The following is a 143,237-nucleotide window of genomic DNA, read 5'->3' as shown; positions in this document are numbered from 1 at the left end:
TTGGTGCCACCGGCCGCCTCCTGAACTTCGTCAGTGCGTTCCTCAGCGAGCGAACACTCTCCGTGAAGGTGGGCAGCACCTGTAGTGCCCCCCGTCCAGTGCCATGCGGTGTCCCTCAGGGAAGTGTGCTGAGCCCTTTCCTATTCAACATCGTGCTGGCCCAACTACCCTTGTGTCTCCCCCGTGCTGTGCGCGAGTTTGTGCGTGTGTGTGTATATGCGGACGATGTTGCCCTGTTCGCCTCATCAACAACCCGCAGCAACGCCTCATCGCTTCGCGACCTTCAGCGTGCGCTCGATGCTGTCACCGCGTTTATTCGCAGTGTCGGCCTCGCAGTGTCGGCCGAAAAAACTGAAGCCCTGCTCTACCATCCCCGTGGTGCTGCAGCCCGCAACAAAACACGCCCTCTTCGCCTGGACGGAACCCCCCTGCCTTGGCGCACAACGGTTGTTTACCTCGGCCTCAAAATTGATGCCCGCATCACCTGGCGCCCTGCGGTGGATAAAGTGTGCGCAGACACCAAGCGCATAGGTAAACTAGCGCTTCGTCTCCTTGCCAAAGGTGAAGGAGCCTCTCCCCCGCTCTGTGCAAGAATCCATGAAGCGATCGCCTCAGCCAGAGCATTGTATGCCCTTCCCCTGCTCAGCCTCAGCCTACTCCAATGGAAAAGGCTGGACACATGCCATAGGAACGCCATACGACACATATATGGTCTCCCCAACGGATCTCAGGTGGCAGCGACCTATGCAGAAACCCGCACCATCCCCCTCTCACTAAGAGCACTCAAAACTGCCCTCAACCACATCGAGCGGCTTCACCGAGCACAAGATGGCTCTGAACTTCTTCGCAGAATTTCAGCCAAACCTAACACACGCATCGGTCGTGTCATGTGCCTCTTCCGTGAGATACTGGGCCCCCCTCCACCGCCCCTTGCTGCTTCACAACCCCCACATGAAATCTGCCCGCCCCGCATCTATCAGGGTCTCCCAGGGGTGAAGAGCAAACGAAACACGCCCGTATGCGAACTTCAGCAAGAGGCCGAATCCAAAATTCACACGGATTTTCGTCACCGAACCCTCATCTTTACTGATGGGTCAGTCCGTCAGCAAGAAAAATCCGCAGCTGCTGCATGTGTGATTCCCGACTTGGACACCTCTAAATTATGCAGGCTACACTTCCCTTCCTCGTCACAAACAGCTGAGATAGCTGCACTCAATCTGGCAGCCACCCTGCTCCTGGAAAGCCCTGAAATTAAAAATGCTGCCATTCTCACCGATTCGAGGGCAGCGCTTCAGGCCCTTGCGCAGCCTAGCAAAGGACCTCGCCTACTGCAAGTATGCGCACGCAACTTCCAACGCCTCGCCGAATCCGGCTGCGATACAGTCCTACAATGGATCCCATCGCACTGTGGGATAGGGGGCAACGAACTTGCTGATGAGCTCGCTCGATCAGCCCACCACCCGTCCGTTCCCATGTGCGCGGACAACACTACATATGACTGTGCTCGTCTTGCAATCGCGCGACACACCATTTCCCACCACCCTGACCCTCGCATCGCCAGCGGCCACCCCTTCCGTGCAGTTAATACTCGCCTCTTCGCCCGGAGAGACTATGTTCTGCTGTTGCGCCTCCGCATCGGATGTGTTTGGACCGGTGTGCGCGCTAGCCGACTACGAGGAATGTCTCCCCTGTGTGCGTCGTGCGGTGACGCAGAAACACTCGAACACGTTCTGTGTATGTGCCCTGTGTACTCGCAACCGCGACACCTCCTTCGGGAAGGTTACCGAAATCTTGGACTTCCCTGTGCTAACACATGTGAGATCCTTCACCCGTCTGGCCCTCCCCACAAAGTGCAAAGTGCCCTAAAAGTGCTCCTGTTATTCCTACGGGACAGTGGACTAAGTGCAAAACTGTGAACACTTTCCATCTTCCCCTAGTGCGCAAATTATTGCCAGCAACTCTCACCAATTCAGTGTGCCACTCCCGCGCTATTCCCCGCATAGCACCAGTTCCATTTTTTTCTTTTATTATCATTACTCTGTTTGTGTTTTTTTTTTCTTGTCCCATAAGGCCCTTTTGCACAAGGACCTTCTCTCACTCCTGCGCGCAACCAACTGCCCGCAAATCGTCTAACTTTTATCTGTACCAATTTATGTAATGCCCACAGAATCTTTTTTTTTTCTGTGTGTGTGTTTATCATAATCAATTCCTCCGTTACATATTCCATAAGGTCCCATGCACCTTCTGCAAAGGCCCTATCTCCTCCATCTCAAATAATCCCCTCAGACTACTTTTTTTTTTTTTTTCCTCCCTCCACTTATTATTTTTTTTTTTTTGTGGTGTTTATTATCATCAATTCTTCCTTTATATATCCCATAAGGTCCCATGCAACCTCTGCAAAGGCCCTTCCTTCCCAGCCTATCTGTTGCATTTCAACTAATGCCCTCAGACTACTTTTTTTTTTCCTCTCTTCTTTTTTTTTTTCTTTTGTCTGTTTAGTATCATCAATTCCTCCGTTACATATTCCATAAGGTCCCATCCACCTTCTGCAAAGGCCCTATCTCCTGCATTTCAAATAATCCCCTCAGACTTTTTTTTTTTTTTTTGGTGGTGTTTATTATCATCAATTCTTCCTTTATATATCCCATAAGGTCCCGTGCAACCTCTGCAAAGGCCCTTCCTTCCCAGCCTATCTGTCGCATTTCAAATATGCCCTCAGACTACTTTTTTTTATTATTATTATTATTATTATTATTATTATTATTATTATTATTATTATTATTATTTTTTATTATTATTATTATCTTATCTCCTCCTATATTATCCCACAAGGCTCTTTGCCCCTTCTGCAAGGCCCCACTCCTCCCACCGCGCGCATCCAACTGCTCGCATAAGCATCCATGACATTCCAAATCTCCCTATCAGATTTTCTTTTTTTTTTCCCTTTCTTTAAACCTCATAATTATCTCTACATATGTCATGAAGGCTTTCTCCTTTGCGCGGCACGTCCCCGCTTCAAAATCCACCAATCCTTGTTGTACGAGTGTTTGCCCTTCCATGTTTGGCATTTTTCTCCAGGGGTCCTCGACATTGACTACTAACGACAACGCTTTCGCTCCCCCTTCCCCTCTACTCGGCCCCGTTGCGGTGTATCCCTGCAAGTACAGGAGACAGTTATAGGGCCGTGTAATCCCCCCCTTCTCTTCCCCCCTCAACAAGAATCTCATTATTATTATCTGTCATACAGAGCAAGTGTGACAGATACTGCGCCTTTTTCTTCCAGCGACAGTAGCGATGGTGTACCTACAAACTTGCTCTAGGCGGATAAAGTGCGACTAATTAACGCCGATAAGAGGCAAATGATAGAGGAGAGGAGGGATTCCCCTGATACTTAATATCCGAAATAGACTGCTGAAGGTCATTTCTTACTAAGCAAACCTGTGCATCCCACGAGGTTTATCTATTTATGATCTGAATTATTACGTAACTAAACTCCCCTTAAGCGAACGACCTCGCATTACCGAAGTGCCTGCAACGGAGCAGCACCAAAACAGCCGCCGATGAGTTATATAATCTGACTTTTGATGGTATAGCGAGGGGGAAAGCGCGAACGCAGTCCCCCACTACCAAAAATTGCATGCCCCATCTGCCCCAGTTTGGGGTAGTGGCAGGGGTCAGCACGAGCGTAGTGCAATGCCCGCACCTCTCCCTGGAGGCACCGCCTTGCTGATCACGGTAGCCTCGGCACCAGGTAAGTATGCTTGGACGACGTCTCTGCCGCGGAGGCAACCTACAGAGACGCCGCCTTCTGCTCAAGTTACGACCGTTGGGAAATAAAAGAACGTGCCTCTCCCTGCTCCGTGTTTCTTGTCTACCCGGAGAATAACAAATGTTTTCTTGCGAACTCTCAAGCTGTTAATTCAAAACTATTTTGTAGAAGCCTACTGACCATTATATGTGCACAAAATAGGCTACAAACTCGCACAACACGCTGGCGTATGTCTCAGTGTTGCTAATAGACATGTTTAACGGGTGGTGGCGCCACCTCACACGCCTTCCAACTTCTCGCATTCCTCTACTGCGGCAATGCACTGCAGCGTATTGAGCGATTGAGCGTGCAGAGTTCGTGCCCCCAAGCAGTTCGTACCGGAGAAAGTCCCAGCGATTCGCGCGTTTCCGGCAAGAAACCATCCCCGTGAGTCTCGCAAGTGGCGTCACGGACTCCGATCGCATTGTAGTAGCGACCGTAGCAGAGTGTGCCACGGGACTCGGGTATTGCACAACAGGGGAAGATCACTTGACAAGGGTAACGTAGAACCTGCGTCACGGCTACAATCCGCGCCCTCTCAGCAGTTTTTTTTTTTTTTTTTTTTTTTTACTCTTTTCCGGGCTTTTTCTTTCGAACTTTTTTCCTTGTCTTTTTTTGCGCACGTTCTTTGTAGAGGTCCCGTATTCCTTCCCGATATTCCGCTAACCACGCCCTACCTCCATTTCCCTCTTCGTGCTAACATACATTAAGTGTCCTAGGATTTAACGTGCTTTCTCTACCTGCCGTGTTTTTTTTTTTTTTTTTCAATTCATTTCACCACCTTTCTACCTGTTTCTTTTCCTCGCCTTGCTTTACATAGCGCAAATATGAAAAAGTTAACCCTCACGGTCTGCGTAGGGTTGTTCAATATGAAAAGGAGCAAAGTTATGCCATTCATTAAGTTACCCGTTCCTCTGTCGTTTATGTGTCAAGTATACTTTTTTGTGTGTTTTATTGATTATAAATGTAACGTCCAAAAGTAATTTTCGCCTTTACTTGAGAAAATAAAACGAACCGTCTTTTTGAGCAAACTGATAGTTCCCTTTCATACTCGGAGACAGTGTACAAAGACTACGTGGGGAAAGCAGCGTCAGAAATCGAGCAGGCAACGCAGCTTGTGGAGGTGGCACGCATACATGCTTACTTGTTTTTTGTTTTTCCTTATAAACCACTTGGCTTAGACGACAATTACTATTTCGAATGAAATTAGAGCATTCTGCGTCTCTCGTACTATACTAAACAGTACCCTAATTTCGGCAATTTAACAAAAAGCACATGCAAATCTGCGTGTATTTCGCCGCTTCGCTCCGAATATAATCTCAAAGCAATTCCTATCAGTTTAAACAAATCTAATAAACCACGTGGCGTAGACGGCCCCCGCCGTGAGTGAGTGATGCAGTGGTAAGACGCGCCCGACTACTGTGCCGGAGTTCCCGGGTCCGACCACGGCGGCTGCGTTTTTCGATGGAGGCGAAACGAAGTGGCGTCCGTGTGCTGTGCGATGTCAGCGCACGTTAAAGATCCTCAGGTGGTCGAAATTACTCCGTAGCCCTCCACAACGGCTCCCCTTTCTCTCATTCCACTTTCAACTCCCACCTTCCTCCCTTCCCTTACGGCGCGGTTCAGAGTATTCGCGAGAGTTCAGAGAGTTCGCAGACTGGAGTGGCTTGCTACGGAAAGCGGGTGCTTGGCGCCTCAGCAGAGTGGTTTTCGCCCCTTACGAGACTGCATTGCGGATGTTGTCAGCACCATTGAAAACGCCCGCAACACCAGCCAAGTGGGATACCTCATCCTGCTCGACATCAGAAGCGCCTTGGATTGTCTTCCTCACTGGGCAGTGATCGACGCGCTAAAAAACATTGGTGCCACCGGCCGCCTCCTGAACTTCGTCAGTGCGTTCCTCAGCGAGCGAACACTCTCCGTGAAGGTGGGCAGCACCTGTAGTGCCCCCCGTCCAGTGCCATGCGGTGTCCCTCAGGGAAGTGTGCTGAGCCCTTTCCTATTCAACATCGTGCTGGCCCAACTACCCTTGTGTCTCCCCCGTGCTGTGCGCGAGTTTGTGCGTGTGTGTGTATATGCGGACGATGTTGCCCTGTTCGCCTCATCAACAACCCGCAGCAACGCCTCATCGCTTCGCGACCTTCAGCGTGCGCTCGATGCTGTCACCGCGTTTATTCGCAGTGTCGGCCTCGCAGTGTCGGCCGAAAAAACTGAAGCCCTGCTCTACCATCCCCGTGGTGCTGCAGCCCGCAACAAAACACGCCCTCTTCGCCTGGACGGAACCCCCCTGCCTTGGCGCACAACGGTTGTTTACCTCGGCCTCAAAATTGATGCCCGCATCACCTGGCGCCCTGCGGTGGATAAAGTGTGCGCAGACACCAAGCGCATAGGTAAACTAGCGCTTCGTCTCCTTGCCAAAGGTGAAGGAGCCTCTCCCCCGCTCTGTGCAAGAATCCATGAAGCGATCGCCTCAGCCAGAGCATTGTATGCCCTTCCCCTGCTCAGCCTCAGCCTACTCCAATGGAAAAGGCTGGACACATGCCATAGGAACGCCATACGACACATATATGGTCTCCCCAACGGATCTCAGGTGGCAGCGACCTATGCAGAAACCCGCACCATCCCCCTCTCACTAAGAGCACTCAAAACTGCCCTCAACCACATCGAGCGGCTTCACCGAGCACAAGATGGCTCTGAACTTCTTCGCAGAATTTCAGCCAAACCTAACACACGCATCGGTCGTGTCATGTGCCTCTTCCGTGAGATACTGGGCCCCCCTCCACCGCCCCTTGCTGCTTCACAACCCCCACATGAAATCTGCCCGCCCCGCATCTATCAGGGTCTCCCAGGGGTGAAGAGCAAACGAAACACGCCCGTATGCGAACTTCAGCAAGAGGCCGAATCCAAAATTCACACGGATTTTCGTCACCGAACCCTCATCTTTACTGATGGGTCAGTCCGTCAGCAAGAAAAATCCGCAGCTGCTGCATGTGTGATTCCCGACTTGGACACCTCTAAATTATGCAGGCTACACTTCCCTTCCTCGTCACAAACAGCTGAGATAGCTGCACTCAATCTGGCAGCCACCCTGCTCCTGGAAAGCCCTGAAATTAAAAATGCTGCCATTCTCACCGATTCGAGGGCAGCGCTTCAGGCCCTTGCGCAGCCTAGCAAAGGACCTCGCCTACTGCAAGTATGCGCACGCAACTTCCAACGCCTCGCCGAATCCGGCTGCGATACAGTCCTACAATGGATCCCATCGCACTGTGGGATAGGGGGCAACGAACTTGCTGATGAGCTCGCTCGATCAGCCCACCACCCGTCCGTTCCCATGTGCGCGGACAACACTACATATGACTGTGCTCGTCTTGCAATCGCGCGACACACCATTTCCCACCACCCTGACCCTCGCATCGCCAGCGGCCACCCCTTCCGTGCAGTTAATACTCGCCTCTTCGCCCGGAGAGACTATGTTCTGCTGTTGCGCCTCCGCATCGGATGTGTTTGGACCGGTGTGCGCGCTAGCCGACTACGAGGAATGTCTCCCCTGTGTGCGTCGTGCGGTGACGCAGAAACACTCGAACACGTTCTGTGTATGTGCCCTGTGTACTCGCAACCGCGACACCTCCTTCGGGAAGGTTACCGAAATCTTGGACTTCCCTGTGCTAACACATGTGAGATCCTTCACCCGTCTGGCCCTCCCCACAAAGTGCAAAGTGCCCTAAAAGTGCTCCTGTTATTCCTACGGGACAGTGGACTAAGTGCAAAACTGTGAACACTTTCCATCTTCCCCTAGTGCGCAAATTATTGCCAGCAACTCTCACCAATTCAGTGTGCCACTCCCGCGCTATTCCCCGCATAGCACCAGTTCCATTTTTTTCTTTTATTATCATTACTCTGTTTGTGTTTTTTTTTTCTTGTCCCATAAGGCCCTTTTGCACAAGGACCTTCTCTCACTCCTGCGCGCAACCAACTGCCCGCAAATCGTCTAACTTTTATCTGTACCAATTTATGTAATGCCCACAGAATCTTTTTTTTTTTCTGTGTGTGTGTTTATCATAATCAATTCCTCCGTTACATATTCCATAAGGTCCCATGCACCTTCTGCAAAGGCCCTATCTCCTCCATCTCAAATAATCCCCTCAGACTACTTTTTTTTTTTTTTCCTCCCTCCACTTATTATTTTTTTTTTTTGTGGTGTTTATTATCATCAATTCTTCCTTTATATATCCCATAAGGTCCCATGCAACCTCTGCAAAGGCCCTTCCTTCCCAGCCTATCTGTTGCATTTCAACTAATGCCCTCAGACTACTTTTTTTTTCCTCTCTTCTTTTTTTTTTCTTTTGTCTGTTTAGTATCATCAATTCCTCCGTTACATATTCCATAAGGTCCCATCCACCTTCTGCAAAGGCCCTATCTCCTGCATTTCAAATAATCCCCTCAGACTTTTTTTTTTTTTTTTTTTGTGGTGTTTATTATCATCAATTCTTCCTTTATATATCCCATAAGGTCCCGTGCAACCTCTGCAAAGGCCCTTCCTTCCCAGCCTATCTGTCGCATTTCAAATATGCCCTCAGACTACTTTTTTATTATTATTATTATTATTATTATTATTATTATTATTATTATTATTATTATTATTATTATTATTATTATTATTATTATTATTATTATTATTATTATTATTTTTTATTATTATTATCTTATCTCCTCCTATATTATCCCACAAGGCTCTTTGCCCCTTCTGCAAGGCCCCACTCCTCCCACCGCGCGCATCCAACTGCTCGCATAAGCATCCATGACATTCCAAATCTCCCTATCAGATTTTCTTTTTTTTTTCCCTTTCTTTAAACCTCATAATTATCTCTACATATGTCATGAAGGCTTTCTCCTTTGCGCGGCACGTCCCCGCTTCAAAATCCACCAATCCTTGTTGTACGAGTGTTTGCCCTTCCATGTTTGGCATTTTTCTCCAGGGGTCCTCGACATTGACTACTAACGACAACGCTTTCGCTCCCCCTTCCCCTCTACTCGGCCCCGTTGCGGTGTATCCCTGCAAGTACAGGAGACAGTTATAGGGCCGTGTAATCCCCCCCTTCTCTTCCCCCCTCAACAAGAATCTCATTATTATTATCTGTCATACAGAGCAAGTGTGACAGATACTGCGCCTTTTTCTTCCAGCGACAGTAGCGATGGTGTACCTACAAACTTGCTCTAGGCGGATAAAGTGCGACTAATTAACGCCGATAAGAGGCAAATGATAGAGGAGAGGAGGGATTCCCCTGATACTTAATATCCGAAATAGACTGCTGAAGGTCATTTCTTACTAAGCAAACCTGTGCATCCCACGAGGTTTATCTATTTATGATCTGAATTATTACGTAACTAAACTCCCCTTAAGCGAACGACCTCGCATTACCGAAGTGCCTGCAACGGAGCAGCACCAAAACAGCCGCCGATGAGTTATATAATCTGACTTTTGATGGTATAGCGAGGGGGAAAGCGCGAACGCAGTCCCCCACTACCAAAAATTGCATGCCCCATCTGCCCCAGTTTGGGGTAGTGGCAGGGGTCAGCACGAGCGTAGTGCAATGCCCGCACCTCTCCCTGGAGGCACCGCCTTGCTGATCACGGTAGCCTCGGCACCAGGTAAGTATGCTTGGACGACGTCTCTGCCGCGGAGGCAACCTACAGAGACGCCGCCTTCTGCTCAAGTTACGACCGTTGGGAAATAAAAGAACGTGCCTCTCCCTGCTCCGTGTTTCTTGTCTACCCGGAGAATAACAAATGTTTTCTTGCGAACTCTCAAGCTGTTAATTCAAAACTATTTTGTAGAAGCCTACTGACCATTATATGTGCACAAAATAGGCTACAAACTCGCACAACACGCTGGCGTATGTCTCAGTGTTGCTAATAGACATGTTTAACGGGTGGTGGCGCCACCTCACACGCCTTCCAACTTCTCGCATTCCTCTACTGCGGCAATGCACTGCAGCGTATTGAGCGATTGAGCGTGCAGAGTTCGTGCCCCCAAGCAGTTCGTACCGGAGAAAGTCCCAGCGATTCGCGCGTTTCCGGCAAGAAACCATCCCCGTGAGTCTCGCAAGTGGCGTCACGGACTCCGATCGCATTGTAGTAGCGACCGTAGCAGAGTGTGCCACGGGACTCGGGTATTGCACAACAGGGGAAGATCACTTGACAAGGGTAACGTAGAACCTGCGTCACGGCTACAATCCTCGCCCTCTCAGCAGTTTTTTTTTTTTTTTTTTTTTTACTCTTTTCCGGGCTTTTTCTTTCGAACTTTTTTCCTTGTCTTTTTTTGCGCACGTTCTTTGTAGAGGTCCCGTATTCCTTCCCGATATTCCGCTAACCACGCCCTACCTCCATTTCCCTCTTCGTGCTAACATACATTAAGTGTCCTAGGATTTAACGTGCTTTCTCTACCTGCCGTGTTTTTTTTTTTTTTTTTTCAATTCATTTCACCACCTTTCTACCTGTTTCTTTTCCTCGCCTTGCTTTACATAGCGCAAATATGAAAAAGTTAACCCTCACGGTCTGCGTAGGGTTGTTCAATATGAAAAGGAGCAAAGTTATGCCATTCATTAAGTTACCCGTTCCTCTGTCGTTTATGTGTCAAGTATACTTTTTTGTGTGTTTTATTGATTATAAATGTAACGTCCAAAAGTAATTTTCGCCTTTACTTGAGAAAATAAAACGAACCGTCTTTTTGAGCAAACTGATAGTTCCCTTTCATACTCGGAGACAGTGTACAAAGACTACGTGGGGAAAGCAGCGTCAGAAATCGAGCAGGCAACGCAGCTTGTGGAGGTGGCACGCATACATGCTTACTTGTTTTTTGTTTTTCCTTATAAACCACTTGGCTTAGACGACAATTACTATTTCGAATGAAATTAGAGCATTCTGCGTCTCTCGTACTATACTAAACAGTACCCTAATTTCGGCAATTTAACAAAAAGCACATGCAAATCTGCGTGTATTTCGCCGCTTCGCTCCGAATATAATCTCAAAGCAATTCCTATCAGTTTAAACAAATCTAATAAACCACGTGGCGTAGACGGCCCCCGCCGTGAGTGAGTGATGCAGTGGTAAGACGCGCCCGACTACTGTGCCGGAGTTCCCGGGTCCGACCACGGCGGCTGCGTTTTTCGATGGAGGCGAAACGAAGTGGCGTCCGTGTGCTGTGCGATGTCAGCGCACGTTAAAGATCCTCAGGTGGTCGAAATTACTCCGTAGCCCTCCACAACGGCTCCCCTTTCTCTCATTCCACTTTCACTCCCACCTTCCTCCCTTCCCTTACGGCGCGGTTCAGAGTATTCGCGAGAGTTCAGAGAGTTCGCAGACTGGAGTGGCTTGCTACGGAAAGCGGGTGCTTGGCGCCTCAGCAGAGTGGTTTTCGCCCCTTACGAGACTGCATTGCGGATGTTGTCAGCACCATTGAAAACGCCCGCAACACCAGCCAAGTGGGATACCTCATCCTGCTCGACATCAGAAGCGCCTTGGATTGTCTTCCTCACTGGGCAGTGATCGACGCGCTAAAAAACATTGGTGCCACCGGCCGCCTCCTGAACTTCGTCAGTGCGTTCCTCAGCGAGCGAACACTCTCCGTGAAGGTGGGCAACACCTGTAGTGCCCCCCGTCCAGTGCCATGCGGTGTCCCTCAGGGAAGTGTGCTGAGCCCTTTCCTATTCAACATCGTGCTGGCCCAACTACCCTTGTGTCTCCCCCGTGCTGTGCGCGAGTTTGTGCGTGTGTGTGTATATGCGGACGATGTTGCCCTGTTCGCCTCATCAACAACCCGCAGCAACGCCTCATCGCTTCGCGACCTTCAGCGTGCGCTCGATGCTGTCACCGCGTTTATTCGCAGTGTCGGCCTCGCAGTGTCGGCCGAAAAAACTGAAGCCCTGCTCTACCATCCCCGTGGTGCTGCAGCCCGCAACAAAACACGCCCTCTTCGCCTGGACGGAACCCCCCTGCCTTGGCGCACAACGGTTGTTTACCTCGGCCTCAAAATTGATGCCCGCATCACCTGGCGCCCTGCGGTGGATAAAGTGTGCGCAGACACCAAGCGCATAGATAAACTAGCGCTTCGTCTCCTTGCCAAAGGTGAAGGAGCCTCTCCCCCGCTCTGTGCAAGAATCCATGAAGCGATCGCCTCAGCCAGAGCATTGTATGCCCTTCCCCTGCTCAGCCTCAGCCTACTCCAATGGAAAAGGCTGGACACATGCCATAGGAACGCCATACGACACATATATGGTCTCCCCAACGGATCTCAGGTGGCAGCGACCTATGCAGAAACCCGCACCATCCCCCTCTCACTAAGAGCACTCAAAACTGCCCTCAACCACATCGAGCGGCTTCACCGAGCACAAGATGGCTCTGAACTTCTTCGCAGAATTTCAGCCAAACCTAACACACGCATCGGTCGTGTCATGTGCCTCTTCCGTGAGATACTGGGCCCCCCTCCACCGCCCCTTGCTGCTTCACAACCCCCACATGAAATCTGCCCGCCCCGCATCTATCAGGGTCTCCCAGGGGTGAAGAGCAAACGAAACACGCCCGTATGCGAACTTCAGCAAGAGGCCGAATCCAAAATTCACACGGATTTTCGTCACCGAACCCTCATCTTTACTGATGGGTCAGTCCGTCAGCAAGAAAAATCCGCAGCTGCTGCATGTGTGATTCCCGACTTGGACACCTCTAAATTATGCAGGCTACACTTCCCTTCCTCGTCACAAACAGCTGAGATAGCTGCACTCAATCTGGCAGCCACCCTGCTCCTGGAAAGCCCTGAAATTAAAAATGCTGCCATTCTCACCGATTCGAGGGCAGCGCTTCAGGCCCTTGCGCAGCCTAGCAAAGGACCTCGCCTACTGCAAGTATGCGCACGCAACTTCCAACGCCTCGCCGAATCCGGCTGCGATACAGTCCTACAATGGATCCCATCGCACTGTGGGATAGGGGGCAACGAACTTGCTGATGAGCTCGCTCGATCAGCCCACCACCCGTCCGTTCCCATGTGCGCGGACAACACTACATATGACTGTGCTCGTCTTGCAATCGCGCGACACACCATTTCCCACCACCCTGACCCTCGCATCGCCAGCGGCCACCCCTTCCGTGCAGTTAATACTCGCCTCTTCGCCCGGAGAGACTATGTTCTGCTGTTGCGCCTCCGCATCGGATGTGTTTGGAGCGGTGTGCGCGCTAGCCGACTACGAGGAATGTCTCCCCTGTGTGCGTCGTGCGGTGACGCAGAAACACTCGAACACGTTCTGTGTATGTGCCCTGCGTACTCGCAACCGCGACACCTCCTTCGGGAAGGTTACCGAAATCTTGGACTTCCCTGTGCTAACACATGTGAGATCCTTCACCCGTCTGGCCCTCCCCACAAAGTGCAAAGTGCCCTAAAAGTGCTCCTGTTATTCCTACGGGACAGTGGACTAAGTGCAAAACTGTGAACACTTTCCATCTTCCCCTAGTGCGCAAATTATTGCCAGCAACTCTCACCAATTCAGTGTGCCACTCCCGCGCTATTCCCCGCATAGCACCAGTTCCATTTTTTTCTTTTATTATCATTACTCTGTTTGTGTTTTTTTTTTCTTGTCCCATAAGGCCCTTTTGCACAAGGACCTTCTCTCACTCCTGCGCGCAACCAACTGCCCGCAAATCGTCTAACTTTTATCTGTACCAATTTATGTAATGCCCACAGAATCTTTTTTTTTTCTGTGTGTGTGTTTATCATAATCAATTCCTCCGTTACATATTCCATAAGGTCCCATGCACCTTCTGCAAAGGCCCTATCTCCTCCATCTCAAATAATCCCCTCAGACTACTTTTTTTTTTTTTTCCTCCCTCCACTTATTATTTTTTTTTTTGTGGTGTTTATTATCATCAATTCTTCCTTTATATATCCCATAAGGTCCCATGCAACCTCTGCAAAGGCCCTTCCTTCCCAGCCTATCTGTTGCATTTCAACTAATGCCCTCAGACTACTTTTTTTTTCCTCTCTTCTTTTTTTTTTCTTTTGTCTGTTTAGTATCATCAATTCCTCCGTTACATATTCCATAAGGTCCCATCCACCTTCTGCAAAGGCCCTATCTCCTGCATTTCAAATAATCCCCTCAGACTTTTTTTTTTTTTTTGTGGTGTTTATTATCATCAATTCTTCCTTTATATATCCCATAAGGTCCCGTGCAACCTCTGCAAAGGCCCTTCCTTCCCAGCCTATCTGTCGCATTTCAAATATGCCCTCAGACTACTTTTTTTTTTTATTATTATTATTATTATTATTATTATTATTATTATTATTATTATTATTATTATTATTATTATTATTATTATTATTATTATTATTATTATTATTATTATTATTTTTTATTATTATTATCTTATCTCCTCCTATATTATCCCACAAGGCTCTTTGCCCCTTCTGCAAGGCCCCACTCCTCCCACCGCGCGCATCCAACTGCTCGCATAAGCATCCATGACATTCCAAATCTCCCTATCAGATTTTCTTTTTTTTTTTCCCTTTCTTTAAACCTCATAATTATCTCTACATATGTCATGAAGGCTTTCTCCTTTGCGCGGCACGTCCCCGCTTCAAAATCCACCAATCCTTGTTGTACGAGTGTTTGCCCTTCCATGTTTGGCATTTTTCTCCAGGGGTCCTCGACATTGACTACTAACGACAACGCTTTCGCTCCCCCTTCCCCTCTACTCGGCCCCGTTGCGGTGTATCCCTGCAAGTACAGGAGACAGTTATAGGGCCGTGTAATCCCCCCCTTCTCTTCCCCCCTCAACAAGAATCTCATTATTATTATCTGTCATACAGAGCAAGTGTGACAGATACTGCGCCTTTTTCTTCCAGCGACAGTAGCGATGGTGTACCTACAAACTTGCTCTAGGCGGATAAAGTGCGACTAATTAACGCCGATAAGAGGCAAATGATAGAGGAGAGGAGGGATTCCCCTGATACTTAATATCCGAAATAGACTGCTGAAGGTCATTTCTTACTAAGCAAACCTGTGCATCCCACGAGGTTTATCTATTTATGATCTGAATTATTACGTAACTAAACTCCCCTTAAGCGAACGACCTCGCATTACCGAAGTGCCTGCAACGGAGCAGCACCAAAACAGCCGCCGATGAGTTATATAATCTGACTTTTGATGGTATAGCGAGGGGGAAAGCGCGAACGCTGTCCCCCACTACCAAAAATTGCATGCCCCATCTGCCCCAGTTTGGGGTAGTGGCAGGGGTCAGCACGAGCGTCTCTCCCTGGAGGCACCGCCTTTTTTTTTTTTTTTTGAAGAGAATTTTATTTTTCATAAACATCTACAGAACACAAGTGTATCCGTCTGGGGCCTTAGCGGACAAAAATTGCAATAATTCTAGAGGTGTTCAATGACGTACATATACACAAATATACATACAAATATACATGCTGTTTCGCTGATAACATTTCTGCACAGCTTTTTTGCTTTGTGGAGCTATTTCATCATAACATCATCGAAACGTTTCTCTCACTTGCCTATCTTCCTAGTATGGAAGGATAGGCGCGGTCACTTTACCATTTGCAACAACAATGAATCTCGTTGACCAATGTCGGAGGAATTCTTCCTCCCCCAGCATGACAAGTTCCTCATTCAGGTGAGTGTATAGTAATGTTCTTAATCTATGCAGCATCGGAAACATGGCTTTTTGCGGTCGCCCCCGCAAAACAGCCAGGCCTCTCCGCTTCCACAGTACATACATGCCTATACACATGACAAGCTCTATGAAAATGTCTCTGTGGCGACTCTGCCACTGCATTCTGGCATGAAACATGCGCGTCACTAGGCGCCAGAATGTGCGCGCCACACAACACGCATGCAAAACATGATCTAAGGTTTCAGTGCGACCGCATTGCGGGCATAACGCGGAGCGCGCCACGCCCCACGCTGCAAGGCGGTCGGCTGTTGGTAGTGCCTGCCATTCTCGTAACCAAATGAAATCGCGGACATCCGCTGGAAGGGAGGCTGTGATCAACGGCCTCCGCTTTCTTTTGCTAACCTTCCTGCGCTGGTCATCATCCAGGCGCTGAATAGCTATGTTTTCACATATGTCTGTGGGGGACATTTCCTTGGGGTCACAATTGGGTAATGCGTTCTGAACCATGCGTAGTGATTGTACAATATATGTGTAAAACACTGGTGGTCTCTCGGCTGCCGGACCTGTGCATGAGTCCATTCCAAACAGACGGCGAGAGGTGCCCATAAAATACACAGTAAGTTGTTTGCCACAGTATACTACATCCGCGATGATATCCCAAGTGGCTCTCAGGGCCAGCACGCGGCACATTATTTCAAAGTCCGGGATGCTGAAGCCTCCCATTTTAGTCGGTAAGCGGACCAGAGCCCTTGAAACACTCTCGTTCTTCTCATTCCAAAGGAACGAACCACAAGCAGTAGCTAACCGCTGTAGGACTCTGCGAGGAGGACGGGCCACTTTAGCTACGTAAAAAAGGGACGCCACCACACTGCTTTTGATGAGGTATGCTCGCTCAGAGAAGGGTAAGTGAAACGTTCGAGCTACGTCGATCCGTTTCTCAGCTTTTTGTCTTATTTCTTTCCAGGTGCTACGAGCTACCTCACCGGACGCTAGGAATGTAACGCCCAGGACTTTCACACCATCTACCCAGGCAACACCATCAGGAAAGTCTTCGTTAAAAGCTCCGAAACGCAGTGCTTGGCTTTTTGCCGGATTGAGGCGTGCACCTGATAGGCAGCTATATATGTGAAAAAGACGCAGAAATGCGCTGTAACTATCAATATTCCTTATGAAAAGAGAAACATCATCAGCGTATGCTGCTACTTTCACCTCACCCTGGCCTGGGAGAGGGAACCCGCGTATTGACTTGCAGTTTTGAACCTGCTGCAACAAAGGCTCTATGCACAGCACGAAAAGGAGAGATGAGAGAGGACAACCTTGCCGTATTCCCCTGCTCACAGCAATTGGATCACTGGGCTGGCCGTTGATTACCAGGTAAGCTTCTAAATCTGTGTACAGCAACCGAAGGGTTCCTATTAAGCGCTCCGGAAAGCCAAAACATTCTAGAACAGCAAAAAGATACTCTCGTTCTACACGATCAAATGCCTTTTCTTGGTCAAGGGATACAAAAGCGCCTGAAACCTGAGTATGTGTGGCAAAGGTAAAAAGATCGCGGGTTAGAGCTAGCGAAGAATAGATTGTGCGGCCTGGTACACAGCATGTTTGGGCATTGCTAATTAGTTCAGGTAAGACAGCTGTTATACGATGTGCTAGTATTGCAGCAAATATTTTATAATCCGAGTTGAGTAAGGAGATGGGCCTCCATGCCTTGGGTTCAGATGGTTCACCGCCACTTTTTAGAATGAGTACGACTCTACTCTCGCGGAATGTTTCCGGTCTAATCCCTTCCGTAAGGAGCCCGTTGAGCATTGACAGTAGGTGTACTTGTATTACTTCGAAAAACGTCTTATAAAATATGATTGGAAGCCCGTCCGGGCCTGCGGCTGCAGAGGCATTCATTCCCTGCACCGCTATCCGAAGCTCATCCGAGGTTATTGGACAGCAAAGATCTTCCCGGAGTTCTTCAGGAATGCGCGCTATACCTGAACAAAATTCTCGAACATCACAGTTCAGACCTTCACTGTCTCTACCTTCAGTCGTGAACAAGTGCGTAAAATGTGCGGTGAATACTTCCCTTATGTCTTCGGCGTTGTCAGACTGTGTCCCGTTCGGCAGTACAACAAAGGGAATCGATGTAACTCTTTCTAAAGAGCCGCTGCGAACACTGCGAAGGACCGCGGGGTCAGCAACAGGCCTCCCCTTCACAAACAATTCTGCGGCTGTGCGCGAGCTAAGGCGAAGCAGGAGTTCGTAACGAGCTTTTAACTGATTTAAATAGTCCTGCATGGTGAACGTGAGAGGCTGACCACGCCGCACTATGCGTGCTTTCCGAAGGGTGTCGTTTATTTCAGCTGTCAGCCTCAACTTTCTTTCCCGACCTCCTTTCATTAGCTCTGCACGCCAGCTGGCCTTCAAGGAATCCCAACATCGCGGCTCCACTGGGCGGCTGCACGTGCACTCGAGTGCCACACGCAGGGTGGCAACGCTCACCGGATCATATACGAGTGTTGTGTCCATTTTCCAGTGATTCTGAAATGGAGCTGACTGGTGGAATGATAACTTTACTGATACGGGGAAATGATCAGAGATGCGTGGGACATCAGGCGGGAATCTGAGGACGTCACAGCTGGTAACATGAGTGGCTAGATTTTCAGGGAAGTAAAAGCGGTCTAATCGACTCATGTTAGAGCCGCGTTGCCACGTTGCTTTAAATTGGTTACCATGCAGATCTATCCACGCATCTCTAAGCCTGAAGCTACGTATGAGCCGTTTTAGTGCTCGTACGCCTGTGTAAGGCCTGCCCTGTCTGCGACCACTGACATCTCTGTGAGGGTCCTCAACACAGTTGAAATCCCCAACCAGGAAAGTGGGATAGCTATCAAGCATGTAGGCATCGAGTGAATCAAAAAATTCAGAGGTGCAGGAGCGCTGCGCTGGAGCGTAGATAACAAGTGCTCTCACACGACGACCATGCAGGTTAAAGTCAACTGCCAACGTGCGTCCATCAAACCCGAAATGACAATGGGCACCGCGTCGATAAGCAGGCGTAAGAAATACAACCCCGACGCCACTCATAAATGCATCAGTTAACGTAAAAAATGCTTCAACACAAAACCGAGAACAAAAAGACTGAACATCATACGGGGAACTAAAGTTGCATTCTTGTAAAAAGAGAATATCTACGTTACGTGCTCGTGCGAAGTTCACGATCTCCCTCTGTTTGTCTAGGCTGCGCAAGCCCTGAGCATTCAGAGATAGAAGGTGTACAATCGCCATTATTAAAAGAGCGCACGCAGATATTCTGAAACTAAAAAGAGGAAAACACTGAAATGAGGCCATTATTCTAGGGAGAAGTGTGCCCTGACTGCGCCGGGGCACTTGCAATCTTGTGGGGCTTACTGGTTTCAGAGGAGCTGTCGCTTTCCGCTGAGGCAGGGTGTCCCCGTTTCATGCCGTGGCGATCTTCTTCCATGGCGGTGTCCAAGGGGGGTGAACTGATGCGGTGGCTGGGTGGGTGGTCCAAGTCCATTTTTCTGCTTTCGACGAGTAGCTTGCCGACACGAGGAGGCTGAGGCACACACGCAGGCATGCTGTGGCGGGATGTTTGGCCCTCTCGTTCAGCTGCACGGGAGCCGCGTTCGTCAGGGTTGTGCGGTGGCTCGCTAGTACTTGAAGCACTGCTGTCGTTGGGGTTTGCAGCACTATGTGACGCTGGTACGGTCGCTGACTTGGGCGAGCTTTGGTGAGTGGCCTCGTCGCTTGTGGTTTCTTCAGAGGTCGTTGGCAGTGCTGGGAAGTATGTGTCAACTGATTCTGTACCGCTCTCGCTCGGGCATTCGTTGTCTTCCGATTTTTCATCAATTGTGAAGGTGCCAGCGTCCAATTCATCTTCTGTGTTGCCATCCGAGGTGATAGCTGGCACTTCAGGCGTTTCTTGAGTTTCCGTTGCCGCTGCCGCAGCAAAAGATCTTGGTTTGATGCAGTCAACCGTGGCGTGACTGCCAGCACACTTACGGCACGGTTCTTCGCAGCCCTCCGTTTCGTGTCCGAAAATGCCACACCTACTACAGCGGGGGGTGCGGCAGTCCTTTCCGATGTGGCCTGCCAGGCGGCAACGTGAGCACAGCTTCTCTACACCGCGGTAGTCGCACATTACAGTGTAGCCCTGGACTTTTAGAAAATTCGGGATGGGCTTTTTCATCTCTATCCGAGCGACCCGGATGCCTGTACCAACACCTGGCCGACCTTTGAAAGCCGGCTCATGGACATTTTGGACATTGCCGTAAGCTGATAACGCTGCGGCGAGCGACGCATCGGCCACCCACAGCGGCACTCGAAAGACTGATACGTGAACAATTTCTGGACCAACGCTGACTAGCGGTACTGAAACGCCATTAAGCAAAATAGCGCCTCGGGTCTTGAGCTTCATGGCAGCGCTGTTGGAGGCAGCAGCGACACCAAACTTTACACCTCCCATATGTTGGAGGGACTTAATTCCGGCTGGGCCGGTAACTATTTCAAGTGCATCGATGACATCATCTACGGTGCTGCCATCTGGTGCATTGATAATGAAGCAATGAGCTTTGGGCGGGGGGGCCGAGTAGACCATCTTACGGCACGGCGGAGCCCTGGCTCCCACGGCGAACTGCTGTGGTGCCCGGGCGGTCGACTCGGCGAAAGGACTCCTGGCCTGAACCGTTGGGCAGAATCCAGGGGCTGCCTTGAAGATCTGGACGCAATCCGGCAGAGTAACACCTCACACGGTAACCTCGGCACCAGGTAAGTATGCTTGGACGACGTCTCTGCCGCGGAGGCAACCTACAGAGACGCCGCCTTCTGCTCAAGTTACGACCGTTGGGAAATAAAAGAACGTGCCTCTCCCTGCTCCGTGTTTCTTGTCTACCCGGAGAATAACAAACGTTTTCTTGCGAACTCTCAAGCTGTTAATTCAAAACTATTTTGTAGAAGCCTACTGACCATTATATGTGCACAAAATAGGCTACAAACTCGCACAACACGCTGGCGTATGTCTCAGTGTTGCTAATAGACATGTTTAACGGGTGGTGGCGCCACCTCACACGCCTTCCAACTTCTCGCATTCCTCTACTGCGGCAATGCACTGCAGCGTATTGAGCGATTGAGCGTGCAGAGTTCGTGCCCCCAAGCAGTTCGTACCGGAGAAAGTCCCAGCGATTCGCGCGTTTCCGGCAAGAAACCATCCCCGTGAGTCTCGCAAGTGGCGTCACGGACTCCGATCGCATTGTAGTAGCGACCGTAGCAGAGTGTGCCACGGGACTCGGGTATTGCACAACAGGGGAAGATCACTTGACAAGGGTAACGTAGAACCTGCGTCACGGCTACAATCCTCGCCCTCTCATCAGTTTTTTTTTTTTTTTTTTTTTACTCTTTTCCGGGCTTTTTCTTTCGAACTTTTTTCCTTGTCTTTTTTTGCGCACGTTCTTTGTAGAGGTCCCGTATTCCTTCCCGATATTCCGCTAACCACGCCCTACCTCCATTTCCCTCTTCGTGCTAACATACATTAAGTGTCCTAGGATTTAACGTGCTTTCTCTACCTGCCGTGTTTTTTTTTTTTTTTTTTTTTCAATTCATTTCACCACCTTTCTACCTGTTTCTTTTCCTCGCCTTGCTTTACATAGCGCAAATATGAAAAAGTTAACCCTCACGGTCTGCGTAGGGTTGTTCAATATGAAAAGGAGCAAAGTTATGCCATTCATTAAGTTACCCGTTCCTCTGTCGTTTATGTGTCAAGTATACTTTTTTGTGTGTTTTATTGATTATAAATGTAACGTCCAAAAGTAATTTTCGCCTTTACTTGAGAAAATAAAACGAACCGTCTTTTTGAGCAAACTGATAGTTCCCTTTCATACTCGGAGACAGTGTACAAAGACTACGTGGGGAAAGCAGCGTCAGAAATCGAGCAGGCAACGCAGCTTGTGGAGGTGGCACGCATACATGCTTACTTGTTTTTTGTTTTTCCTTATAAACCACTTGGCTTAGACGACAATTACTATTTCGAATGAAATTAGAGCATTCTGCGTCTCTCGTACTATACTAAACAGTACCCTAATTTCGGCAATTTAACAAAAAGCACATGCAAATCTGCGTGTATTTCGCCGCTTCGCTCCGAATATAATCTCGAAGCAATTCCTATCAGTTTAAACAAATCTAATAAACCACGTGGCGTAGACGGCCCCCGCCGTGAGTGAGTGATGCAGTGGTAAGACGCGCCCGACTACTGTGCCGGAGTTCCCGGGTCCGACCACGGCGGCTGCGTTTTTCGATGGAGGCGAAACGAAGTGGCGTCCGTGTGCTGTGCGATGTCAGCGCACGTTAAAGATCCTCAGGTGGTCGAAATTACTCCGTAGCCCTCCACAACGGCTCCCCTTTCTCTCATTCCACTTTCACTCCCACCTTCCTCCCTTGGTTCAGAGTATTCGCGAGAGTTCAGAGAGTTCGCAGACTGGAGTGGCTTGCTACGGAAAGCGGGTGCTTGGCGCCTCAGCAGAGTGGTTTTCGCCCCTTACGAGACTGCATTGCGGATGTTGTCAGCACCATTGAAAACGCCCGCAACACCAGCCAAGTGGGATACCTCATCCTGCTCGACATCAGAAGCGCCTTGGATTGTCTTCCTCACTGGGCAGTGATCGACGCGCTAAAAAACATTGGTGCCACCGGCCGCCTCCTGAACTTCGTCAGTGCGTTCCTCAGCGAGCGAACACTCTCCGTGAAGGTGGGCAGCACCTGTAGTGCCCCCCGTCCAGTGCCATGCGGTGTCCCTCAGGGAAGTGTGCTGAGCCCTTTCCTATTCAACATCGTGCTGGCCCAACTACCCTTGTGTCTCCCCCGTGCTGTGCGCGAGTTTGTGCGTGTGTGTGTATATGCGGACGATGTTGCCCTGTTCGCCTCATCAACAACCCGCAGCAACGCCTCATCGCTTCGCGACCTTCAGCGTGCGCTCGATGCTGTCACCGCGTTTATTCGCAGTGTCGGCCTCGCAGTGTCGGCCGAAAAAACTGAAGCCCTGCTCTACCATCCCCGTGGTGCTGCAGCCCGCAACAAAACACGCCCTCTTCGCCTGGACGGAACCCCCCTGCCTTGGCGCACAACGGTTGTTTACCTCGGCCTCAAAATTGATGCCCGCATCACCTGGCGCCCTGCGGTGGATAAAGTGTGCGCAGACACCAAGCGCATAGGTAAACTAGCGCTTCGTCTCCTTGCCAAAGGTGAAGGAGCCTCTCCCCCGCTCTGTGCAAGAATCCATGAAGCGATCGCCTCAGCCAGAGCATTGTATGCCCTTCCCCTGCTCAGCCTCAGCCTACTCCAATGGAAAAGGCTGGACACATGCCATAGGAACGCCATACGACACATATATGGTCTCCCCAACGGATCTCAGGTGGCAGCGACCTATGCAGAAACCCGCACCATCCCCCTCTCACTAAGAGCACTCAAAACTGCCCTCAACCACATCGAGCGGCTTCACCGAGCACAAGATGGCTCTGAACTTCTTCGCAGAATTTCAGCCAAACCTAACACACGCATCGGTCGTGTCATGTGCCTCTTCCGTGAGATACTGGGCCCCCCTCCACCGCCCCTTGCTGCTTCACAACCCCCACATGAAATCTGCCCGCCCCGCATCTATCAGGGTCTCCCAGGGGTGAAGAGCAAACGAAACACGCCCGTATGCGAACTTCAGCAAGAGGCCGAATCCAAAATTCACACGGATTTTCGTCACCGAACCCTCATCTTTACTGATGGGTCAGTCCGTCAGCAAGAAAAATCCGCAGCTGCTGCATGTGTGATTCCCGACTTGGACACCTCTAAATTATGCAGGCTACACTTCCCTTCCTCGTCACAAACAGCTGAGATAGCTGCACTCAATCTGGCAGCCACCCTGCTCCTGGAAAGCCCTGAAATTAAAAATGCTGCCATTCTCACCGATTCGAGGGCAGCGCTTCAGGCCCTTGCGCAGCCTAGCAAAGGACCTCGCCTACTGCAAGTATGCGCACGCAACTTCCAACGCCTCGCCGAATCCGGCTGCGATACAGTCCTACAATGGATCCCATCGCACTGTGGGATAGGGGGCAACGAACTTGCTGATGAGCTCGCTCGATCAGCCCACCACCCGTCCGTTCCCATGTGCGCGGACAACACTACATATGACTGTGCTCGTCTTGCAATCGCGCGACACACCATTTCCCACCACCCTGACCCTCGCATCGCCAGCGGCCACCCCTTCCGTGCAGTTAATACTCGCCTCTTCGCCCGGAGAGACTATGTTCTGCTGTTGCGCCTCCGCATCGGATGTGTTTGGACCGGTGTGCGCGCTAGCCGACTACGAGGAATGTCTCCCCTGTGTGCGTCGTGCGGTGACGCAGAAACACTCGAACACGTTCTGTGTATGTGCCCTGCGTACTCGCAACCGCGACACCTCCTTCGGGAAGGTTACCGAAATCTTGGACTTCCCTGTGCTAACACATGTGAGATCCTTCACCCGTCTGGCCCTCCCCACAAAGTGCAAAGTGCCCTAAAAGTGCTCCTGTTATTCCTACGGGACAGTGGACTAAGTGCAAAACTGTGAACACTTTCCATCTTCCCCTAGTGCGCAAATTATTGCCAGCAACTCTCACCAATTCAGTGTGCCACTCCCGCGCTATTCCCCGCATAGCACCAGTTCCATTTTTTTCTTTTATTATCATTACTCTGTTTGTGTTTTTTTTTTCTTGTCCCATAAGGCCCTTTTGCACAAGGACCTTCTCTCACTCCTGCGCGCAACCAACTGCCCGCAAATCGTCTAACTTTTATCTGTACCAATTTATGTAATGCCCACAGAATCTTTTTTTTTTTCTGTGTGTGTGTTTATCATAATCAATTCCTCCGTTACATATTCCATAAGGTCCCATGCACCTTCTGCAAAGGCCCTATCTCCTCCATCTCAAATAATCCCCTCAGACTACTTTTTTTTTTTTTCCTCCCTCCACTTATTATTTTTTTTTTTGTGGTGTTTATTATCATCAATTCTTCCTTTATATATCCCATAAGGTCCCATGCAACCTCTGCAAAGGCCCTTCCTTCCCAGCCTATCTGTTGCATTTCAACTAATGCCCTCAGACTACTTTTTTTTTCCTCTCTTCTTTTTTTTTTTCTTTTGTCTGTTTAGTATCATCAATTCCTCCGTTACATATTCCATAAGGTCCCATCCACCTTCTGCAAAGGCCCTATCTCCTGCATTTCAAATAATCCCCTCAGACATTTTTTTTTTTTTTTGTGGTGTTTATTATCATCAATTCTTCCTTTATATATCCCATAAGGTCCCGTGCAACCTCTGCAAAGGCCCTTCCTTCCCAGCCTATCTGTCGCATTTCAAATATGCCCTCAGACTACTTTTTATTATTATTATTATTATTATTATTATTATTATTATTATTATTATTATTATTATTATTATTATTATTATTATTATTATTATTATTATTATCTTATCTCCTCCTATATTATCCCACAAGGCTCTTTGCCCCTTCTGCAAGGCCCCACTCCTCCCACCGCGCGCATCCAACTGCTCGCATAAGCATCCATGACATTCCAAATCTCCCTATCAGATTTTCTTTTTTTTTTCCCTTTCTTTAAACCTCATAATTATCTCTACATATGTCATGAAGGCTTTCTCCTTTGCGCGGCACGTCCCCGCTTCAAAATCCACCAATCCTTATTGTACGAGTGTTTGCCCTTCCATGTTTGGCATTTTTCTCCAGGGGTCCTCGACATTGACTACTAACGACAACGCTTTCGCTCCCCCTTCCCCTCTACTCGGCCCCGTTGCGGTGTATCCCTGCAAGTACAGGAGACAGTTATAGGGCCGTGTAATCCCCCCCTTCTCTTCCCCCCTCAACAAGAATCTCATTATTATTATCTGTCATACAGAGCAAGTGTGACAGATACTGCGCCTTTTTCTTCCAGCGACAGTAGCGATGGTGTACCTACAAACTTGCTCTAGGCGGATAAAGTGCGACTAATTAACGCCGATAAGAGGCAAATGATAGAGGAGAGGAGGGATTCCCCTGATACTTAATATCCGAAATAGACTGCTGAAGGTCATTTCTTACTAAGCAAACCTGTGCATCCCACGAGGTTTATCTATTTATGATCTGAATTATTACGTAACTAAACTCCCCTTAAGCGAACGACCTCGCATTACCGAAGTGCCTGCAACGGAGCAGCACCAAAACAGCCGCCGATGAGTTATATAATCTGACTTTTGATGGTATAGCGAGGGGGAAAGCGCGAACGCAGTCCCCCACTACCAAAAATTGCATGCCCCATCTGCCCCAGTTTGGGGTAGTGGCAGGGGTCAGCACGAGCGTAGTGCAATGCCCGCACCTCTCCCTGGAGGCACCGCCTTGCTGATCACGGTAGCCTCGGCACCAGGTAAGTATGCTTGGACGACGTCTCTGCCGCGGAGGCAACCTACAGAGACGCCGCCTTCTGCTCAAGTTACGACCGTTGGGAAATAAAAGAACGTGCCTCTCCCTGCTCCGTGTTTCTTGTCTACCCGGAGAATAACAAATGTTTTCTTGCGAACTCTCAAGCTGTTAATTCAAAACTATTTTGTAGAAGCCTACTGACCATTATATGTGCACAAAATAGGCTACAAACTCGCACAACACGCTGGCGTATGTCTCAGTGTTGCTAATAGACATGTTTAACGGGTGGTGGCGCCACCTCACACGCCTTCCAACTTCTCGCATTCCTCTACTGCGGCAATGCACTGCAGCGTATTGAGCGATTGAGCGTGCAGAGTTCGTGCCCCCAAGCAGTTCGTACCGGAGAAAGTCCCAGCGATTCGCGCGTTTCCGGCAAGAAACCATCCCCGTGAGTCTCGCAAGTGGCGTCACGGACTCCGATCGCATTGTAGTAGCGACCGTAGCAGAGTGTGCCACGGGACTCGGGTATTGCACAACAGGGGAAGATCACTTGACAAGGGTAACGTAGAACCTGCGTCACGGCTACAATCCTCGCCCTCTCAGCAGTTTTTTTTTTTTTTTTTTTTTACTCTTTTCCGGGCTTTTTCTTTCGAACTTTTTTCCTTGTCTTTTTTTGCGCACGTTCTTTGTAGAGGTCCCGTATTCCTTCCCGATATTCCGCTAACCACGCCCTACCTCCATTTCCCTCTTCGTGCTAACATACATTAAGTGTCCTAGGATTTAACGTGCTTTCTCTACCTGCCGTGTTTTTTTTTTTTTTTTTTTTTTCAATTCATTTCACCACCTTTCTACCTGTTTCTTTTCCTCGCCTTGCTTTACATAGCGCAAATATGAAAAAGTTAACCCTCACGGTCTGCGTAGGGTTGTTCAATATGAAAAGGAGCAAAGTTATGCCATTCATTAAGTTACCCGTTCCTCTGTCGTTTATGTGTCAAGTATACTTTTTTGTGTGTTTTATTGATTATAAATGTAACGTCCAAAAGTAATTTTCGCCTTTACTTGAGAAAATAAAACCAACCGTCTTTTTGAGCAAACTGATAGTTCCCTTTCATACTCGGAGACAGTGTACAAAGACTACGTGGGGAAAGCAGCGTCAGAAATCGAGCAGGCAACGCAGCTTGTGGAGGTGGCACGCATACATGCTTACTTGTTTTTTGTTTTTCCTTATAAACCACTTGGCTTAGACGACAATTACTATTTCGAATGAAATTAGAGCATTCTGCGTCTCTCGTACTATACTAAACAGTACCCTAATTTCGGCAATTTAACAAAAAGCACATGCAAATCTGCGTGTATTTCGCCGCTTCGCTCCGAATATAATCTCAAAGCAATTCCTATCAGTTTAAACAAATCTAATAAACCACGTGGCGTAGACGGCCCCCGCCGTGAGTGAGTGATGCAGTGGTAAGACGCGCCCGACTACTGTGCCGGAGTTCCCGGGTCCGACCACGGCGGCTGCGTTTTTCGATGGAGGCGAAACGAAGTGGCGTCCGTGTGCTGTGCGATGTCAGCGCACGTTAAAGATCCTCAGGTGGTCGAAATTACTCCGTAGCCCTCCACAACGGCTCCCCTTTCTCTCATTCCACTTTCACTCCCACCTTCCTCCCTTCCCTTACGGCGCGGTTCAGAGTATTCGCGAGAGTTCAGAGAGTTCGCAGACTGGAGTGGCTTGCTACGGAAAGCGGGTGCTTGGCGCCTCAGCAGAGTGGTTTTCGCCCCTTACGAGACTGCATTGCGGATGTTGTCAGCACCATTGAAAACGCCCGCAACACCAGCCAAGTGGGATACCTCATCCTGCTCGACATCAGAAGCGCCTTGGATTGTCTTCCTCACTGGGCAGTGATCGACGCGCTAAAAAACATTGGTGCCACCGGCCGCCTCCTGAACTTCGTCAGTGCGTTCCTCAGCGAGCGAACACTCTCCGTGAAGGTGGGCAACACCTGTAGTGCCCCCCGTCCAGTGCCATGCGGTGTCCCTCAGGGAAGTGTGCTGAGCCCTTTCCTATTCAACATCGTGCTGGCCCAACTACCCTTGTGTCTCCCCCGTGCTGTGCGCGAGTTTGTGCGTGTGTGTGTATATGCGGACGATGTTGCCCTGTTCGCCTCATCAACAACCCGCAGCAACGCCTCATCGCTTCGCGACCTTCAGCGTGCGCTCGATGCTGTCACCGCGTTTATTCGCAGTGTCGGCCTCGCAGTGTCGGCCGAAAAAACTGAAGCCCTGCTCTACCATCCCCGTGGTGCTGCAGCCCGCAACAAAACACGCCCTCTTCGCCTGGACGGAACCCCCCTGCCTTGGCGCACAACGGTTGTTTACCTCGGCCTCAAAATTGATGCCCGCATCACCTGGCGCCCTGCGGTGGATAAAGTGTGCGCAGACACCAAGCGCATAGGTAAACTAGCGCTTCGTCTCCTTGCCAAAGGTGAAGGAGCCTCTCCCCCGCTCTGTGCAAGAATCCATGAAGCGATCGCCTCAGCCAGAGCATTGTATGCCCTTCCCCTGCTCAGCCTCAGCCTACTCCAATGGAAAAGGCTGGACACATGCCATAGGAACGCCATACGACACATATATGGTCTCCCCAACGGATCTCAGGTGGCAGCGACCTATGCAGAAACCCGCACCATCCCCCTCTCACTAAGAGCACTCAAAACTGCCCTCAACCACATCGAGCGGCTTCACCGAGCACAAGATGGCTCTGAACTTCTTCGCAGAATTTCAGCCAAACCTAACACACGCATCGGTCGTGTCATGTGCCTCTTCCGTGAGATACTGGACCCCCCTCCACCGCCCCTTGCTGCTTCACAACCCCCACATGAAATCTGCCCGCCCCGCATCTATCAGGGTCTCCCAGGGGTGAAGAGCAAACGAAACACGCCCGTATGCGAACTTCAGCAAGAGGCCGAATCCAAAATTCACACGGATTTTCGTCACCGAACCCTCATCTTTACTGATGGGTCAGTCCGTCAGCAAGAAAAATCCGCAGCTGCTGCATGTGTGATTCCCGACTTGGACACCTCTAAATTATGCAGGCTACACTTCCCTTCCTCGTCACAAACAGCTGAGATAGCTGCACTCAATCTGGCAGCCACCCTGCTCCTGGAAAGCCCTGAAATTAAAAATGCTGCCATTCTCACCGATTCGAGGGCAGCGCTTCAGGCCCTTGCGCAGCCTAGCAAAGGACCTCGCCTACTGCAAGTATGCGCACGCAACTTCCAACGCCTCGCCGAATCCGGCTGCGATACAGTCCTACAATGGATCCCATCGCACTGTGGGATAGGGGGCAACGAACTTGCTGATGAGCTCGCTCGATCAGCCCACCACCCGTCCGTTCCCATGTGCGCGGACAACACTACATATGACTGTGCTCGTCTTGCAATCGCGCGACACACCATTTCCCACCACCCTGACCCTCGCATCGCCAGCGGCCACCCCTTCCGTGCAGTTAATACTCGCCTCTTCGCCCGGAGAGACTATGTTCTGCTGTTGCGCCTCCGCATCGGATGTGTTTGGACCGGTGTGCGCGCTAGCCGACTACGAGGAATGTCTCCCCTGTGTGCGTCGTGCGGTGACGCAGAAACACTCGAACACGTTCTGTGTATGTGCCCTGCGTACTCGCAACCGCGACACCTCCTTCGGGAAGGTTACCGAAATCTTGGACTTCCCTGTGCTAACACATGTGAGATCCTTCACCCGTCTGGCCCTCCCCACAAAGTGCAAAGTGCCCTAAAAGTGCTCCTGTTATTCCTACGGGACAGTGGACTAAGTGCAAAACTGTGAACACTTTCCATCTTCCCCTAGTGCGCAAATTATTGCCAGCAACTCTCACCAATTCAGTGTGCCACTCCCGCGCTATTCCCCGCATAGCACCAGTTCCATTTTTTTCTTTTATTATCATTACTCTGTTTGTGTTTTTTTTTTCTTGTCCCATAAGGCCCTTTTGCACAAGGACCTTCTCTCACTCCTGCGCGCAACCAACTGCCCGCAAATCGTCTAACTTTTATCTGTACCAATTTATGTAATGCCCACAGAATCTTTTTTTTTTTCTGTGTGTGTGTTTATCATAATCAATTCCTCCGTTACATATTCCATAAGGTCCCATGCACCTTCTGCAAAGGCCCTATCTCCTCCATCTCAAATAATCCCCTCAGACTACTTTTTTTTTTTTTCCTCCCTCCACTTATTATTTTTTTTTTGTGGTGTTTATTATCATCAATTCTTCCTTTATATATCCCATAAGGTCCCATGCAACCTCTGCAAAGGCCCTTCCTTCCCAGCCTATCTGTTGCATTTCAACTAATGCCCTCAGACTACTTTTTTTTTCCTCTCTTCTTTTTTTTTTCTTTTGTCTGTTTAGTATCATCAATTCCTCCGTTACATATTCCATAAGGTCCCATCCACCTTCTGCAAAGGCCCTATCTCCTGCATTTCAAATAATCCCCTCAGACTTTTTTTTTTTTTTTGTGGTGTTTATTATCATCAATTCTTCCTTTATATATCCCATAAGGTCCCGTGCAACCTCTGCAAAGGCCCTTCCTTCCCAGCCTATCTGTCGCATTTCAAATATGCCCTCAGACTACTTTTTTTTATTATTATTATTATTATTATTATTATTATTATTATTATTATTATTATTATTATTATTATTTTTTATTATTATTATCTTATCTCCTCCTATATTATCCCACAAGGCTCTTTGCCCCTTCTGCAAGGCCCCACTCCTCCCACCGCGCGCATCCAACTGCTCGCATAAGCATCCATGACATTCCAAATCTCCCTATCAGATTTTCTTTTTTTTTTCCCTTTCTTTAAACCTCATAATTATCTCTACATATGTCATGAAGGCTTTCTCCTTTGCGCGGCACGTCCCCGCTTCAAAATCCACCAATCCTTGTTGTACGAGTGTTTGCCCTTCCATGTTTGGCATTTTTCTCCAGGGGTCCTCGACATTGACTACTAACGACAACGCTTTCGCTCCCCCTTCCCCTCTACTCGGCCCCGTTGCGGTGTATCCCTGCAAGTACAGGAGACAGTTATAGGGCCGTGTAATCCCCCCCTTCTCTTCCCCCCTCAACAAGAATCTCATTATTATTATCTGTCATACAGAGCAAGTGTGACAGATACTGCGCCTTTTTCTTCCAGCGACAGTAGCGATGGTGTACCTACAAACTTGCTCTAGGCGGATAAAGTGCGACTAATTAACGCCGATAAGAGGCAAATGATAGAGGAGAGGAGGGATTCCCCTGATACTTAATATCCGAAATAGACTGCTGAAGGTCATTTCTTACTAAGCAAACCTGTGCATCCCACGAGGTTTATCTATTTATGATCTGAATTATTACGTAACTAAACTCCCCTTAAGCGAACGACCTCGCATTACCGAAGTGCCTGCAACGGAGCAGCACCAAAACAGCCGCCGATGAGTTATATAATCTGACTTTTGATGGTATAGCGAGGGGGAAAGCGCGAACGCAGTCCCCCACTACCAAAAATTGCATGCCCCATCTGCCCCAGTTTGGGGTAGTGGCAGGGGTCAGCACGAGCGTAGTGCAATGCCCGCACCTCTCCCTGGAGGCACCGCCTTGCTGATCACGGTAGCCTCGGCACCAGGTAAGTATGCTTGGACGACGTCTCTGCCGCGGAGGCAACCTACAGAGACGCCGCCTTCTGCTCAAGTTACGACCGTTGGGAAATAAAAGAACGTGCCTCTCCCTGCTCCGTGTTTCTTGTCTACCCGGAGAATAACAAATGTTTTCTTGCGAACTCTCAAGCTGTTAATTCAAAACTATTTTGTAGAAGCCTACTGACCATTATATGTGCACAAAATAGGCTACAAACTCGCACAACACGCTGGCGTATGTCTCAGTGTTGCTAATAGACATGTTTAACGGGTGGTGGCGCCACCTCACACGCCTTCCAACTTCTCGCATTCCTCTACTGCGGCAATGCACTGCAGCGTATTGAGCGATTGAGCGTGCAGAGTTCGTGCCCCCAAGCAGTTCGTACCGGAGAAAGTCCCAGCGATTCGCGCGTTTCCGGCAAGAAACCATCCCCGTGAGTCTCGCAAGTGGCGTCACGGACTCCGATCGCATTGTAGTAGCGACCGTAGCAGAGTGTGCCACGGGACTCGGGTATTGCACAACAGGGGAAGATCACTTGACAAGGGTAACGTAGAACCTGCGTCACGGCTACAATCCTCGCCCTCTCAGCAGTTTTTTTTTTTTTTTTTACTCTTTTCCGGGCTTTTTCTTTCGAACTTTTTTCCTTGTCTTTTTTTGCGCACGTTCTTTGTAGAGGTCCCGTATTCCTTCCCGATATTCCGCTAACCACGCCCTACCTCCATTTCCCTCTTCGTGCTAACATACATTAAGTGTCCTAGGATTTAACGTGCTTTCTCTACCTGCCGTGTTTTTTTTTTTTTTTTTTTTCAATTCATTTCACCACCTTTCTACCTGTTTCTTTTCCTCGCCTTGCTTTACATAGCGCAAATATGAAAAAGTTAACCCTCACGGTCTGCGTAGGGTTGTTCAATATGAAAAGGAGCAAAGTTATGCCATTCATTAAGTTACCCGTTCCTCTGTCGTTTATGTGTCAAGTATACTTTTTTGTGTGTTTTATTGATTATAAATGTAACGTCCAAAAGTAATTTTCGCCTTTACTTGAGAAAATAAAACGAACCGTCTTTTTGAGCAAACTGATAGTTCCCTTTCATACTCGGAGACAGTGTACAAAGACTACGTGGGGAAAGCAGCGTCAGAAATCGAGCAGGCAACGCAGCTTGTGGAGGTGGCACGCATACATGCTTACTTGTTTTTTGTTTTTCCTTATAAACCACTTGGCTTAGACGACAATTACTATTTCGAATGAAATTAGAGCATTCTGCGTCTCTCGTACTATACTAAACAGTACCCTAATTTCGGCAATTTAACAAAAAGCACATGCAAATCTGCGTGTATTTCGCCGCTTCGCTCCGAATATAATCTCAAAGCAATTCCTATCAGTTTAAACAAATCTAATAAACCACGTGGCGTAGACGGCCCCCGCCGTGAGTGAGTGATGCAGTGGTAAGACGCGCCCGACTACTGTGCCGGAGTTCCCGGGTCCGACCACGGCGGCTGCGTTTTTCGATGGAGGCGAAACGAAGTGGCGTCCGTGTGCTGTGCGATGTCAGCGCACGTTAAAGATCCTCAGGTGGTCGAAATTACTCCGTAGCCCTCCACAACGGCTCCCCTTTCTCTCATTCCACTTTCACTCCCACCTTCCTCCCTTGGTTCAGAGTATTCGCGAGAGTTCAGAGAGTTCGCAGACTGGAGTGGCTTGCTACGGAAAGCGGGTGCTTGGCGCCTGAGCAGAGTGGTTTTCGCCCCTTACGAGACTGCATTGCGGATGTTGTCAGCACCATTGAAAACGCCCGCAACACCAGCCAAGTGGGATACCTCATCCTGCTCGACATCAGAAGCGCCTTGGATTGTCTTCCTCACTGGGCAGTGATCGACGCGCTAAAAAACATTGGTGCCACCGGCCGCCTCCTGAACTTCGTCAGTGCGTTCCTCAGCGAGCGAACACTCTCCGTGAAGGTGGGCAACACCTGTAGTGCCCCCCGTCCAGTGCCATGCGGTGTCCCTCAGGGAAGTGTGCTGAGCCCTTTCCTATTCAACATCGTGCTGGCCCAACTACCCTTGTGTCTCCCCCGTGCTGTGCGCGAGTTTGTGCGTGTGTGTGTATATGCGGACGATGTTGCCCTGTTCGCCTCATCAACAACCCGCAGCAACGCCTCATCGCTTCGCGACCTTCAGCGTGCGCTCGATGCTGTCACCGCGTTTATTCGCAGTGTCGGCCTCGCAGTGTCGGCCGAAAAAACTGAAGCCCTGCTCTACCATCCCCGTGGTGCTGCAGCCCGCAACAAAACACGCCCTCTTCGCCTGGACGGAACCCCCCTGCCTTGGCGCACAACGGTTGTTTACCTCGGCCTCAAAATTGATGCCCGCATCACCTGGCGCCCTGCGGTGGATAAAGTGTGCGCAGACACCAAGCGCATAGGTAAACTAGCGCTTCGTCTCCTTGCCAAAGGTGAAGGAGCCTCTCCCCCGCTCTGTGCAAGAATCCATGAAGCGATCGCCTCAGCCAGAGCATTGTATGCCCTTCCCCTGCTCAGCCTCAGCCTACTCCAATGGAAAAGGCTGGACACATGCCATAGGAACGCCATACGACACATATATGGTCTCCCCAACGGATCTCAGGTGGCAGCGACCTATGCAGAAACCCGCACCATCCCCCTCTCACTAAGAGCACTCAAAACTGCCCTCAACCACATCGAGCGGCTTCACCGAGCACAAGATGGCTCTGAACTTCTTCGCAGAATTTCAGCCAAACCTAACACACGCATCGGTCGTGTCATGTGCCTCTTCCGTGAGATACTGGGCCCCCCTCCACCGCCCCTTGCTGCTTCACAACCCCCACATGAAATCTGCCCGCCCCGCATCTATCAGGGTCTCCCAGGGGTGAAGAGCAAACGAAACACGCCCGTATGCGAACTTCAGCAAGAGGCCGAATCCAAAATTCACACGGATTTTCGTCACCGAACCCTCATCTTTACTGATGGGTCAGTCCGTCAGCAAGAAAAATCCGCAGCTGCTGCATGTGTGATTCCCGACTTGGACACCTCTAAATTATGCAGGCTACACTTCCCTTCCTCGTCACAAACAGCTGAGATAGCTGCACTCAATCTGGCAGCCACCCTGCTCCTGGAAAGCCCTGAAATTAAAAATGCTGCCATTCTCACCGATTCGAGGGCAGCGCTTCAGGCCCTTGCGCAGCCTAGCAAAGGACCTCGCCTACTGCAAGTATGCGCACGCAACTTCCAACGCCTCGCCGAATCCGGCTGCGATACAGTCCTACAATGGATCCCATCGCACTGTGGGATAGGGGGCAACGAACTTGCTGATGAGCTCGCTCGATCAGCCCACCACCCGTCCGTTCCCATGTGCGCGGACAACACTACATATGACTGTGCTCGTCTTGCAATCGCGCGACACACCATTTCCCACCACCCTGACCCTCGCATCGCCAGCGGCCACCCCTTCCGTGCAGTTAATACTCGCCTCTTCGCCCGGAGAGACTATGTTCTGCTGTTGCGCCTCCGCATCGGATGTGTTTGGACCGGTGTGCGCGCTAGCCGACTACGAGGAATGTCTCCCCTGTGTGCGTCGTGCGGTGACGCAGAAACACTCGAACACGTTCTGTGTATGTGCCCTGCGTACTCGCAACCGCGACACCTCCTTCGGGAAGGTTACCGAAATCTTGGACTTCCCTGTGCTAACACATGTGAGATCCTTCACCCGTCTGGCCCTCCCCACAAAGTGCAAAGTGCCCTAAAAGTGCTCCTGTTATTCCTACGGGACAGTGGACTAAGTGCAAAACTGTGAACACTTTCCATCTTCCCCTAGTGCGCAAATTATTGCCAGCAACTCTCACCAATTCAGTGTGCCACTCCCGCGCTATTCCCCGCATAGCACCAGTTCCATTTTTTTCTTTTATTATCATTACTCTGTTTGTGTTTTTTTTTTCTTGTCCCATAAGGCCCTTTTGCACAAGGACCTTCTCTCACTCCTGCGCGCAACCAACTGCCCGCAAATCGTCTAACTTTTATCTGTACCAATTTATGTAATGCCCACAGAATCTTTTTTTTTTCTGTGTGTGTGTTTATCATAATCAATTCCTCCGTTACATATTCCATAAGGTCCCATGCACCTTCTGCAAAGGCCCTATCTCCTCCATCTCAAATAATCCCCTCAGACTACTTTTTTTTTTTTTTTTTCCTCCCTCCACTTATTATTTTTTTTTTTTGTGGTGTTTATTATCATCAATTCTTCCTTTATATATCCCATAAGGTCCCATGCAACCTCTGCAAAGGCCCTTCCTTCCCAGCCTATCGGTTGCATTTCAACTAATGCCCTCAGACTACTTTTTTTTTCCTCTCTTCTTTTTTTTTTCTTTTGTCTGTTTAGTATCATCAATTCCTCCGTTACATATTCCATAAGGTCCCATCCACCTTCTGCAAAGGCCCTATCTCCTGCATTTCAAATAATCCCCTCAGACTTTTTTTTTTTTGTGGTGTTTATTATCATCAATTCTTCCTTTATATATCCCATAAGGTCCCGTGCAACCTCTGCAAAGGCCCTTCCTTCCCAGCCTATCTGTCGCATTTCAAATATGCCCTCAGACTACTTTTTTTATTATTATTATTATTATTATTATTATTATTATTATTATTATTATTATTATTATTATTATTATTATTATTATTATTATTATTATTATTATTATTATTATTATTATCTTATCTCCTCCTATATTATCCCACAAGGCTCTTTGCCCCTTCTGCAAGGCCCCACTCCTCCCACCGCGCGCATCCAACTGCTCGCATAAGCATCCATGACATTCCAAATCTCCCTATCAGATTTTCTTTTTTTTTTTCCCTTTCTTTAAACCTCATAATTATCTCTACATATGTCATGAAGGCTTTCTCCTTTGCGCGGCACGTCCCCGCTTCAAAATCCACCAATCCTTGTTGTACGAGTGTTTGCCCTTCCATGTTTGGCATTTTTCTCCAGGGGTCCTCGACATTGACTACTAACGACAACGCTTTCGCTCCCCCTTCCCCTCTACTCGGCCCCGTTGCGGTGTATCCCTGCAAGTACAGGAGACAGTTATAGGGCCGTGTAATCCCCCCCTTCTCTTCCCCCCTCAACAAGAATCTCATTATTATTATCTGTCATACAGAGCAAGTGTGACAGATACTGCGCCTTTTTCTTCCAGCGACAGTAGCGATGGTGTACCTACAAACTTGCTCTAGGCGGATAAAGTGCGACTAATTAACGCCGATAAGAGGCAAATGATAGAGGAGAGGAGGGATTCCCCTGATACTTAATATCCGAAATAGACTGCTGAAGGTCATTTCTTACTAAGCAAACCTGTGCATCCCACGAGGTTTATCTATTTATGATCTGAATTATTACGTAACTAAACTCCCCTTAAGCGAACGACCTCGCATTACCGAAGTGCCTGCAACGGAGCAGCACCAAAACAGCCGCCGATGAGTTATATAATCTGACTTTTGATGGTATAGCGAGGGGGAAAGCGCGAACGCAGTCCCCCACTACCAAAAATTGCATGCCCCATCTGCCCCAGTTTGGGGTAGTGGCAGGGGTCAGCACGAGCGTAGTGCAATGCCCGCACCTCTCCCTGGAGGCACCGCCTTGCTGATCACGGTAGCCTCGGCACCAGGTAAGTATGCTTGGACGACGTCTCTGCCGCGGAGGCAACCTACAGAGACGCCGCCTTCTGCTCAAGTTACGACCGTTGGGAAATAAAAGAACGTGCCTCTCCCTGCTCCGTGTTTCTTGTCTACCCGGAGAATAACAAATGTTTTCTTGCGAACTCTCAAGCTGTTAATTCAAAACTATTTTGTAGAAGCCTACTGACCATTATATGTGCACAAAATAGGCTACAAACTCGCACAACACGCTGGCGTATGTCTCAGTGTTGCTAATAGACATGTTTAACGGGTGGTGGCGCCACCTCACACGCCTTCCAACTTCTCGCATTCCTCTACTGCGGCAATGCACTGCAGCGTATTGAGCGATTGAGCGTGCAGAGTTCGTGCCCCCAAGCAGTTCGTACCGGAGAAAGTCCCAGCGATTCGCGCGTTTCCGGCAAGAAACCATCCCCGTGAGTCTCGCAAGTGGCGTCACGGACTCCGATCGCATTGTAGTAGCGACCGTAGCAGAGTGTGCCACGGGACTCGGGTATTGCACAACAGGGGAAGATCACTTGACAAGGGTAACGTAGAACCTGCGTCACGGCTACAATCCTCGCCCTCTCAGCAGTTTTTTTTTTTTTTTTTTTTTTTTACTCTTGTCCGGGCTTTTTCTTTCGAACTTTTTTCCTTGTCTTTTTTTGCGCACGTTCTTTGTAGAGGTCCCGTATTCCTTCCCGATATTCCGCTAACCACGCCCTACCTCCATTTCCCTCTTCGTGCTAACATACATTAAGTGTCCTAGGATTTAACGTGCTTTCTCTACCTGCCGTGTTTTTTTTTTTTTTTTTTTTCAATTCATTTCACCACCTTTCTACCTGTTTCTTTTCCTCGCCTTGCTTTACATAGCGCAAATATGAAAAAGTTAACCCTCACGGTCTGCGTAGGGTTGTTCAATATGAAAAGGAGCAAAGTTATGCCATTCATTAAGTTACCCGTTCCTCTGTCGTTTATGTGTCAAGTATACTTTTTTGTGTGTTTTATTGATTATAAATGTAACGTCCAAAAGTAATTTTCGCCTTTACTTGAGAAAATAAAACGAACCGTCTTTTTGAGCAAACTGATAGTTCCCTTTCATACTCGGAGACAGTGTACAAAGACTACGTGGGGAAAGCAGCGTCAGAAATCGAGCAGGCAACGCAGCTTGTGGAGGTGGCACGCATACATGCTTACTTGTTTTTTGTTTTTCCTTATAAACCACTTGGCTTAGACGACAATTACTATTTCGAATGAAATTAGAGCATTCTGCGTCTCTCGTACTATACTAAACAGTACCCTAATTTCGGCAATTTAACAAAAAGCACATGCAAATCTGCGTGTATTTCGCCGCTTCGCTCCGAATATAATCTCAAAGCAATTCCTATCAGTTTAAACAAATCTAATAAACCACGTGGCGTAGACGGCCCCCGCCGTGAGTGAGTGATGCAGTGGTAAGACGCGCCCGACTACTGTGCCGGAGTTCCCGGGTCCGACCACGGCGGCTGCGTTTTTCGATGGAGGCGAAACGAAGTGGCGTCCGTGTGCTGTGCGATGTCAGCGCACGTTAAAGATCCTCAGGTGGTCGAAATTACTCCGTAGCCCTCCACAACGGCTCCCCTTTCTCTCATTCCACTTTCACTCCCACCTTCCTCCCTTGGTTCAGAGTATTCGCGAGAGTTCAGAGAGTTCGCAGACTGGAGTGGCTTGCTACGGAAAGCGGGTGCTTGGCGCCTCAGCAGAGTGGTTTTCGCCCCTTACGAGACTGCATTGCGGATGTTGTCAGCACCATTGAAAACGCCCGCAACACCAGCCAAGTGGGATACCTCATCCTGCTCGACATCAGAAGCGCCTTGGATTGTCTTCCTCACTGGGCAGTGATCGACGCGCTAAAAAACATTGGTGCCACCGGCCGCCTCCTGAACTTCGTCAGTGCGTTCCTCAGCGAGCGAACACTCTCCGTGAAGGTGGGCAACACCTGTAGTGCCCCCCGTCCAGTGCCATGCGGTGTCCCTCAGGGAAGTGTGCTGAGCCCTTTCCTATTCAACATCGTGCTGGCCCAACTACCCTTGTGTCTCCCCCGTGCTGTGCGCGAGTTTGTGCGTGTGTGTGTATATGCGGACGATGTTGCCCTGTTCGCCTCATCAACAACCCGCAGCAACGCCTCATCGCTTCGCGACCTTCAGCGTGCGCTCGATGCTGTCACCGCGTTTATTCGCAGTGTCGGCCTCGCAGTGTCGGCCGAAAAAACTGAAGCCCTGCTCTACCATCCCCGTGGTGCTGCAGCCCGCAACAAAACACGCCCTCTTCGCCTGGACGGAACCCCCCTGCCTTGGCGCACAACGGTTGTTTACCTCGGCCTCAAAATTGATGCCCGCATCACCTGGCGCCCTGCGGTGGATAAAGTGTGCGCAGACACCAAGCGCATAGGTAAACTAGCGCTTCGTCTCCTTGCCAAAGGTGAAGGAGCCTCTCCCCCGCTCTGTGCAAGAATCCATGAAGCGATCGCCTCAGCCAGAGCATTGTATGCCCTTCCCCTGCTCAGCCTCAGCCTACTCCAATGGAAAAGGCTGGACACATGCCATAGGAACGCCATACGACACATATATGGTCTCCCCAACGGATCTCAGGTGGCAGCGACCTATGCAGAAACCCGCACCATCCCCCTCTCACTAAGAGCACTCAAAACTGCCCTCAACCACATCGAGCGGCTTCACCGAGCACAAGATGGCTCTGAACTTCTTCGCAGAATTTCAGCCAAACCTAACACACGCATCGGTCGTGTCATGTGCCTCTTCCGTGAGATACTGGGCCCCCCTCCACCGCCCCTTGCTGCTTCACAACCCCCACATGAAATCTGCCCGCCCCGCATCTATCAGGGTCTCCCAGGGGTGAAGAGCAAACGAAACACGCCCGTATGCGAACTTCAGCAAGAGGCCGAATCCAAAATTCACACGGATTTTCGTCACCGAACCCTCATCTTTACTGATGGGTCAGTCCGTCAGCAAGAAAAATCCGCAGCTGCTGCATGTGTGATTCCCGACTTGGACACCTCTAAATTATGCAGGCTACACTTCCCTTCCTCGTCACAAACAGCTGAGATAGCTGCACTCAATCTGGCAGCCACCCTGCTCCTGGAAAGCCCTGAAATTAAAAATGCTGCCATTCTCACCGATTCGAGGGCAGCGCTTCAGGCCCTTGCGCAGCCTAGCAAAGGACCTCGCCTACTGCAAGTATGCGCACGCAACTTCCAACGCCTCGCCGAATCCGGCTGCGATACAGTCCTACAATGGATCCCATCGCACTGTGGGATAGGGGGCAACGAACTTGCTGATGAGCTCGCTCGATCAGCCCACCACCCGTCCGTTCCCATGTGCGCGGACAACACTACATATGACTGTGCTCGTCTTGCAATCGCGCGACACACCATTTCCCACCACCCTGACCCTCGCATCGCCAGCGGCCACCCCTTCCGTGCAGTTAATACTCGCCTCTTCGCCCGGAGAGACTATGTTCTGCTGTTGCGCCTCCGCATCGGATGTGTTTGGACCGGTGTGCGCGCTAGCCGACTACGAGGAATGTCTCCCCTGTGTGCGTCGTGCGGTGACGCAGAAACACTCGAACACGTTCTGTGTATGTGCCCTGCGTACTCGCAACCGCGACACCTCCTTCGGGAAGGTTACCGAAATCTTGGACTTCCCTGTGCTAACACATGTGAGATCCTTCACCCGTCTGGCCCTCCCCACAAAGTGCAAAGTGCCCTAAAAGTGCTCCTGTTATTCCTACGGGACAGTGGACTAAGTGCAAAACTGTGAACACTTTCCATCTTCCCCTAGTGCGCAAATTATTGCCAGCAACTCTCACCAATTCAGTGTGCCACTCCCGCGCTATTCCCCGCATAGCACCAGTTCCATTTTTTTCTTTTATTATCATTACTCTGTTTGTGTTTTTTTTTTCTTGTCCCATAAGGCCCTTTTGCACAAGGACCTTCTCTCACTCCTGCGCGCAACCAACTGCCCGCAAATCGTCTAACTTTTATCTGTACCAATTTATGTAATGCCCACAGAATCTTTTTTTTTTCTGTGTGTGTGTTTATCATAATCAATTCCTCCGTTACATATTCCATAAGGTCCCATGCACCTTCTGCAAAGGCCCTATCTCCTCCATCTCAAATAATCCCCTCAGACTACTTTTTTTTTTTTTTCCTCCCTCCACTTATTATTTTTTTTTTTGTGGTGTTTATTATCATCAATTCTTCCTTTATATATCCCATAAGGTCCCATGCAACCTCTGCAAAGGTCCTTCCTTCCCAGCCTATCTGTTGCATTTCAACTAATGCCCTCAGACTACTTTTTTTTTCCTCTCTTCTTTTTTTTTTCTTTTGTCTGTTTAGTATCATCAATTCCTCCGTTACATATTCCATAAGGTCCCATCCACCTTCTGCAAAGGCCCTATCTCCTGCATTTCAAATAATCCCCTCAGACTTTTTTTTTTTTTTGTGGTGTTTATTATCATCAATTCTTCCTTTATATATCCCATAAGGTCCCGTGCAACCTCTGCAAAGGCCCTTCCTTCCCAGCCTATCTGTCGCATTTCAAATATGCCCTCAGACTACTTTTTATTATTATTATTATTATTATTATTATTATTATTATTATTATTATTATTATTATTATTATTATTATTATTATTATTATTATTATTATTATTATTATTATTATTATTTATTATTATTATCTTATCTCCTCCTATATTATCCCACAAGGCTCTTTGCCCCTTCTGCAAGGCCCCACTCCTCCCACCGCGCGCATCCAACTGCTCGCATAAGCATCCATGACATTCCAAATCTCCCTATCAGATTTTCTTTTTTTTTTCCCTTTCTTTAAGCCTCATAATTATCTCTACATATGTCATGAAGGCTTTCTCCTTTGCGCGGCACGTCCCCGCTTCAAAATCCACCAATCCTTGTTGTACGAGTGTTTGCCCTTCCATGTTTGGCATTTTTCTCCAGGGGTCCTCGACATTGACTACTAACGACAACGCTTTCGCTCCCCCTTCCCCTCTACTCGGCCCCGTTGCGGTGTATCCCTGCAAGTACAGGAGACAGTTATAGGGCCGTGTAATCCCCCCCTTCTCTTCCCCCCTCAACAAGAATCTCATTATTATTATCTGTCATACAGAGCAAGTGTGACAGATACTGCGCCTTTTTCTTCCAGCGACAGTAGCGATGGTGTACCTACAAACTTGCTCTAGGCGGATAAAGTGCGACTAATTAACGCCGATAAGAGGCAAATGATAGAGGAGAGGAGGGATTCCCCTGATACTTAATATCCGAAATAGACTGCTGAAGGTCATTTCTTACTAAGCAAACCTGTGCATCCCACGAGGTTTATCTATTTATGATCTGAATTATTACGTAACTAAACTCCCCTTAAGCGAACGACCTCGCATTACCGAAGTGCCTGCAACGGAGCAGCACCAAAACAGCCGCCGATGAGTTATATAATCTGACTTTTGATGGTATAGCGAGGGGGAAAGCGCGAACGCAGTCCCCCACTACCAAAAATTGCATGCCCCATCTGCCCCAGTTTGGGGTAGTGGCAGGGGTCAGCACGAGCGTAGTGCAATGCCCGCACCTCTCCCTGGAGGCACCGCCTTGTGTGTTTAAGAGAATTTTATTTATACTGAAGGTTCTGGTACAGGTCAAGGCTTCATGATTATCTCTGACACAGCAATAAAGGGCACTTACAAAAATGTTACAACAATACAATGACTCGCAAGGAGAAGATAAGCACGTAGACGAAAATACAGGCAAACACTCGTCCACCTTCCTAGTAAGGAAGGATGGACGCGGTCACTTTTCCATTAACAATGGAAATGAAGCGCGTTGACCAATGCAGGAGGAAGGCCTCCTCCCCGAGCATTACAAGTTCTTCATTTAGATGCTTCAATAAAAGAGTTCTGAAGCGATGGAGCAGAGGGAACATGGCTCTCTGCGGGCGTCCCCGCAGACTCGCATATCCTCTCCGCTTCCAAAGTACGAAAACGCCAATGCACATGATGAGTTCGGCAAAGGCATCTCGGTGACGGCTTTGCCACTGAATGTGTGTCTGAAACATGCTGGTTACAAGGCGCCAAAAAATGCGCGCAACCTGACATTCGTAGATGGCGTGATTTAAAGTTTCGGTGCGACCGCATTGCGGGCATGAGGCGGAGGGCGCCACGCCCCACGCTGCAAGACGATCGGCCGTGGGTAGCGCTTCCCATTGCCGAAGCCAAGTAAAGCTTCTTACATCTGCTGGGAGGGAAACAATGGTGCGATTCATCCGCCTCCTTTTGCGCATTTTCCTGCATTGGTCATCGTCAAGAGCTTGGAGCGCTACACCTTCACAAAGCTCGCTCGCAGTCATTTCTCTAGGGTCACATTCAGGCATCGTGTTATTAAAGAAATGCAATGAGTTAATTACATATATGTAAAATGGTGGCGGTCTCTCGGCCGCCGGGCCCATCCGAACAGGAAGATCAAAGAAACGACGCGACATACCCATTAGGTATGAGGACAGCTCGCTGCCTCGATACATTGTGTCAGAAATCAGGTCCCACATGGTTTTCAAGGCCAATGCACGACACATGACATCAAGATCTGGGATGCTGAACCCTCCCATGTTGGTAGGGAGTCGAACAAAAACTCTTGCCACGCTTTCCGCATGGCCATCCCAGAAAAAAGAGCCACACAGGGTGGCTAAACTCTGAAGGACTCGGCGAGGAGGACGTGCGACCTTGGCTACATAGAAAAGAGATGCTATGATGGAAGTTTTGATTAGATATGCGCGTTCTGAGAACGGTAGGTGAAAGGTTTTGGCTATTTCTGTTCGCTTTTCAGCTTTGCGTTTTATTTCCTTCCAGGTGGTGCGGGCTACTTCTCCGGACGCTAAAAACGTGACGCCCAGGACTTTGACACCATCTACAAACTGCACTCCGTCTGGGAAGTCACCCCTAAAGGACCCAAAGCTGAGAGCTTGGCTTTTAGCTGGGTTGAGACGCGCTCCCGACAGGTGGCTATATGTGTGGAAGAGCTGCAGGAAGGCTCTGTAACTGTCAATATCTCTGATGAACAGGGATACATCATCTGCATATGCTGCAACCTTGATTTCGCCTTGGCCTGGAAGGGGAAAGCCCCGTATTGACTGGCAACATTGTATCCGGTGGAGCAAGGGTTCTATGCAAAGGACAAACAGGATAGAGGACAATGGGCATCCTTGTCGAATGCCGCGACTCACGGGGAGGGGTTCAGTGATTCGATTGTTAATCACGAGTCTGGCTTCCAAATCTGTGTACAGGAGCCTTAGGACATTGATCAGATTCGCAGGGAAACCAAAACATTCTAGTACTCCAAACAGATAGTTTCGCTCTACCCGATCGAACGCTTTTTCTTGGTCTAGGGAAACAAAGACGCCCGAGACCTGCGTGCGTGTGGCATACGTGAAGAGGTCACGGGTTAGAGCTAAAGAAGAAAAAATTGTGCGCTCCGGCACGCAACATGTCTGGACATTGCTTATCAGTTCAGGGAGAACGGATGATATGCGATGCGCCAGTATGGCGGTAAGTATTTTATAGTCTGAATTGAGTAATGAAATGGGCCTCCATGCTTTCGGGTCGGATGGTACGCCTCCACTTTTCAGGAGGAGCACAACTTTGCTTTCACGAAATGATGCTGGCCGAAGCCCATCAGTAAGGAGTCCATTGAGCATAGATAGCAGGTGGGCGTGTATTTCGGTGAAGAAAGTTTTGTAAAAAATAAGTGGTAGCCCATCAGGGCCTGCGGCAGCAGAGGCATTCATCCCTTGGAGCGTAAAATTTAGCTCCTCTAGGGTGACTGGGCTACACAGACTATCACGACTCTCCTCGGGAATGCGGGCTATGCCTGTGCAAAAATCGCTTATGGTAGTATTTTGGCTCGCAGAATCCCTGCACTCCGCTGTAAACAAGTGCGTAAAGTGCGCGCTAAAAACGGCCTCAATGTCATCAGCCTGATCAGACTGTGTGCCGTCCGGCAACTGAACGAAAGGGATCTCTTCTCGACATTCCGACGAGCCACAGCGAATACTGCGCAGTACAGAAGGGTCTGCGATCGGCCTTCCATTAATGTATGTCTGCGCCGCAGTTCGGGAGTTGAGTCGAAGTAAGAGTTCATAGCGGGCTTGCAATTGGTTCAGATAGTCCTGCATTGTGAACGTGAGGGGCGCGCCCCGTCGCACAATGCGTGCCCTACGAAGTGTATCATTTATTTCGGCAGTTAAACGTGCCCTTCTATTTCGACCTGCTTTTATGAGCTCCGTTCGCCATGTGGTTTTTAGAGCGTCCCAGCTACTTGGCTGAGGAGCGTGGCTGCACGTTCCTGCTAAGGCTTCTTTCAAGGAGGCTACACTTGGAGGGTCGTGGGCCAATGTCAAGTCCATTTTCCACTGGTCCCTAGGTGGGACAGGGTGATTGAAGTGGAGTGTCACTAAAACTGGGTAATGGTCGGAGATGCGCGGGACATCGGGTGGGAACGTAAGAACTTCACAATCAGTGACATAATTAATGAGATTCTCTGGGAAGTAAAAGCGGTCTAGCCGACTCTTATTCCTGCCCCGTTGCCATGTGGCAACGAACGTTTCACCGTGCAACTCTATCCAGGCATCTCTCAGTTTGAAATTATGTACAAGCTGTTTTAAGGCTCGGGCCCCGCTGTAGGGCCTACCTTGTCGCCTACCGCTAACATCCCTGTAAGGGTCTTCAACACAGTTGAAATCACCAACTATGAAGGTGGGATAATTGTCCAACAAAAAGGTATCCAAAGAATCGAAAAACTCAGAGGTGGAAGATCGCTGGGAGGGAGCATAAACCACAAGTGCGCGCACACGTCTGCCTTGCACATTGAAATCAACAGCCAAGGTGCGACCATCGAAACCATATACGCAGTGGGCACCACGACGAAAATGTGGCTTAAGGAAAACAACTCCAACGCCAGACATATGTGAATCAGTAAGTGTAAAAAAGGCATGAACAAAAAAGCGATCACAAAAAGATTGAACATCATATGGACAACTAAAATTGCACTCTTGTAAGAAAAGAATATCCACATTGCGAGCACGGGCAAAGTTTACAATCTCTCTCTGTTTGTTCAGGTTCCTGAAGCCCTGAGCATTCAGAGTTAAAAGATGAATTCCTGCCATTGTTATTATGAAAGTGCGCACACGGATATTCTGAACTAAGGAGGGGAAAAAAAAGGACATAAAAGACTGTTATCTATGGAAAGTCGTGCCCAGACTGCGCCTGGGCACTGGGAATTTTGTTGGGCTTACTCAAGTTGGACGAGTCGTCGCTGTCTGCCGACTCGGGATGTCCCCTTTTCGCAGTCTGGCGGTCGTAATCCATAAGGTTGTCACCCGTGAGTGATCCGACGAGGAGGTTGAGGGGGTGTTTCAAGTCTATTTTCCGAGAGTCAGTCGCAAGTCTGTTCACTCGAATGTTCTGTGGAACACTTTGTGGCATGCGGTGTCCACCCGTCGAGTCGTCGCTTCCTGTCGCTCGGGAGCCACGTGCAACCGGGTTACGTGGAAACTCGGTGAGGTCCGAAGTGTTGTTTGTACTGGAGTGGAAAGTTGAGTCGCTGGATGTTGAAGCGGCGTCATCCGGCTGCGCTATGTTCCGGCTGGCGTCTCCGCTCGACTCATCAGATGATGTGGGAGGAAGTTCTGGGAAGTCTTGTGGTGAATCTATGGTGCCCTTAATTGTGTCAGAAATTTCACCGTCGGTTTTCTCATCTATGGTGAGTTCTTCCGTGTCGGAAGCTGCTACTGAGTCAGCCCCCGGTGTGACTTCTCGTCGCTCTACTGCTGGAGAGCGCGCTCTTTGTTCCTCGGAGGCCGCTGCTGCCGCAAAAGACCTTGGCCGCACGCAGTCAACAGTTGCGTGATGTCCTCCGCACCTGCGGCACGGTTCTTTGCACCCCTCCGTGGCATGTCCGAAGATACCGCATCTGGAACAGCGGGGAGTGTGGCAGTCTCTTCCGATATGGCCTGACAGGCGGCATTTGGAGCACACCTTCTGAACACCCCGATAATCACACATCACCGTGTGACCTTACTGAAAGAAAATTGGGGATGGGCTTCTTCATTTCTATTTTAACAACTCGGATTCCTGTGCCAACGCCGGGGCGTCCTTTAAAGACTGGTTCGTGTACATTCTGGACGTTGCCGTACGCTGACATCACTGCAGCAATCGTTGCGTCGGCCACCCACAGAGGCACTCGGAAAATGGACACGTGGACGATTTCGGGGCCAACACTCGCTATCGGGACTGAAACACCATTGATAAGGATGCTGCCTTTGGTCTTGATTTTCAATGCTGCGCTATCAGAAGACGCCGCTACACCGAACTTGGCTCCTCCGATATGTTGGAGGGACTTGACGCCGGCAACGCCGGTCACAGATTCAAGGGCATCGATGATTTCATCAACCGTGCTGCCCTCTGGTGCTTCAAAAATGAAGCAATGCGCTTTGGGAGGCGGGGTGGCGTATGCCATCAGGATGGTGGAGCGGAGCCCTGGCTCCCACGGCGAAACGCAGTGGTGCCCGGGCGGGTTGTTGACTGGCGGATCCCCTGGACGATCCGGTGGGCGGAATCCAGGGCCCGCCTTGATGCTCGAAGATCTGGTCCTGGTCGGGCAGAGTAACGGCGACGCTGATCACGGTAGCCTCGGCACCAGGTAAGTATGCTTGGACGACGTCTCTGCCGCGGAGGCAACCTACAGAGACGCCGCCTTCTGCTCAAGTTACGACCGTTGGGAAATAAAAGAACGTGCCTCTCCCTGCTCCGTGTTTCTTGTCTACCCGGAGAATAACAAATGTTTTCTTGCGAACTCTCAAGCTGTTAATTCAAAACTATTTTGTAGAAGCCTACTGACCATTATATGTGCACAAAATAGGCTACAAACTCGCACAACACGCTGGCGTATGTCTCAGTGTTGCTAATAGACATGTTTAACGGGTGGTGGCGCCACCTCACACGCCTTCCAACTTCTCGCATTCCTCTACTGCGGCAATGCACTGCAGCGTATTGAGCGATTGAGCGTGCAGAGTTCGTGCCCCCAAGCAGTTCGTACCGGAGAAAGTCCCAGCGATTCGCGCGTTTCCGGCAAGAAACCATCCCCGTGAGTCTCGCAAGTGGCGTCACGGACTCCGATCGCATTGTAGTAGCGACCGTAGCAGAGTGTGCCACGGGACTCGGGTATTGCACAACAGGGGAAGATCACTTGAGAAGGGTAACGTAGAACCTGCGTCACGGCTACAATCCTCGCCCTCTCAGCAGTTTTTTTTTTTTTTTTACTCTTTTCCGGGCTTTTTCTTTCGAACTTTTTTCCTTGTCTTTTTTTGCGCACGTTCTTTGTAGAGGTCCCGTATTCCTTCCCGATATTCCGCTAACCACGCCCTACCTCCATTTCCCTCTTCGTGCTAACATACATTAAGTGTCCTAGGATTTAACGTGCTTTCTCTACCTGCCGTGTTTTTTTTTTTTTTTTCAATTCATTTCACCACCTTTCTACCTGTTTCTTTTCCTCGCCTTGCTTTACATAGCGCAAATATGAAAAAGTTAACCCTCACGGTCTGCGTAGGGTTGTTCAATATGAAAAGGAGCAAAGATATGCCATTCATTAAGTTACCCGTTCCTCTGTCGTTTATGTGTCAAGTATACTTTTTTGTGTGTTTTATTGATTATAAATGTAACGTCCAAAAGTAATTTTCGCCTTTACTTGAGAAAATAAAACGAACCGTCTTTTTGAGCAAACTGATAGTTCCCTTTCATACTCGGAGACAGTGTACAAAGACTACGTGGGGAAAGCAGCGTCAGAAATCGAGCAGGCAACGCAGCTTGTGGAGGTGGCACGCATACATGCTTACTTGTTTTTTGTTTTTCCTTATAAACCACTTGGCTTAGACGACAATTACTATTTCGAATGAAATTAGAGCATTCTGCGTCTCTCGTACTATACTAAACAGTACCCTAATTTCGGCAATTTAACAAAAAGCACATGCAAATCTGCGTGTATTTCGCCGCTTCGCTCCGAATATAATCTCAAAGCAATTCCTATCAGTTTAAACAAATCTAATAAACCACGTGGCGTAGACGGCCCCCGCCGTGAGTGAGTGATGCAGTGGTAAGACGCGCCCGACTACTGTGCCGGAGTTCCCGGGTCCGACCACGGCGGCTGCGTTTTTCGATGGAGGCGAAACGAAGTGGCGTCCGTGTGCTGTGCGATGTCAGCGCACGTTAAAGATCCTCAGGTGGTCGAAATTACTCCGTAGCCCTCCACAACGGCTCCCCTTTCTCTCATTCCACTTTCACTCCCACCTTCCTCCCTTGGTTCAGAGTATTCGCGAGAGTTCAGAGAGTTCGCAGACTGGAGTGGCTTGCTACGGAAAGCGGGTGCTTGGCGCCTCAGCAGAGTGGTTTTCGCCCCTTACGAGACTGCATTGCGGATGTTGTCAGCACCATTGAAAACGCCCGCAACACCAGCCAAGTGGGATACCTCATCCTGCTCGACATCAGAAGCGCCTTGGATTGTCTTCCTCACTGGGCAGTGATCGACGCGCTAAAAAACATTGGTGCCACCGGCCGCCTCCTGAACTTCGTCAGTGCGTTCCTCAGCGAGCGAACACTCTCCGTGAAGGTGGGCAACACCTGTAGTGCCCCCCGTCCAGTGCCATGCGGTGTCCCTCAGGGAAGTGTGCTGAGCCCTTTCCTATTCAACATCGTGCTGGCCCAACTACCCTTGTGTCTCCCCCGTGCTGTGCGCGAGTTTGTGCGTGTGTGTGTATATGCGGACGATGTTGCCCTGTTCGCCTCATCAACAACCCGCAGCAACGCCTCATCGCTTCGCGACCTTCAGCGTGCGCTCGATGCTGTCACCGCGTTTATTCGCAGTGTCGGCCTCGCAGTGTCGGCCGAAAAAACTGAAGCCCTGCTCTACCATCCCCGTGGTGCTGCAGCCCGCAACAAAACACGCCCTCTTCGCCTGGACGGAACCCCCCTGCCTTGGCGCACAACGGTTGTTTACCTCGGCCTCAAAATTGATGCCCGCATCACCTGGCGCCCTGCGGTGGATAAAGTGTGCGCAGACACCAAGCGCATAGGTAAACTAGCGCTTCGTCTCCTTGCCAAAGGTGAAGGAGCCTCTCCCCCGCTCTGTGCAAGAATCCATGAAGCGATCGCCTCAGCCAGAGCATTGTATGCCCTTCCCCTGCTCAGCCTCAGCCTACTCCAATGGAAAAGGCTGGACACATGCCATAGGAACGCCATACGACACATATCTGGTCTCCCCAACGGATCTCAGGTGGCAGCGACCTATGCAGAAACCCGCACCATCCCCCTCTCACTAAGAGCACTCAAAACTGCCCTCAACCACATCGAGCGGCTTCACCGAGCACAAGATGGCTCTGAACTTCTTCGCAGAATTTCAGCCAAACCTAACACACGCATCGGTCGTGTCATGTGCCTCTTCCGTGAGATACTGGGCCCCCCTCCACCGCCCCTTGCTGCTTCACAACCCCCACATGAAATCTGCCCGCCCCGCATCTATCAGGGTCTCCCAGGGGTGAAGAGCAAACGAAACACGCCCGTATGCGAACTTCAGCAAGAGGCCGAATCCAAAATTCACACGGATTTTCGTCACCGAACCCTCATCTTTACTGATGGGTCAGTCCGTCAGCAAGAAAAATCCGCAGCTGCTGCATGTGTGATTCCCGACTTGGACACCTCTAAATTATGCAGGCTACACTTCCCTTCCTCGTCACAAACAGCTGAGATAGCTGCACTCAATCTGGCAGCCACCCTGCTCCTGGAAAGCCCTGAAATTAAAAATGCTGCCATTCTCACCGATTCGAGGGCAGCGCTTCAGGCCCTTGCGCAGCCTAGCAAAGGACCTCGCCTACTGCAAGTATGCGCACGCAACTTCCAACGCCTCGCCGAATCCGGCTGCGATACAGTCCTACAATGGATCCCATCGCACTGTGGGATAGGGGGCAACGAACTTGCTGATGAGCTCGCTCGATCAGCCCACCACCCGTCCGTTCCCATGTGCGCGGACAACACTACATATGACTGTGCTCGTCTTGCAATCGCGCGACACACCATTTCCCACCACCCTGACCCTCGCATCGCCAGCGGCCACCCCTTCCGTGCAGTTAGTACTCGCCTCTTCGCCCGGAGAGACTATGTTCTGCTGTTGCGCCTCCGCATCGGATGTGTTTGGACCGGTGTGCGCGCTAGCCGACTACGAGGAATGTCTCCCCTGTGTGCGTCGTGCGGTGACGCAGAAACACTCGAACACGTTCTGTGTATCCCTTACAAAAATGTGTAATGTGTTGGTTTAGAATCTCTTTTCAGTTTTCTCATTAGAATGTATTGTATTCCTTTTAACTGTGTATGCAATATGTTAAATGAGTTTGAATAACCATTTGGCCACCGCATTCTTACACAACCACAAAAGACGTACTGCTATAGAAATACAATAGTGAATGTCTTTTGCAACTCTTTAGAGAGATTCAATAGATGCTCTTTTAATTTTTCTCAATAGAGACTATAAAGTAATCATAGATTTTCTATAATTACTGCCTAATGAGTTCCAATAACTATTTGGCCACCGCATTCTTACTGAAACACAAAAGACGTGCTCCTATAGAAATACAATAGTGAGGGCCTTTTGCAACTTTTTAAAGAGATCCAATAGATTCTATTTTAGTTTCCCTCAATAAAGACTATAAAGTAATTATTGATTTTTTATAATTACTGCCTAATGAGTTCCAATAACTATTTGGCCACCGCATTCTTATTGAAACACAGAATACATGTTTCTATAGAAATACAATAGTGAGAGTCTTTTGCAACTATTTAAGGAGATCCAATAGATTCTGTTTTAGTTTCACTCAATAGAGACTATAAAATAAATATTGATTTTCTATAATTACTGTTTAATGAGTTCCAGTAACTATTTCGCCACCGCATTCTTATAGAAACCCAAAATATGTACTGCTATAGAAATACAATAGTGAGTGTATTTAGCACCTCCTTAAAGAGATCCAATAGAACCTTATTTAGTTTTTTTCACTAGAGCCTATAGAGTAATTATTGAAATTGTATAATTATTTTCTAATGAGTTCCAATAACTATGGTTACCACATTCTTATAAAAACACAAAAGACGAGCTCCTATATAAACACAATAGTGAGTGTCTTTTACAAATCTTTAAAGATATCCAATAGATGTTCATTTAATTTTTTCCCAATAAAACATATAGTGATTATTGACTTTCTATAATTACTGTATATTGAGTTCCAGTAACTCTTTTGCGACCACATTCTTACAGGAACACAAAAGAGGTACTGCTATAGAAATATAGGAGTGAGCATCTTTTGCAATTTCAAAAGATTCATTAGACTCTTATATTTTTCCTCATTAGAGCTTAGATTAATTACTGACGTTCTATAATTACGGTTTAATGAGTTCGAATAACTAATTGACCACTACATTCTCACAGAAGCAGGAAACAGTATTGCTATAGAGCTACTGTAATGAGTGTCTTCAATAATTCCTTCGACAATTACTACCTAATAAGCTCAAATAATTAACTGCTTATTGCAGAGCGTTGTTCCAACTCTGAAGTGACCCAGTAGACTTTCTCCTAGCCTTTCTCATAGAGCCTGCAGTGGAGCTATTGAAGAAGTTTCAATTGTGCATGTTAGTGAATGTGATCTGTGCTGCAAAACATGCAAAGACATACAAAAGTTGTTCATGCAACCTTACTTTATTGCTTTATTTGCATGCAAGCAATGGTGGGAGACGGGCATTCGGGTAGTGGGCCAGCCTCTATTTCACCTCTCTCGAGAGCAACGATGAGGGGCTGCTCTTAAGGCGGATTGGGTCCGCGTTGAACTCTTGAATTGTGTAGCCTGCAAAAATTAACACACATAGATGTCAGAAATTTGACACAGTATAAATTAACTTCACACATTTCACTGCCTCTATGATGTATGTGCATGCTGATAATAATTCTAAATACAGATTGTCACCAGAAAGCTTCAACTAGATTCATAACTATTGTGCAGTTTGTTTGCAGCAAGAAGTCCACTGTTAAGGCTTCTCTTATTTAGATGCAATGATAATCACAAGATAAAATTATAAGCACTAAGATTTTGATGCCTTCAATTTGTTTATTAAGTTAATTGCATCGTAAATCATCCAGTGGACCTGTCATGTATGCAACACTTGCTGCCACTCACAGTGCACTCCACAAGGATTGGTCCTCTCGCTCTTTCTCTTTATTATCGCAATGCTCAAACTTCCACAACATTTAGCGCAGGTCCCATAGCTCCATCACAGCCTGTATGAGGATGACATTACCTTATGGACCGCAAAGGGCAGTGATGCCCAAATCAAGGAGAGACTCCAGCGTGCAAGTGATATCGTAGGGAATGTAGCGGACCCCAGGGGACTGCGATGCTCTCCAGCTAAGTCTGAATTTATCATATTCTGCAAAACCAGATTCCTTGCGAAACCACCACCAGCCATCGAACTTATAATATTCGTGGAGTCCCTATTCCTAATCACAAAAATTTAAATCCTTGGCTTAACCTTACAAGAAAACGGCTTCGATGGTGACGCAATTCAAATGTTTCAAGGAACCTCGCAGTAAATTATGCGACTCATCCGTTGCATTAGTAACTGCCACTCCGGCTTGAGGGAAAAGAATACTCTCCGCTTAGTACTGGCCTTTGTGATCAATCGCATAGCCTATATATGCCCTTACTTAGATATAAAGTCGGCTGAAAAAGAGAAAGTGGAGGCCATAATAAGAAAATGCGTCAAACAAGCAGTTGGGCTTCTCATTCACACAGCGACCGAGAAAGTCTTAGGTCTCGATGTTCATAACATGCTAAGTGAGATTATTGAAGCAGTCACCATCTCGCAATACGAACGGCCATAGGGCACATCAACTGGCAGATATGCATTCTGTCCACACTAGGCGTGAATTATGAATGACAAGGCGGACTGACAACTGACCTTCCCAAACATATACGACAGCCCTTGGTCATTCCATCGATACCTCAGAACATGCACCCAGATTTCCAAGTAAACGTCGTGCAGAGAGAGCCAGGCCAAACGTTTTCTTAATTATACATCAGTAGTGCATGTCAATTAAGCAGATTCGTCGCTTGGAAAGACGGTCGCTGTGGTTACCACCGAACATGGTACAATCATGTACATGTATATAGGGTATACAGAAAATGCAGCTAATGCTGTAGCCATTGCGGGATCCTCGGCAGAAATCATAGTCAGCGACTCAAAACTGGCGATACGTAATTACACGTTGGGCAGACTCTCCCGTCAAGCAATGCGTATTGTGCAAAATTATCAGCCCTCACGGCGCATTCGCCTAATCAGCCTGCTCATGCCTCTCTTGCTGGTAATGAGGCGGCTCATAACCTAGTTCGAGAACTGTCCCGCCGAGCTGGGTCATGCAGCCCACCGACTCTAAACTCCGGCAAGGACAGGTTGTTTTCTTATAGAGAAATCTTGCAGAATTACAGGTCTACCAGACTCAGATTCCCCCCCTCAGACAAAACGCTCTCCAAACGCCATGCCAAAGCATGGCGTAAACTTCAAACTAATACCTATCCAAATCCAAAATTATGTTGCCTATATTGGGAAGGACTCTATTCAGACAAATGCAAAAATTCTGATGCCAGAGTCGATCAAAATCATATGATCTGGAAATGCCCACAATCCCTACCTGCGAGCCACTTCATACGCGACTCTTATCACTGGGAGGCTCAGCCACAGCTGGGGTACATAGATAAAGCTCATCCAGCTGGCTGAAAACGCCGCCGCTGCTCAAGGGATAGCGGCCATCGTTTAAGTGGGGGTGGCCATTCGGGTCGCTCGTCTGTATCCGCTGGAAATAAAGTTTCCTCACCACTACTAAGCCATATGCTGGTTCATCCACCAATACCTTTTTAACTGAGCTCTGCAATCACTTAGTCAGCGTTTTGCGAATGCTGTTTGGGTTATAAATTCTCACTGAGTCAAAATATCTGTGTTTTTTTTTAGATTCTTTGCAGTGCTGAAGAATTTTTATTTCAGTGCAGCTGAGGTTCCACGTCAGTGACAGTTCAATGTTCATTCACTGCACAAAATGCCAGGCAGATGAATTTTGCTTTTCACTACGCAGTGTAAAGGAGTAGTATCTCCCCTTTAAGTATCATCAAAAAATACTAGGAGAGGTAGGAAGGTAGCGAAAAATCGGCAGAAATGAGCTATCTCACAGGTACATGTCCCTGCAGTGAAAATTTAATTCGAAGGCAGTCCACACCTGAAAACACGATAATCTCATATCATGCACCCTGTGTAGATCGAAATCCTTATTCAAAACAGCTTTTTAGAGATAATTTCTCCCCGAGATTGCACGACGATTGACAAGCGCTACTACCAACTGTTTATTAGCGTGTGCACACACCCAATGTTCATTCACTGCACAAAATGCCAGGCAGATGAATTTTGCTTTTCACTACGCAGTGTAAAGGAGTAGTATCTCCCCTTTAAGTATCATCAAAAAATACTAGGAGAGGTAGGAAGGTAGCGAAAAATCGGCAGAAATGAGCTATCTCACAGGTACATGTCCCTGCAGTGAAAATTTAATTCGAAGGCAGTCCACACCTGAAAACACGATAATCTCATATCATGCACCCTGTGTAGATCGAAATCCTTATTCAAAACAGCTTTTTAGAGATAATTTCTCCCCGAGATTGCACGACGATTGACAAGCGCTACTACCAACTGTTTATTAGCGTGTGCACACACCCTAATAAACAGTTTGTAGTAGCGTTTGTCAATCGTCGTGTGTTTTTTCTTTCCTTTTGTCCCCGTCCACGTTTTTGCGCTAATTTCTTCTTAAATATGCAAAACCGACTAGCCCGACCACACTAACTCCACAAATTCTTTGTTTAATTACTTTTACGATATCTTTACAGCTTCATATTTTTGCGCCATCTTTAGCACAAGAAAGGTACCTGTTTTTGGCATTTTGTTCCAAGATTTCAAATCAGCACTTTATTCTGGAGCTAATAACTCCCTTAACAAAATCAAAATAAGAATATTAGACCAGACCACCATCTACAACGCTGAGTTTGTTTCATCTGTGTAGGACAGAGGAAACTGTAAGGCTTTCAATTCTATGCAGATTAAAAATAATAAGGTCTGCCAACATACGAGCATGCTTAAGCTCAATTATGTGAAGTACGCGTAGCTAACTGTTCAATTGCAAATGCACGCAAGTATAAGGCATGGAAGAAAAACTTAATAAATGCAGAAGTTGGTAATTTAGATGACAAAGAAATGACATACCAATGATGGCACCAACTTTCTTTTGGTCCAAAGACTCCCTCATCACTGCGTCAGGATGGGCATTTGATTTACGCCCAAAGAGAGACTTGCCGCGGAGTTCCTCCGGTGTGAAAAGCTGCCGCAAAAGCCCTCTCGCAAATTTGGCTGGGGCTCCTGGGCATCTGCCACGCAGCCTGGCCAAAGCCGTCTCCTCTACTTTCACGCCGCCCCCAATTTCCACCTGGGAATGAAAATTTAACTTGAAGTCATGAAAAGGCAACCTGCAAATTATAAGTGGAATCGCTATTTACAAATAAGAGGATTATATAAAACCTTCATTTTCCTTTGAGCAAATAAGGGAAAACTAAAGCTTTATAGTGGGTGTTCATGTGATAACGCGAGCGCGATTCTGTAAGCACGTAGCCATAAGCAGGTTAGGTGCGCCACGCTGCCTTTGTTGCTTCATGTACAACAAAAAGGTGGCAACTCTGATATTACTGAATAGTTCCTGTTCTTGTAGTGGTCATCACCTCCTTTATGAGATCAACCACTTCCCAGCCGAATGGACTTCAATGGCATGAGGTCAAATGGATAGCCTTCATTTCAGCCTAGTTCACAGAGGCATTTAGTCATTCCATTATACTGTATAAGAGCCTGATACAGCAATGTGTTAAACTAACATCAAACCACCAAGCTGGCTTGCAGCTGCAGGCAGGGCTTCTGAAGGCACTTTACCAGAGACAACACAGCACAATTGAGCTTTTCTGAAAACTTCAAAGTTTTAAGAACAAAAGGCAAAGAAACCTGGACCACACGGATTAGGCATCATTCGATTTTTGCTTAGCTCCAATTTACCTCTTCCAATTTTCCATCTCTGCTTCCTCCTGTCTGGCCTTATGGCAGCTGTTAGCAGAACATGCGTATATATCGTTATGTCACTCTGGATCTCGGTATTCTTACTTGGATGTATCCCAGAATAGTATAGGGATATTTGCATTTCTTTTTGGGACAAATTCGCAAGCTCGAGCTCCATTGCCTGCATTTTAAATGTGCCTGCTCTCTGCTGCGCTCTTCCGATCACTTTTTCCAGATTGTTTGCATGTACGAATAAAACTTCCAGTACAATATTAGCTTCCAGATGCCACTAACTGGGGATATGTTCCACGTTTTCCAGTGATATTTTACCAATAGTATTTTGGCACAGCGTTTGCTTTAAATCGATTGCCCACTTCTTGTCTCACCTGCCAGCTGTAACCACCATTGTTCATGCTGAAATAAACCTACGTTATACACCTGGCATACAGTTTTGTTACAAATATATACACCCTAACTTTCAAGCAGAAAGATAAACTGATGCAGTGACGCCACCTGCGCTGGATGACTTAATTCAGTGGGAACAGTGGAAAACAGAGTTAAGGACCTTCGAAAACTTCTGAAGCAAACAACATGCTCTAGCGGCATCCACTATGAGACCAATTTATTGAAAGCAGGTTGCTTGAATATGAACAGTATATAAAAAAACAGTAAAAATGGCAGGAAACCAGGAAGGAAACCGTAAAGAGAAAGAGAGAGGGCAGGAAACAAAGACCCTGATGGATCTTGGTGTGTGCCACATCACTGTGGGTTTTCCCTATATCTGCTCCTGCATGTCTTATGCTGTTCTGTCTGAGGGACACTGCTAGTCGCCACTCAGCTTGCCTTTTGAGACATAAAGCAGCTGGCTTTTTTTTGCAAAAAAATTAAACAGTGTATCAAAATTTAGGGACCTTGAAAGGTCTTAAAACATTACATCTAGGGTATTCAATGATTTGAAGGGCATTTCTGAATCCTGCTCAAGATTTTTTACAGCTGTTGGAGTTTCCCGAGCATAAATATTTGTAACCTGTTATATAGATAAGGCTGCTGCTAATACTTTGCATGCATACATCCAGTTGCATTTCAAAACATAAATTGTAAAAGGAGGGTTTAAAACAATACATAACTGGGACACACTAACTACTTCTAGTCGGAAACAATTCAAGTGTTAGCTTAAGTGCCTGTATACGTGGCGCTCTTCACGTCAGTGCTACACAGTCAAAGATTCTTTGGAGCTGATAGCCTAATAATATTAGCATTTAGTCAAGAACCGAATATTGTCGCAATGAAATGGTGTAATATTTCCACAATACTTTCGGCAGCAAAGAAAACTGAAATAAGTTCTTGATAAGGGCCACCTCGCACTCACACTACCACATGTGCTATGTAATTTCATGCTATCATTCAAACCACAATCATGATCCATAGAAACCTTTTTCTATACCCACATGACCTCCTTAGTTCTTATTTGGAGAAACTTGGGATGGAAAGGGCAGTATATCTTGATGTAATTGCGATTAAAGTGTCCAGATATTGTTTCAGTTCAGGCACTGCCATTTGCTTAAAACGTCCGGCATGTTCCTTTACTAAAGGAACTAACTATGCAGGTCTGTGCTCTTTGCACTAATTGGGGGCATAATAAGGTTCTGACTCTATCCAGGAAATCTGACCAAAAGAATGCTTTGTTGCATCGGCTGTGCCTCATCTAAAGCCTTGCTTTTATATTTCTTTTCTTATGTCTTGAAGGAACAAAGAAGAAACTCGCTGCAATGTGCAGTAGACTGCCTAAAGGCAATATGTGTTGATGAGCACTATGTATTGGCTGAAGTCTCAGGTTGTGCTTCAGCATATGAGTACAAAGGTTTACTAGTAATAAAATAAGTATAGATAAGTGCAAGTATTTTGTATAGTATGCATATAATACATTTACATCTACGCGCAGTGCCTCGATTTAACCATTAAGTTGTGGATTTTAGTTTTCTGTTCCCATAATTGGCTCCGTTTACGTGGGAGAGCATATGACTGTTTGCTAAGCTGCTTAAATCCATGCTTCTTTGAACTTTCGATGAGGATTGAGCGCTTAATTACCAGGTGAATGGTATATATTTCAAGAACACATCCTAACTGCTCTTCGTAAGCTGTGATGTCTCATATATAGCAAGCTTACTGAATTGAAAGAGGGATTCTTCAGAGAAATAGGCTTCAGTTACATATTTCGCTACACAGTGTGAGCCGCAGAAGCCTATTGCCACATGCTGCTGTGAGGTACTAGAGTCGAATAAAATCGAAGAATGAATTTTCATATGCCCCACAAAGGATGATTTTACACCACGCGATTTTGTTAAGCCTTGGTTAATCATCTTGCATTTGCTGCCCGCTTGCAATAACATGTTAGTGTCAAGAGGATTAACCACGAAATCATGAAAATCGGCTGATGCTATGAAGGGCTCCCTCCCCAGCTCCACGGAACATGCCATGTGAGAGAGATATGCATATAGGGTATACAGGCTTTCTCTAGACTGTCCGACTTACACATTTAAAAACTGTTCCAACCTCAAAGATGTGAAGACCTTCCTTACCTGAGGGCACGGCCGCACTGAGTTCTTGTCAACCGTGTGGAGGTCCTCAACAATTTTTTTCAGTTCCTGTAGAACCTTGCGCGTCTCTAAAACAGTAGTTCAGCAGAGGTATAGAAAACTGTAGTGAAGCAAAACAGCATATTTTGCAAGATGTTTTCAATAACATAATTACGTTCGCCTACCATATGGGGCTGTGCTGTAAAATATCAATCAGACACAGACACAACTCTATAGTGCTGCCCAAACTTTCATTCGCTTGGACCTCTATTACAAAAGAGTGGATTTATAACCCGCCAAAAAGTAACAATTGTAACCAATAAAGTTTGATTTGATTTAAATTTGGAAGATGCTTAAGCTTCACCTTAAGTGTAGAGGCAATAGTGCCTTTAACATCGCCTTTGCATTCCGCTAATCTTTTAAACCACGTTTTCGTCTATTGTTTTTTTTTTTTTAATTTTAGAGCTATTAATCTAAAACACACGTTAGTAAGTCATAAGGATCATATGCGCTCTCTGGGGGCCCCTCTAATCACAGGACGGACCGAATCGCGAAGCGCTCTTGCAATTCGGTGTGACGTAACCCTACGTCAGTGATTTCTACTGCTTCGCTTCAGTCCGCGAACAGCGAGCGGTTCGCGCTGAATGCTCGCCGCGAACGGGCGAACCGCAGATCGGGGGTCACGTGGTCGATCGCTTCGCGTTTCGGTCCGTCGTGTGAATACACCTTATTAAAACACGCTTGGTACTGACAGCCCTTGGGGGCATATGAGTGGTGTGTTTCCTTTGCATTGTCTGAATTCGGGATCAAAATACAATTTTTTTAATTACTATTTCCTGAAGTACCTTCATTAGAGCAACATCCTCACTAATTTAGGCTTCATTTGGACCCTCCCCCAAATCGCTGTTTACAATGTGGTTGTGAAGCTATGACTGTCAATCAATTCTGCGGAACGAGCTGCATACGTTATTGCGTGAGTTATCAAGCTTGTTAGGCTACCAGGATGAACTGAAACTATAGATCATTAAATGTCACACCCCTTAACAGCACCACGAAGATATGAAGTACCATGAACATCCTCCAGTTCTTCAATTCTGCGTTTCAAAGCCCAAATTTCTTCTCTGGACGTCTCGCACTGGGAACATGACTTTGGATGCAAAATATGAAACCAAGAAAAAATATGAAACTCCCCTGCAGCACTAATTATAGAAAAAGCAGCAAAAAACACGTGTAATAAGACACAACACTTTTATGGCTCAGCTTAACCTAATACCGCACTGGACCTGGTATTCATCAAATACAAGAAAAAACAAACAAATAAGCTGGAAATGCTAATGTATCAGCTTACAAATTGTTTGCTGCGTTACAATTTCTCGAAACATAATCCATGACTGGTAATCAATGCGAAGAATCAGTGGTTTAAATTTTAAGAAAGCCTTTAAAAAATGGTGCCTCTCCTTCCTAGAGTTTAATTTTAAATTTACCGAGTACAAAACAGCGCTACGGGTCACTTACCTGGTCATTAGCACTGCGCGGTGTTGAGCTCTGTTGTAGCTCCTCTATGTCTCCTTTAGAAGCCAGCTGGGCACGTCTGCGCTCTAGTATGCGAGGCTTGCCTGGAACAAATTGTTCACGGCAAGGAGAATGACTCTGTAACCGCAAAGATGGGGAAAGTCGCCACTACTTACCGATGTCAATTATTTTGGCAGGTGCTGCCTCCTCGCCTTCCTTCCAGTTCAACAACTGGACCGTGCCACGCAATTCATTAATTGCTTTCTGTTGGAAGCCTATAGAAGCACAGCAGCAGGCAACCAGCTAGACGCCCCAACCAAACTCTGAGCAACGGCCAAGAGCGAACTGGCTTGGATTAGAGGACGAAGCCCGCACCCCCTTCGTTCCCACGGTCGAACCAATGCGCGTCAAGTCTCAAACGCAACACACACAGAAAAAAATTGCACCTGTACGGCGCCGACTGGCCGGACGTGCATCGGCAGAGGCAGACTGTGGATGTCGGGTTACAATGGATGTGTGCGCGCGGTGATATTCGATTCGCGCGCGCCGGATACCAAGCGGCCGCTTTCAAGGCGGGGGTGGCCTCGAGAAACGAAGAAAAAAGCTAATACACAGTCTGAAGTTCACTGAACTTTCAGATGCGGCATTCGTTCTCGCGCGCAGAGTGTACGACACAAGGTAGCTCCTTAATGTGCTCGTGTGCGTGTAGGTATTTCCTTTATACACATAGGTATTTATAGTCACAGGACAATGTTTTTTCAGAAGCTCAAGCGACTAAAATGCCGTACATGAGAAAATATAACCGCTACTTATTGGACCCGAAATGTGAAGTACCGCTCAGGTCAAAGTATCGCTTTAAAAAAACGCGCAGTTCTACCAGCGGATGCCTCCACAAGAACGCTGTCGAGCAGGGCCGGGAGGAAGGCGATGTCACTGGTGAATCTTTCTGCGCTGCCAGTAGCTCATCAGATGCAGATAAAACGACAGCACGAACACCTCCAGACAAGTCAAGTAACGAACAAACGCCGGAAGGGCGCATAGTAACAACGATGAACCAATCCGAAGCCCAAACTGAAACTGAAGCGGAAGAACAAATTGAGAACGAGGCTGCTGACACGGTAGAATCGGGCAGCGACTCCGAGAGCGATGATGACACACTTGGGAACTCATTCCCCGACCACGGTCAGCACAGCGAGAATGCCAATGGCTCACAGCGTCATCCAACTGACATAATAATAATAATTGGTTCACAGAAAGGGAAAGGCGCAGTATCTGTCACACTTCCTCTGTGGACACCTGAACCGCGCCGTAAGGGAAGGGAGGAAGGTGGGAGTGAAAGTGGAAAGAGAGAAAGGGGAGCCGTAGTGGAGGGCTACGGAGTAATTTCGACCACCTGGGGATCTTTAACGTGCGCTGACATCGCACAGCACACGGACGCCACTTCGTTTCGCCTCCATCGAAACGCAGCCGCCGTGGTCGGGTTCGAACCCGGGAACTCCGGCACAGTAGTCGGGCGTCTTACCACTGCACCACCCCGGCGGGGCACCAACTGACATGGTAACCGCGGATTTCATTCTTGAATTACTATTCCTCTGTAGCTATGCTGCTACTATCTCCATCCCGCCAGGAGTATCATTTTGCGTATTTAAATTGAATATAAATAGTGTCTTGCATGTAGAATTGAGTATGCTGAGTGTTTCGAGCATTTTTACAAGTTACCGTGAAAAACACTCAGCCGCGGCGGAGGTAATTAATTGCCTACATTTATGCACATGTTCATTGTAACTATAAGCGTTTCAGTATGTAATGCCAAGAAGGGGACGCAGGTATTCAATAGCAAAAAAAAAAAAGTATATACCACCGTAAAATTCCTAATTTCACTTTTCCGCGCCAATTCCGCAGCCCCCCCCTCTCCCGCCGCATCTCCCCGCTCCCTTGAAACACGCCAGTTCAAAATCACAATCCAATCTCAACTACCAAAAACATAAACAAAAACCTGTACGGCGCCGGCTCGACCGGGTACACACATATCTAAAGGCTGACGGCTGGCGTCGCATGACCGCCGCGATCGAGCCATACGATGCGCGCGACCAAAGAGCACATGGCCGCTGTCTAGTGGAAGTCGACGCCGAAATGAAAAAAAGAAAATAGATAATATATTAAATAGCGCGCCAAGCCATGTCGGCGGTGGGCACTGATCACTTTGCTATAACCTTGCTTCAGTGGTTGCGGCCTACAGAGTACCCCCAACGCAGCTTCTCGATCGCCGACGTCGTATACATGCTTCTAAGCTCGATCGGCGAGGTCAGAGATAAGAAATAAAAAATAAAACCATGTGCACTGCGCTATTTACTTTTTTTTTTTTTTTGCGGGAAAATTCTGTCGTCGCCTTGTTCAATTTTCATTGCCGTGCAGGGAAAACGCTCCCCCCTCCCCTTCCCCCCTCTATTTTTTCGGTGGTTTCGGCGGGTGAAAGGGGTTAGGGGGCGGGCGCTATTGAGGTGAAAGCAGTAAAGGGCCAATGGCGAATTTGAACCACATACAAGACTGTTGTGCGCACTTATTTTCGAAGTGAACTGTAGCGTTTTTTTTTTTCGCACAAAAATCAAAAATAAAAAATAATTTATATGAATATTTTGGCAAATATTTTTGTCTACTCTTTGGGTTCTGGTTGTGTTCCAACAGGATCAACCACTTTATCATGGATCACCACTGACCAACAAGTCATGGACCATTGCCTGAGGCACTGTACATCAAAGGAGACAACTGAGAACGTGCTCAAGCTAGTAGAGGCACATCTTCCACAAGAAATAGACTTTCCCTCAACAAAGTACAGCTTCTTCATGAGCGACAGCAAAACAAAACACTTTTATTGCAGTGCATGCAGTTCATACATAGGTGCACTTGATAAAAGTACAATCAGGGTAATACGTTCACGCTGCAAGAAGAGCATTGTGAAGAGAACTTAAATGCAGAGTCTTGCTATTTATACACCCTCGATTTTGAATTCCAAATTAAGGGTAACCTTGAAGAAAAGGGCAGTTGCCTTAAAATCCATGCACATATATATGATGTTTGTGGTAAGCACCGCTTTGATTGATATCACTGCAACTGCCACTGCGGCCTGGTGACCTCACTGTCACATTTAACACAGATGGTGCGCCGTTCCGGTTTCGGGATGTGGCCACTCCTTCTTCAAGTGAATGAACTCGATTATAATGACAAGACGCAAAGGCTGCTACTGGCTGGACTCTGGTTTGGCTCCAGAAAACCAGCTATGAATACATTTCTATTACCTTTTGTCCAGAAAATGAACAGCCTTTCAAGTGAAGGCGTCACTTGGAAAGATTGTACGGGCAAAGAAAGAACATCAAAGGTGTTTCCAGGACCGTGCACTGTTGACAGTGTGGCAAGGTGCGAGGTCATGTGTATGACGCAGTTTAATGAGGAGCATGGATGGGCGTGTTGCGAAGAACCTGGAGAAGTTGTCAACAAAGCTAGAGGCCACTGCCATGTTCATCTCATGCGCGCATGTGCTCCAAGCGTTAGGACACAGGAGTCCTTTCTTAAGCATGCAAACAAAGCCAAAACACAGCCAAAGCAAATCAGCTGTGGTATAAAAGGGCTTAGCATTCTAACTATGCTTGCTTTTTTCAGCTTCAGTTCCAACTTTGTGATTCATTATATGCATGCCGGTTGTTCTGGCTTCGTTGAAACAACAACAACAATGCTGTGGCTTTAATCAGAAAAATGCAGATGATTTCGAGTTCTTCAGTGCATTGAGGAGCTAAGTGCTAAGCTTATTAGCATGACTCCTACGTGGGAGCAGTCTCGCTTGCCACGGCCTCTGTCTGAAGTGAGGCGGTGGAAATCTTCAGAATGGAGAAACTGGCTGTTATTTCACTCTCTAGTACTCTTGTCTGGCTATCTTCCATCAAAAAGCTATTACAACTGGCTGAATTTTGTTGAAATAATGCACTGCATGTTGGCTCCTTCAGTTTCAATGGAGACAATGGGGGTCTTGAGGACAAAAATGAAGCAGTTCCTAAAAGAATATGAAATATTGTATGGCAAGGAAAGCATGACATACAATGCTCATCTGCTTATTCATCTCACTGACAGCATACAGCAATGGATATTCCCTGTATCCATTTCAATCCATGAATGGTAAGCTTGGAAAGTTTGTTTGCGGGACCAGGTATGCTGAAATTCAAATCATTGATAAGTTTTGCCTTTTGTCAGCACTGCCTAAACTTTGTCAGCACGTGTCTGTGAATCAAAAAGAAACTGGTATAAGTAATCAATTTTGGACTCTTATAAAGGGCTATAGCTTGAGAAAGAGCTATACCAAAGTTGGCGCAATAGTGCTTTATGACAGAGGGACATCATGTAGTGGGGCGATTCATTTCAAAGCGATGAGTGTAGGTCATTTCTGTTTTTGCACTGCCGACCTTGACAGATCTAGAAGCTGCAACTCTTTTGTTAAATCTGGGCCGACGTTTGGACGCATTCTTGATATTAATGTTGTATGCGGCTGCACAGCAAAGGGTTGTGCTTGCGACCACCACGCAGCAAACATCGGTGTTAAAATTCAGGTGTTCATAGTAAGGCAGGGCCTACTGACCAGTGTCAACGATGCTAATAGCTTCACACTTGTGCAGGCAGAACCTACAAGTCTATTTACAATGGTGTCTGCAACATCCATGAGGAAGTGCATGGCCGTTAAGTGTAATGGAGAAACTTATTGCGCTCTTTGTCAGAAACGGTGGTTCTGGAGGCTTCGTGAATTAATTTTCCACTGTTGAACAAGCACGGCATGAAATTTTGTTCCTTGAAAGTATATTCACTATCTGAAATCTCACTTTCAATCACCCAAATTCCGGTGCAGCCAAAGAAGCACGACAACCGTTGGAGCTATGCATAGATCATAGGGACCCAATCATGTAATTTCAGCTTTTGAACGACCCTGGTGCATGCATTACAGTTGTTTTTTTGTTTTTTTCACGCCTCATGTGGCCTAAACCGCAGCTTCCGCATCCCGGCTGTTATCCATTTGCTGTACACGCAATCCAAAAGAGCACGAAGAAATATTATAATACCTTATGTAGCTATTGTTGGATAATATACCTAGCGATCCATGTATATTAGTGTGTAAAGCAGATGTTTTCAAACTGGGCTCCACGGGCAGTTTTTATGGGTTCCGCGAGCTGCTATGGACCGCCCCTGGCGGCCCCTTCTATTCCGCACTGTCACATTTCTTATGGTGGGACTATAGGCACGGTGCCTGGTTATCGGTGCCTGGTTATAAGGTATATCTTGCACCGTGGTTGAAACATTTTAGAGCGATAGAATCATCTTGTAGCCGTGTCGCGCCGTCAGCGAAGCCGTGTCATGTCTGCGGCACAGACATGACATCTCGCCAAGTGGCTGTACGCCGCTTGCTTGTTGATTTGTGACTGGAACATCGAGGGCGACGGGGCGACGGCTCACCCGTAGACCTCACCCGCTCGCGCGCGTGGCGACTGAAGACATAGGCCATACAACCAAAGTTACCAAGACTGAAAAGCGTGCGTGTCTGTCTCATGGGCAGTTTTTTCGGGCGTTTCAATGGCATTAGTACAACGGGCCGATGTTTCGTTGCTGGCGAGCCCATTTTCACTGAAAAATTGAGCTATCTGCCGAAGTAGAAAAATACGTCTGTGCCGCGTGCCACAACGCTGCTAGAGCAGGCAGCGGAAGATAGCCACACAAAGTCGACCGGGCTGCCACGTGTCAATGTGCGCAGCCGAGCCGGTCAACCCTTGTCCAAGCGCGTGGATGGATATGAGGTTGGTCTTGTGAATAGTTTTCTGCGTTATTCTCAATTTTGAGGCCTCAGCGTGATTTTATTTAAACGTAGACATTCCCTAGTTGATTTGCCAAACTCACGGAAACAAAAAATGCTTAAAAATAACTGAGAGAGAAAGAAACCTGGGTGAGGTCGTGGCCAAGCAACATCGCCTAATTGTTACGGGGCCCCGGGGGTTACTTGTCACATGTTGACGGGTCTTGGGTTTTCTTGCAGCTAGAATGTTTAACACCTGGTATAATATGTTCTTACAAACAAGGAAACAGGCAGGCAAAGCAAAATCATGGTATCTCATTAGTACTGGGATTGCCTTCAAGTCATGGTATATAGATTGCCATAAAACTGTAAAATGATCATAAGTATATATCTGACGCTTTATGTATCAGTTATGTCACATATCGCTGACTAAAATTACTAGTTGATGTGCTGAGGTAGGAAGAGGCGCGGGGCGAAATGAATTGTAAAGACGCGAAAAGTGCCACTGACTGGCAAGTGTGATCTTCTCGTACAACTAATTATTCTGCTGTGAAGAGTGCTTGAAAACACATGCCTTAGTTTATGCCAAAGACTATATGCCGTTTCAACGTTGGAGCGGGCCTGTGTACGTGCGTGTACCCTGGGAAAACTAGCATTAACCCGATACTATACCGATACCGATCGAGAACCTCAGAGCTAGACGACACCCGTCGGCGGCCGCGCCGCCGCATCGCCTCTTTTTATGTATTGCATACAGTTCACTCTCCTTTCCCAAGCGCAGACCGCTGGCAGTATCTCGCCGGCAGTCTTTTGTCTTTTGTTTTGTTCTTTTATCGCCTGTTCCTTTCTCGCTCCTCGGACGAGTCAAACATCCCCTTCACACTTTTAGAACGTCGAGAGGACATGTTGCTCTGTGGAATGGCAAGTCCGATAGGAGGGCAACTTTAGCTAGGCCGGGCGCTTTAAAGGGGGAATTGAGAGTAAATGTACCCGATCGGTGCTCATACGGTTCTTACCTTTTTTTTCTCTGAAAAAGGCAAAGTCATTGTTAAAATGAGAAAGCAACTGACAGCATTAGAAAAAAAAAAAAACGAGCTTGGAGATGGCCACCGTCTGCCAGCTCTAAAAGGCTGTTTCGCGCTTAATATTTTCCGTTGGTACGGCATCAATGCGCGTTGGTAACTTTGCATTCATGATGCGGAAGCCAATTTGCATCTTTTGGAAGAAAGGAGAAAAGTTAAATGTAGAGAATGCTTAGTAAAAGGCTTTCACCTATGCATGTGGCACGTGAAAGGTTCTGCTTGTGATCTAACTACAACGAGTGCCATTGAGAGTTTTAAGGAAAGGGCTCGGTTACAGAGTGAGAGCGCCACGCCTCCCCACCGGGTGCGAGTGACTCTAGCGACGCCACTGCTCCAGCGTGCAGCATTTCTGTGGCCAGTGGACTTTTTTTTTGTCTTCTCGTTTCGTTACCTGCACGTCATTCCCTACGCTCATGTGCATATAGCCTTTTGTGAGGAAGCAGATATACGGTAGCCGACCAATGCGCGATGAGGCGCCAATGGGTCTTTTGAGCTTTGAGTGCTCAGAAGAGGCGCCTGGCCAAGCTGGAGTTTCCATGTAGCGTTTGGCCCCTCATCGACAGCTTTCTTGCTTTGTTTTTTTAAAGAACATCAGCTATTGTTCCCGTGGCATACGTTGGTTCCGCATGCCTGTGTGCGGAAAAGAATTGTATACCGGGAAAGTAGAGGCGCGGAATGAAATGACGTCAATGCTGTTCGTATAAGTTTGCTTGGTATTTGATGAGCCGATATCCTTTCCCCAATCTTTGGTTAGCTGATGGAAACTTTATTTTCCTATTCCTAAACATTGATTGGTGGGAAGAGTTGGCTAATTTCTGATTGCTTGCCGTCCCCACCAAGGGCGGATACAGAGGGCTTAAATCTATGCGCTCTTGGGGAAACCAGGGCTGAATTCGTCTGATCAACGGATCAGTCATTTAAATAGCTTTCTCCTTGCTTGTGTCTTCTTGTTTTATTTATGTGTAAATAATCTGTCGTGCCACCAAGTAATGTGAATGTTTGCGAGTGCGAATCTTCAATTTACCAAGATCAAGAATATTGATCAAGTGTTTCCTCACCTGGCCACCTGAAGGGCAAACTCAACTACCCTTAAGAAATTTTTGTTCCTTTTAGGATAAACGTAAGTAAGGTGTGCTAACACATTCCTCGTTTGCGTGGTGGATTTCGCGTGCACGCTCCTCCTTTTTTTCCACCGCCATTTTGATCGCTTTTAAACGCCGTGTTGGCTGTGTATATTGTTCCTTTTACCGATTTTATTTTGGTTTTTGTCCCTGCCTTTCACACCGTCGATTTTATCGCCTTTAATCTTTCGATCTTTTTAATTTTACTTTTTGGACGTGAATAACTGCCTTCTCAGATCGCAGGGCCTCACCTTGGCTCCACCCCTTTATGCATGTTTACATACATGTATGCTATGTTGCGAAATAGAATTTCACTTGTTGGCGCCTGCATCTGTACTTTCTTTTGTGTGTTTTCGTGTAGTTCTTACCGCTGTTCTTTATATGAATGCAACACCAACTAGCCCGGCACTTCGCAGTAGTGAAGTTCAATACAAGTGTTTCATTAGGAAGTCTCATTGAGGCAATTTTATAAAATTCGGGTTCACTGCGAACCGAGTACATAAAATGGAAGCACAAAACAACTTATATACAATTACCTCATTAAAGATTTCATTCAAACCGCTCTATAGACTTTGTTTTTACTAAAACAAAGAAAGCCCATATAGTAAGAAAACAAAACGCTTTCGATACATTTGACTCATTAGAAAATTTTAGAGAGCCAATTCTATAAAATTTGGATTTACTAGAAATAGGGCGAGTTTATATAACGAAAGCTGAAAACAAGTTCTGTACAAAGCAGACATTAAATAATTCTACTGAAATGTGTATATAGATTTTGTTTCGACTTACAATGGAGCGAGTTCGTATAATAAAAGCCCAAAACAAGTTCAATACAGCTGACTCATAAGGAACTTTTACTAAGCCAATGCTATAGAATTTAAATTGATTACAAACAGAGCGAGTTTATATAATAAAAGCTCGATACAGCTTCTATGCAAAAAAGTCATTAAAGAGTTTTATTGAGACATTTCTATAGGTTTTGCTTTGACCTGGAACAGAGTGAGCTCATATAGTTCAAGCACAAAATAAGTTCAATATAGCTGACTCATTAGGAACTCTTCCTAAGTTATTGCTATAGAATTTGAATTGACTACAAACAGAGCGAGTTTATATAATAAAAGCTCAAAACGGCTTCTATGCAAAAAAGTCATTAAAGTGTTTTATTGAAACTTGTCTATAGGTTTAGTTTTGATTAGAAACAGAGCGAGTTCATATAGTTGAAGCACAATACAAGTTCAATATAGCTGACTCATTCAAAAGTTTTACCGAGCAAATTCTATAGAATTTGGGCTGGCTGTGGTTAGAACAAGTTTAAAAAGAAAAAATACAAGACAAGTTCTATACAACTAACTAATTAGGAAGTCTTATTAAGTGAATTCTATTTAATTTCTTTTTGGTGCATATAGATGTGAACTTTATAGCTCAAGCTCATTTAAAAATAAATAGCCTCCTTAATGAGCTGGATCAATAGACAGCGAGTCTTTATGGAGATCCTTTAGACTCATTAGGTACCATATAAGAGCTCAAAAGGAACTCAAGATGCATTTTTGTAAGGGATGTGCCCTGCGTACTCGCAACCGCGACACCTCCTTCGGGAAGGTTACCGAAATCTTGGACTTCCCTGTGCTAACACATGTGAGATCCTTCACCCGTCTGGCCCTCCCCACAAAGTGCAAAGTGCCCTAAAAGTGCTCCTGTTATTCCTACGGGACAGTGGACTAAGTGCAAAACTGTGAACACTTTCCATCTTCCCCTAGTGCGCAAATTATTGCCAGCAACTCTCACCAATTCAGTGTGCCACTCCCGCGCTATTCCCCGCATAGCACCAGTTCCATTTTTTTCTTTTATTATCATTACTCTGTTTGTGTTTTTTTTTTCTTGTCCCATAAGGCCCTTTTGCACAAGGACCTTCTCTCACTCCTGCGCGCAACCAACTGCCCGCAAATCGTCTAACTTTTATCTGTACCAATTTATGTAATGCCCACAGAATCTTTTTTTTTTTCTGTGTGTGTGTTTATCATAATCAATTCCTCCGTTACATATTCCATAAGGTCCCATGCACCTTCTGCAAAGGCCCTATCTCCTCCATCTCAAATAATCCCCTCAGACTACTTTTTTTTTTTTCCTCCCTCCACTTATTATTTTTTTTTTGTGGTGTTTATTATCATCAATTCTTCCTTTATATATCCCATAAGGTCCCATGCAACCTCTGCAAAGGCCCTTCCTTCCCAGCCTATCTGTTGCATTTCAACTAATGCCCTCAGACTACTTTTTTTTTCCTCTCTTCTTTTTTTTTTTCTTTTGTCTGTTTAGTATCATCAATTCCTCCGTTACATATTCCATAAGGTCCCATCCACCTTCTGCAAAGGCCCTATCTCCTGCATTTCAAATAATCCCCTCAGACTTTTTTTTTTTTTTTGTGGTGTTTATTATCATCAATTCTTCCTTTATATATCCCATAAGGTCCCGTGCAACCTCTGCAAAGGCCCTTCCTTCCCAGCCTATCTGTCGCATTTCAAATATGCCCTCAGACTACTTTTTTATTATTATTATTATTATTATTATTATTATTATTATTATTATTATTATTATTATTATTATTATTATTATTATTATTATTATTATTATTATTATTATTATTTATTATTATTATCTTATCTCCTCCTATATTATCCCACAAGGCTCTTTGCCCCTTCTGCAAGGCCCCACTCCTCCCACCGCGCGCATCCAACTGCTCGCATAAGCATCCATGACATTCCAAATCTCCCTATCAGATTTTCTTTTTTTTTTCCCTTTCTTTAAACCTCATAATTATCTCTACATATGTCATGAAGGCTTTCTCCTTTGCGCGGCACGTCCCCGCTTCAAAATCCACCAATCCTTGTTGTACGAGTGTTTGCCCTTCCATGTTTGGCATTTTTCTCCAGGGGTCCTCGACATTGACTACTAACGACAACGCTTTCGCTCCCCCTTCCCCTCTACTCGGCCCCGTTGCGGTGTATCCCTGCAAGTACAGGAGACAGTTATAGGGCCGTGTAATCCCCCCCTTCTCTTCCCCCCTCAACAAGAATCTCATTATTATTATCTGTCATACAGAGCAAGTGTGACAGATACTGCGCCTTTTTCTTCCAGCGACAGTAGCGATGGTGTACCTACAAACTTGCTCTAGGCGGATAAAGTGCGACTAATTAACGCCGATAAGAGGCAAATGATAGAGGAGAGGAGGGATTCCCCTGATACTTAATATCCGAAATAGACTGCTGAAGGTCATTTCTTACTAAGCAAACCTGTGCATCCCACGAGGTTTATCTATTTATGATCTGAATTATTACGTAACTAAACTCCCCTTAAGCGAACGACCTCGCATTACCGAAGTGCCTGCAACGGAGCAGCACCAAAACAGCCGCCGATGAGTTATATAATCTGACTTTTGATGGTATAGCGAGGGGGAAAGCGCGAACGCAGTCCCCCACTACCAAAAATTGCATGCCCCATCTGCCCCAGTTTGGGGTAGTGGCAGGGGTCAGCACGAGCGTAGTGCAATGCCCGCACCTCTCCCTGGAGGCACCGCCTTGCTGATCACGGTAGCCTCGGCACCAGGTAAGTATGCTTGGACGACGTCTCTGCCGCGGAGGCAACCTACAGAGACGCCGCCTTCTGCTCAAGTTACGACCGTTGGGAAATAAAAGAACGTGCCTCTCCCTGCTCCGTGTTTCTTGTCTACCCGGAGAATAACAAATGTTTTCTTGCGAACTCTCAAGCTGTTAATTCAAAACTATTTTGTAGAAGCCTACTGACCATTATATGTGCACAAAATAGGCTACAAACTCGCACAACACGCTGGCGTATGTCTCAGTGTTGCTAATAGACATGTTTAACGGGTGGTGGCGCCACCTCACACGCCTTCCAACTTCTCGCATTCCTCTACTGCGGCAATGCACTGCAGCGTATTGAGCGATTGAGCGTGCAGAGTTCGTGCCCCCAAGCAGTTCGTACCGGAGAAAGTCCCAGCGATTCGCGCGTTTCCGGCAAGAAACCATCCCCGTGAGTCTCGCAAGTGGCGTCACGGACTCCGATCGCATTGTAGTAGCGACCGTAGCAGAGTGTGCCACGGGACTCGGGTATTGCACAACAGGGGAAGATCACTTGACAAGGGTAACGTAGAACCTGCGTCACGGCTACAATCCTCGCCCTCTCAGCAGTTTTTTTTTTTTTTTTTTTTACTCTTTTCCGGGCTTTTTCTTTCGAACTTTTTTCCTTGTCTTTTTTTGCGCACGTTCTTTGTAGAGGTCCCGTATTCCTTCCCGATATTCCGCTAACCACGCCCTACCTCCATTTCCCTCTTCGTGCTAACATACATTAAGTGTCCTAGGATTTAACGTGCTTTCTCTACCTGCCGTGTTTTTTTTTTTTCTTTCAATTCATTTCACCACCTTTCTACCTGTTTCTTTTCCTCGCCTTGCTTTACATAGCGCAAATATGAAAAAGTTAACCCTCACGGTCTGCGTAGGGTTGTTCAATATGAAAAGGAGCAAAGTTATGCCATTCATTAAGTTACCCGTTCCTCTGTCGTTTATGTGTCAAGTATACTTTTTTGTGTGTTTTATTGATTATAAATGTAACGTCCAAAAGTAATTTTCGCCTTTACTTGAGAAAATAAAACGAACCGTCTTTTTGAGCAAACTGATAGTTCCCTTTCATACTCGGAGACAGTGTACAAAGACTACGTGGGGAAAGCAGCGTCAGAAATCGAGCAGGCAACGCAGCTCGTGGAGGTGGCACGCATACATGCTTACTTGTTTTTTGTTTTTCCTTATAAACCACTTGGCTTAGACGACAATTACTATTTCGAATGAAATTAGAGCATTCTGCGTCTCTCGTACTATACTAAACAGTACCCTAATTTCGGCAATTTAACAAAAAGCACATGCAAATCTGCGTGTATTTCGCCGCTTCGCTCCGAATATAATCTCAAAGCAATTCCTATCAGTTTAAACAAATCTAATAAACCACGTGGCGTAGACGGCCCCCGCCGTGAGTGAGTGATGCAGTGGTAAGACGCGCCCGACTACTGTGCCGGAGTTCCCGGGTCCGACCACGGCGGCTGCGTTTTTCGATGGAGGCGAAACGAAGTGGCGTCCGTGTGCTGTGCGATGTCAGCGCACGTTAAAGATCCTCAGGTGGTCGAAATTACTCCGTAGCCCTCCACAACGCCTCCCCTTTCTCTCATTCCACTTTCACTCCCACCTTCCTCCCTTCCCTTACGGCGCGGTTCAGAGTATTCGCGAGAGTTCAGAGAGTTCGCAGACTGGAGTGGCTTGCTACGGAAAGCGGGTGCTTGGCGCCTCAGCAGAGTGGTTTTCGCCCCTTACGAGACTGCATTGCGGATGTTGTCAGCACCATTGAAAACGCCCGCAACACCAGCCAAGTGGGATACCTCATCCTGCTCGACATCAGAAGCGCCTTGGATTGTCTTCCTCACTGGGCAGTGATCGACGCGCTAAAAAACATTGGTGCCACCGGCCGCCTCCTGAACTTCGTCAGTGCGTTCCTCAGCGAGCGAACACTCTCCGTGAAGGTGGGCAACACCTGTAGTGCCCCCCGTCCAGTGCCATGCGGTGTCCCTCAGGGAAGTGTGCTGAGCCCTTTCCTATTCAACATCGTGCTGGCCCAACTACCCTTGTGTCTCCCCCGTGCTGTGCGCGAGTTTGTGCGTGTGTGTGTATATGCGGACGATGTTGCCCTGTTCGCCTCATCAACAACCCGCAGCAACGCCTCATCGCTTCGCGACCTTCAGCGTGCGCTCGATGCTGTCACCGCGTTTATTCGCAGTGTCGGCCTCGCAGTGTCGGCCGAAAAAACTGAAGCCCTGCTCTACCATCCCCGTGGTGCTACAGCCCGCAACAAAACACGCCCTCTTCGCCTGGACGGAACCCCCCTGCCTTGGCGCACAACGGTTGTTTACCTCGGCCTCAAAATTGATGCCCGCATCACCTGGCGCCCTGCGGTGGATAAAGTGTGCGCAGACACCAAGCGCATAGGTAAACTAGCGCTTCGTCTCCTTGCCAAAGGTGAAGGAGCCTCTCCCCCGCTCTGTGCAAGAATCCATGAAGCGATCGCCTCAGCCAGAGCATTGTATGCCCTTCCCCTGCTCAGCCTCAGCCTACTCCAATGGAAAAGGCTGGACACATGCCATAGGAACGCCATACGACACATATATGGTCTCCCCAACGGATCTCAGGTGGCAGCGACCTATGCAGAAACCCGCACCATCCCCCTCTCACTAAGAGCACTCAAAACTGCCCTCAACCACATCGAGCGGCTTCACCGAGCACAAGATGGCTCTGAACTTCTTCGCAGAATTTCAGCCAAACCTAACACACGCATCGGTCGTGTCATGTGCCTCTTCCGTGAGATACTGGGCCCCCCTCCACCGCCCCTTGCTGCTTCACAACCCCCACATGAAATCTGCCCGCCCCGCATCTATCAGGGTCTCCCAGGGGTGAAGAGCAAACGAAACACGCCCGTATGCGAACTTCAGCAAGAGGCCGAATCCAAAATTCACACGGATTTTCGTCACCGAACCCTCATCTTTACTGATGGGTCAGTCCGTCAGCAAGAAAAATCCGCAGCTGCTGCATGTGTGATTCCCGACTTGGACACCTCTAAATTATGCAGGCTACACTTCCCTTCCTCGTCACAAACAGCTGAGATAGCTGCACTCAATCTGGCAGCCACCCTGCTCCTGGAAAGCCCTGAAATTAAAAATGCTGCCATTCTCACCGATTCGAGGGCAGCGCTTCAGGCCCTTGCGCAGCCTAGCAAAGGACCTCGCCTACTGCAAGTATGCGCACGCAACTTCCAACGCCTCGCCGAATCCGGCTGCGATACAGTCCTACAATGGATCCCATCGCACTGTGGGATAGGGGGCAACGAACTTGCTGATGAGCTCGCTCGATCAGCCCACCACCCGTCCGTTCCCATGTGCGCGGACAACACTACATATGACTGTGCTCGTCTTGCAATCGCGCGACACACCATTTCCCACCACCCTGACCCTCGCATCGCCAGCGGCCACCCCTTCCGTGCAGTTAATACTCGCCTCTTCGCCCGGAGAGACTATGTTCTGCTGTTGCGCCTCCGCATCGGATGTGTTTGGACCGGTGTGCGCGCTAGCCGACTACGAGGAATGTCTCCCCTGTGTGCGTCGTGCGGTGACGCAGAAACACTCGAACACGTTCTGTGTATGTGCCCTGCGTACTCGCAACCGCGACACCTCCTTCGGGAAGGTTACCGAAATCTTGGACTTCCCTGTGCTAACACATGTGAGATCCTTCACCCGTCTGGCCCTCCCCACAAAGTGCAAAGTGCCCTAAAAGTGCTCCTGTTATTCCTACGGGACAGTGGACTAAGTGCAAAACTGTGAACACTTTCCATCTTCCCCTAGTGCGCAAATTATTGCCAGCAACTCTCACCAATTCAGTGTGCCACTCCCGCGCTATTCCCCGCATAGCACCAGTTCCATTTTTTTCTTTTATTATCATTACTCTGTTTGTGTTTTTTTTTTCCTGTCCCATAAGGCCCTTTTGCACAAGGACCTTCTCTCACTCCTGCGCGCAACCAACTGCCCGCAAATCGTCTAACTTTTATCTGTACCAATTTATGTAATGCCCACAGAATCTTTTTTTTTTCTGTGTGTGTGTTTATCATAATCAATTCCTCCGTTACATATTCCATAAGGTCCCATGCACCTTCTGCAAAGGCCCTATCTCCTCCATCTCAAATAATCCCCTCAGACTACTTTTTTTTTTTTTTTCCTCCCTCCACTTATTATTTTTTTTTTTTGTGGTGTTTATTATCATCAATTCTTCCTTTATATATCCCATAAGGTCCCATGCAACCTCTGCAAAGGCCCTTCCTTCCCAGCCTATCTGTTGCATTTCAACTAATGCCCTCAGACTACTTTTTTTTTCCTCTCTTCTTTTTTTTTTTCTTTTGTCTGTTTAGTATCATCAATTCCTCCGTTACATATTCCATAAGGTCCCATCCACCTTCTGCAAAGGCCCTATCTCCTGCATTTCAAATAATCCCCTCAGACTTTTTTTTTTTTTTTGTGGTGTTTATTATCATCAATTCTTCCTTTATATATCCCATAAGGTCCCGTGCAACCTCTGCAAAGGCCCTTCCTTCCCAGCCTATCTGTCGCATTTCAAATATGCCCTCAGACTACTTTTTTTATTATTATTATTATTATTATTATTATTATTATTATTATTATTATTATTATTATTATTATTATTATTATTATTATTATTATTATTATCTTATCTCCTCCTATATTATCCCACAAGGCTCTTTGCCCCTTCTGCAAGGCCCCACTCCTCCCACCGCGCGCATCCAACTGCTCGCATAAGCATCCATGACATTCCAAATCTCCCTATCAGATTTTCTTTTTTTTTTCCCTTTCTTTAAACCTCATAATTATCTCTACATATGTCATGAAGGCTTTCTCCTTTGCGCGGCACGTCCCCGCTTCAAAATCCACCAATCCTTGTTGTACGAGTGTTTGCCCTTCCATGTTTGGCATTTTTCTCCAGGGGTCCTCGACATTGACTACTAACGACAACGCTTTCGCTCCCCCTTCCCCTCTACTCGGCCCCGTTGCGGTGTATCCCTGCAAGTACAGGAGACAGTTATAGGGCCGTGTAATCCCCCCCTTCTCTTCCCCCCTCAACAAGAATCTCATTATTATTATCTGTCATACAGAGCAAGTGTGACAGATACTGCGCCTTTTTCTTCCAGCGACAGTAGCGATGGTGTACCTACAAACTTGCTCTAGGCGGATAAAGTGCGACTAATTAACGCCGATAAGAGGCAAATGATAGAGGAGAGGAGGGATTCCCCTGATACTTAATATCCGAAATAGACTGCTGAAGGTCATTTCTTACTAAGCAAACCTGTGCATCCCACGAGGTTTATCTATTTATGATCTGAATTATTACGTAACTAAACTCCCCTTAAGCGAACGACCTCGCATTACCGAAGTGCCTGCAACGGAGCAGCACCAAAACAGCCGCCGATGAGTTATATAATCTGACTTTTGATGGTATAGCGAGGGGGAAAGCGCGAACGCAGTCCCCCACTACCAAAAATTGCATGCCCCATCTGCCCCAGTTTGGGGTAGTGGCAGGGGTCAGCACGAGCGTAGTGCAATGCCCGCACCTCTCCCTGGAGGCACCGCCTTGCTGATCACGGTAGCCTCGGCACCAGGTAAGTATGCTTGGACGACGTCTCTGCCGCGGAGGCAACCTACAGAGACGCCGCCTTCTGCTCAAGTTACGACCGTTGGGAAATAAAAGAACGTGCCTCTCCCTGCTCCGTGTTTCTTGTCTACCCGGAGAATAACAAATGTTTTCTTGCGAACTCTCAAGCTGTTAATTCAAAACTATTTTGTAGAAGCCTACTGACCATTATATGTGCACAAAATAGGCTACAAACTCGCACAACACGCTGGCGTATGTCTCAGTGTTGCTAATAGACATGTTTAACGGGTGGTGGCGCCACCTCACACGCCTTCCAACTTCTCGCATTCCTCTACTGCGGCAATGCACTGCAGCGTATTGAGCGATTGAGCGTGCAGAGTTCGTGCCCCCAAGCAGTTCGTACCGGAGAAAGTCCCAGCGATTCGCGCGTTTCCGGCAAGAAACCATCCCCGTGAGTCTCGCAAGTGGCGTCACGGACTCCGATCGCATTGTAGTAGCGACCGTAGCAGAGTGTGCCACGGGACTCGGGTATTGCACAACAGGGGAAGATCACTTGACAAGGGTAACGTAGAACCTGCGTCACGGCTACAATCCTCGCCCTCTCAGCAGTTTTTTTTTTTTTTTTTTTACTCTTTTCCGGGCTTTTTCTTTCGAACTTTTTTCCTTGTCTTTTTTTGCGCACGTTCTTTGTAGAGGTCCCGTATTCCTTCCCGATATTCCGCTAACCACGCCCTACCTCCATTTCCCTCTTCGTGCTAACATACATTAAGTGTCCTAGGATTTAACGTGCTTTCTCTACCTGCCGTGTTTTTTTTTTTTTTTTTTTCAATTCATTTCACCACCTTTCTACCTGTTTCTTTTCCTCGCCTTGCTTTACATAGCGCAAATATGAAAAAGTTAACCCTCACGGTCTGCGTAGGGTTGTTCAATATGAAAAGGAGCAAAGTTATGCCATTCATTAAGTTACCCGTTCCTCTGTCGTTTATGTGTCAAGTATACTTTTTTGTGTGTTTTATTGATTATAAATGTAACGTCCAAAAGTAATTTTCGCCTTTACTTGAGAAAATAAAACGAACCGTCTTTTTGAGCAAACTGATAGTTCCCTTTCATACTCGGAGACAGTGTACAAAGACTACGTGGGGAAAGCAGCGTCAGAAATCGAGCAGGCAACGCAGCTTGTGGAGGTGGCACGCATACATGCTTACTTGTTTTTTGTTTTTCCTTATAAACCACTTGGCTTAGACGACAATTACTATTTCGAATGAAATTAGAGCATTCTGCGTCTCTCGTACTATACTAAACAGTACCCTAATTTCGGCAATTTAACAAAAAGCACATGCAAATCTGCGTGTATTTCGCCGCTTCGCTCCGAATATAATCTCAAAGCAATTCCTATCAGTTTAAACAAATCTAATAAACCACGTGGCGTAGACGGCCCCCGCCGTGAGTGAGTGATGCAGTGGTAAGACGCGCCCGACTACTGTGCCGGAGTTCCCGGGTCCGACCACGGCGGCTGCGTTTTTCGATGGAGGCGAAACGAAGTGGCGTCCGTGTGCTGTGCGATGTCAGCGCACGTTAAAGATCCTCAGGTGGTCGAAATTACTCCGTAGCCCTCCACAACGGCTCCCCTTTCTCTCATTCCACTTTCACTCCCACCTTCCTCCCTTCCCTTACGGCGCGGTTCAGAGTATTCGCGAGAGTTCAGAGAGTTCGCAGACTGGAGTGGCTTGCTACGGAAAGCGGGTGCTTGGCGCCTCAGCAGAGTGGTTTTCGCCCCTTACGAGACTGCATTGCGGATGTTGTCAGCACCATTGAAAACGCCCGCAACACCAGCCAAGTGGGATACCTCATCCTGCTCGACATCAGAAGCGCCTTGGATTGTCTTCCTCACTGGGCAGTGATCGACGCGCTAAAAAACATTGGTGCCACCGGCCGCCTCCTGAACTTCGTCAGTGCGTTCCTCAGCGAGCGAACACTCTCCGTGAAGGTGGGCAACACCTGTAGTGCCCCCCGTCCAGTGCCATGCGGTGTCCCTCAGGGAAGTGTGCTGAGCCCTTTCCTATTCAACATCGTGCTGGCCCAACTACCCTTGTGTCACCCCCGTGCTGTGCGCGAGTTTGTGCGTGTGTGTGTATATGCGGACGATGTTGCCCTGTTCGCCTCATCAACAACCCGCAGCAACGCCTCATCGCTTCGCGACCTTCAGCGTGCGCTCGATGCTGTCACCGCGTTTATTCGCAGTGTCGGCCTCGCAGTGTCGGCCGAAAAAACTGAAGCCCTGCTCTACCATCCCCGTGGTGCTGCAGCCCGCAACAAAACACGCCCTCTTCGCCTGGACGGAACCCCCCTGCCTTGGCGCACAACGGTTGTTTACCTCGGCCTCAAAATTGATGCCCGCATCACCTGGCGCCCTGCGGTGGATAAAGTGTGCGCAGACACCAAGCGCATAGGTAAACTAGCGCTTCGTCTCCTTGCCAAAGGTGAAGGAGCCTCTCCCCCGCTCTGTGCAAGAATCCATGAAGCGATCGCCTCAGCCAGAGCATTGTATGCCCTTCCCCTGCTCAGCCTCAGCCTACTCCAATGGAAAAGGCTGGACACATGCCATAGGAACGCCATACGACACATATATGGTCTCCCCAACGGATCTCAGGTGGCAGCGACCTATGCAGAAACCCGCACCATCCCCCTCTCACTAAGAGCACTCAAAACTGCCCTCAACCACATCGAGCGGCTTCACCGAGCACAAGATGGCTCTGAACTTCTTCGCAGAATTTCAGCCAAACCTAACACACGCATCGGTCGTGTCATGTGCCTCTTCCGTGAGATACTGGGCCCCCCTCCACCGCCCCTTGCTGCTTCACAACCCCCACATGAAATCTGCCCGCCCCGCATCTATCAGGGTCTCCCAGGGGTGAAGAGCAAACGAAACACGCCCGTATGCGAACTTCAGCAAGAGGCCGAATCCAAAATTCACACGGATTTTCGTCACCGAACCCTCATCTTTACTGATGGGTCAGTCCGTCAGCAAGAAAAATCCGCAGCTGCTGCATGTGTGATTCCCGACTTGGACACCTCTAAATTATGCAGGCTACACTTCCCTTCCTCGTCACAAACAGCTGAGATAGCTGCACTCAATCTGGCAGCCACCCTGCTCCTGGAAAGCCCTGAAATTAAAAATGCTGCCATTCTCACCGATTCGAGGGCAGCGCTTCAGGCCCTTGCGCAGCCTAGCAAAGGACCTCGCCTACTGCAAGTATGCGCACGCAACTTCCAACGCCTCGCCGAATCCGGCTGCGATACAGTCCTACAATGGATCCCATCGCACTGTGGGATAGGGGGCAACGAACTTGCTGATGAGCTCGCTCGATCAGCCCACCACCCGTCCGTTCCCATGTGCGCGGACAACACTACATATGACTGTGCTCGTCTTGCAATCGCGCGACACACCATTTCCCACCACCCTGACCCTCGCATCGCCAGCGGCCACCCCTTCCGTGCAGTTAATACTCGCCTCTTCGCCCGGAGAGACTATGTTCTGCTGTTGCGCCTCCGCATCGGATGTGTTTGGACCGGTGTGCGCGCTAGCCGACTACGAGGAATGTCTCCCCTGTGTGCGTCGTGCGGTGACGCAGAAACACTCGAACACGTTCTGTGTATGTGCCCTGCGTACTCGCAACCGCGACACCTCCTTCGGGAAGGTTACCGAAATCTTGGACTTCCCTGTGCTAACACATGTGAGATCCTTCACCCGTCTGGCCCTCCCCACAAAGTACAAAGTGCCCTAAAAGTGCTCCTGTTATTCCTACGGGACAGTGGACTAAGTGCAAAACTGTGAACACTTTCCATCTTCCCCTAGTGCGCAAATTATTGCCAGCAACTCTCACCAATTCAGTGTGCCACTCCCGCGCTATTCCCCGCATAGCACCAGTTCCATTTTTTTCTTTTATTATCATTACTCTGTTTGTGTTTTTTTTTTCTTGTCCCATAAGGCCCTTTTGCACAAGGACCTTCTCTCACTCCTGCGCGCAACCAACTGCCCGCAAATCGTCTAACTTTTATCTGTACCAATTTATGTAATGCCCACAGAATCTTTTTTTTTTTTTCTGTGTGTGTGTTTATCATAATCAATTCCTCCGTTACATATTCCATAAGGTCCCATGCACCTTCTGCAAAGGCCCTATCTCCTCCATCTCAAATAATCCCCTCAGACTACTTTTTTTTTTTTTTTCCTCCCTCCACTTATTATTTTTTTTTTTTGTGGTGTTTATTATCATCAATTCTTCCTTTATATATCCCATAAGGTCCCATGCAACCTCTGCAAAGGCCCTTCCTTCCCAGCCTATCTGTTGCATTTCAACTAATGCCCTCAGACTACTTTTTTTTTCCTCTCTTCTTTTTTTTTTCTTTTGTCTGTTTAGTATCATCAATTCCTCCGTTACATATTCCATAAGGTCCCATCCACCTTCTGCAAAGGCCCTATCTCCTGCATTTCAAATAATCCCCTCAGACTTTTTTTTTTTTTTTGTGGTGTTTATTATCATCAATTCTTCCTTTATATATCCCATAAGGTCCCGTGCAACCTCTGCAAAGGCCCTTCCTTCCCAGCCTATCTGTCGCATTTCAAATATGCCCTCAGACTACTTTTTTTTATTATTATTATTATTATTATTATTATTATTATTATTATTATTATTATTATTATTATTATTATTATTATTATTATTATTATTATTATTATTATTATTATTATTATTATTATTATTATTATTATTATTATCTTATCTCCTCCTATATTATCCCACAAGGCTCTTTGCCCCTTCTGCAAGGCCCCACTCCTCCCACCGCGCGCATCCAACTGCTCGCATAAGCATCCATGACATTCCAAATCTCCCTATCAGATTTTCTTTTTTTTTTCCCTTTCTTTAAACCTCATAATTATCTCTACATATGTCATGAAGGCTTTCTCCTTTGCGCGGCACGTCCCCGCTTCAAAATCCACCAATCCTTGTTGTACGAGTGTTTGCCCTTCCATGTTTGGCATTTTTCTCCAGGGGTCCTCGACATTGACTACTAACGACAACGCTTTCGCTCCCCCTTCCCCTCTACTCGGCCCCGTTGCGGTGTATCCCTGCAAGTACAGGAGACAGTTATAGGGCCGTGTAATCCCCCCCTTCTCTTCCCCCCTCAACAAGAATCTCATTATTATTATCTGTCATACAGAGCAAGTGTGACAGATACTGCGCCTTTTTCTTCCAGCGACAGTAGCGATGGTGTACCTACAAACTTGCTCTAGGCGGATAAAGTGCGACTAATTAACGCCGATAAGAGGCAAATGATAGAGGAGAGGAGGGATTCCCCTGATACTTAATATCCGAAATAGACTGCTGAAGGTCATTTCTTACTAAGCAAACCTGTGCATCCCACGAGGTTTATCTATTTATGATCTGAATTATTACGTAACTAAACTCCCCTTAAGCGAACGACCTCGCATTACCGAAGTGCCTGCAACGGAGCAGCACCAAAACAGCCGCCGATGAGTTATATAATCTGACTTTTGATGGTATAGCGAGGGGGAAAGCGCGAACGCAGTCCCCCACTACCAAAAATTGCATGCCCCATCTGCCCCAGTTTGGGGTAGTGGCAGGGGTCAGCACGAGCGTAGTGCAATGCCCGCACCTCTCCCTGGAGGCACCGCCTTGTGTGTGTTTAAGAGAATTTTATTTATACTGAAGGTTCTGGTACAGGTCAAGGCTTCATGATTATCTCTGACACAGCAATAAAGGGCACTTACAAAAATGTTACAACAATACAATGACTCGCAAGGAGAAGATAAGCACGTAGACGAAAATACAGGCAAACACTCGTCCACCTTCCTAGTAAGGAAGGATGGACGCGGTCACTTTTCCATTAACAATGGAAATGAAGCGCGTTGACCAATGCAGGAGGAAGGCCTCCTCCCCGAGCATTACAAGTTCTTCATTTAGATGCTTCAATAAAAGAGTTCTGAAGCGATGGAGCAGAGGGAACATGGCTCTCTGCGGGCGTCCCCGCAGACTCGCATATCCTCTCCGCTTCCAAAGTACGAAAGCGCCAATGCACATGATGAGTTCGGCAAAGGCATCTCGGTGACGGCTTTGCCACTGAATGTGTGTCTGAAACATGCTGGTTACAAGGCGCCAAAAAATGCGCGCAACCTGACATTCGTAGATGGCGTGATTTAAAGTTTCGGTGCGACCGCATTGCGGGCATGAGGCGGAGGGCGCCACGCCCCACGCTGCAAGACGATCGGCCGTGGGTAGCGCTTCCCATTGCCGAAGCCAAGTAAAGCTTCTTACATCTGCTGGGAGGGAAACAATGGTGCGATTCATCCGCCTCCTTTTGCGCATTTTCCTGCATTGGTCATCGTCAAGAGCTTGGAGCGCTACACCTTCACAAAGCTCGCTCGCAGTCATTTCTCTAGGGTCACATTCAGGCATCGTGTTATTAAAGAAATGCAATGAGTTAATTACATACATGTAAAATGGTGGCGGTCTCTCGGCCGCCGGGCCCTTCCGAACAGGAAGATCAAAGAAACGACGCGACATACCCATTAGGTATGAGGACAGCTCGCTGCCTCGATACATTGTGTCAGAAATCAGGTCCCACATGGTTTTCAAGGCCAATGCACGACACATAACATCAAGATCTGGGATGCTGAACCCTCCCATGTTGGTAGGGAGTCGAACAAAAACTCTTGCCACGCTTTCCGCATGGCCATCCCAGAAAAAAGAGCCACACAGGGTGGCTAAACTCTGAAGGACTCGGCGAGGAGGACGTGCGACCTTGGCTACATAGAAAAGAGATGCTATGATGGAAGTTTTGATTAGATATGCGCGTTCTGAGAACGGTAGGTGAAAGGTTTTGGCTATTTCTGTTCGCTTTTCAGCTTTGCGTTTTATTTCCTTCCAGGTGGTGCGGGCTACTTCTCCGGACGCTAAAAACGTGACGCCCAGGACTTTGACACCATCTACAAACTGCACTCCGTCTGGGAAGTCACCCCTAAAGGACCCAAAGCTGAGAGCTTGGCTTTTAGCTGGGTTGAGACGCGCTCCCGACAGGTGGCTATATGTGTGGAAGAGCTGCAGGAAGGCTCTGTAACTGTCAATATCTCTGATGAACAGGGATACATCATCTGCATATGCTGCAACCTTGATTTCGCCTTGGCCTGGAAGGGGAAAGCCCCGTATTGACTGGCAACATTGTATCCGGTGGAGCAAGGGTTCTATGCAAAGGACAAACAGGATCGAGGACAATGGGCATCCTTGTCGAATGCCGCGACTCACGGGGAGGGGTTCAGTGATTCGATTGTTAATCACGAGTCTGGCTTCCAAATCTGTGTACAGGAGCCTTAGGACATTGATCAGATTCGCAGGGAAACCAAAACATTCTAGTACTCCAAACAGATAGTTTCGCTCTACCCGATCGAACGCTTTTTCTTGGTCTAGGGAAACAAAGACGCCCGAGACCTGCGTGCGTGTGGCATACGTGAAGAGGTCACGGGTTAGAGCTAAAGAAGAAAAAATTGTGCGCTCCGGCACGCAACATGTCTGGACATTGCTTATCAGTTCAGGGAGAACGGATGATATGCGATGCGCCAGTATGGCGGTAAGTATTTTATAGTCTGAATTGAGTAATGAAATGGGCCTCCATGCTTTCGGGTCGGATGGTACGCCTCCACTTTTCAGGAGGAGCACAACTTTGCTTTCACGAAATGATGCTGGCCGAAGCCCATCAGTAAGGAGTCCATTGAGCATAGATAGCAGGTGGGCGTGTATTTCGGTGAAGAAAGTTTTGTAAAAAATAAGTGGTAGCCCATCAGGGCCTGCGGCAGCAGAGGCATTCATCCCTTGGAGCGTAAAATTTAGCTCCTCTAGGGTGACTGGGCTACACAGACTATCACGACTCTCCTCGGGAATGCGGGCTATGCCTGTGCAAAAATCGCTTATGGTAGTATTTTGGCTCGCAGAATCCCTGCACTCCGCTGTAAACAAGTGCGTAAAGTGCGCGCTAAAAACGGCCTCAATGTCATCAGCCTGATCAGACTGTGTGCCGTCCGGCAACTGAACGAAAGGGATCTCTTCTCGACATTCCGACGAGCCACAGCGAACACTGCGCAGTACAGAAGGGTCTGCGATCGGCCTTCCATTAATGTATGTCTGCGCCGCAGTTCGGGAGTTGAGTCGAAGTAAGAGTTCATAGCGGGCTTGCAATTGGTTCAGATAGTCCTGCATTGTGAACGTGAGGGGCGCGCCCCGTCGCACAATGCGTGCCCTACGAAGTGTATCATTTATTTCGGCAGTTAAACGTGCCCTTCTATTTCGACCTGCTTTTATGAGCTCCGTTCGCCATGTGGTTTTTAGAGCGTCCCAGCTACTTGGCTGAGGAGCGTGGCTGCACGTTCCTGCTAAGGCTTCTTTCAAGGAGGCTACACTTGGAGGGTCGTGGGCCAATGTCAAGTCCATTTTCCACTGGTCCCTAGGTGGGACAGGGTGATTGAAGTGGAGTGTCACTAAAACTGGGTAATGGTCGGAGATGCGCGGGACATCGGGTGGGAACGTAAGAACTTCACAATCAGTGACATAATTAATGAGATTCTCTGGGAAGTAAAAGCGGTCTAGCCGACTCTTATTCCTGCCCCGTTGCCATGTGGCAACGAACGTTTCACCGTGCAACTCTATCCAGGCATCTCTCAGTTTGAAATTATGTACAAGCTGTTTTAAGGCTCGGGCCCCGCTGTAGGGCCTACCTTGTCGCCTACCGCTAACATCCCTGTAAGGGTCTTCAACACAGTTGAAATCACCAACTATGAAGGTGGGATAATTGTCCAACAAAAAGGTATCCAAAGAATCGAAAAACTCAGAGGTGGAAGATCGCTGGGAGGGAGCATAAACCACAAGTGCGCGCACACGTCTGCCTTGCACATTGAAATCAACAGCCAAGGTGCGACCATCGAAACCATATACGCAGTGGGCACCACGACGAAAATGTGGCTTAAGGAAAACAACTCCAACGCCAGACATATGTGAATCAGTAAGTGTAAAAAAGGCATGAACAAAAAAGCGATCACAAAAAGATTGAACATCATATGGACAACTAAAATTGCACTCTTGTAAGAAAAGAATATCCACATTGCGAGCACGGGCAAAGTTTACAATCTCTCTCTGTTTGTTCAGGTTCCTGAAGCCCTGAGCATTCAGAGTTAAAAGATGAATTGCTGCCATTGTTATTATGAAAGTGCGCACACGGATATTCTGAACTAAGGAGGGGAAAAAAAAGGACATAAAAGACTGTTATCTATGGAAAGTCGTGCCCAGACTGCGCCTGGGCACTGGGAATTTTGTTGGGCTTACTCAAGTTGGACGAGTCGTCGCTGTCTGCCGACTCGGGATGTCCCCTTTTCGCAGTCTGGCGGTCGTAATCCATAAGGTTGTCACCCGTGAGTGATCCGACGAGGAGGTTGAGGGGGTGTTTCAAGTCTATTTTCCGAGAGTCAGTCGCAAGTCTGTTCACTCGAATGTTCTGTGGAACACTTTGTGGCATGCGGTGTCCACCCGTCGAGTCGTCGCTTCCTGTCGCTCGGGAGCCACGTGCAACCGGGTTACGTGGAAACTCGGTGAGGTCCGAAGTGTTGTTTGTACTGGAGTGGAAAGTTGAGTCGCTGGATGTTGAAGCGGCGTCATCCGGCTGCGCTATGTTCCGGCTGGCGTCTCCGCTCGACTCATCAGATGATGTGGGAGGAAGTTCTGGGAAGTCTTGTGGTGAATCTATGGTGCCCTTAATTGTGTCAGAAATTTCACCGTCGGTTTTCTCATCTATGGTGAGTTCTTCCGTGTCGGAAGCTGCTACTGAGTCAGCCCCCGGTGTGACTTCTCGTCGCTCTACTGCTGGAGAGCGCGCTCTTTGTTCCTCGGAGGCCGCTGCTGCCGCAAAAGACCTTGGCCGCACGCAGTCAACAGTTGCGTGATGTCCTCCGCACCTGCGGCACGGTTCTTTGCACCCCTCCGTGGCATGTCCGAAGATACCGCATCTGGAACAGCGGGGAGTGTGGCAGTCTCTTCCGATATGGCCTGACAGGCGGCATTTGGAGCACACCTTCTGAACGCCCCGATAATCACACATCACCGTGTGACCTTGAACTGAAAGAAAATTGGGGATGGGCTTCTTCATTTCTATTTTAACAACTCGGATTCCTGTGCCAACGCCGGGGCGTCCTTTAAAGACTGGTTCGTGTACATTCTGGACGTTGCCGTACGCTGACATCACTGCAGCAATCGTTGCGTCGGCCACCCACAGAGGCACTCGGAAAATGGACACGTGGACGATTTCGGGGCCAACACTCGCTATCGGGACTGAAACACCATTGATAAGAATGCTGCCTTTGGTCTTGATTTTCGATGCTGCGCTATCAGAAGACGCCGCTACACCGAACTTGGCTCCTCCGATATGTTGGAGGGACTTGACGCCGGCAACGCCGGTCACAGATTCAAGGGCATCGATGATTTCATCAACCGTGCTGCCCTCTGGTGCTTCAAAAATGAAGCAATGCGCTTTGGGAGGCGGGGTGGCGTATGCCATCAGGATGGTGGAGCGGAGCCCTGGCTCCCACGGCGAAACGCAGTGGTGCCCGGGCGGGTTGTTGACTGGCGGATCCCCTGGACGATCCGGTGGGCGGAATCCAGGGCCCGCCTTGATGCTCGAAGATCTGGCCTTGGTCGGGCAGAGTAACGGCGACGCTGATCACGGTAGCCTCGGCACCAGGTAAGTATGCTTGGACGACGTCTCTGCCGCGGAGGCAACCTACAGAGACGCCGCCTTCTGCTCAAGTTACGACCGTTGGGAAATAAAAGAACGTGCCTCTCCCTGCTCCGTGTTTCTTGTCTACCCGGAGAATAACAAATGTTTTCTTGCGAACTCTCAAGCTGTTAATTCAAAACTATTTTGTAGAAGCCTACTGACCATTATATGTGCACAAAATAGGCTACAAACTCGCACAACACGCTGGCGTATGTCTCAGTGTTGCTAATAGACATGTTTAACGGGTGGTGGCGCCACCTCACACGCCTTCCAACTTCTCGCATTCCTCTACTGCGGCAATGCACTGCAGCGTATTGAGCGATTGAGCGTGCAGAGTTCGTGCCCCCAAGCAGTTCGTACCGGAGAAAGTCCCAGCGATTCGCGCGTTTCCGGCAAGAAACCATCCCCGTGAGTCTCGCAAGTGGCGTCACGGACTCCGATCGCATTGTAGTAGCGACCGTAGCAGAGTGTGCCACGGGACTCGGGTATTGCACAACAGGGGAAGATCACTTGATAAGGGTAACGTAGAACCTGCGTCACGGCTACAATCCTCGCCCTCTCAGCAGTTTTTTTTTTTTTTTTTTTTACTCTTTTCCGGGCTTTTTCTTTCGAACTTTTTTCCTTGTCTTTTTTTGCGCACGTTCTTTGTAGAGGTCCCGTATTCCTTCCCGATATTCCGCTAACCACGCCCTACCTCCATTTCCCTCTTCGTGCTAACATACATTAAGTGTCCTAGGATTTAACGTGCTTTCTCTACCTGCCGTGTTTTTTTTTTTTTTTTTTTCAATTCATTTCACCACCTTTCTACCTGTTTCTTTTCCTCGCCTTGCTTTACATAGCGCAAATATGAAAAAGTTAACCCTCACGGTCTGCGTAGGGTTGTTCAATATGAAAAGGAGCAAAGTTATGCCATTCATTAAGTTACCCGTTCCTCTGTCGTTTATGAGTCAAGTATACTTTTTTGTGTGTTTTATTGATTATAAATGTAACGTCCAAAAGTAATTTTCGCCTTTACTTGAGAAAATAAAACGAACCGTCTTTTTGAGCAAACTGATAGTTCCCTTTCATACTCGGAGACAGTGTACAAAGACTACGTGGGGAAAGCAGCGTCAGAAATCGAGCAGGCAACGCAGCTTGTGGAGGTGGCACGCATACATGCTTACTTGTTTTTTGTTTTTCCTTATAAACCACTTGGCTTAGACGACAATTACTATTTCGAATGAAATTAGAGCATTCTGCGTCTCTCGTACTATACTAAACAGTACCCTAATTTCGGCAATTTAACAAAAAGCACATGCAAATCTGCGTGTATTTCGCCGCTTCGCTCCGAATATAATCTCAAAGCAATTCCTATCAGTTTAAACAAATCTAATAAACCACGTGGCGTAGACGGCCCCCGCCGTGAGTGAGTGATGCAGTGGTAAGACGCGCCCGACTACTGTGCCGGAGTTCCCGGGTCCGACCACGGCGGCTGCGTTTTTCGATGGAGGCGAAACGAAGTGGCGTCCGTGTGCTGTGCGATGTCAGCGCACGTTAAAGATCCTCAGGTGGTCGAAATTACTCCGTAGCCCTCCACAACGGCTCCCCTTTCTCTCATTCCACTTTCACTCCCACCTTCCTCCCTTGGTTCAGAGTATTCGCGAGAGTTCAGAGAGTTCGCAGACTGGAGTGGCTTGCTACGGAAAGCGGGTGCTTGGCGCCTCAGCAGAGTGGTTTTCGCCCCTTACGAGACTGCATTGCGGATGTTGTCAGCACCATTGAAAACGCCCGCAACACCAGCCAAGTGGGATACCTCATCCTGCTCGACATCAGAAGCGCCTTGGATTGTCTTCCTCACTGGGCAGTGATCGACGCGCTAAAAAACATTGGTGCCACCGGCCGCCTCCTGAACTTCGTCAGTGCGTTCCTCAGCGAGCGAACACTCTCCGTGAAGGTGGGCAACACCTGTAGTGCCCCCCGTCCAGTGCCATGCGGTGTCCCTCAGGGAAGTGTGCTGAGCCCTTTCCTATTCAACATCGTGCTGGCCCAACTACCCTTGTGTCTCCCCCGTGCTGTGCGCGAGTTTGTGCGTGTGTGTGTATATGCGGACGATGTTGCCCTGTTCGCCTCATCGACAACCCGCAGCAACGCCTCATCGCTTCGCGACCTTCAGCGTGCGCTCGATGCTGTCACCGCGTTTATTCGCAGTGTCGGCCTCGCAGTGTCGGCCGAAAAAACTGAAGCCCTGCTCTACCATCCCCGTGGTGCTGCAGCCCGCAACAAAACACGCCCTCTTCGCCTGGACGGAACCCCCCTGCCTTGGCGCACAACGGTTGTTTACCTCGGCCTCAAAATTGATGCCCGCATCACCTGGCGCCCTGCGGTGGATAAAGTGTGCGCAGACACCAAGCGCATAGGTAAACTAGCGCTTCGTCTCCTTGCCAAAGGTGAAGGAGCCTCTCCCCCGCTCTGTGCAAGAATCCATGAAGCGATCGCCTCAGCCAGAGCATTGTATGCCCTTCCCCTGCTCAGCCTCAGCCTACTCCAATGGAAAAGGCTGGACACATGCCATAGGAACGCCATACGACACATATATGGTCTCCCCAACGGATCTCAGGTGGCAGCGACCTATGCAGAAACCCGCACCATCCCCCTCTCACTAAGAGCACTCAAAACTGCCCTCAACCACATCGAGCGGCTTCACCGAGCACAAGATGGCTCTGAACTTCTTCGCAGAATTTCAGCCAAACCTAACACACGCATCGGTCGTGTCATGTGCCTCTTCCGTGAGATACTGGGCCCCCCTCCACCGCCCTTTGCTGCTTCACAACCCCCACATGAAATCTGCCCGCCCCGCATCTATCAGGGTCTCCCAGGGGTGAAGAGCAAACGAAACACGCCCGTATGCGAACTTCAGCAAGAGGCCGAATCCAAAATTCACACGGATTTTCGTCACCGAACCCTCATCTTTACTGATGGGTCAGTCCGTCAGCAAGAAAAATCCGCAGCTGCTGCATGTGTGATTCCCGACTTGGACACCTCTAAATTATGCAGGCTACACTTCCCTTCCTCGTCACAAACAGCTGAGATAGCTGCACTCAATCTGGCAGCCACCCTGCTCCTGGAAAGCCCTGAAATTAAAAATGCTGCCATTCTCACCGATTCGAGGGCAGCGCTTCAGGCCCTTGCGCAGCCTAGCAAAGGACCTCGCCTACTGCAAGTATGCGCACGCAACTTCCAACGCCTCGCCGAATCCGGCTGCGATACAGTCCTACAATGGATCCCATCGCACTGTGGGATAGGGGGCAACGAACTTGCTGATGAGCTCGCTCGATCAGCCCACCACCCGTCCGTTCCCATGTGCGCGGACAACACTACATATGACTGTGCTCGTCTTGCAATCGCGCGACACACCATTTCCAACCACCCTGACCCTCGCATCGCCAGCGGCCACCCCTTCCGTGCAGTTAATACTCGCCTCTTCGCCCGGAGAGACTATGTTCTGCTGTTGCGCCTCCGCATCGGATGTGTTTGGACCGGTGTGCGCGCTAGCCGACTACGAGGAATGTCTCCCCTGTGTGCGTCGTGCGGTGACGCAGAAACACTCGAACACGTTCTGTGTATGTGCCCTGCGTACTCGCAACCGCGACACCTCCTTCGGGAAGGTTACCGAAATCTTGGACTTCCCTGTGCTAACACATGTGAGATCCTTCACCCGTCTGGCCCTCCCCACAAAGTGCAAAGTGCCCTAAAAGTGCTCCTGTTATTCCTACGGGACAGTGGACTAAGTGCAAAACTGTGAACACTTTCCATCTTCCCCTAGTGCGCAAATTATTGCCAGCAACTCTCACCAATTCAGTGTGCCACTCCCGCGCTATTCCCCGCATAGCACCAGTTCCATTTTTTTCTTTTATTATCATTACTCTGTTTGTGTTTTTTTTTTCTTGTCCCATAAGGCCCTTTTGCACAAGGACCTTCTCTCACTCCTGCGCGCAACCAACTGCCCGCAAATCGTCTAACTTTTATCTGTACCAATTTATGTAATGCCCACAGAATCTTTTTTTTTTCTGTGTGTGTGTTTATCATAATCAATTCCTCCGTTACATATTCCATAAGGTCCCATGCACCTTCTGCAAAGGCCCTATCTCCTCCATCTCAAATAATCCCCTCAGACTACTTTTTTTTTTTCCTCCCTCCACTTATTATTTTTTTTTTTTGTGGTGTTTATTATCATCAATTCTTCCTTTATATATCCCATAAGGTCCCATGCAACCTCTGCAAAGGCCCTTCCTTCCCAGCCTATCTGTTGCATTTCAACTAATGCCCTCAGACTACTTTTTTTTTCCTCTCTTCTTTTTTTTTTTCTTTTGTCTGTTTAGTATCATCAATTCCTCCGTTACATATTCCATAAGGTCCCATCCACCTTCTGCAAAGGCCCTATCTCCTGCATTTCAAATAATCCCCTCAGACTTTTTTTTTTTTTTTTTGTGGTGTTTATTATCATCAATTCTTCCTTTATATATCCCATAAGGTCCCGTGCAACCTCTGCAAAGGCCCTTCCTTCCCAGCCTATCTGTCGCATTTCAAATATGCCCTCAGACTACTTTTTTTTTTATTATTATTATTATTATTATTATTATTATTATTATTATTATTATTATTATTATTATTATTATTTATTATTATTATCTTATCTCCTCCTATATTATCCCACAAGGCTCTTTGCCCCTTCTGCAAGGCCCCACTCCTCCCACCGCGCGCATCCAACTGCTCGCATAAGCATCCATGACATTCCAAATCTCCCTATCAGATTTTCTTTTTTTTTTCCCTTTCTTTAAACCTCATAATTATCTCTACATATGTCATGAAGGCTTTCTCCTTTGCGCGGCACGTACCCGCTTCAAAATCCACCAATCCTTGTTGTACGAGTGTTTGCCCTTCCATGTTTGGCATTTTTCTCCAGGGGTCCTCGACATTGACTACTAACGACAACGCTTTCGCTCCCCCTTCCCCTCTACTCGGCCCCGTTGCGGTGTATCCCTGCAAGTACAGGAGACAGTTATAGGGCCGTGTAATCCCCCCCTTCTCTTCCCCCCTCAACAAGAATCTCATTATTATTATCTGTCATACAGAGCAAGTGTGACAGATACTGCGCCTTTTTCTTCCAGCGACAGTAGCGATGGTGTACCTACAAACTTGCTCTAGGCGGATAAAGTGCGACTAATTAACGCCGATAAGAGGCAAATGATAGAGGAGAGGAGGGATTCCCCTGATACTTAATATCCGAAATAGACTGCTGAAGGTCATTTCTTACTAAGCAAACCTGTGCATCCCACGAGGTTTATCTATTTATGATCTGAATTATTACGTAACTAAACTCCCCTTAAGCGAACGACCTCGCATTACCGAAGTGCCTGCAACGGAGCAGCACCAAAACAGCCGCCGATGAGTTATATAATCTGACTTTTGATGGTATAGCGAGGGGGAAAGCGCGAACGCAGTCCCCCACTACCAAAAATTGCATGCCCCATCTGCCCAAGTTTGGGGTAGTGGCAGGGGTCAGCACGAGCGTAGTGCAATGCCCGCACCTCTCCCTGGAGGCACCGCCTTGCTGATCACGGTAGCCTCGGCACCAGGTAAGTATGCTTGGACGACGTCTCTGCCGCGGAGGCAACCTACAGAGACGCCGCCTTCTGCTCAAGTTACGACCGTTGGGAAATAAAAGAACGTGCCTCTCCCTGCTCCGTGTTTCTTGTCTACCCGGAGAATAACAAATGTTTTCTTGCGAACTCTCAAGCTGTTAATTCAAAACTATTTTGTAGAAGCCTACTGACCATTATATGTGCACAAAATAGGCTACAAACTCGCACAACACGCTGGCGTATGTCTCAGTGTTGCTAATAGACATGTTTAACGGGTGGTGGCGCCACCTCACACGCCTTCCAACTTCTCGCATTCCTCTACTGCGGCAATGCACTGCAGCGTATTGAGCGATTGAGCGTGCAGAGTTCGTGCCCCCAAGCAGTTCGTACCGGAGAAAGTCCCAGCGATTCGCGCGTTTCCGGCAAGAAACCATCCCCGTGAGTCTCGCAAGTGGCGTCACGGACTCCGATCGCATTGTAGTAGCGACCGTAGCAGAGTGTGCCACGGGACTCGGGTATTGCACAACAGGGGAAGATCACTTGACAAGGGTAACGTAGAACCTGCGTCACGGCTACAATCCTCGCCCTCTCAGCAGTTTTTTTTTTTTTTTTTTTTACTCTTTTCCGGGCTTTTTCTTTCGAACTTTTTTCCTTGTCTTTTTTTGCGCACGTTCTTTGTAGAGGTCCCGTATTCCTTCCCGATATTCCGCTAACCACGCCCTACCTCCATTTCCCTCTTCGTGCTAACATACATTAAGTGTCCTAGGATTTAACGTGCTTTCTCTACCTGCCGTGTTTTTTTTTTTTTTTTTTTTTCAATTCATTTCACCACCTTTCTACCTGTTTCTTTTCCTCGCCTTGCTTTACATAGCGCAAATATGAAAAAGTTAACCCTCACGGTCTGCGTAGGGTTGTTCAATATGAAAAGGAGCAAAGTTATGCCATTCATTAAGTTACCCGTTCCTCTGTCGTTTATGTGTCAAGTATACTTTTTTGTGTGTTTTATTGATTATAAATGTAACGTCCAAAAGTAATTTTCGCCTTTACTTGAGAAAATAAAACGAACCGTCTTTTTGAGCAAACTGATAGTTCCCTTTCATACTCGGAGACAGTGTACAAAGACTACGTGGGGAAAGCAGCGTCAGAAATCGAGCAGGCAACGCAGCTTGTGGAGGTGGCACGCATACATGCTTACTTGTTTTTTGTTTTTCCTTATAAACCACTTGGCTTAGACGACAATTACTATTTCGAATGAAATTAGAGCATTCTGCGTCTCTCGTACTATACTAAACAGTACCCTAATTTCGGCAATTTAACAAAAAGCACATGCAAATCTGCGTGTATTTCGCCGCTTCGCTCCGAATATAATCTCAAAGCAATTCCTATCAGTTTAAACAAATCTAATAAACCACGTGGCGTAGACGGCCCCCGCCGTGAGTGAGTGATGCAGTGGTAAGACGCGCCCGACTACTGTGCCGGAGTTCCCGGGTCCGACCACGGCGGCTGCGTTTTTCGATGGAGGCGAAACGAAGTGGCGTCCGTGTGCTGTGCGATGTCAGCGCACGTTAAAGATCCTCAGGTGGTCGAAATTACTCCGTAGCCCTCCACAACGGCTCCCCTTTCTCTCATTCCACTTTCACTCCCACCTTCCTCCCTTCCCTTACGGCGCGGTTCAGAGTATTCGCGAGAGTTCAGAGAGTTCGCAGACTGGAGTGGCTTGCTACGGAAAGCGGGTGCTTGGCGCCTCAGCAGAGTGGTTTTCGCCCCTTACGAGCAACTGCTGACTGCATTGCGGATGTTGTCAGCACCCTTGAAAACGCCCGCAACACCAGCCAAGTGGGATACCTCATCCTGCTCGACATCAGAAGCGCCTTCGATTGTCTTCCTCACTGGGCAGTGATCGACGCGCTAAAAAACATTGGTGCCACCGGCCGCCTCCTGAACTTCGTCAGTGCGTTCCTCAGCGAGCGAACACTCTCCGTGAAGGTGGGCAGCACCTGTAGTGCCCCCCGTCCAGTGCCATGCGGTGTCCCTCAGGGAAGTGTGCTGAGCCCTTTCCTATTCAACATCGTGCTGGCCCAACTACCCTTGTGTCTCCCCCGTGCTGTGCGCGAGTTTGTGCGTGTGTGTGTATATGCGGACGATGTTGCCCTGTTCGCCTCATCAACAACCCGCAGCAACGCCTCATCGCTTCGCGACCTTCAGCGTGCGCTCGATGCTGTCACCGCGTTTATTCGCAGTGTCGGCCTCGCAGTGTCGGCCGAAAAAACTGAAGCCCTGCTCTACCATCCCCGTGGTGCTGCAGCCCGCAACAAAACACGCCCTCTTCGCCTGGACGGAACCCCCCTGCCTTGGCGCACAACGGTTGTTTACCTCGGCCTCAAAATTGATGCCCGCATCACCTGGCGCCCTGCGGTGGATAAAGTGTGCGCAGACACCAAGCGCATAGGTAAACTAGCGCTTCGTCTCCTTGCCAAAGGTGAAGGAGCCTCTCCCCCGCTCTGTGCAAGAATCCATGAAGCGATCGCCTCAGCCAGAGCATTGTATGCCCTTCCCCTGCTCAGCCTCAGCCTACTCCAATGGAAAAGGCTGGACACATGCCATAGGAACGCCATACGACACATATATGGTCTCCCCAACGGATCTCAGGTGGCAGCGACCTATGCAGAAACCCGCACCATCCCCCTCTCACTAAGAGCACTCAAAACTGCCCTCAACCACATCGAGCGGCTTCACCGAGCACAAGATGGCTCTGAACTTCTTCGCAGAATTTCAGCCAAACCTAACACACGCATCGGTCGTGTCATGTGCCTCTTCCGTGAGATACTGGGCCCCCCTCCACCGCCCCTTGCTGCTTCACAACCCCCACATGAAATCTGCCCGCCCCGCATCTATCAGGGTCTCCCAGGGGTGAAGAGCAAACGAAACACGCCCGTATGCGAACTTCAGCAAGAGGCCGAATCCAAAATTCACACGGATTTTCGTCACCGAACCCTCATCTTTACTGATGGGTCAGTCCGTCAGCAAGAAAAATCCGCAGCTGCTGCATGTGTGATTCCCGACTTGGACACCTCTAAATTATGCAGGCTACACTTCCCTTCCTCGTCACAAACAGCTGAGATAGCTGCACTCAATCTGGCAGCCACCCTGCTCCTGGAAAGCCCTGAAATTAAAAATGCTGCCATTCTCACCGATTCGAGGGCAGCGCTTCAGGCCCTTGCGCAGCCTAGCAAAGGACCTCGCCTACTGCAAGTATGCGCACGCAACTTCCAACGCCTCGCCGAATCCGGCTGCGATACAGTCCTACAATGGATCCCATCGCACTGTGGGATAGGGGGCAACGAACTTGCTGATGAGCTCGCTCGATCAGCCCACCACCCGTCCGTTCCCATGTGCGCGGACAACACTACATATGACTGTGCTCGTCTTGCAATCGCGCGACACACCATTTCCCACCACCCTGACCCTCGCATCGCCAGCGGCCACCCCTTCCGTGCAGTTAATACTCGCCTCTTCGCCCGGAGAGACTATGTTCTGCTGTTGCGCCTCCGCATCGGATGTGTTTGGACCGGTGTGCGCGCTAGCCGACTACGAGGAATGTCTCCCCTGTGTGCGTCGTGCGGTGACGCAGAAACACTCGAACACGTTCTGTGTATGTGCCCTGTGTACTCGCAACCGCGACACCTCCTTCGGGAAGGTTACCGAAATCTTGGACTTCCCTGTGCTAACACATGTGAGATCCTTCACCCGTCTGGCCCTCCCCACAAAGTGCAAAGTGCCCTAAAAGTGCTCCTGTTATTCCTACGGGACAGTGGACTAAGTGCAAAACTGTGAACACTTTCCATCTTCCCCTAGTGCGCAAATTATTGCCAGCAACTCTCACCAATTCAGTGTGCCACTCCCGCGCTATTCCCCGCATAGCACCAGTTCCATTTTTTTCTTTTATTATCATTACTCTGTTTGTGTTTTTTTTTTCTTGTCCCATAAGGCCCTTTTGCACAAGGACCTTCTCTCACTCCTGCGCGCAACCAACTGCCCGCAAATCGTCTAACTTTTATCTGTACCAATTTATGTAATGCCCACAGAATCTTTTTTTTTTCTGTGTGTGTGTTTATCATAATCAATTCCTCCGTTACATATTCCATAAGGTCCCATGCACCTTCTGCAAAGGCCCTATCTCCTCCATCTCAAATAATCCCCTCAGACTACTTTTTTTTTTTTTTTCCTCCCTCCACTTATTATTTTTTTTTTTTTGTGGTGTTTATTATCATCAATTCTTCCTTTATATATCCCATAAGGTCCCATGCAACCTCTGCAAAGGCCCTTCCTTCCCAGCCTATCTGTTGCATTTCAACTAATGCCCTCAGACTACTTTTTTTTTTCCTCTCTTCTTTTTTTTTTTCTTTTGTCTGTTTAGTATCATCAATTCCTCCGTTACATATTCCATAAGGTCCCATCCACCTTCTGCAAAGGCCCTATCTCCTGCATTTCAAATAATCCCCTCAGACTTTTTTTTTTTTTTTTTGGTGGTGTTTATTATCATCAATTCTTCCTTTATATATCCCATAAGGTCCCGTGCAACCTCTGCAAAGGCCCTTCCTTCCCAGCCTATCTGTCGCATTTCAAATATGCCCTCAGACTACTTTTTTTTATTATTATTATTATTATTATTATTATTATTATTATTATTATTATTATTATTATTATTATTATTATTATTATTATTATTTTATTATTATTATCTTATCTCCTCCTATATTATCCCACAAGGCTCTTTGCCCCTTCTGCAAGGCCCCACTCCTCCCACCGCGCGCATCCAACTGCTCGCATAAGCATCCATGACATTCCAAATCTCCCTATCAGATTTTCTTTTTTTTTTCCCTTTCTTTAAACCTCATAATTATCTCTACATATGTCATGAAGGCTTTCTCCTTTGCGCGGCACGTCCCCGCTTCAAAATCCACCAATCCTTGTTGTACGAGTGTTTGCCCTTCCATGTTTGGCATTTTTCTCCAGGGGTCCTCGACATTGACTACTAACGACAACGCTTTCGCTCCCCCTTCCCCTCTACTCGGCCCCGTTGCGGTGTATCCCTGCAAGTACAGGAGACAGTTATAGGGCCGTGTAATCCCCCCCTTCTCTTCCCCCCTCAACAAGAATCTCATTATTATTATCTGTCATACAGAGCAAGTGTGACAGATACTGCGCCTTTTTCTTCCAGCGACAGTAGCGATGGTGTACCTACAAACTTGCTCTAGGCGGATAAAGTGCGACTAATTAACGCCGATAAGAGGCAAATGATAGAGGAGAGGAGGGATTCCCCTGATACTTAATATCCGAAATAGACTGCTGAAGGTCATTTCTTACTAAGCAAACCTGTGCATCCCACGAGGTTTATCTATTTATGATCTGAATTATTACGTAACTAAACTCCCCTTAAGCGAACGACCTCGCATTACCGAAGTGCCTGCAACGGAGCAGCACCAAAACAGCCGCCGATGAGTTATATAATCTGACTTTTGATGGTATAGCGAGGGGGAAAGCGCGAACGCAGTCCCCCACTACCAAAAATTGCATGCCCCATCTGCCCCAGTTTGGGGTAGTGGCAGGGGTCAGCACGAGCGTAGTGCAATGCCCGCACCTCTCCCTGGAGGCACCGCCTTGCTGATCACGGTAGCCTCGGCACCAGGTAAGTATGCTTGGACGACGTCTCTGCCGCGGAGGCAACCTACAGAGACGCCGCCTTCTGCTCAAGTTACGACCGTTGGGAAATAAAAGAACGTGCCTCTCCCTGCTCCGTGTTTCTTGTCTACCCGGAGAATAACAAATGTTTTCTTGCGAACTCTCAAGCTGTTAATTCAAAACTATTTTGTAGAAGCCTACTGACCATTATATGTGCACAAAATAGGCTACAAACTCGCACAACACGCTGGCGTATGTCTCAGTGTTGCTAATAGACATGTTTAACGGGTGGTGGCGCCACCTCACACGCCTTCCAACTTCTCGCATTCCTCTACTGCGGCAATGCACTGCAGCGTATTGAGCGATTGAGCGTGCAGAGTTCGTGCCCCCAAGCAGTTCGTACCGGAGAAAGTCCCAGCGATTCGCGCGTTTCCGGCAAGAAACCATCCCCGTGAGTCTCGCAAGTGGCGTCACGGACTCCGATCGCATTGTAGTAGCGACCGTAGCAGAGTGTGCCACGGGACTCGGGTATTGCACAACAGGGGAAGATCACTTGACAAGGGTAACGTAGAACCTGCGTCACGGCTACAATCCTCGCCCTCTCAGCAGTTTTTTTTTTTTTTTTTTTTTTTTACTCTTTTCCGGGCTTTTTCTTTCGAACTTTTTTCCTTGTCTTTTTTTGCGCACGTTCTTTGTAGAGGTCCCGTATTCCTTCCCGATATTCCGCTAACCACGCCCTACCTCCATTTCCCTCTTCGTGCTAACATACATTAAGTGTCCTAGGATTTAACGTGCTTTCTCTACCTGCCGTGTTTTTTTTTTTTTTTTTTTTTTTTCAATTCATTTCACCACCTTTCTACCTGTTTCTTTTCCTCGCCTTGCTTTACATAGCGCAAATATGAAAAAGTTAACCCTCACGGTCTGCGTAGGGTTGTTCAATATGAAAAGGAGCAAAGTTATGCCATTCATTAAGTTACCCGTTCCTCTGTCGTTTATGTGTCAAGTATACTTTTTTGTGTGTTTTATTGATTATAAATGTAACGTCCAAAAGTAATTTTCGCCTTTACTTGAGAAAATAAAACGAACCGTCTTTTTGAGCAAACTGATAGTTCCCTTTCATACTCGGAGACAGTGTACAAAGACTACGTGGGGAAAGCAGCGTCAGAAATCGAGCAGGCAACGCAGCTTGTGGAGGTGGCACGCATACATGCTTACTTGTTTTTTGTTTTTCCTTATAAACCACTTGGCTTAGACGACAATTACTATTTCGAATGAAATTAGAGCATTCTGCGTCTCTCGTACTATACTAAACAGTACCCTAATTTCGGCAATTTAACAAAAAGCACATGCAAATCTGCGTGTATTTCGCCGCTTCGCTCCGAATATAATCTCAAAGCAATTCCTATCAGTTTAAACAAATCTAATAAACCACGTGGCGTAGACGGCCCCCGCCGTGAGTGAGTGATGCAGTGGTAAGACGCGCCCGACTACTGTGCCGGAGTTCCCGGGTCCGACCACGGCGGCTGCGTTTTTCGATGGAGGCGAAACGAAGTGGCGTCCGTGTGCTGTGCGATGTCAGCGCACGTTAAAGATCCTCAGGTGGTCGAAATTACTCCGTAGCCCTCCACAACGGCTCCCCTTTCTCTCATTCCACTTTCAACTCCCACCTTCCTCCCTTCCCTTACGGCGCGGTTCAGAGTATTCGCGAGAGTTCAGAGAGTTCGCAGACTGGAGTGGCTTGCTACGGAAAGCGGGTGCTTGGCGCCTCAGCAGAGTGGTTTTCGCCCCTTACGAGACTGCATTGCGGATGTTGTCAGCACCATTGAAAACGCCCGCAACACCAGCCAAGTGGGATACCTCATCCTGCTCGACATCAGAAGCGCCTTGGATTGTCTTCCTCACTGGGCAGTGATCGACGCGCTAAAAAACATTGGTGCCACCGGCCGCCTCCTGAACTTCGTCAGTGCGTTCCTCAGCGAGCGAACACTCTCCGTGAAGGTGGGCAGCACCTGTAGTGCCCCCCGTCCAGTGCCATGCGGTGTCCCTCAGGGAAGTGTGCTGAGCCCTTTCCTATTCAACATCGTGCTGGCCCAACTACCCTTGTGTCTCCCCCGTGCTGTGCGCGAGTTTGTGCGTGTGTGTGTATATGCGGACGATGTTGCCCTGTTCGCCTCATCAACAACCCGCAGCAACGCCTCATCGCTTCGCGACCTTCAGCGTGCGCTCGATGCTGTCACCGCGTTTATTCGCAGTGTCGGCCTCGCAGTGTCGGCCGAAAAAACTGAAGCCCTGCTCTACCATCCCCGTGGTGCTGCAGCCCGCAACAAAACACGCCCTCTTCGCCTGGACGGAACCCCCCTGCCTTGGCGCACAACGGTTGTTTACCTCGGCCTCAAAATTGATGCCCGCATCACCTGGCGCCCTGCGGTGGATAAAGTGTGCGCAGACACCAAGCGCATAGGTAAACTAGCGCTTCGTCTCCTTGCCAAAGGTGAAGGAGCCTCTCCCCCGCTCTGTGCAAGAATCCATGAAGCGATCGCCTCAGCCAGAGCATTGTATGCCCTTCCCCTGCTCAGCCTCAGCCTACTCCAATGGAAAAGGCTGGACACATGCCATAGGAACGCCATACGACACATATATGGTCTCCCCAACGGATCTCAGGTGGCAGCGACCTATGCAGAAACCCGCACCATCCCCCTCTCACTAAGAGCACTCAAAACTGCCCTCAACCACATCGAGCGGCTTCACCGAGCACAAGATGGCTCTGAACTTCTTCGCAGAATTTCAGCCAAACCTAACACACGCATCGGTCGTGTCATGTGCCTCTTCCGTGAGATACTGGGCCCCCCTCCACCGCCCCTTGCTGCTTCACAACCCCCACATGAAATCTGCCCGCCCCGCATCTATCAGGGTCTCCCAGGGGTGAAGAGCAAACGAAACACGCCCGTATGCGAACTTCAGCAAGAGGCCGAATCCAAAATTCACACGGATTTTCGTCACCGAACCCTCATCTTTACTGATGGGTCAGTCCGTCAGCAAGAAAAATCCGCAGCTGCTGCATGTGTGATTCCCGACTTGGACACCTCTAAATTATGCAGGCTACACTTCCCTTCCTCGTCACAAACAGCTGAGATAGCTGCACTCAATCTGGCAGCCACCCTGCTCCTGGAAAGCCCTGAAATTAAAAATGCTGCCATTCTCACCGATTCGAGGGCAGCGCTTCAGGCCCTTGCGCAGCCTAGCAAAGGACCTCGCCTACTGCAAGTATGCGCACGCAACTTCCAACGCCTCGCCGAATCCGGCTGCGATACAGTCCTACAATGGATCCCATCGCACTGTGGGATAGGGGGCAACGAACTTGCTGATGAGCTCGCTCGATCAGCCCACCACCCGTCCGTTCCCATGTGCGCGGACAACACTACATATGACTGTGCTCGTCTTGCAATCGCGCGACACACCATTTCCCACCACCCTGACCCTCGCATCGCCAGCGGCCACCCCTTCCGTGCAGTTAATACTCGCCTCTTCGCCCGGAGAGACTATGTTCTGCTGTTGCGCCTCCGCATCGGATGTGTTTGGACCGGTGTGCGCGCTAGCCGACTACGAGGAATGTCTCCCCTGTGTGCGTCGTGCGGTGACGCAGAAACACTCGAACACGTTCTGTGTATGTGCCCTGTGTACTCGCAACCGCGACACCTCCTTCGGGAAGGTTACCGAAATCTTGGACTTCCCTGTGCTAACACATGTGAGATCCTTCACCCGTCTGGCCCTCCCCACAAAGTGCAAAGTGCCCTAAAAGTGCTCCTGTTATTCCTACGGGACAGTGGACTAAGTGCAAAACTGTGAACACTTTCCATCTTCCCCTAGTGCGCAAATTATTGCCAGCAACTCTCACCAATTCAGTGTGCCACTCCCGCGCTATTCCCCGCATAGCACCAGTTCCATTTTTTTCTTTTATTATCATTACTCTGTTTGTGTTTTTTTTTTCTTGTCCCATAAGGCCCTTTTGCACAAGGACCTTCTCTCACTCCTGCGCGCAACCAACTGCCCGCAAATCGTCTAACTTTTATCTGTACCAATTTATGTAATGCCCACAGAATCTTTTTTTTTTCTGTGTGTGTGTTTATCATAATCAATTCCTCCGTTACATATTCCATAAGGTCCCATGCACCTTCTGCAAAGGCCCTATCTCCTCCATCTCAAATAATCCCCTCAGACTACTTTTTTTTTTTTTTCCTCCCTCCACTTATTATTTTTTTTTTTGTGGTGTTTATTATCATCAATTCTTCCTTTATATATCCCATAAGGTCCCATGCAACCTCTGCAAAGGCCCTTCCTTCCCAGCCTATCTGTTGCATTTCAACTAATGCCCTCAGACTACTTTTTTTTTCCTCTCTTCTTTTTTTTTTCTTTTGTCTGTTTAGTATCATCAATTCCTCCGTTACATATTCCATAAGGTCCCATCCACCTTCTGCAAAGGCCCTATCTCCTGCATTTCAAATAATCCCCTCAGACTTTTTTTTTTTTTTTTTGTGGTGTTTATTATCATCAATTCTTCCTTTATATATCCCATAAGGTCCCGTGCAACCTCTGCAAAGGCCCTTCCTTCCCAGCCTATCTGTCGCATTTCAAATATGCCCTCAGACTACTTTTTTATTATTATTATTATTATTATTATTATTATTATTATTATTATTATTATTATTATTATTATTATTATTATTATTATTATTATTATTATTATTATTTTTTATTATTATTATCTTATCTCCTCCTATATTATCCCACAAGGCTCTTTGCCCCTTCTGCAAGGCCCCACTCCTCCCACCGCGCGCATCCAACTGCTCGCATAAGCATCCATGACATTCCAAATCTCCCTATCAGATTTTCTTTTTTTTTTCCCTTTCTTTAAACCTCATAATTATCTCTACATATGTCATGAAGGCTTTCTCCTTTGCGCGGCACGTCCCCGCTTCAAAATCCACCAATCCTTGTTGTACGAGTGTTTGCCCTTCCATGTTTGGCATTTTTCTCCAGGGGTCCTCGACATTGACTACTAACGACAACGCTTTCGCTCCCCCTTCCCCTCTACTCGGCCCCGTTGCGGTGTATCCCTGCAAGTACAGGAGACAGTTATAGGGCCGTGTAATCCCCCCCTTCTCTTCCCCCCTCAACAAGAATCTCATTATTATTATCTGTCATACAGAGCAAGTGTGACAGATACTGCGCCTTTTTCTTCCAGCGACAGTAGCGATGGTGTACCTACAAACTTGCTCTAGGCGGATAAAGTGCGACTAATTAACGCCGATAAGAGGCAAATGATAGAGGAGAGGAGGGATTCCCCTGATACTTAATATCCGAAATAGACTGCTGAAGGTCATTTCTTACTAAGCAAACCTGTGCATCCCACGAGGTTTATCTATTTATGATCTGAATTATTACGTAACTAAACTCCCCTTAAGCGAACGACCTCGCATTACCGAAGTGCCTGCAACGGAGCAGCACCAAAACAGCCGCCGATGAGTTATATAATCTGACTTTTGATGGTATAGCGAGGGGGAAAGCGCGAACGCAGTCCCCCACTACCAAAAATTGCATGCCCCATCTGCCCCAGTTTGGGGTAGTGGCAGGGGTCAGCACGAGCGTAGTGCAATGCCCGCACCTCTCCCTGGAGGCACCGCCTTGTGTTTAAGAGAATTTTATTTATACTGAAGGTTCTGGTACAGGTCAAGGCTTCATGATTATCTCTGACACAGCAATAAAGGGCACTTACAAAAATGTTACAACAATACAATGACTCGCAAGGAGAAGATAAGCACGTAGACGAAAATACAGGCAAACACTCGTCCACCTTCCTAGTAAGGAAGGATGGACGCGGTCACTTTTCCATTAACAATGGAAATGAAGCGCGTTGACCAATGCAGGAGGAAGGCCTCCTCCCCGAGCATTACAAGTTCTTCATTTAGATGCTTCAATAAAAGAGTTCTGAAGCGATGGAGCAGAGGGAACATGGCTCTCTGCGGGCGTCCCCGCAGACTCGCATATCCTCTCCGCTTCCAAAGTACGAAAGCGCCAATGCACATGATGAGTTCGGCAAAGGCATCTCGGTGACGGCTTTGCCACTGAATGTGTGTCTGAAACATGCTGGTTACAAGGCGCCAAAAAATGCGCGCAACCTGACATTCGTAGATGGCGTGATTTAAAGTTTCGGTGCGACCGCATTGCGGGCATGAGGCGGAGGGCGCCACGCCCCACGCTGCAAGACGATCGGCCGTGGGTAGCGCTTCCCATTGCCGAAGCCAAGTAAAGCTTCTTACATCTGCTGGGAGGGAAACAATGGTGCGATTCATCCGCCTCCTTTTGCGCATTTTCCTGCATTGGTCATCGTCAAGAGCTTGGAGCGCTACACCTTCACAAAGCTCGCTCGCAGTCATTTCTCTAGGGTCACATTCAGGCATCGTGTTATTAAAGAAATGCAATGAGTTAATTACATATATGTAAAATGGTGGCGGTCTCTCGGCCGCCGGGCCCATCCGAACAGGAAGATCAAAGAAACGACGCGACATACCCATTAGGTATGAGGACAGCTCGCTGCCTCGATACATTGTGTCAGAAATCAGGTCCCACATGGTTTTCAAGGCCAATGCACGACACATGACATCAAGATCTGGGATGCTGAACCCTCCCATGTTGGTAGGGAGTCGAACAAAAACTCTTGCCACGCTTTCCGCATGGCCATCCCAGAAAAAAGAGCCACACAGGGTGGCTAAACTCTGAAGGACTCGGCGAGGAGGACGTGCGACCTTGGCTACATAGAAAAGAGATGCTATGATGGAAGTTTTGATTAGATATGCGCGTTCTGAGAACGGTAGGTGAAAGGTTTTGGCTATTTCTGTTCGCTTTTCAGCTTTGCGTTTTATTTCCTTCCAGGTGGTGCGGGCTACTTCTCCGGACGCTAAAAACGTGACGCCCAGGACTTTGACACCATCTACAAACTGCACTCCGTCTGGGAAGTCACCCCTAAAGGACCCAAAGCTGAGAGCTTGGCTTTTAGCTGGGTTGAGACGCGCTCCCGACAGGTGGCTATATGTGTGGAAGAGCTGCAGGAAGGCTCTGTAACTGTCAATATCTCTGATGAACAGGGATACATCATCTGCATATGCTGCAACCTTGATTTCGCCTTGGCCTGGAAGGGGAAAGCCCCGTATTGACTGGCAACATTGTATCCGGTGGAGCAAGGGTTCTATGCAAAGGACAAACAGGATCGAGGACAATGGGCATCCTTGTCGAATGCCGCGACTCACGGGGAGGGGTTCAGTGATTCGATTGTTAATCACGAGTCTGGCTTCCAAATCTGTGTACAGGAGCCTTAGGACATTGATCAGATTCGCAGGGAAACCAAAACATTCTAGTACTCCAAACAGATAGTTTCGCTCTACCCGATCGAACGCTTTTTCTTGGTCTAGGGAAACAAAGACGCCCGAGACCTGCGTGCGTGTGGCATACGTGAAGAGGTCACGGGTTAGAGCTAAAGAAGAAAAAATTGTGCGCTCCGGCACGCAACATGTCTGGACATTGCTTATCAGTTCAGGGAGAACGGATGATATGCGATGCGCCAGTATGGCGGTAAGTATTTTATAGTCTGAATTGAGTAATGAAATGGGCCTCCATGCTTTCGGGTCGGATGGTACGCCTCCACTTTTCAGGAGGAGCACAACTTTGCTTTCACGAAATGATGCTGGCCGAAGCCCATCAGTAAGGAGTCCATTGAGCATAGATAGCAGGTGGGCGTGTATTTCGGTGAAGAAAGTTTTGTAAAAAATAAGTGGTAGCCCATCAGGGCCTGCGGCAGCAGAGGCATTCATCCCTTGGAGCGTAAAATTTAGCTCCTCTAGGGTGACTGGGCTACACAGACTATCACGACTCTCCTCGGGAATGCGGGCTATGCCTGTGCAAAAATCGCTTATGGTAGTATTTTGGCTCGCAGAATCCCTGCACTCCGCTGTAAACAAGTGCGTAAAGTGCGCGCTAAAAACGGCCTCAATGTCATCAGCCTGATCAGACTGTGTGCCGTCCGGCAACTGAACGAAAGGGATCTCTTCTCGACATTCCGACGAGCCACAGCGAATACTGCGCAGTACAGAAGGGTCTGCGATCGGCCTTCCATTAATGTATGTCTGCGCCGCAGTTCGGGAGTTGAGTCGAAGTAAGAGTTCATAGCGGGCTTGCAATTGGTTCAGATAGTCCTGCATTGTGAACGTGAGGGGCGCGCCCCGTCGCACAATGCGTGCCCTACGAAGTGTATCATTTATTTCGGCAGTTAAACGTGCCCTTCTATTTCGACCTGCTTTTATGAGCTCCGTTCGCCATGTGGTTTTTAGAGCGTCCCAGCTACTTGGCTGAGGAGCGTGGCTGCACGTTCCTGCTAAGGCTTCTTTCAAGGAGGCTACACTTGGAGGGTCGTGGGCCAATGTCAAGTCCATTTTCCACTGGTCCCTAGGTGGGACAGGGTGATTGAAGTGGAGTGTCACTAAAACTGGGTAATGGTCGGAGATGCGCGGGACATCGGGTGGGAACGTAAGAACTTCACAATCAGTGACATAATTAATGAGATTCTCTGGGAAGTAAAAGCGGTCTAGCCGACTCTTATTCCTGCCCCGTTGCCATGTGGCAACGAACGTTTCACCGTGCAACTCTATCCAGGCATCTCTCAGTTTGAAATTATGTACAAGCTGTTTTAAGGCTCGGGCCCCGCTGTAGGGCCTACCTTGTCGCCTACCGCTAACATCCCTGTAAGGGTCTTCAACACAGTTGAAATCACCAACTATGAAGGTGGGATAATTGTCCAACAAAAAGGTATCCAAAGAATCGAAAAACTCAGAGGTGGAAGATCGCTGGGAGGGAGCATAAACCACAAGTGCGCGCACACGTCTGCCTTGCACATTGAAATCAACAGCCAAGGTGCGACCATCGAAACCATATACGCAGTGGGCACCACGACGAAAATGTGGCTTAAGGAAAACAACTCCAACGCCAGACATATGTGAATCAGTAAGTGTAAAAAAGGCATGAACAAAAAAGCGATCACAAAAAGATTGAACATCATATGGACAACTAAAATTGCACTCTTGTAAGAAAAGAATATCCACATTGCGAGCACGGGCAAAGTTTACAATCTCTCTCTGTTTGTTCAGGTTCCTGAAGCCCTGAGCATTCAGAGTTAAAAGATGAATTCCTGCCATTGTTATTATGAAAGTGCGCACACGGATATTCTGAACTAAGGAGGGGAAAAAAAAGGACATAAAAGACTGTTATCTATGGAAAGTCGTGCCCAGACTGCGCCTGGGCACTGGGAATTTTGTTGGGCTTACTCAAGTTGGACGAGTCGTCGCTGTCTGCCGACTCGGGATGTCCCCTTTTCGCAGTCTGGCGGTCGTAATCCATAAGGTTGTCACCCGTGAGTGATCCGACGAGGAGGTTGAGGGGGTGTTTCAAGTCTATTTTCCGAGAGTCAGTCGCAAGTCTGTTCACTCGAATGTTCTGTGGAACACTTTGTGGCATGCGGTGTCCACCCGTCGAGTCGTCGCTTCCTGTCGCTCGGGAGCCACGTGCAACCGGGTTACGTGGAAACTCGGTGAGGTCCGAAGTGTTGTTTGTACTGGAGTGGAAAGTTGAGTCGCTGGATGTTGAAGCGGCGTCATCCGGCTGCGCTATGTTCCGGCTGGCGTCTCCGCTCGACTCATCAGATGATGTGGGAGGAAGTTCTGGGAAGTCTTGTGGTGAATCTATGGTGCCCTTAATTGTGTCAGAAATTTCACCGTCGGTTTTCTCATCTATGGTGAGTTCTTCCGTGTCGGAAGCTGCTACTGAGTCAGCCCCCGGTGTGACTTCTCGTCGCTCTACTGCTGGAGAGCGCGCTCTTTGTTCCTCGGAGGCCGCTGCTGCCGCAAAAGACCTTGGCCGCACGCAGTCAACAGTTGCGTGATGTCCTCCGCACCTGCGGCACGGTTCTTTGCACCCCTCCGTGGCATGTCCGAAGATACCGCATCTGGAACAGCGGGGAGTGTGGCAGTCTCTTCCGATATGGCCTGACAGGCGGCATTTGGAGCACACCTTCTGAACACCCCGATAATCACACATCACCGTGTGACCTTGAACTGAAAGAAAATTGGGGATGGGCTTCTTCATTTCTATTTTAACAACTCGGATTCCTGTGCCAACGCCGGGGCGTCCTTTAAAGACTGGTTCGTGTACATTCTGGACGTTGCCGTACGCTGACATCACTGCAGCAATCGTTGCGTCGGCCACCCACAGAGGCACTCGGAAAATGGACACGTGGACGATTTCGGGGCCAACACTCGCTATCGGGACTGAAACACCATTGATAAGGATGCTGCCTTTGGTCTTGATTTTCGATGCTGCGCTATCAGAAGACGCCGCTACACCGAACTTGGCTCCTCCGATATGTTGGAGGGACTTGACGCCGGCAACGCCGGTCACAGATTCAAGGGCATCGATGATTTCATCAACCGTGCTGCCCTCTGGTGCTTCAAAAATGAAGCAATGCGCTTTGGGAGGCGGGGTGGCGTATGCCATCAGGATGGTGGAGCGGAGCCCTGGCTCCCACGGCGAAACGCAGTGGTGCCCGGGCGGGTTGTTGACTGGCGGATCCCCTGGACGATCCGGTGGGCGGAATCCAGGGCCCGCCTTGATGCTCGAAGATCTGGTCCTGGTCGGGCAGAGTAACGGCGACGCTGATCACGGTAGCCTCGGCACCAGGTAAGTATGCTTGGACGACGTCTCTGCCGCGGAGGCAACCTACAGAGACGCCGCCTTCTGCTCAAGTTACGACCGTTGGGAAATAAAAGAACGTGCCTCTCCCTGCTCCGTGTTTCTTGTCTACCCGGAGAATAACAAATGTTTTCTTGCGAACTCTCAAGCTGTTAATTCAAAACTATTTTGTAGAAGCCTACTGACCATTATATGTGCACAAAATAGGCTACAAACTCGCACAACACGCTGGCGTATGTCTCAGTGTTGCTAATAGACATGTTTAACGGGTGGTGGCGCCACCTCACACGCCTTCCAACTTCTCGCATTCCTCTACTGCGGCAATGCACTGCAGCGTATTGAGCGATTGAGCGTGCAGAGTTCGTGCCCCCAAGCAGTTCGTACCGGAGAAAGTCCCAGCGATTCGCGCGTTTCCGGCAAGAAACCATCCCCGTGAGTCTCGCAAGTGGCGTCACGGACTCCGATCGCATTGTAGTAGCGACCGTAGCAGAGTGTGCCACGGGACTCGGGTATTGCACAACAGGGGAAGATCACTTGACAAGGGTAACGTAGAACCTGCGTCACGGCTACAATCCTCGCCCTCTCAGCAGTTTTTTTTTTTTTTTTTTTTTTTACTCTTTTCCGGGCTTTTTCTTTCGAACTTTTTTCCTTGTCTTTTTTTGCGCACGTTCTTTGTAGAGGTCCCGTATTCCTTCCCGATATTCCGCTAACCACGCCCTACCTCCATTTCCCTCTTCGTGCTAACATACATTAAGTGTCCTAGGATTTAACGTGCTTTCTCTACCTGCCGTGTTTTTTTTTTTTTTTTTTTTTTTTCAATTCATTTCACCACCTTTCTACCTGTTTCTTTTCCTCGCCTTGCTTTACATAGCGCAAATATGAAAAAGTTAACCCTCACGGTCTGCGTAGGGTTGTTCAATATGAAAAGGAGCAAAGTTATGCCATTCATTAAGTTACCCGTTCCTCTGTCGTTTATGTGTCAAGTATACTTTTTTGTGTGTTTTATTGATTATAAATGTAACGTCCAAAAGTAATTTTCGCCTTTACTTGAGAAAATAAAACGAACCGTCTTTTTGAGCAAACTGATAGTTCCCTTTCATACTCGGAGACAGTGTACAAAGACTACGTGGGGAAAGCAGCGTCAGAAATCGAGCAGGCAACGCAGCTTGTGGAGGTGGCACGCATACATGCTTACTTGTTTTTTGTTTTTCCTTATAAACCACTTGGCTTAGACGACAATTACTATTTCGAATGAAATTAGAGCATTCTGCGTCTCTCGTACTATACTAAACAGTACCCTAATTTCGGCAATTTAACAAAAAGCACATGCAAATCTGCGTGTATTTCGCCGCTTCGCTCCGAATATAATCTCAAAGCAATTCCTATCAGTTTAAACAAATCTAATAAACCACGTGGCGTAGACGGCCCCCGCCGTGAGTGAGTGATGCAGTGGTAAGACGCGCCCGACTACTGTGCCGGAGTTCCCGGGTCCGACCACGGCGGCTGCGTTTTTCGATGGAGGCGAAACGAAGTGGCGTCCGTGTGCTGTGCGATGTCAGCGCACGTTAAAGATCCTCAGGTGGTCGAAATTACTCCGTAGCCCTCCACAACGGCTCCCCTTTCTCTCATTCCACTTTCAACTCCCACCTTCCTCCCTTCCCTTACGGCGCGGTTCAGAGTATTCGCGAGAGTTCAGAGAGTTCGCAGACTGGAGTGGCTTGCTACGGAAAGCGGGTGCTTGGCGCCTCAGCAGAGTGGTTTTCGCCCCTTACGAGACTGCATTGCGGATGTTGTCAGCACCATTGAAAACGCCCGCAACACCAGCCAAGTGGGATACCTCATCCTGCTCGACATCAGAAGCGCCTTGGATTGTCTTCCTCACTGGGCAGTGATCGACGCGCTAAAAAACATTGGTGCCACCGGCCGCCTCCTGAACTTCGTCAGTGCGTTCCTCAGCGAGCGAACACTCTCCGTGAAGGTGGGCAGCACCTGTAGTGCCCCCCGTCCAGTGCCATGCGGTGTCCCTCAGGGAAGTGTGCTGAGCCCTTTCCTATTCAACATCGTGCTGGCCCAACTACCCTTGTGTCTCCCCCGTGCTGTGCGCGAGTTTGTGCGTGTGTGTGTATATGCGGACGATGTTGCCCTGTTCGCCTCATCAACAACCCGCAGCAACGCCTCATCGCTTCGCGACCTTCAGCGTGCGCTCGATGCTGTCACCGCGTTTATTCGCAGTGTCGGCCTCGCAGTGTCGGCCGAAAAAACTGAAGCCCTGCTCTACCATCCCCGTGGTGCTGCAGCCCGCAACAAAACACGCCCTCTTCGCCTGGACGGAACCCCCCTGCCTTGGCGCACAACGGTTGTTTACCTCGGCCTCAAAATTGATGCCCGCATCACCTGGCGCCCTGCGGTGGATAAAGTGTGCGCAGACACCAAGCGCATAGGTAAACTAGCGCTTCGTCTCCTTGCCAAAGGTGAAGGAGCCTCTCCCCCGCTCTGTGCAAGAATCCATGAAGCGATCGCCTCAGCCAGAGCATTGTATGCCCTTCCCCTGCTCAGCCTCAGCCTACTCCAATGGAAAAGGCTGGACACATGCCATAGGAACGCCATACGACACATATATGGTCTCCCCAACGGATCTCAGGTGGCAGCGACCTATGCAGAAACCCGCACCATCCCCCTCTCACTAAGAGCACTCAAAACTGCCCTCAACCACATCGAGCGGCTTCACCGAGCACAAGATGGCTCTGAACTTCTTCGCAGAATTTCAGCCAAACCTAACACACGCATCGGTCGTGTCATGTGCCTCTTCCGTGAGATACTGGGCCCCCCTCCACCGCCCCTTGCTGCTTCACAACCCCCACATGAAATCTGCCCGCCCCGCATCTATCAGGGTCTCCCAGGGGTGAAGAGCAAACGAAACACGCCCGTATGCGAACTTCAGCAAGAGGCCGAATCCAAAATTCACACGGATTTTCGTCACCGAACCCTCATCTTTACTGATGGGTCAGTCCGTCAGCAAGAAAAATCCGCAGCTGCTGCATGTGTGATTCCCGACTTGGACACCTCTAAATTATGCAGGCTACACTTCCCTTCCTCGTCACAAACAGCTGAGATAGCTGCACTCAATCTGGCAGCCACCCTGCTCCTGGAAAGCCCTGAAATTAAAAATGCTGCCATTCTCACCGATTCGAGGGCAGCGCTTCAGGCCCTTGCGCAGCCTAGCAAAGGACCTCGCCTACTGCAAGTATGCGCACGCAACTTCCAACGCCTCGCCGAATCCGGCTGCGATACAGTCCTACAATGGATCCCATCGCACTGTGGGATAGGGGGCAACGAACTTGCTGATGAGCTCGCTCGATCAGCCCACCACCCGTCCGTTCCCATGTGCGCGGACAACACTACATATGACTGTGCTCGTCTTGCAATCGCGCGACACACCATTTCCCACCACCCTGACCCTCGCATCGCCAGCGGCCACCCCTTCCGTGCAGTTAATACTCGCCTCTTCGCCCGGAGAGACTATGTTCTGCTGTTGCGCCTCCGCATCGGATGTGTTTGGACCGGTGTGCGCGCTAGCCGACTACGAGGAATGTCTCCCCTGTGTGCGTCGTGCGGTGACGCAGAAACACTCGAACACGTTCTGTGTATGTGCCCTGTGTACTCGCAACCGCGACACCTCCTTCGGGAAGGTTACCGAAATCTTGGACTTCCCTGTGCTAACACATGTGAGATCCTTCACCCGTCTGGCCCTCCCCACAAAGTGCAAAGTGCCCTAAAAGTGCTCCTGTTATTCCTACGGGACAGTGGACTAAGTGCAAAACTGTGAACACTTTCCATCTTCCCCTAGTGCGCAAATTATTGCCAGCAACTCTCACCAATTCAGTGTGCCACTCCCGCGCTATTCCCCGCATAGCACCAGTTCCATTTTTTTCTTTTATTATCATTACTCTGTTTGTGTTTTTTTTTTCTTGTCCCATAAGGCCCTTTTGCACAAGGACCTTCTCTCACTCCTGCGCGCAACCAACTGCCCGCAAATCGTCTAACTTTTATCTGTACCAATTTATGTAATGCCCACAGAATCTTTTTTTTTTTCTGTGTGTGTGTTTATCATAATCAATTCCTCCGTTACATATTCCATAAGGTCCCATGCACCTTCTGCAAAGGCCCTATCTCCTCCATCTCAAATAATCCCCTCAGACTACTTTTTTTTTTTTTTCCTCCCTCCACTTATTATTTTTTTTTTTTTGTGGTGTTTATTATCATCAATTCTTCCTTTATATATCCCATAAGGTCCCATGCAACCTCTGCAAAGGCCCTTCCTTCCCAGCCTATCTGTTGCATTTCAACTAATGCCCTCAGACTACTTTTTTTTTCCTCTCTTCTTTTTTTTTTTCTTTTGTCTGTTTAGTATCATCAATTCCTCCGTTACATATTCCATAAGGTCCCATCCACCTTCTGCAAAGGCCCTATCTCCTGCATTTCAAATAATCCCCTCAGACTTTTTTTTTTTTTTTTTGTGGTGTTTATTATCATCAATTCTTCCTTTATATATCCCATAAGGTCCCGTGCAACCTCTGCAAAGGCCCTTCCTTCCCAGCCTATCTGTCGCATTTCAAATATGCCCTCAGACTACTTTTTATTATTATTATTATTATTATTATTATTATTATTATTATTATTATTATTATTATTATTATTATTATTATTATTTTTTATTATTATTATCTTATCTCCTCCTATATTATCCCACAAGGCTCTTTGCCCCTTCTGCAAGGCCCCACTCCTCCCACCGCGCGCATCCAACTGCTCGCATAAGCATCCATGACATTCCAAATCTCTCTATCAGATTTTCTTTTTTTTTTCCCTTTCTTTAAACCTCATAATTATCTCTACATATGTCATGAAGGCTTTCTCCTTTGCGCGGCACGTCCCCGCTTCAAAATCCACCAATCCTTGTTGTACGAGTGTTTGCCCTTCCATGTTTGGCATTTTTCTCCAGGGGTCCTCGACATTGACTACTAACGACAACGCTTTCGCTCCCCCTTCCCCTCTACTCGGCCCCGTTGCGGTGTATCCCTGCAAGTACAGGAGACAGTTATAGGGCCGTGTAATCCCCCCCTTCTCTTCCCCCCTCAACAAGAATCTCATTATTATTATCTGTCATACAGAGCAAGTGTGACAGATACTGCGCCTTTTTCTTCCAGCGACAGTAGCGATGGTGTACCTACAAACTTGCTCTAGGCGGATAAAGTGCGACTAATTAACGCCGATAAGAGGCAAATGATAGAGGAGAGGAGGGATTCCCCTGATACTTAATATCCGAAATAGACTGCTGAAGGTCATTTCTTACTAAGCAAACCTGTGCATCCCACGAGGTTTATCTATTTATGATCTGAATTATTACGTAACTAAACTCCCCTTAAGCGAACGACCTCGCATTACCGAAGTGCCTGCAACGGAGCAGCACCAAAACAGCCGCCGATGAGTTATATAATCTGACTTTTGATGGTATAGCGAGGGGGAAAGCGCGAACGCAGTCCCCCACTACCAAAAATTGCATGCCCCATCTGCCCCAGTTTGGGGTAGTGGCAGGGGTCAGCACGAGCGTAGTGCAATGCCCGCACCTCTCCCTGGAGGCACCGCCTTGCTGATCACGGTAGCCTCGGCACCAGGTAAGTATGCTTGGACGACGTCTCTGCCGCGGAGGCAACCTACAGAGACGCCGCCTTCTGCTCAAGTTACGACCGTTGGGAAATAAAAGAACGTGCCTCTCCCTGCTCCGTGTTTCTTGTCTACCCGGAGAATAACAAATGTTTTCTTGCGAACTCTCAAGCTGTTAATTCAAAACTATTTTGTAGAAGCCTACTGACCATTATATGTGCACAAAATAGGCTACAAACTCGCACAACACGCTGGCGTATGTCTCAGTGTTGCTAATAGACATGTTTAACGGGTGGTGGCGCCACCTCACACGCCTTCCAACTTCTCGCATTCCTCTACTGCGGCAATGCACTGCAGCGTATTGAGCGATTGAGCGTGCAGAGTTCGTGCCCCCAAGCAGTTCGTACCGGAGAAAGTCCCAGCGATTCGCGCGTTTCCGGCAAGAAACCATCCCCGTGAGTCTCGCAAGTGGCGTCACGGACTCCGATCGCATTGTAGTAGCGACCGTAGCAGAGTGTGCCACGGGACTCGGGTATTGCACAACAGGGGAAGATCACTTGACAAGGGTAACGTAGAACCTGCGTCACGGCTACAATCCTCGCCCTCTCAGCAGTTTTTTTTTTTTTTTTTTTTTACTCTTTTCCGGGCTTTTTCTTTCGAACTTTTTTCCTTGTCTTTTTTTGCGCACGTTCTTTGTAGAGGTCCCGTATTCCTTCCCGATATTCCGCTAACCACGCCCTACCTCCATTTCCCTCTTCGTGCTAACATACATTAAGTGTCCTAGGATTTAACGTGCTTTCTCTACCTGCCGTGTTTTTTTTTTTTTTTTTTTTTTTCAATTCATTTCACCACCTTTCTACCTGTTTCTTTTCCTCGCCTTGCTTTACATAGCGCAAATATGAAAAAGTTAACCCTCACGGTCTGCGTAGGGTTGTTCAATATGAAAAGGAGCAAAGTTATGCCATTCATTAAGTTACCCGTTCCTCTGTCGTTTATGTGTCAAGTATACTTTTTTGTGTGTTTTATTGATTATAAATGTAACGTCCAAAAGTAATTTTCGCCTTTACTTGAGAAAATAAAACGAACCGTCTTTTTGAGCAAACTGATAGTTCCCTTTCATACTCGGAGACAGTGTACAAAGACTACGTGGGGAAAGCAGCGTCAGAAATCGAGCAGGCAACGCAGCTTGTGGAGGTGGCACGCATACATGCTTACTTGTTTTTTGTTTTTCCTTATAAACCACTTGGCTTAGACGACAATTACTATTTCGAATGAAATTAGAGCATTCTGCGTCTCTCGTACTATACTAAACAGTACCCTAATTTCGGCAATTTAACAAAAAGCACATGCAAATCTGCGTGTATTTCGCCGCTTCGCTCCGAATATAATCTCAAAGCAATTCCTATCAGTTTAAACAAATCTAATAAACCACGTGGCGTAGACGGCCCCCGCCGTGAGTGAGTGATGCAGTGGTAAGACGCGCCCGACTACTGTGCCGGAGTTCCCGGGTCCGACCACGGCGGCTGCGTTTTTCGATGGAGGCGAAACGAAGTGGCGTCCGTGTGCTGTGCGATGTCAGCGCACGTTAAAGATCCTCAGGTGGTCGATATTACTCCGTAGCCCTCCACAACGGCTCCCCTTTCTCTCATTCCACTTTCAACTCCCACCTTCCTCCCTTCCCTTACGGCGCGGTTCAGAGTATTCGCGAGAGTTCAGAGAGTTCGCAGACTGGAGTGGCTTGCTACGGAAAGCGGGTGCTTGGCGCCTCAGCAGAGTGGTTTTCGCCCCTTACGAGACTGCATTGCGGATGTTGTCAGCACCATTGAAAACGCCCGCAACACCAGCCAAGTGGGATACCTCATCCTGCTCGACATCAGAAGCGCCTTGGATTGTCTTCCTCACTGGGCAGTGATCGACGCGCTAAAAAACATTGGTGCCACCGGCCGCCTCCTGAACTTCGTCAGTGCGTTCCTCAGCGAGCGAACACTCTCCGTGAAGGTGGGCAGCACCTGTAGTGCCCCCCGTCCAGTGCCATGCGGTGTCCCTCAGGGAAGTGTGCTGAGCCCTTTCCTATTCAACATCGTGCTGGCCCAACTACCCTTGTGTCTCCCCCGTGCTGTGCGCGAGTTTGTGCGTGTGTGTGTATATGCGGACGATGTTGCCCTGTTCGCCTCATCAACAACCCGCAGCAACGCCTCATCGCTTCGCGACCTTCAGCGTGCGCTCGATGCTGTCACCGCGTTTATTCGCAGTGTCGGCCTCGCAGTGTCGGCCGAAAAAACTGAAGCCCTGCTCTACCATCCCCGTGGTGCTGCAGCCCGCAACAAAACACGCCCTCTTCGCCTGGACGGAACCCCCCTGCCTTGGCGCACAACGGTTGTTTACCTCGGCCTCAAAATTGATGCCCGCATCACCTGGCGCCCTGCGGTGGATAAAGTGTGCGCAGACACCAAGCGCATAGGTAAACTAGCGCTTCGTCTCCTTGCCAAAGGTGAAGGAGCCTCTCCCCCGCTCTGTGCAAGAATCCATGAAGCGATCGCCTCAGCCAGAGCATTGTATGCCCTTCCCCTGCTCAGCCTCAGCCTACTCCAATGGAAAAGGCTGGACACATGCCATAGGAACGCCATACGACACATATATGGTCTCCCCAACGGATCTCAGGTGGCAGCGACCTATGCAGAAACCCGCACCATCCCCCTCTCACTAAGAGCACTCAAAACTGCCCTCAACCACATCGAGCGGCTTCACCGAGCACAAGATGGCTCTGAACTTCTTCGCAGAATTTCAGCCAAACCTAACACACGCATCGGTCGTGTCATGTGCCTCTTCCGTGAGATACTGGGCCCCCCTCCACCGCCCCTTGCTGCTTCACAACCCCCACATGAAATCTGCCCGCCCCGCATCTATCAGGGTCTCCCAGGGGTGAAGAGCAAACGAAACACGCCCGTATGCGAACTTCAGCAAGAGGCCGAATCCAAAATTCACACGGATTTTCGTCACCGAACCCTCATCTTTACTGATGGGTCAGTCCGTCAGCAAGAAAAATCCGCAGCTGCTGCATGTGTGATTCCCGACTTGGACACCTCTAAATTATGCAGGCTACACTTCCCTTCCTCGTCACAAACAGCTGAGATAGCTGCACTCAATCTGGCAGCCACCCTGCTCCTGGAAAGCCCTGAAATTAAAAATGCTGCCATTCTCACCGATTCGAGGGCAGCGCTTCAGGCCCTTGCGCAGCCTAGCAAAGGACCTCGCCTACTGCAAGTATGCGCACGCAACTTCCAACGCCTCGCCGAATCCGGCTGCGATACAGTCCTACAATGGATCCCATCGCACTGTGGGATAGGGGGCAACGAACTTGCTGATGAGCTCGCTCGATCAGCCCACCACCCGTCCGTTCCCATGTGCGCGGACAACACTACATATGACTGTGCTCGTCTTGCAATCGCGCGACACACCATTTCCCACCACCCTGACCCTCGCATCGCCAGCGGCCACCCCTTCCGTGCAGTTAATACTCGCCTCTTCGCCCGGAGAGACTATGTTCTGCTGTTGCGCCTCCGCATCGGATGTGTTTGGACCGGTGTGCGCGCTAGCCGACTACGAGGAATGTCTCCCCTGTGTGCGTCGTGCGGTGACGCAGAAACACTCGAACACGTTCTGTGTATGTGCCCTGCGTACTCGCAACCGCGACACCTCCTTCGGGAAGGTTACCGAAATCTTGGACTTCCCTGTGCTAACACATGTGAGATCCTTCACCCGTCTGGCCCTCCCCACAAAGTGCAAAGTGCCCTAAAAGTGCTCCTGTTATTCCTACGGGACAGTGGACTAAGTGCAAAACTGTGAACACTTTCCATCTTCCCCTAGTGCGCAAATTATTGCCAGCAACTCTCACCAATTCAGTGTGCCACTCCCGCGCTATTCCCCGCATAGCACCAGTTCCATTTTTTTCTTTTATTATCATTACTCTGTTTGTGTTTTTTTTTTCTTGTCCCATAAGGCCCTTTTGCACAAGGACCTTCTCTCACTCCTGCGCGCAACCAACTGCCCGCAAATCGTCTAACTTTTATCTGTACCAATTTATGTAATGCCCACAGAATCTTTTTTTTTTCTGTGTGTGTGTTTATCATAATCAATTCCTCCGTTACATATTCCATAAGGTCCCATGCACCTTCTGCAAAGGCCCTATCTCCTCCATCTCAAATAATCCCCTCAGACTACTTTTTTTTTTTTTTTCCTCCCTCCACTTATTATTTTTTTTTTTTTGTGGTGTTTATTATCATCAATTCTTCCTTTATATATCCCATAAGGTCCCATGCAACCTCTGCAAAGGCCCTTCCTTCCCAGCCTATCTGTTGCATTTCAACTAATGCCCTCAGACTACTTTTTTTTTCCTCTCTTCTTTTTTTTTTTCTTTTGTCTGTTTAGTATCATCAATTCCTCCGTTACATATTCCATAAGGTCCCATCCACCTTCTGCAAAGGCCCTATCTCCTGCATTTCAAATAATCCCCTCAGACTTTTTTTTTTTTTTTTTGTGGTGTTTATTATCATCAATTCTTCCTTTATATATCCCATAAGGTCCCGTGCAACCTCTGCAAAGGCCCTTCCTTCCCAGCCTATCTGTCGCATTTCAAATATGCCCTCAGACTACTTTTTATTATTATTATTATTATTATTATTATTATTATTATTATTATTATTATTATTATTATTATTATTATTATTATTATTATTATTATTATTTTTTATTATTATTATCTTATCTCCTCCTATATTATCCCACAAGGCTCTTTGCCCCTTCTGCAAGGCCCCACTCCTCCCACCGCGCGCATCCAACTGCTCGCATAAGCATCCATGACATTCCAAATCTCCCTATCAGATTTTCTTTTTTTTTTCCCTTTCTTTAAACCTCATAATTATCTCTACATATGTCATGAAGGCTTTCTCCTTTGCGCGGCACGTCCCCGCTTCAAAATCCACCAATCCTTGTTGTACGAGTGTTTGCCCTTCCATGTTTGGCATTTTTCTCCAGGGGTCCTCGACATTGACTACTAACGACAACGCTTTCGCTCCCCCTTCCCCTCTACTCGGCCCCGTTGCGGTGTATCCCTGCAAGTACAGGAGACAGTTATAGGGCCGTGTAATCCCCCCCTTCTCTTCCCCCCTCAACAAGAATCTCATTATTATTATCTGTCATACAGAGCAAGTGTGACAGATACTGCGCCTTTTTCTTCCAGCGACAGTAGCGATGGTGTACCTACAAACTTGCTCTAGGCGGATAAAGTGCGACTAATTAACGCCGATAAGAGGCAAATGATAGAGGAGAGGAGGGATTCCCCTGATACTTAATATCCGAAATAGACTGCTGAAGGTCATTTCTTACTAAGCAAACCTGTGCATCCCACGAGGTTTATCTATTTATGATCTGAATTATTACGTAACTAAACTCCCCTTAAGCGAACGACCTCGCATTACCGAAGTGCCTGCAACGGAGCAGCACCAAAACAGCCGCCGATGAGTTATATAATCTGACTTTTGATGGTATAGCGAGGGGGAAAGCGCGAACGCAGTCCCCCACTACCAAAAATTGCATGCCCCATCTGCCCCAGTTTGGGGTAGTGGCAGGGGTCAGCACGAGCGTAGTGCAATGCCCGCACCTCTCCCTGGAGGCACCGCCTTGCTGATCACGGTAGCCTCGGCACCAGGTAAGTATGCTTGGACGACGTCTCTGCCGCGGAGGCAACCTACAGAGACGCCGCCTTCTGCTCAAGTTACGACCGTTGGGAAATAAAAGAACGTGCCTCTCCCTGCTCCGTGTTTCTTGTCTACCCGGAGAATAACAAATGTTTTCTTGCGAACTCTCAAGCTGTTAATTCAAAACTATTTTGTAGAAGCCTACTGACCATTATATGTGCACAAAATAGGCTACAAACTCGCACAACACGCTGGCGTATGTCTCAGTGTTGCTAATAGACATGTTTAACGGGTGGTGGCGCCACCTCACACGCCTTCCAACTTCTCGCATTCCTCTACTGCGGCAATGCACTGCAGCGTATTGAGCGATTGAGCGTGCAGAGTTCGTGCCCCCAAGCAGTTCGTACCGGAGAAAGTCCCAGCGATTCGCGCGTTTCCGGCAAGAAACCATCCCCGTGAGTCTCGCAAGTGGCGTCACGGACTCCGATCGCATTGTAGTAGCGACCGTAGCAGAGTGTGCCACGGGACTCGGGTATTGCACAACAGGGGAAGATCACTTGACAAGGGTAACGTAGAACCTGCGTCACGGCTACAATCCTCGCCCTCTCAGCAGTTTTTTTTTTTTTTTTTTTTTTTTACTCTTTTCCGGGCTTTTTCTTTCGAACTTTTTTCCTTGTCTTTTTTTGCGCACGTTCTTTGTAGAGGTCCCGTATTCCTTCCCGATATTCCGCTAACCACGCCCTACCTCCATTTCCCTCTTCGTGCTAACATACATTAAGTGTCCTAGGATTTAACGTGCTTTCTCTACCTGCCGTGTTTTTTTTTTTTTTTTTTCAATTCATTTCACCACCTTTCTACCTGTTTCTTTTCCTCGCCTTGCTTTACATAGCGCAAATATGAAAAAGTTAACCCTCACGGTCTGCGTAGGGTTGTTCAATATGAAAAGGAGCAAAGTTATGCCATTCATTAAGTTACCCGTTCCTCTGTCGTTTATGTGTCAAGTATACTTTTTTGTGTGTTTTATTGATTATAAATGTAACGTCCAAAAGTAATTTTCGCCTTTACTTGAGAAAATAAAACGAACCGTCTTTTTGAGCAAACTGATAGTTCCCTTTCATACTCGGAGACAGTGTACAAAGACTACGTGGGGAAAGCAGCGTCAGAAATCGAGCAGGCAACGCAGCTTGTGGAGGTGGCACGCATACATGCTTACTTGTTTTTTGTTTTTCCTTATAAACCACTTGGCTTAGACGACAATTACTATTTCGAATGAAATTAGAGCATTCTGCGTCTCTCGTACTATACTAAACAGTACCCTAATTTCGGCAATTTAACAAAAAGCACATGCAAATCTGCGTGTATTTCGCCGCTTCGCTCCGAATATAATCTCAAAGCAATTCCTATCAGTTTAAACAAATCTAATAAACCACGTGGCGTAGACGGCCCCCGCCGTGAGTGAGTGATGCAGTGGTAAGACGCGCCCGACTACTGTGCCGGAGTTCCCGGGTCCGACCACGGCGGCTGCGTTTTTCGATGGAGGCGAAACGAAGTGGCGTCCGTGTGCTGTGCGATGTCAGCGCACGTTAAAGATCCTCAGGTGGTCGAAATTACTCCGTAGCCCTCCACAACGGCTCCCCTTTCTCTCATTCCACTTTCAACTCCCACCTTCCTCCCTTCCCTTACGGCGCGGTTCAGAGTATTCGCGAGAGTTCAGAGAGTTCGCAGACTGGAGTGGCTTGCTACGGAAAGCGGGTGCTTGGCGCCTCAGCAGAGTGGTTTTCGCCCCTTACGAGACTGCATTGCGGATGTTGTCAGCACCATTGAAAACGCCCGCAACACCAGCCAAGTGGGATACCTCATCCTGCTCGACATCAGAAGCGCCTTGGATTGTCTTCCTCACTGGGCAGTGATCGACGCGCTAAAAAACATTGGTGCCACCGGCCGCCTCCTGAACTTCGTCAGTGCGTTCCTCAGCGAGCGAACACTCTCCGTGAAGGTGGGCAGCACCTGTAGTGCCCCCCGTCCAGTGCCATGCGGTGTCCCTCAGGGAAGTGTGCTGAGCCCTTTCCTATTCAACATCGTGCTGGCCCAACTACCCTTGTGTCTCCCCCGTGCTGTGCGCGAGTTTGTGCGTGTGTGTGTATATGCGGACGATGTTGCCCTGTTCGCCTCATCAACAACCCGCAGCAACGCCTCATCGCTTCGCGACCTTCAGCGTGCGCTCGATGCTGTCACCGCGTTTATTCGCAGTGTCGGCCTCGCAGTGTCGGCCGAAAAAACTGAAGCCCTGCTCTACCATCCCCGTGGTGCTGCAGCCCGCAACAAAACACGCCCTCTTCGCCTGGACGGAACCCCCCTGCCTTGGCGCACAACGGTTGTTTACCTCGGCCTCAAAATTGATGCCCGCATCACCTGGCGCCCTGCGGTGGATAAAGTGTGCGCAGACACCAAGCGCATAGGTAAACTAGCGCTTCGTCTCCTTGCCAAAGGTGAAGGAGCCTCTCCCCCGCTCTGTGCAAGAATCCATGAAGCGATCGCCTCAGCCAGAGCATTGTATGCCCTTCCCCTGCTCAGCCTCAGCCTACTCCAATGGAAAAGGCTGGACACATGCCATAGGAACGCCATACGACACATATATGGTCTCCCCAACGGATCTCAGGTGGCAGCGACCTATGCAGAAACCCGCACCATCCCCCTCTCACTAAGAGCACTCAAAACTGCCCTCAACCACATCGAGCGGCTTCACCGAGCACAAGATGGCTCTGAACTTCTTCGCAGAATTTCAGCCAAACCTAACACACGCATCGGTCGTGTCATGTGCCTCTTCCGTGAGATACTGGGCCCCCCTCCACCGCCCCTTGCTGCTTCACAACCCCCACATGAAATCTGCCCGCCCCGCATCTATCAGGGTCTCCCAGGGGTGAAGAGCAAACGAAACACGCCCGTATGCGAACTTCAGCAAGAGGCCGAATCCAAAATTCACACGGATTTTCGTCACCGAACCCTCATCTTTACTGATGGGTCAGTCCGTCAGCAAGAAAAATCCGCAGCTGCTGCATGTGTGATTCCCGACTTGGACACCTCTAAATTATGCAGGCTACACTTCCCTTCCTCGTCACAAACAGCTGAGATAGCTGCACTCAATCTGGCAGCCACCCTGCTCCTGGAAAGCCCTGAAATTAAAAATGCTGCCATTCTCACCGATTCGAGGGCAGCGCTTCAGGCCCTTGCGCAGCCTAGCAAAGGACCTCGCCTACTGCAAGTATGCGCACGCAACTTCCAACGCCTCGCCGAATCCGGCTGCGATACAGTCCTACAATGGATCCCATCGCACTGTGGGATAGGGGGCAACGAACTTGCTGATGAGCTCGCTCGATCAGCCCACCACCCGTCCGTTCCCATGTGCGCGGACAACACTACATATGACTGTGCTCGTCTTGCAATCGCGCGACACACCATTTCCCACCACCCTGACCCTCGCATCGCCAGCGGCCACCCCTTCCGTGCAGTTAATACTCGCCTCTTCGCCCGGAGAGACTATGTTCTGCTGTTGCGCCTCCGCATCGGATGTGTTTGGACCGGTGTGCGCGCTAGCCGACTACGAGGAATGTCTCCCCTGTGTGCGTCGTGCGGTGACGCAGAAACACTCGAACACGTTCTGTGTATGTGCCCTGTGTACTCGCAACCGCGACACCTCCTTCGGGAAGGTTACCGAAATCTTGGACTTCCCTGTGCTAACACATGTGAGATCCTTCACCCGTCTGGCCCTCCCCACAAAGTGCAAAGTGCCCTAAAAGTGCTCCTGTTATTCCTACGGGACAGTGGACTAAGTGCAAAACTGTGAACACTTTCCATCTTCCCCTAGTGCGCAAATTATTGCCAGCAACTCTCACCAATTCAGTGTGCCACTCCCGCGCTATTCCCCGCATAGCACCAGTTCCATTTTTTTCTTTTATTATCATTACTCTGTTTGTGTTTTTTTTTTCTTGTCCCATAAGGCCCTTTTGCACAAGGACCTTCTCTCACTCCTGCGCGCAACCAACTGCCCGCAAATCGTCTAACTTTTATCTGTACCAATTTATGTAATGCCCACAGAATCTTTTTTTTTTTCTGTGTGTGTGTTTATCATAATCAATTCCTCCGTTACATATTCCATACGGTCCCATGCACCTTCTGCAAAGGCCCTATCTCCTCCATCTCAAATAATCCCCTCAGACTACTTTTTTTTTTTTTTCCTCCCTCCACTTATTATTTTTTTTTTTGTGGTGTTTATTATCATCAATTCTTCCTTTATATATCCCATAAGGTCCCATGCAACCTCTGCAAAGGCCCTTCCTTCCCAGCCTATCTGTTGCATTTCAACTAATGCCCTCAGACTACTTTTTTTTTCCTCTCTTCTTTTTTTTTTCTTTTGTCTGTTTAGTATCATCAATTCCTCCGTTACATATTCCATAAGGTCCCATCCACCTTCTGCAAAGGCCCTATCTCCTGCATTTCAAATAATCCCCTCAGACTTTTTTTTTTTTTTTTTGTGGTGTTTATTATCATCAATTCTTCCTTTATATATCCCATAAGGTCCCGTGCAACCTCTGCAAAGGCCCTTCCTTCCCAGCCTATCTGTCGCATTTCAAATATGCCCTCAGACTACTTTTTTATTATTATTATTATTATTATTATTATTATTATTATTATTATTATTATTATTATTATTATTATTATTATTATTATTATTATTATTATTATTATTTTTTATTATTATTATCTTATCTCCTCCTATATTATCCCACAAGGCTCTTTGCCCCTTCTGCAAGGCCCCACTCCTCCCACCGCGCGCATCCAACTGCTCGCATAAGCATCCATGACATTCCAAATCTCCCTATCAGATTTTCTTTTTTTTTTCCCTTTCTTTAAACCTCATAATTATCTCTACATATGTCATGAAGGCTTTCTCCTTTGCGCGGCACGTCCCCGCTTCAAAATCCACCAATCCTTGTTGTACGAGTGTTTGCCCTTCCATGTTTGGCATTTTTCTCCAGGGGTCCTCGACATTGACTACTAACGACAACGCTTTCGCTCCCCCTTCCCCTCTACTCGGCCCCGTTGCGGTGTATCCCTGCAAGTACAGGAGACAGTTATAGGGCCGTGTAATCCCCCCCTTCTCTTCCCCCCTCAACAAGAATCTCATTATTATTATCTGTCATACAGAGCAAGTGTGACAGATACTGCGCCTTTTTCTTCCAGCGACAGTAGCGATGGTGTACCTACAAACTTGCTCTAGGCGGATAAAGTGCGACTAATTAACGCCGATAAGAGGCAAATGATAGAGGAGAGGAGGGATTCCCCTGATACTTAATATCCGAAATAGACTGCTGAAGGTCATTTCTTACTAAGCAAACCTGTGCATCCCACGAGGTTTATCTATTTATGATCTGAATTATTACGTAACTAAACTCCCCTTAAGCGAACGACCTCGCATTACCGAAGTGCCTGCAACGGAGCAGCACCAAAACAGCCGCCGATGAGTTATATAATCTGACTTTTGATGGTATAGCGAGGGGGAAAGCGCGAACGCAGTCCCCCACTACCAAAAATTGCATGCCCCATCTGCCCCAGTTTGGGGTAGTGGCAGGGGTCAGCACGAGCGTAGTGCAATGCCCGCACCTCTCCCTGGAGGCACCGCCTTGTGTTTAAGAGAATTTTATTTATACTGAAGGTTCTGGTACAGGTCAAGGCTTCATGATTATCTCTGACACAGCAATAAAGGGCACTTACAAAAATGTTACAACAATACAATGACTCGCAAGGAGAAGATAAGCACGTAGACGAAAATACAGGCAAACACTCGTCCACCTTCCTAGTAAGGAAGGATGGACGCGGTCACTTTTCCATTAACAATGGAAATGAAGCGCGTTGACCAATGCAGGAGGAAGGCCTCCTCCCCGAGCATTACAAGTTCTTCATTTAGATGCTTCAATAAAAGAGTTCTGAAGCGATGGAGCAGAGGGAACATGGCTCTCTGCGGGCGTCCCCGCAGACTCGCATATCCTCTCCGCTTCCAAAGTACGAAAGCGCCAATGCACATGATGAGTTCGGCAAAGGCATCTCGGTGACGGCTTTGCCACTGAATGTGTGTCTGAAACATGCTGGTTACAAGGCGCCAAAAAATGCGCGCAACCTGACATTCGTAGATGGCGTGATTTAAAGTTTCGGTGCGACCGCATTGCGGGCATGAGGCGGAGGGCGCCACGCCCCACGCTGCAAGACGATCGGCCGTGGGTAGCGCTTCCCATTGCCGAAGCCAAGTAAAGCTTCTTACATCTGCTGGGAGGGAAACAATGGTGCGATTCATCCGCCTCCTTTTGCGCATTTTCCTGCATTGGTCATCGTCAAGAGCTTGGAGCGCTACACCTTCACAAAGCTCGCTCGCAGTCATTTCTCTAGGGTCACATTCAGGCATCGTGTTATTAAAGAAATGCAATGAGTTAATTACATATATGTAAAATGGTGGCGGTCTCTCGGCCGCCGGGCCCTTCCGAACAGGAAGATCAAAGAAACGACGCGACATACCCATTAGGTATGAGGACAGCTCGCTGCCTCGATACATTGTGTCAGAAATCAGGTCCCACATGGTTTTCAAGGCCAATGCACGACACATGACATCAAGATCTGGGATGCTGAACCCTCCCATGTTGGTAGGGAGTCGAACAAAAACTCTTGCCACGCTTTCCGCATGGCCATCCCAGAAAAAAGAGCCACACAGGGTGGCTAAACTTTGAAGGACTCGGCGAGGAGGACGTGCGACCTTGGCTACATAGAAAAGAGATGCTATGATGGAAGTTTTGATTAGATATGCGCGTTCTGAGAACGGTAGGTGAAAGGTTTTGGCTATTTCTGTTCGCTTTTCAGCTTTGCGTTTTATTTCCTTCCAGGTGGTGCGGGCTACTTCTCCGGACGCTAAAAACGTGACGCCCAGGACTTTGACACCATCTACAAACTGCACTCCGTCTGGGAAGTCACCCCTAAAGGACCCAAAGCTGAGAGCTTGGCTTTTAGCTGGGTTGAGACGCGCTCCCGACAGGTGGCTATATGTGTGGAAGAGCTGCAGGAAGGCTCTGTAACTGTCAATATCTCTGATGAACAGGGATACATCATCTGCATATGCTGCAACCTTGATTTCGCCTTGGCCTGGAAGGGGAAAGCCCCGTATTGACTGGCAACATTGTATCCGGTGGAGCAAGGGTTCTATGCAAAGGACAAACAGGATCGAGGACAATGGGCATCCTTGTCGAATGCCGCGACTCACGGGGAGGGGTTCAGTGATTCGATTGTTAATCACGAGTCTGGCTTCCAAATCTGTGTACAGGAGCCTTAGGACATTGATCAGATTCGCAGGGAAACCAAAACATTCTAGTACTCCAAACAGATAGTTTCGCTCTACCCGATCGAACGCTTTTTCTTGGTCTAGGGAAACAAAGACGCCCGAGACCTGCGTGCGTGTGGCATACGTGAAGAGGTCACGGGTTAGAGCTAAAGAAGAAAAAATTGTGCGCTCCGGCACGCAACATGTCTGGACATTGCTTATCAGTTCAGGGAGAACGGATGATATGCGCCAGTATGGCGGTAAGTATTTTATAGTCTGAATTGAGTAATGAAATGGGCCTCCATGCTTTCGGGTCGGATGGTACGCCTCCACTTTTCAGGAGGAGCACAACTTTGCTTTCACGAAATGATGCTGGCCGAAGCCCATCAGTAAGGAGTCCATTGAGCATAGATAGCAGGTGTGTTTCGGTGAAGAAGGTTTTGTAAAAAATAAGTGGTAGGCATTCATCCCTTGGAGCGTAAAGTTTAGCTCCTCTAGGGTGACACAGACTATCACGACTCGGGAATGCGGGCTATGCCTGTGCAAAAATCGCTTATGGTAGTATTTTGGCTCGCAGAATCCCTGCACTCCGCTGTAAACAAGCGCGTAAAGTGCGCGCTAAAAACGGCCTCAATGTCATCAGCCTGATCCGACTGTGTGCCGTCCGGCAACTGAACGAAAGGGATCTCTTCTCGACATTCCGACGAGCCACAGCGAACACTGCGCAGTACAGAAGGGTCTGCAATCGGCCTTCCATTAATGTATGTCTGCGCCGCACTTCGGGAGTTGAGTCGAAGTAAGAGTTCATAGCGGGCTTGCAATTGGTTCAGATAGTCCTGCATTGTGAACGTGAGGGGCGCGCCCCGTCGCACAATGCGTGCCCTACGAAGTGTATCATTTATTTCGGCAGTTAAACGTGCCCTTCTATTTCGACCTGCTTTAATGAGCTCCGTTCGCCATATGGTTTTTAGAGCGTCCCAGCTACTTGGCTGAGGAGCGTGGCTGCACGTTCCTGCTAAGGCTTCTTTCAAGGAGGCTACACTTGGAGGGTCGTGGGCCAATGTCAAGTCCATTTTCCACTGGTCCCTAGGTGGGACAGGGTGATTGAAGTGGAGTGTCACTAAAACTGGGTAATGGTCGGAGATGCGCGGGACATCGGGTGGGAACGTAAGAACTTCACAATCAGTGACATAATTAATGAGATTCTCTGGGAAGTAAAAGCGGTCTAGCCGACTCTTATTCCTGCCCCGTTGCCATGTGGCAACGAACGTTTCACCGTGCAACTCTATCCAGGCATCTCTCAGTTTGAAATTATGTACAAGCTGTTTTAAGGCTCGGGCCCCGCTGTAGGGCCTACCTTGTCGCCTACCGCTAACATCCCTGTAAGGGTCTTCAACACAGTTGAAATCACCAACTATGAAGGTGGGATAATTGTCCAACAAAAAGGTATCCAAAGAATCGAAAAACTCAGAGGTGGAAGATCGCTGGGAGGGAGCATAAACCACAAGTGCGCGCACACGTCTGCCTTGCACATTGAAATCAACAGCCAAGGTGCGACCATCGAAACCATATACGCAGTGGGCACCACGACGAAAATGTGGTTTAAGAAAAACAACTCCAACGCCAGACATATGTGAATCAGTAAGTGTAAAAAAGGCATGAACAAAAAAGCGATCACAGAAAGATTGAACATCATATGGACAACTAAAATTGCACTCTTGTAAGAAAAGAATATCCACATTGCGAGCACGGGCAAAGTTTACAATCTCTCTCTGTTTGTTCAGGTTCCTGAAGCCCTGAGCATTCAGAGTTAAAAGATGAATTGCTGCCATTGTTATTATGAAAGTGCGCACACGGATATTCTGAACTAAGGAGGGGAAAAAAAAAGGACATAAAAGACTGTTATCTATGGAAAGTCGTGCCCAGACTGCGCCTGGGCACTGGGAATTTTGTTGGGCTTACTCAAGTTGGACGAGTCGTCGCTGTCTGCCGACTCGGGATGTCCCCTTTTCGCAGTCTGGCGGTCGTAATCCATAAGGTTGTCGCCCGTGAGTGATCCGACGAGGAGGTTGAGGGGGTTTTTCAACTCTATTTTCCGAGAGTCAGTCGCAAGTCTGTTCACTCGAATGTTCTGTGGAACACTTTGTGGCATGCTGTGTCGACCCGTCGAGCCGTCGCCTCCTGTCGCTCGGGAGCCACGTGCAACCGGGTTACGTTGAAACTCGGTGAGGTCCGAAGTGTTGCTTGCACTGGAGTGGAATGTTGAGTCGCTGGATGCTGAAGCGGCGTCATCCGGCTGCTCTGTGTTCCGGCTGGCGACTCCGCTCAACTCGTCAGATGATGTGGAAGGAAGTTCTGGGAAATCTTGTGGTGAATCTATGGTGCCCTTATTGGTGTTAGAAACTTCATCGTCGGTTTTCTCGGCTATGGTGAGGTCTTCTGTGTCGGAAGCTGCTACTGAGTCAGCCCCCGGTGTGACTTCTCGTCGCTCTACTGCTGGAGAGCGCGCTCTTTGTTCCTCGGAGGCCGCTGCTGCCGCAAAAGACCTTGGCCGCACGCAGTCAACAGTTGCGTGATGTCCACCGCACCTGCGGCACGGTTCTTCGCACCCCTCCGTGGCATGTCCGAAGATACCGCATCTGGAACAGCGGGGAGTGTGGCAGTCTCTTCCGATATGGCCTGACAGGCGGCATTTGGAGCACACCTTCTGAACGCCCCGATAATCACACATCACGGTGTGACCTTGAACTGAAAGGAAATTGGGGATGGGCTTCTTCATTTCTATTTTAACAACTCGGATTCCTGTGCCAACGCCGGGGCGTCCTTTAAAGACTGGTTCGTGTACATTCTGGACGTTGCCGTACGCTGACATCACTGCAGCAATCGTTGCGTCGGCCACCCACAGAGGCACTCGGAAAATGGACACGTGGACGATTTCGGGGCCAACACTCGCTATCGGGACTGAAACACCATTGATAAGAATGCTGCCTTTGGTCTTGATTTTCGATGCTGCGCTATCAGAAGACGCCGCTAAACCGAACTTGGCTCCTCCGATATGTTGGAGGGACTTGACGCCGGCAACGCCGGTAACAGATTCAAGGGCATCGATGATTTCATCAACCGTGCTGCCCTCTGGTGCTTCAAAAATGAAGCAATGCGCTTTGGGAGGCGGGGTGGCGTATGCCATCAGGATGGTGGAGCGGAGCCCTGGCTCCCACGGCGAAACGCAGTGGTGCCCGGGCGGGTTGTTGACTGGCGGATCCCCTGGACGATCCGGTGGGCGGAATCCAGGGCCCGCCTTGATGCTCGAAGATCTGGTCCTGGTCGGGCAGAGTAACGGCGACGCTGATCACGGTAGCCTCGGCACCAGGTAAGTATGCTTGAACGACGTCTCTGCCGCGGAGGCAACCTACAGAGACGCCGCCTTCTGCTCAAGTTACGACCGTTGGGAAATAAAAGAACGTGCCTCTCCCTGCTCCGTGTTTCTTGTCTACCCGGAGAATAACAAATGTTTTCTTGCGAACTCTCAAGCTGTTAATTCAAAACTATTTTGTAGAAGCCTACTGACCATTATATGTGCACAAAATAGGCTACAAACTCGCACAACACGCTGGCGTATGTCTCAGTGTTGCTAATAGACATGTTTAACGGGTGGTGGCGCCACCTCACACGCCTTCCAACTTCTCGCATTCCTCTACTGCGGCAATGCACTGCAGCGTATTGAGCGATTGAGCGTGCAGAGTTCGTGCCCCCAAGCAGTTCGTACCGGAGAAAGTCCCAGCGATTCGCGCGTTTCCGGCAAGAAATCATCCCCGTGAGTCTCGCAAGTGGCGTCACGGACTCCGATCGCATTGTAGTAGCGACCGTAGCAGAGTGTGCCACGGGACTCGGGTATTGCACAACAGGGGAAGATCACTTGACAAGGGTAACGTAGAACCTGCGTCACGGCTACAATCCTCGCCCTCTCAGCAGATTTTTTTTTTTTTTTACTCTTTTCCGGGCTTTTTCTTTCGAACTTTTTTCCTTGTCTTTTTTTGCGCACGTTCTTTGTAGAGGTCCCGTATTCCTTCCCGATATTCCGCTAACCACGCCCTACCTCCATTTCCCTCTTCGTGCTAACATACATTAAGTGTCCTAGGATTTAACGTGCTTTCTCTACCTGCCGTGTTTTTTTTTTTTTTTTTCAATTCATTTCACCACCTTTCTACCTGTTTCTTTTCCTCGCCTTGCTTTACATAGCGCAAATATGAAAAAGTTAACCCTCACGGTCTGCGTAGGGTTGTTCAATATGAAAAGGAGCAAAGTTATGCCATTCATTAAGTTACCCGTTCCTCTGTCGTTTATGTGTCAAGTATACTTTTTTGTGTGTTTTATTGATTATAAATGTAACGTCCAAAAGTAATTTTCGCCTTTACTTGAGAAAATAAAACGAACCGTCTTTTTGAGCAAACTGATAGTTCCCTTTCATACTCTGAGACAGTGTACAAAGACTACGTGGGGAAAGCAGCGTCAGAAATCGAGCAGGCAACGCAGCTTGTGGAGGTGGCACGCATACATGCTTACTTGTTTTTTGTTTTTCCTTATAAACCACTTGGCTTAGACGACAATTACTATTTCGAATGAAATTAGAGCATTCTACGTCTCTCGTACTATACTAAACAGTACCCTAATTTCGGCAATTTAACAAAAAGCACATGCAAATCTGCGTGTATTTCGCCGCTTCGCTCCGAATATAATCTCAAAGCAATTCCTATCAGTTTAAACAAATCTAATAAACCACGTGGCGTAGACGGCCCCCGCCGTGAGTGAGTGATGCAGTGGTAAGACGCGCCCGACTACTGTGCCGGAGTTGTTCCCGGGTCCGACCACGGCGGCCGCGTTTTTCGATGCGTCCGTGTGCTGTGCGATGTCAGCGCACGTTAAAGATCCTCAGGTGGTCGAAATTACTCCGTAGCCCTCCACAACGGCTCCCCTTTCTCTCATTCCACTTTCACTCCCACCTTCCTCCCTTCCCTTACGGCGCGGTTCAGAGTATTCGCGAGAGTTCAGAGAGTTCGCAGACTGGAGTGGCTTGCTACGGAAAGCGGGTGCTTGGCGCCTCAGCAGAGTGGTTTTCGCCCCTTACGAGCAACTGCTGACTGCATTGCGGATGTTGTCAGCACCATTGAAAACGCCCGCAACACCAGCCAAGTGGGATACCTCATCCTGCTCGACATCAGAAGCGCCTTCGATTGTCTTCCTCACTGGGCAGTGATCGACGCACTAAAAAACATTGGTGCCACCGGCCGCCTCCTGAACTTCGTCAGTGCGTTCCTCAGCGAGCGAACACTCTCCGTGAAGGTGGGCAACACCTGTAGTGCCCCCCGTCCAGTGCCATGCGGTGTCCCTCAGGGAAGTGTGCTGAGCCCTTTCCTATTCAACATCGTGCTGGCCCAACTACCCTTGTGTCTCCCCCGTGCTGTGCGCGAGTTTGTGCGTGTGTGTGTGTATATGCGGACGATGTTGCCCTGTTCGCCTCATCAACAACCCGCAGCAACGCCTCATCGCTTCGCGACCTTCAGCGTGCGCTCGATGCTGTCACCGCGTTTATTCGCAGTGTCGGCCTCGCAGTGTCGGCCGAAAAAACTGAAGCCCTGCTCTACCATCCCCGTGGTGCTGCAGCCCGCAACAAAACACGCCCTCTTCGCCTGGACGGAACCCCCCTGCCTTGGCGCACAACGGTTGTTTACCTCGGCCTCAAAATTGATGCCCGCATCACCTGGCGCCCTGCGGTGGATAAAGTGTGCGCAGACACCACGCGCATAGGTAAACTAGCGCTTCGTCTCCTTGCCAAAGGTGAAGGAGCCTCTCCCCCGCTCTGTGCAAGAATCCATGAAGCGATCGCCTCAGCCAGAGCATTGTATGCCCTTCCCCTGCTCAGCCTCAGCCCACTCCAATGGAAAAGGCTGGACACATGCCATAGGAACGCCATACGACACATATATGGTCTCCCCAACGGATCTCAGGTGGCAGCGACCTATGCAGAAACCCGCACCATCCCCCTCTCACTAAGAGCACTCAAAACTGCCCTCAACCACATCGAGCGGCTTCACCGAGCACAAGATGGCTCTGAACTTCTTCGCAGAATTTCAGCCAAACCTAACACACGCATCGGTCGTGTCATGTGCCTCTTCCGTGAGATACTGGGCCCCCCTCCACCGCCCCTTGCTGCTTCACAACCCCCACATGAAATCTGCCCGCCCCGCATCTATCAGGGTCTCCCAGGGGTGAAGAGCAAACGAAACACGCCCGTATGCGAACTTCAGCAAGAGGCCGAATCCAAAATTCACACGGATTTTCGTCACCGAACCCTCATCTTTACTGATGGGTCAGTCCGTCAGCAAGCAAAATCCGCAGCTGCTGCATGTGTGATTCCCGACTTGGACACCTCTAAATTATGCAGGCTACACTTCCCTTCCTCGTCACAAACAGCTGAGATAGCTGCACTCAATCTGGCAGCCACCCTGCTCCTGGAAAGCCCTGAAATTAAAAATGCTGCCATTCTCACCGATTCGAGGGCAGCGCTTCAGGCCCTTGCGCAGCCTAGCAAAGGACCTCGCCTACTGCAAGTATGCGCACGCAACTTCCAACGCCTCGCCGAATCCGGCTGCGATACAGTCCTACAATGGATCCCATCGCACTGTGGGATAGGGGGCAACGAACTTGCTGATGAGCTCGCTCGATCAGCCCACCACCCGTCCGTTCCCATGTGCGCGGACAACACTACATATGACTGTGCTCGTCTTGCAATCGCGCGACACACCATTTCCCACCACCCTGACCCTCGCATCGCCAGCGGCCACCCCTTCCGTGCAGTTAATACTCGCCTCTTCGCCCGGAGAGACTATGTTCTGCTGTTGCGCCTCCGCATCGGATGTGTTTGGACCGGTGTGCGCGCTAGCCGACTACGAGGAATGTCTCCCCTGTGTGCGTCGTGCGGTGACGCAGAAACACTCGAACACGTTCTGTGTATGTGCCCTGCGTACTCGCAACCGCGACACCTCCTTCGGGAAGGTTACCGAAATCTTGGACTTCCCTGTGCTAACACATGTGAGATCCTTCACCCGTCTGGCCCTCCCCACAAAGTGCAAAGTGCCCTAAAAGTGCTCCTGTTATTCCTACGGGACAGTGGACTAAGTGCAAAACTGTGAACACTTTCCATCTTCCCCTAGTGCGCAAATTATTGCCAGCAACTCTCACCAATTCAGTGTGCCACTCCCGCGCTATTCCCCGCATAGCACCAGTTCCATTTTTTTCTTTTATTATCATTACTCTGTTTGTGTTTTTTTTTTCTTGTCCTATAAGGCCCTTTTGCACAAGGACCTTCTCTCACTCCTGCGCGCAACCAACTGCCCGCAAATCGTCTAACTTTTATCTGTACCAATTTATGTAATGCCCACAGAATCTTTTTTTTTTTTTGTGTGTGTGTTTATCATAATCAATTCCTCCGTTACATATTCCATAAGGTCCCATGCACCTTCTGCAAAGGCCCTATCTCCTCCATCTCAAATAATCCCCTCAGACTACTTTTTTTTTTTTTTCCTCCCTCCACTTATTATTATTTTTTTTTGTGGTGTTTATTATCATCAATTCTTCCTTTATATATCCCATAAGGTCCCATGCAACCTCTGCAAAGGCCCTTCCTTCCCAGCCTATCTGTTGCATTTCAACTAATGCCCTCAGACTACTTTTTTTTTCCTCTCTTCTTTTTTTTTTTCTTTTGTCTGTTTAGTATCATCAATTCCTCCGTTGCATATTCCATAAGGTCCCATCCACCTTCTGCAAAGGCCCTATCTCCTGCATTTCAAATAATCCCCTCAGACTTTTTTTTTTTTTCTCCCTCCACTTTTTTTTTTTTTTGTGGTGTTTCTTATCATCAATTCTTCCTTTATATATCCCATAAGGTCCCATGCAACCTCTGCAAAGGCCCTTCCTTCCCAGCCTATCTGTCGCATTTCAAATATGCCCTCAGACTACTTTTTTTTATTATTATTATTATTTTTTTTTTATTATTATTATCTTATCTCCTCCTATATTATCCCACAAGGCTCTTTGCCCCTTCTGCAAGGCCCCACTCCTCCCACCGCGCGCATCCAACTGCTCGCATAAGCATCCATGACATTCCAAATCTCCCTATCAGATTTTCTTTTTTTTTTCCCTTTCTTTAAACCTCATAATTATCTCTACATATGTCATGAAGGCTTTCTCCTTTGCGCGGCACGTCCCCGCTTCAAAATCCACCAATCCTTGTTGTACGAGTGTTTGCCCTTCCATGTTTGGCATTTTTCTCCAGGGGTCCTCGACATTGACTACCAACGACAACGCTTTCGCTCCCCCTTCCCCTCTACTCGGCCCCGTTGCGGTGTATCCCTGCAAGTACAGGAGACAGTTATAGGGCCGTGTAATCCCCCCCTTCTCTTCCCCCCTCAACAAGAATCTCATTATTATTATCTGTCATACAGAGCAAGTGTGACAGATACTGCGCCTTTTTCTTCCAGCGACAGTAGCGATGGTGTACCTACAAACTTGCTCTAGGCGGATAAAGTGCGACTAATTAACGCCGATAAGAGGCACATGATAGAGGAGAGGAGGGATTCCCCTGATACTTAATATCCGAAATAGACTGCTGAAGGTCATTTCTTACTAAGCAAACCTGTGCATCCCACGAGGTTTATCTATTTATGATCTGAATTATTACGTAACTAAACTCCCCTTAAGCGAACGACCTCGCATTACCGAAGTGCCTGCAACGGAGCAGCACCAAAACAGCCGCCGATGAGTTATATAATCTGACTTTTGATGGTATAGCGAGGGGGAAAGCGCGAACGCAGTCCCCCACTACCAAAAATTGCATGCCCCATCTGCCCCAGTTTGGGGTAGTGGCAGGGGTCAGCACGAGCGTAGTGCAATGCCCGCACCTCTCCCTGGAGGCACCGCCTTGTGTTTAAGAGAATTTTATTTATACTGAAGGTTCTGGTACAGGTCAAGGCTTCATGATTATCTCTGACACAGCAATAAAGGGCACTTACAAAAATGTTACAACAATACAATGACTCGCAAGGAGAAGATAAGCACGTAGACGAAAATACAGGCAAACACTCGTCCACCTTCCTAGTAAGGAAGGATGGACGCGGTCACTTTTCCATTAACAATGGAAAGGAAGCGCGTTGACCAATGCAGGAGGAAGGCCTCCTCCCCGAGCATTACAAGTTCTTCATTTAGATGCTTCAATAAAAGAGTTCTGAAGCGATGGAGCAGGGGGAACATGGCTCTCTGCGGGCGTCCCCGCAGACTCGCATATCCTCTCCGCTTCCAAAGTACGAAAGCGCCAATGCACATGATGAGTTCGGCAAAGGCATCTCGGTGACGGCTTTGCCACTGAATGTGTGTCTGAAACATGCTGGTTACGAGGCGCCAAAAAATGCGCGCAACCTGACATGCGTAGACGGCGTGATTTAAAGTTTCGCTGCGACCGCATTGCGGGCATGAGGCGGAGGGCGCCACGCCCCACGCCGCAAGACGATCGGCCGTGGGTAGCGCTTCCCATTGCCGAAGCCAAGTAAAGCTTCTTACATCTGCTGGGAGGGAAACAATGGTGCGATTCATCCGCCTCCTTTTGCGCATTTTCCTGCATTGGTCATCGTCAAGAGCTTGGAGCGCTACACCTTCACTAAGCTCGCTCGCAGTCATTTCTCTAGGGTCACATTCAGGCATCGTGTTATTAAAGAAATGCAATGAGTTAATTACATACATGTAAAATGGTGGCGGTCGCTCGGCCGCCGGGCCCTTCCGAACAGGAAGATCAAAGAAACGACGCGACATACCCATTAGGTATGAGGACAGCTCGCTGCCTCGATACATTGTGTCAGAAATCAGGTCCCACATGGTATTCAAGGCCAATGCACGACACATGACATCAAGATCTGGGATGCTGAACCCTCCCATGTTGGTAGGGAGTCGAACAAAAACTCTTGCCACGCTTTGCGCATGGCCATCCCAGAAAAAAGAGCCACACAGGGTGGCTAAACTTTGAAGGACTCGGCGAGGAGGACGTGCGACCTTGGCTACATAGAAAAGAGATGCAATGATGGAAGTTTTGATTAGATATGCGCGTTCTGAGAACGGTAGGTGAAAGGTTTTGGCTATTTCTGTTCGCTTTTCAGCTTTGCGTTTTATTTCCTTCCAGGTGGTGCGGGCTACTTCTCCGGACGCTAAAAACGTGACGCCCAGGACTTTGACACCATCTACAAACTGCACTCCGTCTGGGAAGTCACCCCTAAAGGACCCAAAGCTGAGAGCTTGGCTTTTAGCTGGGTTGAGACGCGCTCCCGACAGGTGGCTATATGTGTGGAAGAGCTGCAGGAAGGCTCTGTAACTGTCAATATCTCTGATGAACAGGGATACATCATCTGCATATGCTGCAACCTTGATTTCGCCTTGGCCTGGAAGGGGAAAGCCCCGTATTGACTGGCAACATTGTATCCGGTGGAGCAAGGGTTCTATGCAAAGGACAAACAGGATCGAGGACAATGGGCATCCTTGTCGAATGCCGCGACTCACGGGGAGGGGTTCAGTGATTCGATTGTTAATCACGAGTCTGGCTTCCAAATCTGTGTACAGGAGCCTTAGGACATTGATCAGATTCGCAGGGAAACCAAAACATTCTAGTACTCCAAACAGATAGTTTCGCTCTACCCGATCGAACGCTTTTTCTTGGTCTAGGGAAACAAAGACGCCCGAGACCTGCGTGCGTGTGGCATACGTGAAGAGGTCACGGGTTAGAGCTAAAGAAGAAAAAATTGTGCGCTCCGGCACGCAACATGTCTGGACATTGCTTATCAGTTCAGGGAGAACGGATGATATGCGATGCGCCAGTATGGCGGTAAGTATTTTATAGTCTGAATTGAGTAATGAAATGGGCCTCCATGCTTTCGGGTCGGATGGTACGCTTCCACTTTTCAGGAGGAGCACAACTTTGCTTTCACGAAATGATGCTGGCCGAAGCCCATCAGTAAGGAGTCCATTGAGCATAGATAGCAGGTGGGCGTGTATTTCGGTGAAGAAGGTTTTGTAGAAAATAAGTGGTAGCCCATCAGGGCCTGCGGCAGCAGAGGCATTCATCCCTTGGAGTGTAAAGTTTAGCTCCTCTAGGGTTATTGGGCTACACAGACTATCACGACTCTCCTCAGGAATGCGGGCTATGCCTGTGCAAAAATCGCTTATGGTAGTATTTTGGCTCGCTGAATCCCTGCACTCCGCTGTAAACAAGCGCGCAAAGTGCGCGCTAAAAACGGCCTCAATGTCATCAGCCTGATCCGACTGTGTGCCGTCCGGCAACTGAACGAAAGGGATCTCTTCTCGACATTCCGACGAGCCACAGCGAACACTGCGCAGTACAGAAGGGTCTGCAATCGGCCTTCCATTAATGTATGTCTGCGCCGCAGTTCGGGAGTTGAGTCGAAGTAAGAGTTCATAGCGGGCTTGCAATTGGTTCAGATAGTCCTGCATTGTGAACGTGAGGGGCGCGCCCCGTCGCACAATGCGTGCCCTACGAAGTGTATCATTTATTTCGGCAGTTAAACGTGCCCTTCTATTTCGACCTGCTTTAATGAGCTCCGTTCGCCATATGGTTTTTAGAGCGTCCCAGCTACTTGGCTGAGGAGCGTGGCTGCACGTTCCTGCTAAGGCTTCTTTCAAGGAGGCTACACTTGGAGGGTCGTGGGCCAATGTCAAGTCCATTTTCCACTGGTCCCTAGGTGGGACAGGGTGATTGAAGTGGAGTGTCACTAAAAGTGGGTAATGGTCGGAGATGCGCGGGACATCGGGTGGGAACGTAAGAACTTCACAATCAGTGACATAATTAATGAGATTCTCTGGGAAGTAAAAGCGGTCTAGCCGACTCTTATTCCTGCCCCGTTGCCATGTGGCAACGAACGTTTCACCGTGCAACTCTATCCAGGCATCTCTCAGTTTGAAATTATGTACAAGCTGTTTTAAGGCTCGGGCCCCGCTGTAGGGCCTACCTTGTCGCCTACCGCTAACATCCCTGTAAGGGTCTTCAACACAGTTGAAATCACCAACTATGAAGGTGGGATAATTGTCCAACAAAAAGGTATCCAAAGAATCGAAAAACTCAGAGGTGGAAGATCGCTGGGAGGGAGCATAAACCACAAGTGCGCGCACACGTCTGCCTTGCACATTGAAATCAACAGCCAAGGTGCGACCATCGAAACCATATACACAGTGGGCACCACGACGAAAATGTGGTTTAAGAAAAACAACTCCAACGCCAGACATATGTGAATCAGTAAGTGTAAAAAAGGCATGAACAAAAAAGCGATCACAGAAAGATTGAACATCATATGGACAACTAAAATTGCACTCTTGTAAGAAAAGAATATCCACATTGCGAGCACGGGCAAAGTTTACAATCTCTCTCTGTTTGGTCAGGTTCCTGAAGCCCTGAGCATTCAGAGTTAAAAGATGAATTGCTGCCATTGTTATTATGAAAGTGCGCACACGGATATTCTGAACTAAGGAGGGGAAAAAAAAGGACATAAAAGACTGTTATCTATGGAAAGTCGTGCCCAGACTGCGCCTGGGCACTGGGAATTTTGTTGGGCTTACTCAAG

The 143,237-nt window shown here is 48.5% G+C and overlaps 1 protein-coding gene, 1 long non-coding RNA gene, 11 other non-coding genes and 5 pseudogenes across 13 annotated transcripts; all 18 read right to left on the bottom strand.

Moving 5' to 3' along the window:
• Positions 1–3,595: 3,595 nt before the first annotated feature.
• Positions 3,596–3,759, bottom strand: LOC146184383 (U1 spliceosomal RNA). Its single transcript, XR_014709021.1, has one exon. It is a non-coding gene; the product is annotated as a U1 spliceosomal RNA (small nuclear RNA).
• Positions 3,760–9,301: 5,542 nt separating this feature from the next.
• On the bottom strand, positions 9,302–9,465 carry LOC146184382 (U1 spliceosomal RNA). The gene has a single exon (XR_014709020.1). It is a non-coding gene; the product is annotated as a U1 spliceosomal RNA (small nuclear RNA).
• A 16,300-nt stretch (positions 9,466–25,765) lies between these two features.
• LOC146184381 (U1 spliceosomal RNA) lies at positions 25,766–25,929 on the bottom strand. Its single transcript, XR_014709019.1, has one exon. It is a non-coding gene; the product is annotated as a U1 spliceosomal RNA (small nuclear RNA).
• A 5,499-nt stretch (positions 25,930–31,428) lies between these two features.
• LOC146184380 (U1 spliceosomal RNA) lies at positions 31,429–31,592 on the bottom strand. The gene has a single exon (XR_014709017.1). It is a non-coding gene; the product is annotated as a U1 spliceosomal RNA (small nuclear RNA).
• Positions 31,593–37,104: 5,512 nt separating this feature from the next.
• On the bottom strand, positions 37,105–37,268 carry LOC146184379 (U1 spliceosomal RNA). Its single transcript, XR_014709016.1, has one exon. It is a non-coding gene; the product is annotated as a U1 spliceosomal RNA (small nuclear RNA).
• Positions 37,269–42,795: 5,527 nt separating this feature from the next.
• LOC146184378 (U1 spliceosomal RNA) lies at positions 42,796–42,933 on the bottom strand (annotated as a pseudogene).
• Positions 42,934–53,142: 10,209 nt separating this feature from the next.
• On the bottom strand, positions 53,143–60,308 carry LOC146184377 (uncharacterized). Its single transcript, XM_084608530.1, has 4 exons — positions 60,296–60,308; positions 60,124–60,209; positions 56,711–56,930; positions 53,143–53,259 (listed from the first exon to the last, which is right to left on the bottom strand). Exons 1-4 carry the CDS (start codon positions 60,306–60,308, stop codon positions 53,177–53,179), a joined length of 402 nt encoding a protein of 133 aa, XP_084464656.1. The 3' UTR covers positions 53,143–53,176.
• Positions 60,309–61,188: 880 nt separating this feature from the next.
• On the bottom strand, positions 61,189–62,349 carry LOC146184376 (uncharacterized). The gene is made up of 3 exons (XR_014708565.1): positions 61,809–62,349; positions 61,636–61,736; positions 61,189–61,267 (listed from the first exon to the last, which is right to left on the bottom strand). It is a non-coding gene; the product is annotated as an uncharacterized LOC146184376 (long non-coding RNA).
• A 10,754-nt stretch (positions 62,350–73,103) lies between these two features.
• Positions 73,104–73,267, bottom strand: LOC146184375 (U1 spliceosomal RNA). Its single transcript, XR_014709015.1, has one exon. It is a non-coding gene; the product is annotated as a U1 spliceosomal RNA (small nuclear RNA).
• Positions 73,268–78,773: 5,506 nt separating this feature from the next.
• Positions 78,774–78,937, bottom strand: LOC146184374 (U1 spliceosomal RNA). Its single transcript, XR_014709014.1, has one exon. It is a non-coding gene; the product is annotated as a U1 spliceosomal RNA (small nuclear RNA).
• A 5,553-nt stretch (positions 78,938–84,490) lies between these two features.
• LOC146184373 (U1 spliceosomal RNA) lies at positions 84,491–84,630 on the bottom strand (annotated as a pseudogene).
• Positions 84,631–95,214: 10,584 nt separating this feature from the next.
• LOC146184372 (U1 spliceosomal RNA) lies at positions 95,215–95,378 on the bottom strand. Its single transcript, XR_014708957.1, has one exon. It is a non-coding gene; the product is annotated as a U1 spliceosomal RNA (small nuclear RNA).
• A 5,531-nt stretch (positions 95,379–100,909) lies between these two features.
• On the bottom strand, positions 100,910–101,073 carry LOC146184371 (U1 spliceosomal RNA). The gene has a single exon (XR_014709013.1). It is a non-coding gene; the product is annotated as a U1 spliceosomal RNA (small nuclear RNA).
• Positions 101,074–106,612: 5,539 nt separating this feature from the next.
• On the bottom strand, positions 106,613–106,750 carry LOC146184370 (U1 spliceosomal RNA; annotated as a pseudogene).
• A 10,615-nt stretch (positions 106,751–117,365) lies between these two features.
• On the bottom strand, positions 117,366–117,529 carry LOC146184369 (U1 spliceosomal RNA). Its single transcript, XR_014709012.1, has one exon. It is a non-coding gene; the product is annotated as a U1 spliceosomal RNA (small nuclear RNA).
• Positions 117,530–123,061: 5,532 nt separating this feature from the next.
• On the bottom strand, positions 123,062–123,225 carry LOC146184368 (U1 spliceosomal RNA). Its single transcript, XR_014709011.1, has one exon. It is a non-coding gene; the product is annotated as a U1 spliceosomal RNA (small nuclear RNA).
• Positions 123,226–128,759: 5,534 nt separating this feature from the next.
• On the bottom strand, positions 128,760–128,897 carry LOC146184367 (U1 spliceosomal RNA; annotated as a pseudogene).
• A 10,518-nt stretch (positions 128,898–139,415) lies between these two features.
• On the bottom strand, positions 139,416–139,553 carry LOC146184366 (U1 spliceosomal RNA; annotated as a pseudogene).
• Between the last annotated feature and the right edge of the window lie 3,684 nt (positions 139,554–143,237).

Source organism: Amblyomma maculatum, chromosome 7 (assembly GCF_055883805.1).
Source record: "Amblyomma maculatum isolate TAMU_Amacu chromosome 7, ASM5588380v1, whole genome shotgun sequence".
Taxonomy (NCBI): Eukaryota; Metazoa; Arthropoda; class Arachnida; order Ixodida; family Ixodidae; genus Amblyomma; species Amblyomma maculatum.
This window is presented reverse-complemented; position numbering and strand designations above follow the sequence as displayed.

Bases quoted from the DNA above. Each gene is read 5' to 3' on its own strand.
- LOC146184377 (XM_084608530.1), bottom strand. The intron at 56,931-60,123 runs GTAAGGAAGGTC...TTTCATTCCCAG, and splicing joins CAGTGCGGCCGTGCCCTCAG to GTGGAAATTGGGGGCGGCGT. The intron at 53,260-56,710 runs GTATGTCATTTC...TAATTTTTGCAG, and splicing joins GAAAGTTGGTGCCATCATTG to GCTACACAATTCAAGAGTTC.